Consider the following 132,962-nt stretch of genomic DNA (forward strand, 5'->3'; position numbering starts at 1 on the left):
ACTGAGCTGCCCTGCTGCTCTTCTACTTTCTCCCCATTCATTTGACCTACAGTCTTCGCCAGCTCCTGTTTCCTGTTTTTCTCTCGTCTTTGTTTTCCCTGCCTGTCTTCATTAAACTTGTCAAGTTCCTGCTGCAGCTATGCCAGCCCTGTATTATGCTCCGCTGTTCTCATCATCATGCCCTTCAGCTGCTTGGAAACTGAGTATGACGCAGACATGAGAAGAGGCAGCGAACACCTAAAACTAAGTCAACACCAAAGCCTCTTAATTAAAGTAAATGGAAATTTCTGAATGAAAGTGAGGAGCAATTATAATGAAATACTGCGTAAATCAACATTGATCTCTCATTGGTGTGTGTGTGTGTGTGTGTGTGTGTGTACAGATGCTTGGTCAAGACCATGTTGTGTTACTTAACACATTGTTGGTTATGAAGCCCTTTCTTAACCAGCTGTGAAGACTTAGAAAAATTGTGGTTTTGATTATGGTTCACTGTGACGTAACAACTTTGAACACAGCAGAGAACATTGGAATTCTATCAGACCACCCGGCCCATTAAAATATGAAGAAAGGTCCTGACCAAACCAGTATGTGACGACTTGGCAGTCAAGACTCAAACACACATCATATCTCATTATTGCTTTCGACAAAAATCTACGCGACATAATTTAACAGCAAAATGCATTACCAGATCATATCAGGCATGTTCCAATAATGCCCCAATCGGTAAGATTACATCAAGATGGGCTCTGTAAAATATGTAAAAATGTATAGATTTTATGATCTGAAAATACTACAGTTAAGTTTTGGTTAGATTTAGGCAGAAAACAAACATTGGTAGGTTTAGAGGCGCCATTTTTTTGGTTTAAGGGTAAGGGTTCAGTGAACCTTTGTCATCATGGCTACAATAATAACCGCTTGGGCACTTGCTGAAATTAAACTATTGTTTTTCTTGGGAGGACAGTCTCAACCGGAGGTACAGGAACCTGAGATCTTCACCCTAATGTGACTGCACATATTTTCCATGAGGATATGATGACACAGCAGCCACCCTCAGTTAAGGACCCTAAAAAGGTCAATATAATTCTTGTGGTGCATTTGTGGTTTAAGTGTAAAAACACCTAAGAATAACATTGAATACTGTAGCTTTAAGATTACTCTTGACTTGGACTAAAAGGGCTTAGACTAAACCATGAAAAATTACCCAGACTAAAAATATGCATGTCTGTAGATCTACTTTTAACTGTAGAGTGAATATCCTCATTGACAGGATGACACTAAGCACATCTCATGCTTATTCAAGCCTTATATTCTTGACGAGTTCTCTGCAGACGACCACCAGAGGAGGTGTCGTCAAAACTGAGCTTTCAAATATTGTATTTTTTTGTATTTAAGTTATTTCATGAGCTTGACAAATTTTAAAGTCTCCAAAATGGAAATGTAGGAAGGGAGGAGCCTAAGAATAGTAACGAATAGACAAGACATAGAAACAACATAATAATTATGCAAAATGTACAATGTGGTGTGATTTGTATTATTCTTGTATAAGGTTATGGCGATTTTTATGGTAAGTGAACAAATCGTGAATCGAACAATTCAAAACTGAATCCACACACCAGTGTGCTTCAGTGGACTGAGAAGTGATATGTGTATTTATGCCTCACTTCTGTATAATGAGACATCCATCAGTTTACTCAGATAAACACAACACTGTGCAGCAATGAACAGTCATGAACAGCAACCAGTCAGAATCTGAAATTGTAAAACATTTACAAATATGCCGTCAAAAACAAAGCAGCATTACACTCACAACATTAATACAATTTGTCTTTCAGATAAATGGCCCAACATGAATAAGCACATTCATCCATCCTGTCGGCTGTAAAATATTTGCTCTATTGCTGACAGAACTAAACAGTGGACTGCTGAAGTAGCTGAAATGGCACAAACTGCACTGACTAACTGCTTAATTGGCTTATTATTACCCATCATAAAGCAAGTAGTTTGGGAAACAGTTTGATAAATGTGATGATGATTAATTCATCCATCCCTTTTCTACCACTTATCCAGATTCAGGTTGTGGTGGTAGAAGCTTAAGTCAAGTAATTCAAATCTCCACCAATGCTTTCAAGTTTCTCCGGAGGGACCCTGAAGCCTCCGCAGGCCAGATAAGATAAGTAATCTCTTCAGCATGTTCATCTCCAATGGAATGTGCTCAGGAGACGATCAGCTGATTGAACCACCTCAACTGGCTCTTTTCCATGCAGGGGAGCAACTTGTCTTCTCCCAGCCTCCTCTGGATGTCTGACTTCTCTACCCATCTATCTGAGCCCAGCCACCTTCCTGCTGCTTGTATCAGCTCGCTCATTCTTTCAGTCACTACCCAGAGCTCATGACCGTAAGTCAGGGTTCTAATGCAGATGGTAAATCCAGAGCATTGCTTCTAGCTCAGCAACATTTTCACCACAACCATCTGGTAAAATGCCCACAATACTGCTGCTGTTGCTCCAATCCACCCATCAATCTCCCACTCCACTTAACCTTGACTCCTGAACAAGACACCAAGTTACTTTAACCCCTCCGCTCAAGGCAACACCTCCCTCTCCACCCTCTTCCGCCAGAGAACCAGACCATGGCCTTGAGGTCATCATCTGATTAAGACAACAGAGTCACATCCTGTGCAATAAGCAGTGAGGCGATTCCAAGGTTGCTAAACAGGACACATTCCTCCAACTTCCTTTTTAGATCTTATAAATGAAAATCAGAAACTGGAAATGTGACAGGGAACATCCCTGGCGGAGGCCAACACCAACTGAAAACATGTTTGGCTACATACAGTTAAGACTGTATGGCTTGTTCCTCATACTCCACAGTATATCACCACAAGATTTCCATAGGGACACTGTCATAAGCCTTCTCCACCTTCATAAAGCACATGAGGGAACTCTCACAACCTCTCAAGTCGCCTTAAATTGAATAATAAATGTACTGACCAAAAGTACTTTATCTTGGCCGCTGACGTTGAACAGTTGCATAAAATCAATTTTTAAAAATGAGCTCTCACTCGTCACTGTTTTTGTGCTTCACAAGAAAACAGTCACTTACTTACTGCGTCTGTGTCCAACCCAGTGGAATGTCCAATCGATCCATTTTGACACAACACATCTGCTGGGAGTTAATCCAGCCTCAGTTCAGCTCTCCAGCACAAGCATTTTGGAGGACTCTTTGCATTCCATAATACATGATTTGCATTTATTCTACGAATTAATCATTCTATACTACTTCTCATATGAAGTTCCTTTAAAATCACTTTGTGTCAATAAAACTTTAGACATGGTCACTGTTACCCATTTCAAAAGTGGCTCAAACTCAAATTCTCAGTGCCCTCTTCCCACCTTACTTTTCTCAATTTCCGATTTTAAATAACTACACTGCTGCACTTCACAATGAAAAGCTGCCAAATGTTTTTGTTGTGATTTTACCATCAAGGCAAGGCAATTCTGTTTAAGTATTTTTTTCACAAGGATCATTTACATTATTTAATTATGGCATTTTTGTATTCCATAATCAATGACTGTGTTGCACTTAAAGCTAGGGAACAGTCTACACTTGGGAAATGTGCAACCAATACATTCTGTCCACTCCAATCAGCCCTGTAGTGCTGCTAGAAGCCGAGTTTTGCGTGACTCACTTCAGCAGCATGTCTCTCCAGCTCCTTAGAATGTAAAGACTAAGACTTAAGCTCAGGCAGGGTGTGGGCAGGGAGGCAGGTCAGTAGGTGACAGTCTTTGTTTTGTGCCTTTATTCAGAAACAACTCACTACCTCAACCCTCCCTTTGATAAAAGATGTACAAGTTTAAATGACAATCTCTCCACAAGGTCTGTTGGCACATGTTGTGGAGCTTTTCGTCGCACAATCCTACTCATCAAATGGAGTGTCAGGTGGCATGAATCTGCAATTACATGTAACAACTGTTGGAGAACACGTAGAATCGAAAGCTCCAGCACACATACCAATTAAACTTGTGATGAGATCATCTGATGTTCACAGTTTTAAAAAGTGTCAGATGAGAAGCAGCAGACAGACGGGATTTTCCTCCCTGTGAGTATTCGGACAGCCATCAGTTCACTGTCAGCGACTGCCAGCCGACTATATGTGTTGACTTTTCCAAGAATTGAAGAAGCACGATATAAAATGCCATCAGTCACTGCCCATTGTATCTCATCAATGTGTGACAGACATTACAAAGTGATGCCCTGTCAGTTTTTCTGAAACCAAAACAAATGTGGCCAATACTTGCATTAAAGTCACGCAGCAGCTGACATTAAATCGATACAGAGGCATGTGTTTGTAGGCTGCTCCGTGGCAGCAGAGCTAATGACAAAGCAAGAAAAATTAAGTGTCTGTTGAGGTGTACTTACTTGGCTTGTCAGAATGACGGGGGGCACCGTAATGGGGACAGAAAGGAGACTTGTTGGATATGCTGTGCACAATGCAATGTGACACTGATTACCACCAGCATGTCAAGGCAAGATAACCTCAGCACGTATGTGTCATGCTGGGTGTATGTATGTGTTTGTGTGTGTGGTTTGCCTCAAGGGTCCATTGTGAGGCTGTGAGGGTGGCAGAGTTGGAGAGGCACAGACCAGGACTGATAAAACAGACAGAGGCATATCGCTACATCAGACGCTGGCAGTGAAACAAATGGGGTCGGAGAAGGTCAACAACATCACAATGTCAGTCTCAGCCTGCTGCTGGTATGACTGTTGGTCGAGCACAAACAGGGGAGCTGATAAACCAACATCTGAGCAGACGCACTATTGCAAAACAACCAGAGAATAATAGCTCATAGTCTGGCATCTGATTCATATCAGTGAAGCAGAAAGGGAGGCAGGAGGGAGGGGGGATTTGAGAAATCAACAGAGCCTATAATGATTGTGTCCAATTGCAAATTAAAGTAACAGTTAACAAGGATGCAATGTGTTGGGAACAAGTGTGTTGTGTTGTTTGCGTCGTTACGCTCTCATGCCAAGCCCATTGTATCTAAAACTCTGGCTGAAACCTTGTGGTGATTACACCCAGCCATATGTCAAGTCTGTGAACACTGAGGCTTCGCTGCCACTCTATCTATTGGCCTTTTAAAAGCAGCCACTCTCATCAAACACTTAATAATTAACTGTAAAATATGATGTGGTGAGGCGTCACTTTTTGTCCACTATCCAAATCATCGGTCTTAGTCTATATCGCAAATTAAAGCAGCATGGTGTGGCTGTGTGCAGCATGTTGCTTTGTCTCTATTAATCAGTGTAGACCTGGTATTAAAATGGATGAATGGAATTGCTAGTGTGAATGTACCCAGGGCACATCGAGGACAATTATGATCCAATTGCCCAAACCACCTTCAGAGGTGGTCAGGGACACACTGTGACCACATTGAATATAATTATAAATGTATGTGTTATTGTGTTGTCGGCCCAGCGAAAACTGTGCGGGTGTAAATCGCACTCAGTGGTTCCAAACTAGCGAGGGAGCAGCGGATAGGCAGTTAGCAGTCATTAGCCAGGGAACACCTGTGGATGGAGAGAAGATCTGAAGGAAGCAATCACACTAACGCAGCTTCGTGAATGGCTATCATCTTCTGTTCTTCTTCTTCTGTCATTTTTGTTGTTGTTTGTCTTTTTGGGACCTGTGCAAACGAGAGGAGGATGTGACGTGAGCCGCGACTGGATTCACACAAATAAATATCTGAATTGTACACTCTGGCCTACCACCATACTATAGTACACATGGTCGTATATTGGTGGATTTAACAGCCATCTTACTATCTTGAATATTTGGCAAAAAAAGTGAAAAGACTGGGGAACATGTTGGTTTTCTTTTAGATAACTCTTCTATTTTTAAAACGGCAGTAAATCTCTGAAAGCAGTGGAAGTGGAAGTTTGTATATTCCCAAGTTTCTCACAGACTGTCTGACTCTTTCTATTCTCTCCGTCTCCCTTTCTCTCGCCCTCTTTGTCTCTGTAGTTTATGTATATAAGTCTATATTTATATCGTCTGTTTCTCCGTCAACATCGAATCACATTTCTGTCTTTCCCTGTCAACCTGCATTTCTTTCTCCCTTTTTTTCTCTATGCATTAAATCCACATCTCTCTCCTTCTTTCCCCTCTCCTGATTTTTATATTTCTCTATCTTGATTGTATTTTCTCTCTATATCCAATTCCATTTCTCACCCTACATTTTTCACTGCCACTGTATCCAAATACTTCTATGCCTTCCTCGTTCTCACCTTGCCTCTGTGTATCTGTGCCTGTCTCTTCTTCCTCTCAGTGTCTGTCCTGCCACACCTCTCTTTTTTTCTCACTGTCTTTCTCCATTTGTCTCAGAGGACAGGTCGGTTTCTCTGAGGGCTGCACTCTGACATGGTGAAATGGAGTTAGTTTGTTCCTGCAGTGACGGCGGCACTTGGCAGTCAGGATAACTACTCCAGATATTGACGGAGAGGACTTCAGTGTTCAACGTGAGCTGGCAGAAAAGGGAGAGGTGAAACTTGAATGCACTGCAGACATTAAGTGTTGGTAGAGTTAAAAGAAACCACAGAGCTTTATCACAACTATCTGAGGTTCCTTCAAATAGGTCCTTCCATTTGAGGCCGATCTTGTCTTATCATTTAGTGTTGCTCATCTTTTATATTTGTGAAGATAACATTGTACACATCAGGGTTATTGCTGTGATCTGTGAACATGTTCACAAATCAGTGTGTCAGTCTATTCTACAAATTGTGTTGTGTTTATTTTCCCCTCACAATATGTTTGTGCCTGACTGATTGCTTCCTCTTGCCAGTTGGACTTTGTTTTAGAATGTTGCCATGTCCATAGGACACATCTCTTACATAACATGGTGAGGTGTTAACCCCGCACAACTCCAGCATAGCTCGATATACATTGACAACGTAGGACTGTGATTGGTCAGCTTGTGCTGCCTCAGTTTCAAATCAGTGTAATGGACAATTTTATTGTTGTCATGATACTTTTACAAAGGTTAAGGGCCAGTGTTGGCACAGAGAATCAGACCATTGCACTAAGACTGTCTGTGCATCATTGAACATGAACTCCAGAGAATGTTTGCACAATTGTGTTCTGACTCTCTCTGCTGTTTACCTTTCACATATGAGGAACGCAGCAGGAGATTCTCAGACAAAAAAAGATCTGTGGAGTGTTCAGGCGCACTGGAGGCAGGACATGATGTATAAATGATGCCGTGGTTATCACCAAGGTCTGCCTTCATCACTAAAAGCTCTCGGATTTCGTCTTTCCTCGTTGACATCTTTGTCTATGTCTTCTACATCTATGGCTCCTCTTATTCATCTCAAGATATTTGCTTTCTTTTGGGGGTTTTTCAGTTCACCTGCTGCGTGATAAAAAAGCTCATCAATGCGCCCACTCGCTTGTAGTGAATCCTCCGGATAATCTCCTATGCTGTATTCTCACATTGGCACAGTCGGACTTAGTATGTCTGAAGATTGTCACTCTGACATTTGCATTCTCACATGCAGCACCTCCAAATAATTTAAGATTAACTGGTGCATGTCTGAAATTAGTATTTGTCTATGTCGGGTGCCACAACAGGACATCGTCGTACTTTTAAATGGAAAACTTTGCCCACAGCTCACAACTCTGTAAAAATGTTACTACAAATCTATAAAGAGGAGAGAAGGCTGCCCACACTGTGATATATTCCTCACTGTTGCTACACCTTAAAATCCAGTTTAGCTGTGCTGAGGACTCAGAGGAGTCTATTAGCTTTTTGGGGGAAGCCAGATTTGTTCTGCCCATGAACAGCCTGAGGATGATGATACATCTATGTGATGTGAAAGGTACATCAGTTTGATGCTGGAGAGAATTTCAGACTTATTGACGAGTAAATCCTTTACTGATTTAGTTTTGTTTGCAGTATTTTAATCGTGTATTCACGGGATACAGTCCTGTATGACTTTGATATGACATTTATAGCTGTTCATGTGAACTAACACGGCCTCGCACTTGGATGTGAAAAGGCCCCTCAGAGGTTCTGTTCTCACGGGTAAAAGACTTGATGAAAGATAAGGAAGAGGTTGGGTAATTCTATGCATATCAAACATTTTTCATTGCTTGTGACCATCTTTGGACCTCTGAGGAACATGCAGTCTTGTGATATGCGTGTGTCACTGTGATATCATGGTGACACTGCCACTTCCTGGTGAAGTTAGATCAGAGTCAAACATCAGTTTGTTTTTTGTGTTCTCTGAACCTCTTTAGTCACATCCTGTCACTCTTTGGTAAATAATCCAAGACTAAATCAGGCCTGTCTCATGATACACTGTCTTCTTTTTTGTTGTCAGCTGCAGCAGCTGCATGACAACAGTCAGATCTTGTGCCAAAGACAGAAAACCAACAGGCGTTTAACATAAATATGTAAAAATAGCAACATGAAAAATAGAAAATATCAGCATGACAGCACACACACACACACACACACACACACACACAAAAGCACTGGATGCGTGCTCCATCTTCACTCACACAAGCTCACACAGTGGGACCAATGAGGCACCTCCCACCCCTTCAGCAACACACACACACACTCATTTACAAAGGCCAGCATTTCATCCTCCTCAGTTACCCGTCTCACTCTTTCAGCTAATCTTTACCATCAGAGGCCAGGCCGCCATTGTTGGGATTTCCTCCTCTTAATTACTAGGACACTGGGCTTTGTGCTGACCGTGCTTCTGTTTCAGGCTCAATTTCGAACCCTGTTTTGTGCGTCCTTACCCCCCTTGTAAGGTTGAAGGGCCAGAGGGGCAGCTAGGTTTACCACCTGTTGTGGCAATTACTAACAAACTAACAAAGCATGGAGGGCAGGGAGGAGCTTTATTTCCTTTTTTCATCTTATCAAGGGAAAAGTCTCACTGCCACCTCTACAATGTTATCAGTTCTAACCGAGGCATCAAAGCTGCATTAAAGATCTCCATAAAAACTCACCTGAGAAGCAGAGCCAAGATCTGATATTGCTAGACGAGACAACGTGTCTATCCACAGACGGATCAACACTTTGGAGAGAAATATTAAATACATAAACAACACAGAGAAAGTGCTTTGAAAAGGGGGATTAAATCAATCTGAGAGGTTTGAGATAAAGAATGTGCAGTTTAATGTTGTCATTTTACATGATTTATGAGCAGGAAATATTTGAAAGTCACTGTATGCAGGATCAGAGACATCAATGCAGGATGAAATAAAAATAATGATGATTGATTTTCAATTATATATTTTCTATAATTCTTGGGGAAGTTGGCAAAGAACTTTTTGAATGACAGAATTTTCCACTTTTCAAATGTGTGGTTTCTCTTTTCTTTGAGCCTTGATGAACATAACAAATTATGAAATTGTTATGTCTTCATGTTCCCCTGCAAACAAACTATGCAACTCATCATTGTGAAAATTGCTCAATTATGTGCAAGACCTTTAAGTTTGTTTGTTTTCCATAATTTTAAAGAGGAAAATTGCCTCTTCAAGAGCACCATAGTTTGTTTCATCCTGAAGGGTTTGGATGTCTGTCTTATTATCGTGTATGTGTGACATGCGTTTTTTTTTCCAGGCACGCTTAGTGAAGCTTAATCTTAGACAGCAGTTTAAATCATTCAAATGTGGCTTTGTTTATATGTGGTGAACAGTATCTATACACGTACGTTTGTGTACCATCACGGATGTGTTTTATTTTCATATCTATATATCAACAGTCTTTAGTTCCCTGCTCAGATTGGAGAGAGAATCATTTTAAGACGCTGGCAGTGAAAGTTAAAAACCGTGTCATTGAATGTTCTCTCAGGATTTTGAGAGTCATCCAATGTTCCTGTCTCCCAATAGGTGTGCTTTGATTGGCTATTAAATACACACAAAGAAGGAACCTATGTCATGTGAGCCCTAAATGTCTGGATAAATGGAGAGAGGGGTAATGCTCTACCCACTACAGTTCAGCTTCTATCTAAAGGCTGCACCTGCACAATATAGACACTGTATGATGAAGGTTTCTTTCAAAACCTTGGAAAGACTTTAAATATATAAATATTAGTCAATATTCTGTATAGATCTCTTTTCATAGATTCCCCTGAGAATAGAGGGTTTCCACAGCAGTCACCAAGGTGATTCTAGGGAGGGTAATCTCTCATAATTCAAGTCGGATGGATTCACCAGAAATCAAATCAGCTTCCCAGACTGTGAGCTGAGGAGGCAATATCCCAGTGCAATTCTTCATTGACCTACATAGCATTTCTCCCTGACAGTTCCTTCCCCCTCCGCACACCCCTCCCTCCCTCCCCTGCTTTGCCCTGATCTCTGGAGCTTCTCCTTGTGCATTTGATGATGAGCGGCACAGGATTCATCATCTCAACCTCCAAAGTGGCGCAAAAAAAAAATGGAGAATGGAACATTAACCCCCCTGCAAAAAAATATATATTTAAAAAAAAACATATATCTGCACCCAAATTGGAATATGCGAGGCAGTTTGTGCGGTGGCTTTCCAGAAATGTAATTAAGCATCAAAGACAATCGCAAATCTGTGTGTCTCCGAAAAATGATCGCTTGATTAGGTATCGAAGATTGGGTAATTTACATCAGTGATGATGTGAAATTGGGGTGCTGCGAGAAGTGTGTGGGCAACACACACACACACACACACACAAACACACACCCATCCATTTGCAGCTAAATGCTGTCACATGTGCAGACACTCATACAGACCCACATGCACACCCAGAGACAGACAGTAGGCTCCCTCATCATTAATTCAGGAGCCATCACTCTCACCCTCCTTCTGCCCCTGAGAAACTCTCGATGCTTCCCAGCAACATTATGCATATTTATTCATGCATCTTCCCCGCTTCACTAAATGTCACTGTAAATGTTTTTACGTCTAATGAAGCCATTTCTTTATGTTTTTGTTCTTTCCCATTTACCCCGCCTTCCTCGTCCTCTTCCTCTGTGTTCCCCCCCCCCATGCCTCCGTTTGAATGAGGAATATCCCTGAAAACGGTTCAGGTCGGTTTTTCTTTCTCTATTACCATAATGTCTCGAAACTTCAGAAGCTCTTTATTCAGCCCTCCGCTAATTCCATTCACACTTAGTTTCACCTCGCCCAAACGCCTCAGAGGAGAAACGCTGCCTTTGTAGCAATTACTCCAGACCTTGATCTGACTGAGCCTCCCCTCCTACCACCTCAGCCACCACCCCGCCTTTCAAGAGTCAGCGTTGCGGGGATCGCAGTCTCCTCTGTTTGCCATGTCTTCACCCAGAGCCTCAGAAAGTGACTGTAACGGAGCCAGCTCACTTCATCCCCTGTTTATCTTTTTCCTCTTTGTTTTCTGATCCATTCACCGCTCTCTCTTTCTCTCTCTCTCTTTCCCTGCTTCCCCACCTCCTGTCTCACACAAACACGCACATGTGCATTCCACATTCCTCCGAACAAAAAAGGCCCAGGATTACGACACAACGACAGAGTTTGAAGGAGTGTCCTTTGTGCCAGCAAGAGTTAGTGAAACATTCTGGGGCTAGTAATTATAAACAGCAGCCGAAACTTGTGAAAGAGGTACAGTACGGCAGCTTCTATACTGCGAGAGCTCTAAAGCTCCCATGTGCAGAATAACCTCTGTCCCTGTGGCTCCTTCAGTGTGGTTGTCATGGAGGAGACAGTGGAACATAGCATGATAAGACAGTAACACGGTCTTTTAAAAAGTTCATGGTCTGAACCTCTAATCCACTTTGTAATGCAGTGGAATGGGAGGGTTAGGGTTAAAGTTATTTGCTACCTCACACTGAACTTAAATATCCATAACATGTGCTGCGGTGATGTCCGTGATGCACTCTCTGACAGTCAGAAACTTGCTGTTTTTACCAAAGAATTGCTGCCAAGATGGATTTGGATAGTGCATATCAAAGGTTGGGGTTTTGTAGCGCATAAATCCAAGAGCTTAATGTTCTATGTGACAGCAGCAGGCAAAACCCTCAGTCTGACCGAAATCAGACATATGTTGGTTGATTTGACATCAGGACTGGCATCCTGCACCCCGTCATTTGAGGCAGCGGGCCTGAAAATATCAGGCCTTTGCTTTGCAGCTGCAAAACGGAAATTGGACCAGATCTCTGAATGGGCTTATTCCTCAGAAGTTGGTAGTTGGTTTGATTCTCCACACTAGTGAACTGCTTGGGGTAATGTATTGTTACGTTTCCCTTTTTATAGAAACAATAACGCTGACAACCAACAGAGAAAGAACTCAGAGCGGACATGAGGCAGTCAAAGAAAAAAAAAAGGTTCATTTACAATTAAATGATGATAAACAACAAACGTAGGTTTGAAACATGTGGGGGAAGGAGGAGCTGTGGGGGTTGTGCCAAACAAAATAAACAAAGTACAACAAAATAGGGCCTAGCTCAACTCTATCTGTAAGAAAGAAAAATAAGACAAAAGGCCTGACTATCTTATCTAAAAAAGTGTCTGAAACTAATAAAAGTACATCAGTGGCAACAACCCATAACCTAGAGTAAATAACAATTTCTTCCGACATTTGTGAATGTATAGGGTACCCCAGCCTTATCTCAGTTCAACCTCCCCACCGCAAACCTCTGACAGAAAGCAACAGAGGGAGAACAAAGCAAAAGAGAGGCTTTTAAAATGGTGCCCTCCGTCTCTGATTGGCTACTTGGCTGGAGTGCGAGCCAATCCACAGATCTTCTGAGGCTCACAGGTGGCAGCCAATCTTCCACTTCTCACCTGCAGGACAAAGGAGAGAGCAAGGGAGAGGGAGGGAGAGAGAGAGAGAGAGAGAGAGAGAGAGAGAGAGAGAGAGACACCCGCACACACAACTCAATACACGTAACATGAATGATCTGAAGAGTTTTGATGGCACATGATATAGCTTTGCAGTGTTTTGTTAGCTCTGTTCGAACCCAGAGGAGGGGTTTAGAAACTTGTGTATTCCCTTCTTATTCAGAGCTGAAGTGAGAAAGTTAAGTTCCTGAAGAAGATATCAGCTCAAATAAAAAGACCATACTGTAATTCATTTTAATCCAGATCAAACTTTGATTAAATTTTTCTGTTAGCTGTTAATAACTCTTCTGCTAATTTTTTTGGCATCAGAATTATTTTGTGAATGAGCTGAGACCATGGCTTCCTGTGCACTTGTTTTAGTCCACACCAGAGTATGATGTGCTTACATCTACTCAAACAAATTTCAACAAGAGGAACAAGGATGCAGTCTCCAATTCATCCAAGCTAAACGAGGGATTTTTCTGAAACTTCTAAATGTCAAATCAAATCTTGCTGATAGACCAAAGGGATTTTTAAGGGCAGGCAGCACTTTCATGCCGGAGACCAGAGCTCGCCTTCTGTCATAGACCTGCATTTAACATTTACATTACTATCAACCACTGACACCTTTCTGCCTTAACTGAGAACATTTAGAAACTTGTTGGTTTCTAAGATATCGACACTGGACAAAATAAATCGGTGTAATCAAGAGTCATAAAGAATCACCCAATTTTTGTTGATTGGTTGATTTGGTTTATAAGGTGTTTGGCTATCAAGAGTCTCCAAAACATTTCCAGTGCTTCATCGTTACTGGTGGAGAGTGCTGTCTAACATTTTCTCTCTCCTGTAGACATTCTGCAGGCCATAATGTAAAATTCACTCATGCAAATGTTCAGTGAGGCCTTCATGCTCTGAATGGAAACATCACTAATTCAGGTTTTTTCTTCAATTTGTCACCTGTCAGAACAAGTGTTAATTCATGTCTGAATTCTCGACCGCTAACTCCAGAAACGGACCTTCAAGCTGAGACTCAGTCAGAGTGAGCATTTTACCTAACAGTTTGAACCTGAACATTTCACTCTGACTTCACTCACTTCGGTGAATAAAGGGCAGGCTAATGAAATCAAGTCCTCTGCTCACAGGAGCCATAAAATGTCTGCTTTTGTACCAGAGCTAATTATTCATCAGGGCTTTACTAAAGATTAGTGCGGATAAATATGAAGTAGCAAATCCTTTAAATGGCTCTTTTATTGTTCCCCTACAATCCCCCCCCCTCATTTTAGATATGGCACAGGCAGGCACCCTTGTGAAATGACTCTAAGCCATTGTTCCTGTGTTATCCTGAAGACACGAAAGGCTAGTTAGTGCTGCCTTTGATAGAGATGCCCGCCACCATTTTAACATTTGTGTTATCAGCAAGGCAGAGAATTGTCAGGGCTGGGATGGGAATAAAGCCACTCGATCCTCGGTCTCCCTCTCTCTAGGAATGAAAAATAATAATGTGCTGGGATTGTAGGCTTATCTTGCTCTATTGTACCACAAAAACTTTTCAAAGAGACATCTCAATACATGATGTGCATAAAACATGTCAACCCCCTGAATTGAAGTGCTGCTTGCAAGAGGGCAACACAGTGATTTGCTACGTTTCAGAACAGGGAGATGATAACGTGTAACACACAGTTAGAATTATTATTACATCGAAAAGAAGAAGAGAAGTATTAAGGCTGATGCATGGGAAGACTGAATTATGAATATAGTGATTATATCTACAGAGAGCTTTCATCAGTGCACATGTTTGTAAACCCAGCTGTGGAATCTCAAAGGCAGACTGAGGTGAGCCTGAGGAGAAACGGGTGGTTCTCTCAGTGTTGGGAGAAGTTTGGCTTCAGGGCCAAAACAACAGCGAGAGAAACAACAGCTTTCATGCTTCAGTCTTCAGTTTGGTTTAGTTAAGGCAACAAAACTAACATGTTATGTTTGAGGAAAGTTCATGGTTTGGGGGATTAAATAGACCCTTTCACAACTTTACGCACATGCAAAGTCTTTTTTTCTTGAAGTCTTGAAGGGACGGTCTCCTATGTGCTGCTCTCCAGCTCTGATGCCCCCTACAGGGCAGAAGGCTCATAAGCACAGAGACCTGCAGCTGCAAACCTCCAGTTTATTGCAGTCGAATGTGCTACAGCTGCAGAGAAGTCACGCAGCCTGTGTGCAGGCTGAATCCTCGAGACCCGGTGACAGAGGTTAGAGAAACAGGATTGGGAAACTTTCAGCTAAATGAGGCCGAATCCTGTTTCAGTTCCTTTTACTGAAAAATTGCACAATGGCAAAAAAAAATATGAATGGGTGTGGGTTTAAACTGGAAGTTTTACTGTGAAACTTGGGGAGATTCCTGCACCAACCTTTTATATGCAGTCCATGATGTCACCCCAGTAGTTAATTTGTCCTCTAAAAAGTTTTTATTTGATTCCTATCAGTGATTTTTTAATCACAAATAAAGGGCTTTAAACAGGGACTTTATTTTATTTATTCATGGTTTCCACGGTTTACTTACTTGCTCCAGTCACTGACATTTATAACGTTAATGAATCCCAGATCGTGTACAGAATGACATATGCTGTCATTCATGTGTCTGTGTGTATTTTTGGTGCAGGCTGAGATGGGTGACAGACACATTGCTCATAACACACACACACACACACACACACACACACACACACACACAGAGAGAGAGAGAGAGAGCAGCGTCTTTGTTCATGGAACAGCACTGTGCACTCAGTGATTCCCTTGGGCCCCTACAGGCTCCCAGAATACAGTGCATCAGCCCATATAGGCCCTCTACAGCATCCTTATGATATTGCTTTGACTTGAGGTGATGCTCAGCAGAACTTAATGCACTTTAATTATCCTATAATAGCCACTCCTGTGTGTAGTTACAGGTTTGCTGATTGTTTGTGTTCTATTGGATTCCTATGCTTCCTCATAAGGGCAGATAAGAAAGAGTGTGCGAGTGACTCAGGGTAAAAAGATGGATTCACTCATAGTGCAGATGCAGATACGTCATCGGGTTATAGCATTTCATGTCTGATGTGACTCTCTGACTCGTCCAGCAGACAGTCTGGTGGAGGCAGCTGGGAGAAATCTGCATCTTGATTGCGGAGACACCCCCTCCACTTACCAGCACACACACGCACGCACACAACCACGCGCGCCCTCGTACTCATCCCTCGTAAAGGGGCGTGTGGCGCTGGCAGGGACTCAAACCCTCTGCCTGTGCATCAGCGGAGGAGCCGAGAGCAGTGGCGCACGGAGGCACAGACGCGGGGGGGAAACTTGCAATAGCTCTGAGACGACTTTTTTCGTTTTTATCCAGTATTGTCTCCCTCCCCTTGACATTTTGTGCGGCGCTCAACACTGACCGGAGAGTCACTTATTGTGGCTGCGCTGAACGGGAAGGAGCGAAACAAGGAGAGCCAGAGAGAGATCAGCGGCGAGGAGAGCGGTCTGTACGCGGGGAGGAGAGTGCGAGTCTCCGCGCTGCGGCTGTGCGTCTTTGCGCTGTAAGGACCCGCAGGACCGGGTTGGAACGGTGCGCTGTGGTTGTTCCACGGCTTTTTAAAAAGGGGGGCTGTGAGGAATAACTTGGACTTGGTTTCGAAGGGAAGATTTGTGTGACATTCTTTCTGCAGAACCGGAGGAATCCTATCGGATCGTACACTCTGCTCCACGCATGTTGGAAGTTGAGAGAGCAGGGCTGGATGCCTGCGGGTTTGCGAGTCCTCAAGGCGCAGGTGAATGCAGCTCTTTTTATTTGACTTATGCGTAAGATTTAAAAAAATATATTGCTGCGTTAGACGACACCGCAATTAGAATAAATTTGTTTTCACCATTTTATCATGTAGCTTACATGTTTACACATCTACCTGATATGGCCCCTATTGTTTCAAGCCCCTTGTATTTTAGTTTTAAATGTGAAAATCACAGCATATATATGCTATCAAAAGTAATTTTCTTCCAAACATACCATCATGTACACTGTGTTTGTGCAGCATTGTTACTGTACAGGACTGCTTGTGCTGATGGAGGTTTCTGAACACAAGCCGGCTCCTCTCCGGGTTATTTTCCTTTTAGTGCAGCAGTGACCAGTAAGAGCAGCCTGAAGTAAAAGAGCCGACAATCCTTTAATTTACGCTTTAATTGATTTTCCCTAAATTTCAGAGATGCCACTTTTAATGGTGTCACTGCTGTGGAGCAGGGATTTAACAGTTGGCGCATCTGGGGAAGCTACTGGCTCTTAAAAGGAAATGACCTGGAGAAATAAAGAACTGTTTAAATTATTGTTCTTTTCTATTGTTTAGATGCTGCGTAAAACCAATTGTGCCAAAAAAATTACGCAGTGTATTAGCTCGTGGATATGTTTCTATCTAAACTGGAGAATCATTCGTCTGGGGGACAGATGGATTAGAAGGCGCAGGAACTTCTTTTTATAGGCACTACTTCAGTTTGTCATATATAATGATGAGTCCCAGATAGAAGCGGAGGAGGACATCCACAGGAAATACCCCTACAGTATTAGTCACAATCCACACTTAGAAATCTTAGAATTTAATATGCTTTCTCGCTGCACATTTGATCCAAAACTCACGAAAATCCTCAATATTTTGGGGGAAATATTCCTGGAGGGAGTCACGTTGTGTCACTACATCTGCCATATATGTGTAGCTCCTCTTTGTAAGGGAAGATAGGGGAGGAGGGAGGGAGGGAGGGGAAGAGAGAGAGTGAGTGAGTAAAAGAGAGAGAGAGAGAGAAAGGGAGACAGAGAGTCATGTCACTTAACGGACTGCTGGCGCTCTGTGACTCAGTTGGCTGCTTCGCGTTCATATAAAGACACGCCGCTTCTACCCACTATAGGTTATAGCTATTTGTTATCAAGCCAGTCATACACCTCCTCCTGCCCCACCACTCGGAGCCTATAGAGGTCACAGTTCTGGGGAAGGGGTGTCTCTGCGCTTTTACACTCGTGTTTATATCGGTTAAAACCAGATTCGGGAATGTTCGTTACGCACGGCAGCGGCAAGCATTCCTAACCTGCTCTGCATCTGTTTCCTCCAACTCCGCAGCCAAGGATTACTCCCAGCCCGGCCATCATTTGACGGAGTAAGACCGCTAAACAGGAGCGCTGTCATTTCTCCGTTTCTTCGTGCGCTTTGCGAGTCTTTGGAGAGGATATGGCACGGCCGGCACTGGAGAGAGGAGCGCAGCCGGCACAGGCGAGAGGAAACCGGAGCTGAATGACAGGATGCCAGCGACCTGAGCCCGCACTCAGATCACTCCCGACTGCGCTAAAAGACACACTTTCTGCTTTTTATTGGACAAGTTAAGAGAAGAACAAGAAGAAAACTTACCCAAAAAAAGAAGCTTTTGGAGGAGTTTAATTTTAAAAGTTTTTTTTGTATGCGTAATTTTATTTTTGGGGTGATTAAAAACAAGGATGCATTGTGGATTAGTCTTGATCCTGTTCACGGGAATCCTCTTGGTGGTCAAGGCTTTCAAAAACGGTAAGTGTGACATCTGATATGTATTTAAGTAAATCTTTTATGTACACTGCAAGGCTACTAATCCCAATATTTTTTTAAAAGATAAGCTCGGCCTGATCCTCACTGATCTCCTGGCAAACCCGCAAGTCGCTCACCTGCCCATTCTGCCAACACGGGGGAAACAATCTTAGACTCTGTTATTTCTGTAGACTTCTTGCTCAACGCGTTTTTAGAGATTGCACCGTCTCCCTCTTTTAACAGTGTGTTCTTATATTTTGAATTATTTGACCTTTTATTGAATATTTAAAACATTCCTTTAATTCTGGTGGAGTGGAGGCTTTGTTTATCTCCTGTTATTCCACTTAAATAGCCTCAATCTTAAACGAGTTTGCCTTTATTCACTCAATATTAATTTCTGGTTATTTGTTACCACGCATGAAGTTGTTGTTTGAAAGTTTTCTCAACAATTAAAATCGGTTTTCGTTCAGCAGTAGTGACCAGTTTCCAAACTCTGGTGTTCAGAAAGTCAGGCCAAATCCTGAACTTCCCCAACTTCTTAATTCTCACAGCATCAGTTTCGTTTCAACTTCGCGCTGTCCCTCCTTGTTCCTCGGTTTATTCCGTCAGAGCAGGTCAGGTTAGAGCAGCAGATGCTGGGGACTTTTAGAATGAAATGATGAATAGAAGCGCAAATGAAGATGTATGTGAGCAGCGGCGGCAGCGGGCCTCTGAAAAACAAAGGATTATTCCTCTTGATGATGACACGCACTGTTTAAAGAGATTTAAAGGAATAGCCCGTAGGAGTTTGTGACTTTTGCCTTCAGCTGAACTTAAGTTCCCTTGAAGTTTTTCGTTTCATTTGGATTGTTTGTATTTCACAGCAATTTCCAAAAGAGGATGAAAGCTGCTCCTTTTCTAATTTTACTAAGTGCCTCAATTAAACCAGTGTCTACTTCATGGGCTCAATATTAGGTTCTATTACTAAAATTATGGATGAAGAATTCTAAAATAGATTCTGTAATAATAACAACAATGGAGAATAACAAAGTGAATTTATATTCTGAGACATTCTTAGATTCGGGTGTTTGCGTGTGTTTGCGTGTGTTTGCGTGTGTTTGTGTTTTCAGTTTGTATTGTTGTGGTGAAGTGTTGTTGTTCTTCTCATTCTGTGTTTAAAGAGTTTATTCCCCCCCCCTCCCTTCTGCAGATAAATGTGGAGGCAACATCAGAATCTCAACCGCCAACTACCTCACGTCGCCCGGGTACCCCATGTCTTACACCCCCTCTCAGAGGTGCGTGTGGGTGATATCGGCGCCTGGCCCTCACCAGCGGATCCTCATCAACTTCAATCCGCATTTCGATCTGGAGGACCGGGAGTGCAAGTAAGAGCAGCCCCACTTCTCGAACATGCAAAGCAGATGTGGGTTTTGGCCCCGAAAACTCATCCATTCATTCGATCCCTGGAGCCACAGTCTGATTTTGAAGTTAGCTTTACGAGGGATAGAGTGAAGCCTCTGATAAACAAAGTTAATCTTACTTTATTGTATTCCTAAACAATTGGATTAACGATCTAACAATATTAGCACTTGAAGAACCATCTAAAATCCATTGTTTAAAAGTACAGATGATCGAACTCAAACTTTCTTTTGGGAAAATAACACTAAAATAATCCAAACACACATAAACTAACATTTCTTCATATGTGCTGGTTTGTATACATGTGTGTTTGTCCATGCGCATGTGAGGTTTATTGCATTTTATGTGCGTGTGTGACTCTCGTGCCTCCCTTTCCCACATGCCTATTGCACATGAAACTGCGCCATCTAGTGTTCACAGCCTCTTTGAACGTGTGTTAATGTGATCTGGCTCTGGCACCACTTAGGGCGCCAGGAATGTCTCACCCCTACCATTTGGTTTTGGAATGTCCTCGCTTCTCCTCCTGGTATAGGGTGAAGTCATTGGAGCATAATATTGATTTGAAGTGTGCTTATGCAGAAGGCATCGAGGAGAGAGCGTGTGGCTTAAAAAACCACCAGAGGCCATTAACTGTCGCTATTCTTTATGCTGCACGAAAAAGAATGGCCATCTTAAAAAGGCATTTACTTTCATTTTCCCTCTTAAAACCCCATTATTCTCCAAACAAGTGAGAAATTCCGAGAATCGAATGAGACATTAAAGAACAAATCTCTTTTAATTCAGCACTCATTCTGTTAATGTCAGAGCTGCAAAGAAGGACAATTATCTGCCCTCTCTGGGATTTGTTTTTACATCTATATTAACTCAAACGGAGAACAAATTACCCTTTTAAGTTGGATTTATTAGTTACGACCAATCCGTATTTGACTTGTTGCCACAAACTGTCACCTAGCAAAAGGCTAAGCTTCTAACCTGCTGTCAGATAGATAGTTTAAGCAGATGAAACCGGAGACAGACAGTAATGTGATGAGCCTGTGTCAGTGTGGGTGCCCCGAGGAGAGCCTTGCCTGGGCAGACCGCCTCCCTCTGATTGCCTGTCTGTGTGTCTGTGATTGTGTGTGGTTTTTTTGTGCGTGTGTCGGTGCCTCTGCCCCGCTCTGTCTCAGCTGTTTGTTTACGCTGCAGGGCTCGGGAGAGTACAGGGCTTTGCAGGATCTTGTTACTGTATCCCTGTTCCACCCAAAACCTGGACCTTGCGCTTCCTTTGTGCTCCTTGAATGGCTCCTGCTTTGGTTTGCAGGGTTTGGTTATTTCCCCCTTATAATCCCAGATTTCAACCCCACTTTAACCTTCCTTCACTGCCGTCAGAGATTTATGACAGATTGAATGTTGTGTCTTTTCGGGGCAGGCTGCTCCTTGATGCTTCTTTTGGGTCCGATTTCAGCACCAGAGGGACTGTTAAACTGGCCGAGAGCCTGAGTTAGAAACGGAGAGCGAGGAAGGGACAGGAGGAAGGGGGGGTTGCAGTAACAATGCCTGTGCTAATCAAATTAGTCGGGAATGAATTTCCTGTGTCTAAACACACACAGTAAAAAGAATTTAACCCCGCAGGCTGTAGGAAGGCAGCTTTTTTCCAGGCTGAAAGCAGGGCGGGCTTTGAGTTTAGCGATCCAATGATATATCTTTTACAATTAGCTCCGCTCTTTCATGGAGCAGCCTGGTTGCATATTGCCAGTTCCTAAATGTGTTCGCAAATGAAGTTTGTGTAGTCCATGTGTTTATATCACTCCCTCTCACTCATCCTCTGACTTTTCCATTTGCACATGTCCTATTTGCATATTAATTACATTTGGAGCAGCCTATGTAATAACAATAGTGTGGCCAGAGTTCCTGCCTGCCTGGAGGAGCTAACAAACAGCCCGGGCTGTGAAACTTAAGTAAGTTTCCCATTCATGTGGGTCACTCAAGAGATTGCACCAGAAAACGGGGTCATCCTGACCTGCAGCTTTGTCCTATTTTTAATATGGTGCGCTGTTTCATTTTTAATGTTTTAATAGAGTGGTTTTCAAGGAACTCTAGTCCCACTTCACAAAAAATTCCACCTTGTGTGCCTTCTATATTTTACTTTTTGTTTTGTTTTCCTTCTTAATATCACATGTAACATGAGGGTGTAGGTTACTGTGATAACCGCTGACAAGGCATGTCACTGGTTACTTGATTATAAGCAAGAGAATAGTCACTTATACATCTGCAGACAGTAGGGTATGATTTGTTTTGGACACATCAGACTCCCTGTCGCAGCTCCACTCACCAAATCTGCCCTTACATAATGGAAACTGATGAGAGCCAGAATGGCTTCCTTATCTGATGGACCGGCAGAGTGGGTGGAGGCGCAGGGAGGGTGGGGGTGCGACAATGCATGCTTCAGTGCACTGCCTTGCAATCTAATTAGTGGGCAAATGGAACACACATGCACCACATGTTCTCCAACATGGCTGTTATCAGCAAACCAAACAAGAAGCACTCAAAGTGGTGCTCGTAAAAAGAAAAACAACCTTTGCTGAGTGGAGTCTGGCCGCGGCCGTGTTGTTGCACGTGTGCACGGCCCTGGACAGGTTTGTTTGGGGAAGTGCAGAGGCCTGTATCCTGAGAGCTGGAGGAGGAAAACACTTCATCACAGAGATAAGGACACTAAGTGAGCCCTGTGATTCTGAATGCAGAACGTGTTTACCTTTCACGCACCGCTGTAGACTTCCACAGAGCCGAGCTTCAGGGGCGACCCTCGCCACTTTCTCATAGCCAATGAGATAAAAGCGGAGCCGGCATCAAAGCAAATATTTGGAGTCAATTTGCTCTGAAAATCAGTGGAGTGAGCAAGCTGAGCTGAGGTGAAAAACTCCCTCCCCATGCACCTATTCTCTGTCTCTCCACCATCTGATTAGGTCTGGCTGTGGCAGCTCTTATCAACTAAAGATTTGAGTGTGAACAAGTCACAGATTTCACATGGGGCAGATTGAAGGGCAATTTATTGAACCTCTTCCACATTTTGACACTCTCAGTCTTATTGTTCGCATCCAATTCTTCTTTATAAGTCTGATAAAGTTCAAGCTTCCAGAGTTTTCAACTCACTCAAACCGAGAGAAAGACCTGGAGAGTGTTTCATCCTGAGCTGCGGGCTGTTTTCCCCACCCTCTACTCTCCTGCTGACATGGAGAGGTGAACCTGCTTTCTTTAGATATGATGTACTCCTGACAACACAATGAATCATTGATGGCATCGGATATGCTGACCAGACCGAAAAAACTGTTCCCGCACCTCTCTGGCACGTTGAAGTCTCTTGAAGCCAGCGAGTCAGTCAAGGCTGCATTGTGTTGTTTTGGAGGAGCAGAAGAGAGTGGTTAAAAACACAGTGAGATAGTGTCTCCTGCTTCTCAGCCCTCCTTTACTTCTTTGCTTTTCTCTCTCTGTCTGGATTTTCGGACCGCACAGAAATTCCACTGTGACAGTCCGTGCAGTGGAGGGGGGGTGTGTATGGGATGTATGGCAGGGTGGTACTAAGCAGTGGAGATATTTGAGGAATGTCTTCTCAAACACCCTTTTGTGGGGGAGATTATGCAGAAAGTCAGCAAAAGTCTCCTGCCTGGCCATGCATCAAGAGTCTGCCCCAGCCTGAAAAGCACATTTCTCTCTTTTTTTTAATTGTCTCTTTTCTCTGTCCCTTCCACTCCGCTCTCCTGCTGAGCAGCCCCTGTGGAAGGCAAACATTCTCTGCTGTGTACCCTCTACAATAGACATCCTGCCCGCCCTGGCATTCCTGACAAGGCCTGGACTCCAGAGATGACTAACAGGAGCTTGGGAAGGGGGGGGGAAGAGTAGTAACCCTGTTCTAGATCTATAGTTGGCTCTTTCTTTGTCATGTGGCATCCCACCAACTCCTCTCATATGTTCATAGTGCAGAACAAAGAGGGCCACCTGTTTCTAAGTGAGAGTGGACAGAGGAAGCTTTAGGGAACGGATCCCGTTGGTCACTTTCATTAATTCCCCTGTTTCCCTTTCCACCTGTATAGCAGCAGCACCCAGATAAAGTGCAGTGGAGCTTCATAGGAGCTGTGACTCCTCCCTGCATCTTAAAACAGCGGCTTCTCCCCGCTCACGCTCCTCTGCAAGGCAACCATGGGCAAATAAGGAGAAGTGGGCCGTGTGACCATCTATCAGCCGTTGTCATGGAGGAAAATAAATACGGCAGGAACGCAAGAGGAACCTTTTTTTAACAAGGCTGGAGGCTTTTATAGAGGGGAAGTGCTGTGACCTGCAGGGGCGAGGGGACGGGGCTTAAGAGTGACACGGATTGTTGGAGATACTTATGGTCTGTTAGGGGACATTTATTTCTGTTGTTGATGTGTGCTTCTCTTCAAAGTGCGTGTCAGAGAACATACAAGCTGGGGGAGTTGAAAGCGCCGCCGCAAAATAGGCACGGCAAAATAAAGAGTGCCTACGGCGACACCACTTCTTTTAACTACCAGCTTTGACAAAAGCAGCTGAAATTATGCACCTTGCATTTCCCACAGCAATAGACTCCCACAGCTCACAACAATGGAAATCAAATTACACCTGAAATTACATTGCGCTTGAAAAAAAATTGCTCGTCAAAAGCGTCTCGAAGAGCAACCCACTTTGAATATATCTTGTTTGAACTCCACAGCAATTACTCCAAACCCTTGTTTTGTCAGCACGGTAAAACCTGCAAAATTACATCTGCTCTTAAATTTCTGTTTGCAATATCTTTATTCTGTTTCCTTTCTGCCAACATGTTACACCGTTAATGAAGCAAGCGAGCCATTCAAAGCGAATGAGAGCTGCAGGGCTGATAAATGTAACGTGTTGACCTTGTTAATTAACCAGAGGGCAGAAAAGACAGGGCAGCAGACAGAGATGTTGCATCAGAAAGCCGTTGACCTTCACTGTCATTACTCTCGCTCTTCTCCTTCGTCTCTTTGAAACATAAAGGGTTACTCCCTGGCTAATGAGCAGGATTAAAGTAGGTCTGTTCACATGTGCGCTTGCATGCATGCAGTACGTGTGTATGTGCAAGTGACCGTCAGGTCTGGGGTCTTCTTTTTTTTTTCATTCTTCATCTGCCAGTGAAGTGTTTCACCTTGGCTGTGGCTTGGAAGGGCAGCCTGATTGAAAAGCTTTCTGGCTGTGGCATCTGCCATCCTCCCCACTGCTCTGTCACCACTTTGATTCATGCACAACCTGACCACAACCGGGAGGCGAGCCACTCTACCTCACAGCGGGAGGGAGGTCCACTTCACAGTGGAGGAGTAGGAAAAAAGGAGTGAGCGAGGAAGGGAGGGAGAAAGAGAGACAGAGACAAGACAAGGCCCTTGCTCATAAATAACCTGCTGGATTTCAAGCCTCAGTCACATATCTGAAGCAGCACAAAAGCGTCATACATTCTCACGTGTCAGCCTGTTTTGTTTTTCATCTCGATGTGGGAGAGTTAACAACTTGTGTTTGCCAGGGATTGAGTGTCACTAAGCTGTTTCTGGCACACGGCTGGCGACTTTTTTTTTTTTTCTTCGACAACTTATTTTTCTTTCCAAGCCCAAACCGACACAAGTCTCCCTATATGGAAGTTTCTTGTGGAATGGAGTCGCGGCCCACACATCTTCGAGATGTCAGCCGTATGCTCTTTTACTTTTTTATCCAAAACAGATTGCTAGAAAATAAGCCGTATGGAGAGGCTCGTGATTAGAGGACAACATTTGGTAATCTCAGCTCTCTATCTGGACACGCATTTATTGACTGTAAGAAAATTCATACTTGTTTCCCTTCCTGCTCTGATGAAAAAGCATTAAACACTGAGGCTGCAATTCAATTACGCGTTTCTGTTTCCAAAGGACAGTTGGCAATAAGCACCATCTCCCCCCCCTCTCTGCCTCATATAATATAATTAGCAATAGGTTTTCTTCACTCGCCTTGTTTTTTCCTTTTCATCAATTGCTGATTTCTCAGTTTTTGAGTCTGCATGGGAAAAAACAAGAAGCGAGAGTGAGTTGATTGATAAAAAATTGAGTTCATGATAGGTTACAGAGAATGCATCAGTCATGGATTTCTTTCAAACACTATCTCCCATGTCTCACTTATCCACCCATCCAGAGAAGAAATGAAAGAGGAGACTCCTTGGCTGAGTTGATGAAGGAGTTCTAGATGCTTTTATACATTCTGTCCAGGCTTGTCAGACATGTTTCCTTCAGTGGTCTAACCTTGAATAGGGCTCATGATTTTGATTGATGTGGCTGAACTCCTACGCAGCCTGTTTCCCCCCCTAACGCCCCGGTGCTTACAGATTCACAAGGGGTGGCCGGCAATAGGGGGCCTCAACAACCATAGCGTTCTTAACTCAAACAATCAAGCGAGTCCCTGAAGGGCCTCAGGGTGAAGTAAAGTTTGTTTGCAATGGGTAAGAGGGTATGTAGGTAGGAAGTGAAGCCATGGACTCTCCTGTCTCAGCGCCAGATCCCTGGGGTCATTCTCGGTTACTGTGTTTGCGCTCAGCAGGCTGTCGTGGCCTGCTGGTGTTTCTCCACCACTCAATTCGGCCTGATTCGGTCGGGGTGGCAAGCAGACAGTGATTGATGGGGCGGTACCCCACCGCTCTCTGATTGAGTTAGAGCACTCACAATCCCTCGCTTTGTTTGTCCTTCGCTTGATCTGTCCTCACTAAATTGGCAACACTAGTTGAGGTCTTTCTTTTACACCGCAGCCACCGTTCCTTTTTTTTTCTCACGGCTCTAATTCTTTTGTTCAATGACAGTAATTGTAAAAAGGGAGTGTAAATTTAGCCCCAAGGCAACAGTTTGTGGCATTATCACAGCAGGGTAGTGCTGAAATAGTTATTAGAAGCCTTCGTGTCTGGCTCTGTGCCCGGCCAGCCTTTTCCAGAATGACCCCTGCTTGGAACAAGTGACAAGAAGACTCCCTGCATACTTACACAATCTCACCAGGAAGCAGAGGGAAATGATACTACTAAGACAGACATCCTCCCAAGTCGGCAGGAAACTTTGATTGTGGGGCCTGTAGCTGGAAGAGTCACCTTGCTCTCCATAGGCTGGCCAGGGCTGGCTGGCCATCAACACTTAGATCAGCCCCGTAATGCCAAGCATTCCACCCCTCTGCCCGACACCACAGAGGAGACGCACTGCTTGGCATGTGGCCCTCAGAGCACGGACTGTTTGGCTTTCAAAGTGCTGCATCATTGGAAAATCTGAGGTCTTTGTAAGCAATGAGAACAATGCAGCCATCAGAATGAAATGAAGGATGTGGTTTTAAACGGTATCCAACGGCTGATCCACATTGAGAGGAAATCTGGCAACAAACGATCAACTGTTCTTGTCCATTATAAAAAATTATGTATTTTTATCACCATTCCCTTTCGTCTTCCTGTGAAGAACGAGGAATAGCTTGTCTTGTCTCAAGGTTATTGTGTGGTTTAAGGTCACATGTGTTTGCTGCTGGCTGATTGTGCATGTTGTATCCACAGAGGAGGACAATCCCAGTCATCCACAAAGCTTTTCTCAGGGCCTGCTCTGTCTCTCTGCTCCCAGCCAAGTGGCTGCATGTCCAGCCAGATGACCGGGTCATCGAGCACTCAGCCCAGACTGCTCTCTAACCCCCCAACCCCTGCCGCCTCCACAGGCTGCGGGGATGACAAAGAGAAGAAAGAGGAGAGGACGCCTGGTGGGGCCAGATGGGTTGTTTAATTGAATAATTCCCAGTGCAGTTATTACCACCATCGCCCTCGAGCCTTCTATCCTTTGCGTAGCCATGTAAAAGAATCTTACAGGGAGCATATACATCACACCACTGAACCTTGCAGTGTTGACAAATGTTTGCCAACCACATCTATCAGCTGTTTGCACCATTTCTTTCTTTTGTTTTTATTCATTCGCACCATTTCTTTCTTTTGTTTTTATTCATTCACCGCATCTATCAACTTACATGCCTTCACTCTTTCTTTTTTTTTTTTTATCTCCCTCAGCAGTCAGTCTTACTTACTTCCTGCCCATTGTGGAGAGGAGAGAGAATTTTGAATGGCACCCAAAGCTTTAGCTCCAGCTGACCTCTCGCTCAACTCTGCTCCTCCCTTCCCTTCCACCTCTCCTCTCCTCCTGTGCTCCTCTTGCTCTCTTTGAATGTGCCCTACTCCTCTAGCGCACACACACACACACACACATTTGGCCTGTGTGCATGGTGGGGGGTGCACATTGTCATTGTTTTCTTCTGGTCAGCCCACATTATTTGATGTCATGTAGCATTCAATCTGCTAATCTAAGTCCCATGCCAAGAGTCACTGGGTCACTGCCTCAAGGTTGTTTATGGTCGTTTCCTCTCGTCACATGGTTCCAGCGTACTGAACCTTAATCATGAACATCCTACACATGGAGTCATGAACGGGATATCCTGTGATAACCTGTGCCCTGACAGAACCTTCATTATTATGCTTGACACAAAAAAAATGAGATATTTTTCTTCGACGGTTTTTAACAGCGTCATGATTCAGGTAATGTCAAGAGCTTATACAAAGGTGTATGTGAAAACGCAAATGTTGGAGTCTCCTGCCATGTTGGTCATATTTGAAAGGAAAACTCCGGAGAATTTATGGACACAATTGTGCAGACATTCTAAAAAAAGCTCATGTATGTGATGACTAACAGAGCCTCACACAGGGTTTTATTTGTTTCACCAACTTTCATTTAGTTTGTAATAGGAATGAATGAATGAAGCTGTGTTTGATTTGCTACAGGCAGAAAATACTTTTATGCACAAGGCAACTGATTTGGTTCCAACTGTGTTGCTAATAGCACGTAAATGAAGCATTCTGCATTGTTTTCTCTCGGTAGCATCGGTTGCATCGTGAGGCTTCGTGCTCTCAGATGATATATGTGGACGTTTGTTTCTCAGAGGGGATTCACATGGGAGCTGTGCCAAATAATATCCCATGTCTGCCGCTCCTGGGCAAGGGTGTAATGTTCTGAGATATTCTCCAACTTAAATATTGTGAACGAGGGCTATGGGTCTTTTGAGTCTTTGTTATACAGTCAGTCTGGATGAGGCTGCCTTGTGAAGAGAGCGGGGAGGGGACAGTTTGTTTAAAAGACAGTATACGCATTAGGCCCAATGTGCCACGTTGCCCCCTTTCTCCCAGTGCCCTGTTATTTTTACCCTTGACTTCTGATTGTTGTGACAACGGAGCATCATCTGAGCCGTGCCACAAGACCCCTGTGGAGGAGTCTCTCTTCTCTCACCTCTGCCTGCCCCTCTCTCCTGTGTAATCTAAGATCCTCTCAAATGTCAAGGTGGGACAAATGGGAGCCATTCCCTCCTGTAATGGCCCCAGAAATGGGCTGGAGTGTTTCTCTTTCCCTCCCTCTCTTTGTCTCTTTCCTCTCTCAGAAAACACGCAGGCCTTTTCATCCCTTTCTGTCTTACTGAGTTTCCTTCTTTCTTTGTATTTTTCAGACTCTCATAGCAATTTCCTGCTTTTCTTTTTTGGCCTTTTGTAAATTGAATCACAGAGTTTCTGGCTCTGTTGCTTTAATATGTTAAAGCTTTTTAGAACGGGGTGTAGCGCTGACATATTGTATAACGTCTCTCAGTCAAAATCATATATAATAAGGACATTTCGTCACTGTGGCTTAACTTCTAAGAAGTGTTTCTTAGAAATTTAGCCCAAGGATTTGTGGCTTCATTTGAAAAATCCTACATTCACAGCCTGAATATTCATCTCTGCACACTAAGATAGATACATATGGAGCGCTGCTGTATGCTAAGCAATTTCATTTCTGAAGCTCACATAGCAGAGAAAAAATAATACATGTGTATTTCCATTTTGCCAAAGGCAGTTTTCAAATTAATTGTCCTTATTCTCGCTGTATTCATGATAAGAAGATGTGCGATAGGAGAGGATATTGTGGCTACATGGGATATTCCCAGCCCTGCTTACAATTGTAGCTATTATAAACAGCTTTCATACAGTCTGTTGAACTTTTCACATCAGCAGTGAACTGCAGGGTAAAGTATTTGTTTTACCATATTAAAACAATCCAAAAGAAATAATATAATAATAATAATAATCTAATCAAAATGGCAGCTTGTAATTTTGTTCTGTATTTATAGATGAAGTAATAACACATACAAGTATTTTAGAAAGAAATTAACATTCCATGTTTGGAAAATGTCACTTTCCATATCGCTATTCAAAAATGTTATTTAGAAAAACCTTTTGCAGTTTAACAACCATTTATTATTCTTGTCATCTGAGGGTTAATAAGCAGCTAATTTGATTATCCGCATTCATCTCCTTCCTTTCTGATCAGCAGAAGCTTTTGCTGGCCCCGGCAAAAAGGCCTTTGTGTAAGATGGAGACAAGGTAGTTCTCTGGGAGCAGGAGTCACTCATTTTAGAAACATCACAACAAACAGTTTTTTTTCAAACCATTCACCCACTTAAGAGAAAATACTGAGGCCTTTGATGATCTTCAAGTCAGCTGTTCGGCCGCAGAAGACACATGGCTAAGTAACAGAGAGCAGTTTTATCCCTACTTTTATCTCATATTCTCACTTCTATAATCCCATTATCGTGACCTATTTGTCACGATTTGCAGAAAATCCCCCCTTAGGGTAGAAACCTCCCTCCGTCTATCTGTCCTTATATTTCTGAATAAATGATTATTGTGCATGTTGCAGAGGGAGAGGGATGCAATAATTGAGCCTAAATAGCCAAATTCATTAATTTGATTGTTGGCGACAGCAGACCTCTCGACAGTGTAATTAGGAAAGCTAATGGATGGAGGCATGTTAAATCCATCAATGCTAATGATAATTGCTGTTTGGGAAAGCGACACTGCTTCACAAACGTGTGGCCAAGGCCGCCACAAAATCAGAACCAGCCACTACATCTAAAAATATGACAGATCTGACTCTCGCCATGTGGCGGTGACACCCAAAGAGGTACGTTGGACGGGTGCAGCTGGGCTGTCTGGGCGGGTAATCTACATCTTTTCATCCATCTTTTTTAACTTCAATCCATCCGTGTGGCAGGGAGGCGGTGAGCAAAGCAATCATGTCCCTCCTTCCTCACTGACAAGAACCCACTTCTGAACCCATCAGCTCTGATTGGTCGGTGGTTTATCCCGCTCGTGGGTTGGCACATTCTGTGGCCTTCGTTTTTGCGGATTCAGAAGTAGAGATCAGTGGAGAGATTGATAGCTTATAAAAGCTCCCAATTTTTTCATACCTCATGGTCAGGCTTCTGGATTAATGATGAGGCCTCTCCCTTCAATAAAAATCTTACTAGGGTTACCACTGGGGTTAATGTTTTTAGCTTGGACCTGGTTTACTGCCCCATTTATTCAGCTCTTCCTCGTCTGTCCAGGCAAGCTGACGTTTGGGTCATTACAACTTGACTGGCTCTGAGGAGGAAGAGGGAACTTGTTATTCTAGTTTGGGTTAATGAATGTCACATGCAAGAAGGGGAGGGGGCAGTATGGGAGGGAAAGCGGAGAAAGAGAGACCATTTTATTGCAGTGATATTTCCCCTCCGGGCTTGGAAAAAGTAAGTCGCGGATCAGCTTGTCTCGGGCCCCATTGTACAAACGTTAATGATATTTTCCTTGAGCCCCAATGACAGTTTGTTAGTGGAGACTCATTAAGACCTGAAGTCTCCGGCTGGAGTTTTCTGACAGCTGACAACAAGGTCCTTTTATTCTTCTAAGCCTTCATGGGCCTCCCAGAGCCCTCCCAAGCATGTTGTCCAAGCCTTTCCACCTGGGTTACTTGGAGATGTTTTGACGTGCTGCAGGTGACGTGTTTTCGTGCAACAGCAATATTGTACCGCGGCAGCCACAGAAAAAAGAAATGCCAGAGAAATGCGTCAGGCATTTGTTCTACAAGTACCTCAGCGCTGTAAGAGAGTAATGGCACAAAAAGAACTCTTGTTCTGGGGCTTTCCACAGAATGCTTGAGCTTATAAATGGTCTGATTAAGAAATCTAACCAACTGTTTGAGGCTCATACAGTCTGTCATAGCGTTATTCCATTGCCTCAGATTGTATTTCTTTTTGTAGAACCATATCAAGCAGACATTTATAGAGGGAGGACAGATTATTTCCATGGGAAAGCTTCAGGCAATATAACTGTTATATTGTTAGACCAGTAGTTTGTCGCCTTCTCTTTGGCTTTGCAATGAGGGCTAATGCTCTCGTTTGACACTGGCGGATTGCTTTCTCTCTTTGCCTGAAGAAAGACGGCGAGCTAATACATTTGAATCGGTGAAGCGAAGGTCGTAGAGAATTACATTTGCCGCCCCCTCACAACACCCCCCAACCCCTTTCTCTTTTTTTTTTCCCTCTTAATTTCCCCACTGGATTGGCAAACCGTTTTCACTATTAGCACTGTGTTAGGTAGCTCACTGTATGTGTGTGTAATCATCTGTGCATGTGTGTTGTGGTGTGCTGACAGGCCCACCCACACCCAAAGCAGACTAGACAGATAAATAGGTGCATGGCTTAAATGGATTCTATTGTCATGAGGAATAAGAACAACAACAGCAGCATAAAAAAATCACCACACAGGCCCCTGAGAATCTAAGTTTAACTTGACAGGACAGGAGAACATAGTTAAGAGGCAAAAACCCGAAAATGTGGGACCATGCGGGGCTCACAAGTAGGCCGTGTTCTTGTTCTGCTTTTGGAGATTGTTAACTGTCCTCCATCTTCCCCCAAAGACTCCCAACCCTAGAAGCAAGTCCCCACAGGTGTTTGGAGAAAAGGATTAGAGCTACATTTAACACAACTGGCAACAGGAGAGCCTTTTTATAGGCGTCAAAGTGCCCCGCCAAGCGTTTCCCATAATGTCTTCCAGATGATAAGGGCCTGGATAAAGTGTTCGGACTCACTGGTGCAGAACCACTGGAGTTCTGGCCCACACACCAGTCATTTAGTCACAAATAGAGATGTTTTAGAGTTGTCGTCTTTATTAGAGTCCCCCCACCCCCTCGAGGGCATGTTCCCTTTTCCATCTGCATCCTGCCTCCCACTGCGCCGCCTTTACGAGGGCCATGCGTGTTGATAACGCACCAGGGTGAAAATACAATAAACAGCTTTTCTGGAGGTGCGACGAGGCAACAGTGAGACTGTTTCTCTCGTTTGGATGATGAACAAAGACTGTGAGGAAAGGCTAAATGAAAGCATGAGCTGATTGGCTTCTGTCCACATGCACACACAATATCATGTGCTGTTCACACACTCGATTGCATATATATCATGCATATGTGCTCAGAAACAACAGAATCACACACACAAACACTTGCTCAGCTCCTTCAGCTGTACTGCAGCTTGCTGTTCTCTCCCTCTTCATCTCAGCGATGCATCTTAGCATCAATTTTTTAGGGGTCTGGCAATGTTCAGCTTTTGGCAGTTGCAGGGGAGGAGTCAGATAGCTGCAGAGACAGAGGCTCTGAGGTGAATTATAAGTCTGCTGATAGAGCAGAGCAGACCCGCAGAAAGATTGATGCTCTCTGTTGTGAGCTGTGAACCGAGAGGAGGAGAGGAGAGGAGAGGAGAGGAGAGGAGAGGAATCAGGAGAAAAGAGGGAGAGGAGGAGAGGAGAGGGAGCTGATTTCAACAACAATTTATGGGTGAAATCTTTTTGGAATATTTTTTCAATCTGTTTTGACACATGCTGGCTACTTCAACGCAGACAGAAACATAAGACATTCAAAAATAACTTTAATTCAATTTTGACTGTAAAAACTTAACTGGTGACTTAACTCGACAATGACATCATTACTGCAGAAACACGATCCCTGCTTCGGGGGAGGCCTTTAAATGAAATAATGAGAAACTCCCTGGCCGTTAAGCCGTGAAGCCGTGGAGGAGGATAACATTGTAAACACCATGTGAAACTAGTATATTTTTTACCGAGCTGCAGCTGATAAAGTAGCTGAAACAAAGTGGTACTTGTGAAGGCAGTGCCTCTGAAATCCCAGAAAAGAGCAACGAGGAAAAAGCCAAATAACTCAAGCAGGGGATTTCACAGAGCAAGCAACAGAAATGAGAGGACTGGGCTCCTGAAGGATTTTAAGCAGTTTGAACTGAAGTGGAGGGAGCAATATATTGCCAGTTTTTGATGAAAGTTGTAATGCGGCTTGAATGTCTGTATGAGCGGAGTGGAGCTGGATATATCAGGGCACAGAGGCAGTTGTTGGATTGGATTTACAGACTGCAGCTTTCCTGCCACATACAAATCCAAATCCTTTAACCTGAGGCGCTGAAATTTAAAGAGACAACGAATAAAAGGAGACACCTGTTGCATGTTGACAGCTCCATATCACCTCAGATCACAAGACGAGTGAAGTCATCCATCCCCCAATGCTTCTTTGCAACATTTGTCTCTCATGTCAAACTCCACATTGAGTTACACTCGGCCTTTCCCCTTGGTTTTGCTGACTCCAACCACAGGCGGTTATAATTCCCCACCTCCCCAAATCACCTCTGGCAATTTGATTTCTGTTCACTGAATTTGAGGCAGGTGAAGGAAACCATTTTCATTGGGAAAAAAAGTCGAAAAACAGTGCGTGTGAAGACGTGTCGAGCCCCACCTCAGGGACTTCACCCACCCTGAGCCATCATTCAAAGTGTAAATCGCTGTTTTGTGCAAAATTCTGTGAATTAAGTGAGTTCAGGATCGTTAAGGAGGCGTGATGTTTTGACAGTAATTTAGGAATCAAGTAAAACTGCAAAAATAGGCCCCTTTGCCCAGAGGGCACATATTTTCTGAGGAAACAGAAGGCGCATGTGTGCGACTAAATGTGCCCGCTCACCTGTTACACATTATACTTTACATACATTAAAATAATTAATTTACTTACTATGTGTGGATTGCTTTTTTTTTCTTTAACTGGTTTCTGGTGAAGATGGAGGAGCGCGGCAGCAGGTCATCAGGGTTTGGGCAGGAAAATGTTTGATAAGTGGCCTGCATAGCTGAAAACTTGGCGTGAACAGACGTTATGGGCAATTAGGATCCATGGAAACCTGAACCAGAATCTGCTTTGAGAGGGGCGCTCGCCTCGTCACTCACAGTCAAAACACAGCACGGAAAAGTCATCTAAATCATCGCGCAAACACACACACACACACACACACGTGCAGGCACTGGAGTAGAACCAAGTCTTGCACTTAATGTTCCCTCTTAATAACTGCCTGAAAACATAACCACTGATAACCTCAGGCTGTTTGGACCACCCTCACTCTTGTTTCTCCTCTGCCATCTTGGTTGGCATGCAACATTCTGTGTGTGAGTGTGCGTCAGTTCCCGCTCCCAGTCTCATTTCAGAGCAGTTTTCCTCTTCTGCTCCCAAACTCTGCGACAACTCAGTTAGGCGGCTGCTCCCTTCAATAGCCGTAGGTCTGAAATTCCATTTGAATGTGATGTTTCTGTGTGTGTTTAAATGAGTTTACCACCTGCTCTGTATATTCATCACCCTCCTAAGCCAAAGGCCAAAATATAATCACTCTCGATTCTCATAGTCAAGAACAGTCACACACACAATGTCAGTGTTCTCCTGAGGTTAAATAACACATAGACAACCGTTCAGCTTAAGTTCAGTAGTTAAAGCTGTTACATAAACCTGACCTCAGCACTGCCGGGAGTACAAGACCTGTGTGTGTGTGTGTGTGTGTGTGTCAAGTCGATGTAATGAAATCAAAGCCGCCCACCTGTTCTAACAGTTTTAACCTGAGACCTCATTAGTACACAGTGTTTTATTTCCACTACATTACCTGCACAATATGCTCTGTGTGTGTGTGCTCCTGCAAATATGAATGCATGTGTGTGTATGTGTGTCTCATACTTGCACAGTATAAACAACATACGAGTGACGTTCTAATACCCATCCAATGTAACTAGCACTATGGGACTGACGTTGCCTCTCTTCCTCTTGTTCAGATATGATTACATCGAGGTGCGAGATGGCGTGGACGAGAGCGGGCAGCTGGTGGGAAAGTACTGCGGGAAGATCGCCCCATCTCCAGTCGTCTCATCTGGAAACCAGCTCTTCATCAAGTTTGTGTCGGACTACGAGACCCATGGAGCAGGTTTCTCCATCCGATATGAGATCTTCAAGACAGGTGGGTGGATTAATACAGCTGAAGCTTGACTTAATTCCAGCTTTCTGAAACATAGCAATCCTATGTTAGACAATGCAGAGACCAAAAGAGACCTGTGATGGCCAAAAACAAAATATTATTGATCTGTTGATATCACCCACATCATCTCATATCTCTTATATGTATGATTTGACTTTAATCCATCATGCCAACATAGCAGGCTACAATATGAAGTTCATATAATGTGTTTTTATGGTTTGTCTGTGATTTAGTCAAGGCACCAGAGCATCAAATTATACGCTCGCAATATGGCAGACAATATGTTCTATTCAAAACCAATGAATCATAGTCACATATGTTCCATAATTGTAGCAGTTTGTATTTCATGTGAATTATTGCACAATAAGCAAGGACATAATTCACAGAGCTATGATCCAAGTAATGTTTGGAGTGTTGGTTTATCGTCAGGTGGCAGGTTAGGACTAACAAAGCAAGGACATGAACCTGTCACCATAACTAATGACCAGCTGGTTGTGGGGAAAGTGAGATCAGTTCCACTCAACAATACACTTGTTTTCTGAGTGCTGTTATGGAATTCAGTCACGTTTTCATTTGAAAAGACATGAACGCTGCTACCGATACGTCTGGCACCCAAACTACTCCCAAATGTTTAGTTGCTTATACGGAGAAGGTCCGTTTTGGAAACTCAGATGTTAGGAAACGATGAGCTCTGTCATGATGTAGCCTTCACTGCTTCGGTGGCCTTCTATAACATCCTGCATTTTACAATGATGCAACTAATTACATGAGTAGGAGACAAGCTATTATTCCAGCATTTCCTGTTTACACCCACACACGCTGCAAGTGGTCACGTAATATGCGTTTTTAGGTGTGTTTGTATGGATGAGGATTAAAACTAAGACCCGGCCAAAAGATAGTATTATGGATACAGCCTGAGGTTCCTTCCTTTATGTTAATCCTAAAAATAACTCTCTGGGTAATTCTAGTTGGGAATCGTGTATGATTAAGTGCACATTTCCTCAGGAGAAGTCTATCTTATCAGAACACAGCATAACACGAGGGAGTACCCTGTTGGATAGCTGCCTGCTTTGTTTGGAATAAACGAAGCGGGAGGAGGACAACACATATCTGGAGAGTGACTAGCAGGCAGACAGGTGCCACAGACTCCACTTTCATTAATTAACCTCTGCAGCGCTCTATAAGACGGCCCCCGTGACCTCGGAGACAAGATGAATGGCCCTGCAAGGTCCCTCCTTCCTTTTAATCTGGGCCTGCGTGCGTCTGCCTTGCCGTGTGTTTGTGTGTCTGGGCTCGTGTGTGTCATCATCGCAGCAGGGCAGCTGGTGGAGTGTGGGTCCATTTACGAGATCAAAGCGACGCTCCACCCCTGACATACACAAACTCATCAACGCTGCCTCGTTCCCCTTGATAGTCCGCTTAAATCTACCACATTCTTTTCCCCATTTTTTGCTCGGTATTTCCCTTTCTCATCTGTCAAAGCTGATTATAAATGAGGAATGTAAGGGCCCAGTAGCAATAGGGGGTAAAAACACACTTGCCAGACATGTAGATATGAGGAAATACAGATCTGGATCTGCAGAAAGTCAGAGCTAGAGAGTTGAAGCTATAAGAATCTGCTTTTTTTGCTCACGGAATCCAAAGGGAAATTGGGGCTGAAGGAGATTAAACCCAGGAACAAAGTTTTTTCCCACTTCTTATGCTTCTTTAGTTGATCCAGACATTCATTACGCTTTGAATTCACTCGGTGTCCTAACTGCTGCCAAGAGCTGGTCTTAGAGATGAACTAACAGCTCTGTTTGATAAAGGCAGAGAGAGCGGGTACCAGGCAAAAAGAGAGATACAAAGCCAGTTTATTAGCACAGCTTATCAACAAGCAGGGTATTAGTCTAGAAAACATTGTGTTGGCTAACACATGTAACGTTAATGATGGCACACAGATGGCCTGATAACGGATGGAGGAACGGGAGGTGCACGCTCATGCATTCCAATGAAAGGCAATTCAAAAACACCAACCCGTCAAAAGATGCAGGCTGTTTATCACTGTGATTATAGGCCTGGAGATCGCTGGGAGTCAACCTCAGGGAGTGCTGGTACCTTTCATCCTGGGTTTAACACAAGCAAAGTTCATGCACAAAGCAAACATACAGAAGGGCTCACATCTGGGGTCATATGGCAATGTTTGCAATGTGCAGGTTTACCCCCTTTTAGCTGTTAACTATGTAAATACACTTTCAAACACACATATACTTCAACATGCTGGCATTCGTAGCCCTGGCTTTCATCAGCGGTAGCCTGCGAAGTGTCTAATTGAGAGAGAACAGGTTGTTTTGAGGCTCTCTATGGCCACTTCCACATCAGTCTCTACCCCACTCCACTCCTCAATCCCATCCAACCATCTTAATTAGCATGGGCTATTTATTTTATAGCCTGCAAATTGGCAGCCTCGCTCCACTGGCTGAAGTCTGGCAAGAGACGGGAAGGAGGGAGATCATGGGAGAGGAGGGAGAAAAGGGATGGGTCGGAGAGTGAGGGATATTCGAAGCTGTGTTTGCTTTTGTTTTTGGCATAACGCCGCCAAATATTGATGTTGAATCAAAAAATCGAAACAAATCTTGCTTACAAACAAACCAACCAACCGATGAACAAATGGACATGGGTTGGAAACACTACCTTCTGAATGGTAAAGGTAACAACCAGCATTATGGCTGCTTCAGTTGAGGCAGTCCACCTTCCATCAAAATCCTGGTCATTTTATTTATCGTATCCTCTGACAAGATTTCTCATTAAATGTTTCTGGACACATCCGTCCTCTGCAGTATAATCATGCATACAGAGCACATGTTTTCTTTTACAGCCCTGCAGTGAGCTCAGAGCCACATCAAGGCTGGCTGAGGGCCCATTGAAGTGGGTGACGAGGCAGAGATAGTGCCACTGGTAGCCCCCTCCCTCCCTCCCACCTCCACACACTGAGACTCATCTCTGTCTCCTCACTATTATTCAGCACAATGACTGTTGGTGGCAGAGCTATCGTGTTTCTTCTTTACACTAAAAAACACCATCTTTCAAACAGGGGCGCTGTTTATTATGTCATCATGATGCGGGCACATTTACTCAGAGCACACACCTGTGAAAACACTCTCAACATGCGTGTGTGTGTGTATATTTATGCGTGTGTGTGTTTGATGGGGCCTAATAGAGGGTACATTCTGCTTTCATGGACGGCACGCCCTGATGGCATAGGTCACATCTGGCATGGAGACGTACTGTCATCACACACGCAGCCCTCATGGAAACCCAAGACAACAAATCTCTTTAAGGGGAGCCGGAGGGAGACTGCAGCCCCCTCCACTATCCCTTCCCCTGCCCCAGAATCCCAACAGCACCGTGTCATCCCTCATTGGATGGGGGGGGGGGTGACGTTACCGGCGCAGTCAACGCACTAAGTGCCATGTCAGAAGTGCAGAGCCTCGGGGTGTGTGAGGGGATAAACCTGCCCTCCCATCTGTTTGAATGGCCGACACTCCAAAGGCTTCAGGTTAATGTTTGATTTAGTGTTGAAAGAGTTAATTCTCCACTGACGATTAATCCCCCCCATCAGTGTGGCGAGTACATGGTGTAGGAGAGGTGGTGTGGTAACGGGGGGTGAATGCCAGGGGGCAGAGGGGGTTGAAATGGGCTAATGATCAGCCAGAGAGCAACATGGAACATAAACAGTGGTGATTTACTTAGGAGTCCAAGAACAACACCTTCAGTCCCTATGGCTCCGGCCCCTAATAACCCCCGACTGTGGAGAGAGAGAGGGATGAATAGATGAAAAATAGAGAGACTATGTGGAAAGGCAGAGCAAGAGGGAGAGATTTAAAAGTGAAAATAGCGAGAGGCTGTCACATTTAACGCCTGTTCATGGCGCTGTGTTGTTCTAATGATGAACGCCCAGTCTCTGCTCTCAGCACTTAGAGCAACAGCTTAATAGAGACATAGAGGACAAGTCATCAAGAAGACTAACAGTTGAAAGCGCCGTTTTCCCTTAATGCTGAAACCATATTTATTTAAGATGCATAATAAATCTGTAACACTTGCAAAGACTGAAATCAGATCTCCATTAAATATCATTTCACCGGCTACAATTTGTCCTGTTAAACAAACTCTAATCATTCAGAGAGCGAGAGGGACTGACATTTGTTTATTCTCTCCTCCTGAGGAGAAGGGCTCGACATAAATGAGAGTTAAAAGAATCCATTACGGCCGGCAGTTAACGTTACAGCGCCTACTTGGAGGTTGGCGGTAAATGTTATGCGTTCAAGGTTACTTCTTTTTCTCTCCCCTTACTTCCAGTTGTAAATTCTTCGGTTTGTTTAAAAGCAGTGTATGAACCAGTGGGCACACGCTAGTATTTGTGTAAGTCAAACCCGTCATACTAACAAAACCTTTTTCCATTTTAAAACCTTTCTCACTGTCGAGGTGATGAATCGGCCAGAACAGCGACAGGGAGTGAGGGGCGAGGAGTAGGCATTTGGCTGACAACGGGGATATATTTGTCTCCACAATAATGCAAGCACACAAGACGCTGCCACTGAAAAGCGTGACCACTATCACTGAATGCCTCTCACACAGACATCAACACAAAGCAACCTGGTTGTAGCGAGGGGAGCCGGGGACAGAAGACCTCCCGTGTTGAGACGCTAGATAAAAGAGATCTGTCGGATGATTATCTTGCCGGTGGGAATGACCAGAGCGCTCCGTCTTCTCTTGCCACTCTATTTTGTTGTGATGTCTTCGCTCTGTCCTTTTCTTGAGGTGGTGGTGTAATAATAGAGACACACACAATTTGACAAGAGTCTGTCCTTGGCTCGGCCCTAGTCGTAAGCATTCAGAGGCATAACAGCAATGGCGAGATATGTAAAGTTAACTTGCAAAATTTAAGCTCTATCCTATTTTCCAAGTAAAAAATATTATTATTATTAAATGCTGCAGGTAATGAATATTAGCATTTGTGCCAGTTATGTGCCTGGATTTTCACAGTGGAACAGTTTCTCAAGACCAAATCTGTTCTGGTCAGCTGCTGCGCTGAGATAAGGGTCAAGGTGGGGGCTGATGAAATGGATGGAGAGCGGAGTTGTGAGCCAATAACCACAGGAAATTCAGCTCTCTGAACTAAATTGCACTTTGGATACCGTAGCTGTCTCGAGCACTTAGGAACCATGGGCGCCTTTTTCAAAGAAGTTTCTTGTATCTGTAGTTTTTTTCCCCTCTACAACTGGCTGACATTTCTCCCAAATATGGCGAGGGTGAAGTGCAGAACTGCACCCTCCGTCCACCCGCAAATCCCAGGCAACGCTCTCTCTCTTTCTCCCTCCGAGCTGAGCCTCTTTATTTTCCAGGGGTAAATACGTGGGGAAGCTGCGAAATTAATGGTGCCCACTGTTCTCAAAAGCCACACTTTAGCCGCTGCACTAAATGTCAACTCTCTTTAGAGTCAAAAATGCCGCTTGCTGTGGCTTTCAACTCGGGAAGAAAGAAAATAAAATGGCTCTCGCTCCTTTCACTCACTCCACTGGTGGACAGGCTGAAGTGGGCCTGATGGTCTTGAATTAGGGGCCCAGCGAGATACTTGAATGACAGTGGAAAAAGCAGTTTGCCACATTCATTTAAGAAGCAATGACTGTAGTATAGCGGCTCTATCTAGCGATAACTCCCTGCAATTTTAGTCTTGATGGGCACCATCTGCACCCATAATGCCGGCTGTCAGAATAGCATAAAAATGACATTATGACATTATGCTGAGCACATTTCTGCCACTAATGGCTCCAAATAATTGCCATCCTGTTTTTTTCCTTCTTCCTGTCATTGTATGTATGTGTTTGTGTAAAGCCTGGCTTGCTAACACTCTGGACCAGTGTATAGTGAACACTTCTCATTCCCTGCAGCTGCTACCATCAGTTTTTTGTCCTAATGTGTCACTCATTCCCGAATCATAATCTCACGCTCATGATGCTCTGACAAGTGGCTAACGTGGGAAATGTGTTAATGCTCCTCATCAGCTGAAAGGCAGCTCTTCGGGGAGCTGTGAATAAATATTTTGACTTTCCCTCGTGTGAAATTGTGTGTTAAAGTGAGCACATGTGTGTTGATGTATGCAAAGTCATTGCCCTCGCCTTCCATCACTGACACCATAATTTTGCCTGAGCACCTCTCATATGTTTCAAAGAAGTGTACTCATGAGTGTGTGTGTGTGTGTGTGTGTGTGAGAGAGAGAGAGATACGTTTTCCACCGTAAATCAAACTGCTTACTTATTGTTCCCTGCTCCTGGTGATTGAGGCCTTTCACTAATGTTTACACTCATGTTCCAGATGTTCCAGGAGTTACATATTGAACACACACACACACACAGTGATGAAACAGTGTGATCTTTGTGAAAAGGGAAAGGAAAAATGCTCAAAACCACAGTGAGAGGAGTTGAGACACAGATGTTGACTCTCGTGAATAGATGAAACCATCAAGGTGGTCTTTCATCTGTGGACCATAAATTGTCCTCCACTCAATAGACCAGCTGGGAGACAGCGCTCCTCAATACTCATGACACAAAGTCACCCAAAACAGATCACTTAACCAGCAATCGTACAAAAGAATCATCCTCGGCCCTCTCTCATCTCCTCCCTTCATCTTTGCTGCAGGTCCCGAATGCTCCAGGAACTTCACCTCCAACAGCGGCGTCATAAAATCCCCCGGTTTCCCGGAGAAGTACCCCAACAACCTGGACTGCACTTTCATGATCTTCGCCCCAAAGATGTCCGAGATCATCTTGGAGTTCGAGAGCTTTGAGCTTGAGCCGGACCCAACCCCCCCTACTGGTGTGTTCTGCCGCTATGACAGGCTGGAGATTTGGGACGGCTTCCCTGGAGGTGAGCGAACAGTACCAGTAACAGCTGTGCACATTTTTACTTGTAATTTATACCATGACTGTGTAGTTCTGTGAAGTATCTTTTATCTACTTACTCCAGAAACCCAGTCTTTCTGTATGTGGCTTGCAAATCTCAAGAACCATTCCTATTATCTGCTTCGCACTTGGTGTGTGAATCGTTAAGGGCCCAGGGAAGTGCAGCGTCCAACTTCAATATTTATACATTTGGATTAAGAGGCAACAAGCGCTCTGTAGACATCAACAACATAGTCCCACCAATGGCAAAAACACCTGATTGTCCTGTTCGGGGTTCTGCATACTGAGTCTAGCGTTACTGAGCTTTGAATAAACACATGACTCTTTACTTGCCACGGCTCAATTACCGCAGATCACTGTTTCATTTTCAGAAAGAAAACTGCAACCAGCATTACCACAGACCAAGTAAACAATCCATTCCAAACAGACATGATTAGAACAGGCACTGTTCTAATTTTACTAAAGGAGGAAATGAGATGATTCTCCAACAAATGAAAAAGAAAATGCATCACACACAACAGAACCTATCCCATGTTGATTTAATACACGCTGCCACAACCTCACTTGTTTTGGTATGACTTATTAACAAACTTCACTTCACCAATTTAGACACAGAGGAGTGATTGTTGTGATAGTGGAACAGGAAAGACGTAAAAAGCTGCATTGTCTTCTGTCCTGCACTGGGAAAGACTTCACATCTCCAGAAGGAATGAACAGATTTACACTTTATGATGGCATTATCCGGGCCAGTGGGCTCACTGCCTCCGCCAGACTTGGCAGAGCTCCAAGAGTCTGTCGTCATGAGCGTAATGCTTCGTCATTGCTCAGTGCCAGACACTTCCTGATTACAAGGGCCTCCCGTCCTTCCTTTTCTCTGTCACAGGCTCTATTGTGTGGGAGGATTTGTTAGTGTCAGTGCATTTGGGAATTTGAGGTTTAATGTAAGCTGTGATATTTAAGTTGTTGCCTCTCTGCGTCCTGATTCACAGGCCGATCTTGCGGGAAATGACTCTAAAAGGAATTTCCTTTGGAAACGTCCTTGTGTTTGCCACTATGGAGAGGTGAAAAAAAGTCTAATAGAATTTGGACTGTGCCAGTTTGTTCCTGATAGGAACCAGCATCTCCCGGTCACAGGGCAAAGCAATGATAGATTCAGACACACAATAAAATATAGTATTTCTCAAATCCATCTAAAAATCAGCAGGTGAGAGAGAGAGAGGAGCGGGGGAGCAATGTTCAAAGAAATTCTTCCAGAGACCAAGATGAGGCTTTGAACTGAGCGGCAAAAATCACCTCTTGAAGTTTGCGGTTTTTCTTCTGACTATTCCGATGCTGGGTGCAGACGAGATGAAAGCTTCTCTCACCCGTCTAAAATTGAAAGGATTTTATCGAGTGGCGTTCAATCTGGTGTGTATCAATGCTCCAAGTGATGGGGTTGAAGTGTAATTCTACGGGCCTTTTCAAGCGAGTTTACTCAAAGTTCTGTCTTCTCCGTAGATGTGAACTGTGCAGCACCTGATCCTTTGTTCCGTGACTCATTTGTATGATCTTCCCAGGAGGTGGGACATGTGTAATTTTCAAGATTAGTGTTGATTAACGCTTGTAGAAGAGAGAATATCTCACATTATTATCACCTTTAAATACATATTTTTACAAAAAAAGAGCCTTAGGGGACGTGGAGAGATACATTTCCTGTGCTACTTCGAGGATTTCTACGATTTCTTAGTTGATTCTGGTGAAAGTGCCTCACAAAAGAACCAGAATCTCTTTTACCCAACACTGAGTCTATTCAGGGCAGAACCTTAACCACTGCTTTGGACTGACATGGCATCACACCCTTCAAGTGTTGTGACACATAGCCTTGTGTAAAAATAAGCCACGGGTAGAAAATAGTGTGTTGGCTTTTGCCAGGCGGTTCCTGTGGTGCCTGCTGGATCGATAGTACATTATCACAGAAGGCTGGAGTCATGTTATTTGTCAGGGTGTGCAGAGCCAGGAGATGTCCGGGCAAAGGCAGACCTCTGCAAAGCACCGGGGGGGATTCGCACCTCCCTGTACCACCACCACTCAAAACACACCCTGCTGGTCAGGCTCTGTGGATGACGAACCTCCACTCCCACATGCCCCTTCCCTTAAGACCAAAAAGGCAAGCAAGGTTCTTAAAAATAATATAGTTAAAGTGATTTTTTCTGTTTGGTCCAGTTCTTGGCAGGTTTAAAAAGCACACATTTATTCTAACAAACACCTGGGTTATTAAGATTAATCTGAGCCATCAAGTCTCTGCCCTGAAACTCTCCGAGGCCGTTCCCTGAGGAGCTGGGCTGAAAGAAGCATGTTTTGGATGACAGGAAGCCGCAGGGAGGCAGGACTGTCACTGGCCGCTGATCACAGCATTACTAATCACAGATAAGCTGCAGCTCCCTGCACACCAACAAGGAGCACACGCTAACAAATGTGCACGGATGGCAGCCCACATCAGAGGCATAGCGCAAGGTCATTGTGCTCTCTTTCTCTCCCTTGTTACCACATCACTCTTTCCCGACGCTTCCCCACATCTCTGCCTCCCCTGTCTCTCATACCTTCACCACTTTTTTTCCCCATTCCTCCTGTTTTTCCATTCTCCTCAGTCTGCTCAGTGGGACGTGTCCCTCTCACGCTTTTATTGCTCTTTAAATGTCCCTGTAGTCTATCTGTCCAGCCTTTACGTGTTTTGTCTTCTTCACAAAACTCACTCAGCCATGGCTGTGTCTGCCTCAAGTCTGCACGGAAATGAAAAAAAAAAAAAAAGTTTGGATAGAGGAAAGAAGGGATGTCTGAAGTATTTACAGCCACCAAATAGACAGAGACCGTGACCTGTCCGCACCACAGGTCCCTCTTCCGCTTTTCTCTTTTTGTGTTTGACCAGCAAGCAGCCATGGAATGTTGGGAGTCTTTCTCACACATCGTTATGGGGTCAAGTAAAAAAAATGCAGCCGGTGCCATGCCTCACTGACACACTAGTTTTCACACCTCTACAGGGGGGAGCTGCTAGTAAAAACCCATGTGTGACAAGGCCGTGGCAAACAAACAAATATTAACCTAACTCGAGTCTAACAGAGTAACGACGTTTTTGCTTTCTCTCTTTTCTCCCTCCAGTCGGCCCATACGTCGGGAGGTACTGTGGGCAGAACACTCCTGGCAGGATCATCTCCTACACAGGCATCCTGGCGTTAACAATCAACACTGACAGTGCCATCGCTAAGGAGGGCTTCTCTGCCAACTTCACCGTCATCGAAAGGACCGTTCCAGAGGGTGAGCCGGCATAAAAAACACTAAAAATCAGACTGATGGGATTGTCAGGGAGGCAGAGCGAGCCAGGGAATGCAGACGAAAAAAAAATCTATATAATTGAGGTAGAAATCAGAATTAAATCAGAATCCAGAGAGATCTTTTCAGTGGAAGAAGATTTGGCTTGGGAAGATAGTGAATTGAAGCTCTATTGTTGAATAAGAATTAGGGGGCAATAAAGTAACCACCAGAGGAATATAACTAAAAGTAAGAAGCAGATGTTGCCTGCTACCGAAGCTACTCATGGTTCTATTGTGACAAATTTCCACTGAGTCGTTTAACAAAGCTTAGGAGTTATTCAATAAACACCTTCCTGCTTCATTTGAGAAATGTGTTACATTTGAGAAGACTTGTAAAAAATGCCTCCCGGGGTTTACAAGAAACTACGTTTACACACTTTGCTTTAAAAGGCACCAGAAACCGCTCTGGACACACACTAACACACAACCCCAGGGTTTCTTTTTACATGCAAAGCCATCGTCACCGAGTTTGACCTCCCACCCCATTTTGCACAACGCTCCAACTAAACATTTCATTAAGGGAGACGAGCACTGGTAGGAGTCATAAATCTGTCACACACACAGGGTCAGTCTGTGATAGAGATGGATGACATTCAACAAATCTACTAATCATCATAAAGAGGATTTTGTTTTGCCCAAAGGGAAGATGGGCACAGAGCGCACACACAGACACACACACACACAACCCTGCCTCACACTAATGAGAGCAGCGATGACTGCTGATGTCATTTCTCCTTGTTTCCCCTGAGCCGAGTTGCGTTAATCACACATCAAAAGATCAGATTACGCAAATCAAGTTTTCACATTCAGCATTAGGTGGCATGGTGAAATATCTGACCCATGATCAGTAAATACCTTAATTTGCTTGAGTTGCTCGCTCTTACATCACCAACTGAGAGGTATCCAAGATAAGAAAAAAACCCTCCAAACTTTGGTTTTCCAGACTTGCACCACTTGAATCATTCATAATCCCCTTATGCATAATACACAGTGGATTTTCTCGCTTCTGCATGGCAAGGGGAAGGGTACACTCTGGCTGAAAGCTACTGTTGAGAGATGAGAAGGTGATGAAAGGAAGCCTGGTCGTTTTCTCTTATCCTGCTTCTTTTGCTTTCATTCCCTGCAGTCACCCTCCTCACCCTCACTTTCACCTCATCTTTTCTCCTAACAACCCACTTTGGCCAGAAATCCACATGATCAGATATCGTCCTTTGCGATCAACAAATGCCTCATCTTGTTTTTTATTTTTATTTTAACCCGGTCATCTCGATGAAACGTTAAGAGGAGAGCAGGCAGTCTCCTCAAAGAAAGAGCCGACGACGCAGGAGGAGAGGTGTGAGACAATTTTCTCAGCCTCACACAAAGACTCGTGCATGGGCACATACATATGCAACCGCACGCTGACACTGTGGAGCACAGACACACACACACACTGACCCAGTGACTGAGGTGTGTTTGCAGTGTGGCAGATGGGGAGACCATCTGTGTTAGCTCATAGGCAGCAGCCACATAGCAGTTCCACACTGCACCTCATACTGTGCTTTCTGAGAGTGTGTGTGTGTGTGTGTGTGTGTGTGCATGTGTGTGTCCATATAGACACAAACAGAATTGGATCAGGTTATTCCCCAGAAATAAATCAGTTACTGATTATAAAAAAGTACAAAATATTTTTGAGACTACTTTAAAATCAAACCCTGATGAATATTATTATCTTCTTATAAACAAATGGATGTTGCCACAAATATAATAATATATACGATTGGTTATAAAGGTTATATAAAATGAATAAAATGTTATCCCTAGTATGTATTATTGTATTTTTGGCCAAAGATAAGTTTATGGCTTCTGAGGGTTGATAGCTTAAAACACTGTTGATGTGCTTTATGACCAGCTTCATCACCAGGTGAAAAAGAAGTTTATAGACAAAGGAAGAAGAATTTCACCATGTTGTGTAAATGTGTCACAAACCACTGTGTTGACATTTGACATTTTGCCCAGATCAAAAGGTCATGTCGTTCGTTCTGTCTGTTGCTGCCGCTCCGTCCATGTTGACGTCAGCATATCTGACCTCCAAGGGCTAGAGAGGCTGACCCCAACCTGACCCAGCTCACGCATTAGCCACGGAGCCCGGGATGCCTCAAAATGGCTGTCCCATGTCAACACAAACAAGGGGAGCCACCGCCTACCATGGCTGGTCGGGCCATTGAGTGTGAAATATGGCCCCGAAATACAGATACACCGCTCACCTAAACTCCCCCAAGAGAGCAAGTTGGGGGAAGTCACTATGTGCAAAAAAGATAAATTGCCCACAGGGAGGTGAGGCAAATAGGTCCAGTCAGTGGAAGAAAATAAGCACAGTGAAAGTCACTTTAACGCCTAATACCGGCGTAAACTTAGCCCACACTGAATGTTTTATGAAGACACTTTTACATCTTAATGCAGAACACTTCCATCCTTCTTCCATTAAAAAGCAGAGGGAGAGAAACAGAAAGGATTTACTGAGGCAGCGCTGATACGCTGTTCTTTTCTAGCCAGCAGCGCTGAGTGCCTGTCGTGTGGTGTCATCCTCCCCAGAGACGAGCTCTGAATCAGGAGGACACTGAAAGCACATGCTGGGTACATTCTGGTGCTTTCAGCGCCTTACAACTCGACTAAACATCTTTTGCTCACTCCTTTTTATCCTTTTCTTCCTCCATCTATCTGCCTCCTCCTCTCTCTCACCCTTCAGACTTTGACTGCAGCGACCCTCTGGGAATGGAATCAGGGGAGATAACATCGGACCAAATCATGGCTTCATCCCAGTACAACCCCAGCTGGTCCCCAGAGCGCTCCAGACTCAACTACTATGAAAACGCATGGACTCCGGCTGAAGACTCAAACAAAGAGTGGATACAGGTACAACCTAACTTCACAGGATTGCTTCATTATTGATTTCTTTTAAGGTAAATCACCTACTACTGAGGAAAGGTAGAACATATTTGAACAGTCCACTGTGGCAGCTGCCTGCAGTATGTTTTTTGGAGGTGAGTCACAAACTGAGGGTGTATGCACAGTAGGAGTGTTCATGTTTGTCCTTCAGTCTCCGAAGCTGTTGTATCTCGGCAACGCTTTGACGAGAACCCAACAATTTGGATGATGAATGTCACCCGTCCTGATGGACCTCTGGGTGGTCCACGCCGGTGTCCACTCTCTCTGTCATTGTCTGCCTGTCTATGTGTGTCCGTCCTCTGTCTTCCTGTCATACCTGATAACTTTCCCTTTCCTTGATAACGGAGTCCACCTCCAGGGATGCTGGGATTTAGTCCAGGCGTCCTGCCTCGCCACACACACGCATGCACACACACACACACACACACACACACACATCAGCTGTGTCATATTTTTCTGTCTGTCGGCTTATCTGCACGTAGTGATCATCACCCTCCAGGGAAACTTTGGGAAGATTAAGGATTTAGTTCTTCCTCAGATGGGGATAAGTCACATATTCCGAGTCCACCCACAGCGCAGTACACCCCCAACCCCCACTGCCACTGCCATCTCCAGTGACACAACCACCACAACTCTACACGATGAATTTGTACAATGTTTGATTTATTAGCAGAAAGCCTCCAGGCCTTGTAAATGCCCAGACTGTTTTTCTTTTTCTACTGTTGTTCCACAGTTTTTGCTTCATCGTTGAAAGTTTTGGCCCCGGTATATTCCTCAAGGGATGAATAATAGAGCTGACCCAAAGCCAAATATTTGCTTGGGGAGGGCCATAAGCAAGCTTTTCCTTTTATTATAGCAATGAAAATATTGTCCTGGGGGCCCCCGTTGCTCCTTTGGACTAATTTAATCAGTGTGTGAGTGTGTGTGTGGGTTCACATCCATTCTCCCGTGCTCGTGTGCGTTCTTGACTTTCAGGGTGAGTAGGAAGGTCTGGCAGGGTCCATATTGTCCTGTAGAGGAACCCAGCATGTGTCTGAGTGGCCCAGGATTCATGGCCTCCCTAACCACTTCTCCAGTAGTTGTCCATTACACTTAGATGAAAGCATTTGTCTCTCTAAAAGCAAAGTCCATGTTCATACTTGTCTCCACTCTGCCTTTTGTCAGTGGCAATTACAAGCGATCACAATGATTTGTTGCCACTCAAGACCCTCTCCCTGCTGTAGTATTGATCATATTGAGGATTCGATTTGGTACCGACATTACAATACTAATCAGTTCAAAATACTGAACAGGGCTCTTCTAATTTTTTCATTCAAACACAGCAAAAGAGCGAAGTCTGTGCTCTCCACATAATTTATGTTTTCCGAGGAGTGTGATGCACTTGCGCAGAGCACTCTGAGAAGCCCAATTATCACAAGTGGTATTAACAGAGTCGAATTCTTCATTCCTCTTTCATCATGCCTGTCCATGGTGCAACAAGCTCCGGCCGCCTCACTGCACGTACAAATCATCTCAGTCTGCTATTACATGCATAGTAATCAATTCATTATTTATTTCATTATCACTCCCAGACTGCAGTATGAGGCCAACAGTTTTATTATTCATGACAGGTGGCCTTTTGATTCCTGGGCATTTTTCTTCACTCTGCTTTTTCTTCTTTTTTTGCTGAACACATTCCAGATTTGCCATCCATTTTAATGCTGCCTTATTCTGATGCAGGCAGAGGAGGAGGGCAAGATACTGGAGTGTGTGCACTCTTCTCTGGGTAATTAGATTGGTGTGGTGTGTTTCAGCAATGAGTGCTGGGTTAGCCAGGTCATTAATCGGCCCTTTGGTGAACACTGAGATAGACAGATGTCCTTTGAGGGGGTTGAGCAGGGAGTAATAAAAAGAGGCTGTAATCCCTCAGAACAGGACTTCATTTTTTCACTTGTTCCTTTCAGATCTGCTCATTTTCACTCCTTTTTTCTGCCCTTGTTTTCCTCATTCCTCTTGAAAATTTGTGTCTACAGACCAACATCAAGGCGGAGGGAGATTTGTGCATATTATCTGGCTGCATGAGGCATGGCTTTCTTTGAAGCATAAGAGGATGAACAGTGGGGTCTGTGCAGCAGGTTACAGCAAAAATAAATGAGGATACACCCCCCTCCCAGACTACCCAGTTTATGGACTGATCCTTGCTTTATGAACTCAGGCTGGTTCCACAAAGGATACCTGAGCAACGCATAATATTGCTGAGGAAAAACCTTAATCTGCACAATACATTTGTCTCTAAGAGGAAGGTTTATGATTTCAGACTGGCACGTCACAGCTCGAGAACTTACAGTTCCTCTGGGACCGTGACAGGGAAAATTGCTAAGAAGCTGACACAGTGTGGAACGGCTTTGTCAAATATGTCAGTGGAAGGATCTGATGGCCGCCGTGAGACACCGCAGCACCGATGAAGCAATAAGAGCAAGACTGGATCCCAGTCAGGAAGCTTCCATTGATTGCACATATACCAAACATGAATAATTTACACTGTCTTGGAGAGAACCGGACTGTCGATACCTGAAAGCCTCTGTATTGTTCATCACATCATGGTACAGTTCATACTATCTCATACACCAGGACTTGGTTACAGTTTTTCATACTAATAAGCTTCCGTTCATTTGTGAAATTTTGCAATGGTTCCTGCCATTATCTTCAATGTTCTTGCTGTGATGAATTGCCCCCGACAACTTCATCAGTATTTATCAGTCTCTATAACATAAAGTGTTTAATCATGAGAGGACACAGTGACCTCCTTTACTCTTGCTTTAATCTTGCCTTAGCGGTAAAGGTAAAGTCAACCATTTGCGGAGAAAGTTATAACAAGGAGTTTATAACATTAAGGATGGAGGGTTGGGGTTGGCATGTCCCACTTTAACCATATTTCCTCTGAATCTGTAAGGTAAACAACACTGTGAAACCTGGGCCACTTAGCAAAGATAACAGGTTGACTTCCACCGCCCGACCAACCAAACAACCACTAATTGTACACTTCCTCGACAAAATCACCAGTCTGGCAACTGCAGCGTTTCTCTTTTCTGCAGCCGCAAGTGGAGAGGCGAAGATTGGATTATAAAACGGCACAGGCTTCTATATCCTGTTTTCCCTTCTCATCTAAATGTGTTTTCAATTACCCTAGGTCAAAGAGCTACAGAAATTTCCCCTTTACTGCCATTGTCTCTGTCTTCACTTTCTGTCACAAGTCCAGGGCTTCCCTCTGCGCCGAGTTGATGAGTAATTATAATATGGACCAGTAATTAACAGCAGCTTCTCAGTTGATTAAGTGCAAGAACTGAGAAGCGGAGGCTGGCATGCGGCTGCCGGTGAGATCATCACCGTGCCGCACAAATGGAAACAATGGATGCTGTCTGTGCCTCGCTGCTCCCAGGCCTCGCTCTCAATTGGAAAATCAATGTGAGGATAGAGACCCACAGTTGAGTGGAGTAGCCCAAAAGTGGGACTAGAAATCGAAACATGAGGGATGGCATGATGTAATGAAATGAAACAGTGCTGCATAAGTACCCCTAGACACAACCTCAGCTCAGCCGTAATCAGTGTCATTTTCAGTGTCTGCGCTGGAGACAGGGAAAATGCCTGAAAGCCTCGGAGCCGCTTGTCATCAGTAAATGGAGCTCTTTAGCTGTATATCCAGGGATGGGGTCATCATGCAGCTTCCAGACGTGACATACCTACAGGTCGCCCTCTTTTCCGTGCTGATCCCTGTGTCATGGTTTCATAATCATTACCCAGAGTGTTATGTCATGTGTGTGGGGTAAGGATGGGACTTATCCTGGAGTTAAGAGTCTTTAAGGTGATTCACACTGAAGGAAAACCACTGTTAGGAAACCTTCCTTTAAAAGCTGGGACTTAAGCCATTAATCATGCAACAGTATGTACCAAACCCTGAGCACACTTCACTCTCGACAAACCAGACAACCTTCTCTTTTATTATATCTTTCAACCTAACTATACGTCCCTCTTTGTCAGGAAAAGAGATGATCAGCGTATAGGAAGACATGCATAATTTAATGCCACCAAAGAGGTGTCGAGGGGCTAAAAATAAAGTGTAATTGCGTCAGGTGAGTATTGTGATAAATGGAGGGTCGGAGTGGAGCTCATAGGTCCTGCAGCATCGGAGTAATACAATTTTCATGAAAGGAGAATTAATTATACTCTCAGGTAATGGAGCTCCTAAAACGCTCAAACTACCAACACCGAGGTAGTGGAGTGATTTCTAAATGTTTCTCGAACTGCTTTTATAAAGTAGCTGTGTTTAGAGCTACTAGACTCATACATTCTATATGTGTGTGTGAGAATTAAAATCTCTGAGTGAACCGCTCCAGATTTTCTCTGGCCAGGCCCTTACTAAAAACTCAAGTTATTGCCGAAATGATTTCACTGCCGGAGAAAGTCCGGACCCAATTCCTCCAGAAAAATAGCTTTCCCTTATCACTATACAAAGGACATTTTAATCAGGGTTTTGCATCTATGTGATGGCCCAGGATGATCCCAGCCTGTCAATCTCCCACCAGCTGCTCTTTGACTTTAGAACACAGAAGAATGCTCCCTCCTTTCTGACCCTCAACATTTCTCTCGCTGTTGTTTTTGGTGAGGGAAAACTAATAAATTCATCCTCCAGAGACCTTGGTTATTCACTCAGCTGCCCACACACACACACACACACCCCTCTCTCTCTCTCGTCTCAGTTGGAAGCAGAGAAATGGGCTGAAAAAAAGTATTTGGTAAATTTCTTTCTCTCGGAGAACAATTCGCTGCATACAACTTCTTGACAACTCAATTATAAGGCAATCAAGCAGCAAGAGATAGAGCTCTTGAGCCTTTGCTACCCCCCCCCCCCCCACCCCCTGTATAAGCCTCATGTCTGCTCTCTACACCCACATAACAATGACTACCTCAAATACATATCATGTGGCCTTTGCTGCACAACTGAGTCATACAGCACTGAGACAATACACTGAGCACCAGAGTGACGTCATGATCACTCCCACAAATGCCACTGATGCTGAGGAATAAGCATATTTTTAAATTTGTACAACCACAGGAAAACACAGACTCTTCATAATGTATAACAATTACACACATTAATTGCTCAGTCGAAGTGGATTTCAGTATGTCCATGTAGATCTAATTGTAAACACACCTGATGACAAAAGCCCAAGGTTGACTTTTCAATTCTTTTTCTGCTTTTCTGGTTTCATTAGTCTGTGAAAACGACTGGAGCCATGTACAGTGGCTGTTGTGAGGCAAGAGACTTTGAGTCATCAGTTTGCCTCCCAACAGGAAAGCAGAGAACACCCAAAACACACATGCACACAGTCAAACATATTTTGGACTGAGCTGGAGCAGGAGACAAGAACACGTTGAAGTCGTGCCCACGTATCGGCCTGCCGCTGCTCTGTGGAACGATTCAGTGTCTGGGTGATTTCTTACCCTGTCTGGCATGTTTATGGCTCCAACTCTGTGTTTGTTTGTGTCTCTCCAGATATGAGTTACCATGCACCAGCATGCCCAAAATGTATAATGTCATTTGTCTATAGGTGGGATTGAGTCCAAATGCGCTTGCAGGAGAATAACAATATGGTGAATGTGGAAGAGACTTATGCTTCATTCTGTTGGATCAGCAAAGTTTGGAAATGCAACATGTTCCTGCAGATGCTAGATTAGGAGTCATAAATCCAACCTTTCAGTACAGTGATTACATCACCCATTAAGCATGATTCAGCCTTTCAGGGCTTGATAGTTTATCATCTGAGCGGCATATATTTACCCAAGACCCACTGCACGCTGTGTGCAATTTCTAATTGTTGGTTATTGGTTTATGTATATAGGTCATGTTGTGCTGTTCATGGCTGCAGGATAAAAAGGAGTCCCGCCAATAATCATTATCTGGTCCTGTTTGTTTTCACTGTGGTCTCTGCGGTGTGGGATGGACTGCACTTTACATCCAAGTATCCTGGCAGCACGTCTTCTCTCCCTGACCCGTGTAACCTCAGTCTGTTAGCGCAGCCTCTGCCTCATTCCTCTGCCTCTAACAAGCAGCCATTAATAAATCATGCTTTGCCCGTTACACATGCCTTGTTAGCAGCCCTCGTCTGTGAAATGGATCTTGTCTGTACACTCCTTCACTGGAGACCCCATGGTTCTGTCCATCACATCTTCCAAGGCATCAATGTCAATGGCCAGCTTCTCCTTCCAACCATCTTGTTTTTTCGTCTTTCGTCAAACCTTTGTCCTCAAGTCACAGGTGAATCTGACAGACTGAGACTTTGACTTTTGGATTCAAGCTGCATATGATTTGAACTTTTGTGTAAAAGATTTTCAAAAATTCTAATAATTAAACTTTCCTTCAGCACCTCTTTGGTTTGCAGGACCTTAAAACAACTGACTACAAAGTGACATGTATAAGTATACATCTGAAAAGAAGACCTAAAAAGTTACTACTCTTCAGATGAAATCTTTTTGGCTCAGAATATTGATTAAAGTCTGACATTACTTCAACCCTCATCAAATCAGTCATATTTCAGCACGCTCATGTCCTGAGATTGTTTAGGTTTGAGCACCCATGAGTGTTCCCAATTAGTCCCGCCACTCATTTCATCCCCAGAGGTTCCTCCTCTCCATTATATCTAATAAGATCCTTTCAAAAAAATATCCTAAGGCCAAGTCGTTCTATTAGGTGAGCCTTTTTAGTAAGCATCATCACCGTTAGTGCAGATTGGAAATTAGTAACACTGGCTCTTTGAACACAGATGTTAAAGTCTGCGCTAATATAAGCAAGCAGAGGTCTCACCACCATCCGCTGTGCTTTCCCCTTCCAGTGCTGGCACATACGCTAAAGATATTTACCCAACAGAGAGGAATTCAGCTTGTGTGTTATTAAATGGGAACCATCTGAAGCTGACAGGATTTGATTTTGTCTCTATTTGTGGACCCAAAAGAAATCTGGGACTTACTGTTAAAGCCTATTAAGCCTGTAGTCAGGAACAAAAGTATTCTGTCTTTATATGAGACAGTCTTTGTGAGTCTCCATCCATCCACATCCATCGAGTAGCCAAGAGACAGTGAGAGAAAAGCATGGGGGAACCTCATTTATTGCTCCCATCTGTTTATCTCTTTTTACTTCTGGAACCGAATTTGAGGAGCAGGAATGACCAGCGCTCTGTGGCACGCAGATGTTCCTTCACTGCTCTTTGCTCCGAGTCATTAAATGTGGTAAAGTGCTGTATATAAGGTTGGCAGACAAAGCTATAGCGGCTCTGACTGTATGGTTTTAACATGCCAGGGCTGTATTGGAGGCAGATCAACCTGGCTTTGATTTTCTCAAAATTTGCACACGCTACTTGCTCTGTCTGCTCGCACCCGCATGAAGGATTTCACTGTTGTCGCTGTCATTACACACCCTTGCAGATGCACATACCGATGGTATCCCCCTGAGTCGATTCAGTAATCTACTCAAGACTCTGGTCGCCATCCATCATGGCCTGAGCCCATCTCACGTCAACATCAAAGGCCTTATCTCTCATCATCATCTTGGAAACCTGCTCCACCAACACCCCGGCTTTCGTGTTTTGCCATTTTAGTGGAGCCTGCATGCAACGCCATTACACCTCATTAATGTCAGCTCAGCCTGTCAGAGACAGTGTTAACGCTTGTTGAAATTAAGCACACTGCTTCATACACTGAGGAGCTAGCATTCTTTGACAGGCTTTGAGTTTTACATCACATCCTCTTTTTTTTTGCCTCAGTTATGGATGAAGGGATGGTACGGTGGGGTTAAGTAGCCTCCACAGAGGTCAGGAGGAAGCCCATTTGTTATTGTTGGTGGCTGATGTGTCCCAATCAATAACTGACCGCTTCTCCATGCAACTCCGAGCCAAGTTGCAGTGGGGTCAGACAAGCAGTAGACAGCAAAGAAAAGTGACATGCAGACAGAGTGTGTGTTTGTGTTTTCTTTGGCAGTGATGGACATGAACACACCATGATGGCTGAGAGACACTATGCTGCTCCTACAGGTCTAATGCAAATCAGTACATTTCTCTGCTCAGCATCATCTCTGAATGTTTCACTCAAACACACATTAACATATATAGATGCCACGACAGAACTGACTCTCATTCACGTGAATCTCTGACCCCACCGCCTCCGGCTGCCTCCTTGTGAAAATATAAAAGCCCTCCATTAATGCGCCGCAGTTCATGATTACTTTATAAAGCCCTGCATGTTTAAAAAGCACAATATTTGATATTCAGTGTGTATCTCTCTTTCCTCCTGGCCGATTTTGATAATATGATTGCAGAACTCGTTTTATTCAACATTCACTTTTATCCAATAAACTCTTGTCTCCCATCTCAGGAAATTAGATTGTCATCCTGTGTCTCTTTCATTAATGTGACTATCATTTCATAGCTGTTTATTAAATTCCAGGTAGCAGACTATGGCCAGAGGTGATTCTAATAGGGAGGGGGTTATATTTGTACCTCTCCAGCTTGTCAGTGCATTATTAATACAAACTGCACTGAAAGCCTCTTCTCCAAAAATTATTCATGTATCTGAGCCGGAAAAGAAAAAATTATTTTAGCTGTATATGCTCCAGTGTGTCGTGCTGAAGGGGAATCTTGGCTTCCTTACAGCTGGAATTTTCTCACAATATGCAGAGTCATTTTAGCAGTGTTTGCTCAGCTTATGTGTCTTTTCCTCTGCCCCCCACAGGTGGATCTTGGGTTCCTGCGGTTTGTCTCGGCCATCGGTACCCAGGGGGCCATTTCCCAGGAGACCCGGAGGGTTTACTTTGTCAAGTCATACAAGGTGGACGTCAGTTCTAACGGAGAAGACTGGATCACTTTGAAGGAAGGCTCCAAACAAAAGGTAGGCGGGCCCAGGTTTTCAAGCAGCAAATGTGAAAAAGCTAAATAATTCTGACACATACAGTTGTGTATGGTTTGCAGCCTTTAGCTCTATGTAAGACAATCAGAGAAGCTCAGATGACAAAGGTACTTTATTATTGTTTCTGCCTGACCGGTAACTATGTCTCAAAAACCACCCCTCCACATTTACTGAACTTAGAATATCCCATCCCAATGTAGCAGCCAGCTGAATTGAATTGCGGTCTGCTCCAAGTTGCCTTTGAACATAACAAAAGGGAAAATACTCAGCAATATGTACTTGTCTCTGTCTCCTAACATGCAATTATATGCTTTGCTCGGTATGGTAATATACACACCATCTGTGTAAGTAAATAGTATTTACAGCACAGACTGCGACGCTAACACAGCTCTGCAGTAGGCGCAGGGAGGATTGCGTAAAGAATGTAGCCACCGTTTTATGTCAGGCTCCCGTCAACTTGTAAAGACTCAAGGTTGACAAAAGACTTGACAAACAAGGGTTAAAGGGGAGAGGGGGAGACAGAAACAGGAGAGGCTGTCATGTTTGAGCAGCTGGTAGAGGTGGGTCCAGGAGGGGAAAGAGGAGAAAGTCGGGAGGGATGGCATGCTTAACTGGAGCGTGACAGGCTATAACCATCGATTGCTGATCAGCCTGTCAAACAGACCAGGTTTTGTCCATCTGGAGGTAAACACACCCTCCACTGTGGGTGTCCGCGGGGTCAGGGAGGCAATGTGTGTGTCTGACAGCCTCAGGTTGTGTGACATGTAAATACCACAAGGTGTTTTTTGAGTGCCAGGCTGCACGTGGAACAAAAAAAAAGTTCTCAGAGCTTCCAAACAAGCATGTTTGTGCTGCTGAGTATACACATACCCAAGGCCCGATTCTTTTATGGTGCCTCCAAAGTACACAAGTCGCTTCTGTAAAGTGGTGGCTTAAAGGTGCCAGGGTAAGCCCCGCCAGTGTTTCTGGACTCTAAAGTGCTTTTGTGCGTAGGGGCACCATTTGCTTCATGCTGAGCCTGCAGTTTGGTGTCTTAGTGCAGCTCTGAGAAAAAGCCACTTTACAGTTGGTAAAGTGGAGAAGAGACCTGGCGCTACATGCTATACCAGTATTGCTCAGGGTTACAGAGGGATAAACTAGTTGTAAAGACCAAAGGGTCAGCCCTGTTGGTCTTCATTCATCCTAGATCAGCTAAACTTCTATATTTTTATCTTTCTCTCCATTCTGCGTCTCTCCGCTGGATTACTCTCTAGTCCATAGCTACTCCGTAAGGGAGGTCAGGAGGTCACATGGTCACCGGTGTGATTCAATTACCCAGAATGAACCGTGATGGACTGCGGGGAGTTGCTTAGCTGGGTGGCCGGCCTCTTCATATGGTGCTAGTAAACTGTCAACTGACCCCAGGGGAGAACAGCGGCATCTCTGACCTTTAAACAAGACGCTGCAGTAAAATGTCCGCCAGTTCTGGAACCAAGGGGACACAGAGAGGGCATCTTGAGCCAATCTGGTCTCGTCAATGTTACATTTAACCGCCTCAGGTTTCGCAGTCACACACCGTGGCGTGTTTGTGCTGCTGCATGTGGTGCAAGAGGAAGTGCCGGGAATTTCAGGAGTGACAGGGAAGCTATTTATCAGTCAGTGAAACCAACCTTCAGACGGCTTTATGTGATACTTGTCTCTTATAGAAAGGTTTTTTTTACACAGTGTTGCACCAGCATGGTAACAATTTTTGCTCTTAAAGTATTATTTCGATTTTCACACCTCGTTCCTGTGTCAGTACATCTAAACGAAGATTAAGGCCGATCACTCAGCTCCAGTTGTAAATCTCAATGCTTAAAAATGGATGTGAATCTTCTTTCACTTCTTTATTCGGTGCCAAGGTCTCACACAAATTTCCATCCTGCATCGCAACTCAACATGTTCTGTCAATAACTCTGCCTCTATCATAGGTTTTCCAAGGCAACACCAACCCAACAGACGTTGCCAAGACAATGCTGCCCAAACCCACGCTGACACGCTTCCTTCGGATTCGTCCCGTTACCTGGGAAACAGGCATCGCGCTGCGTTTCGAGGTGTACGGATGTAAGATATCAGGTTGGTGTTGCTGCGATTCCTGCTGCTCCACATGCATGCATACACACACGCACGCACACACAGATCTCAGCCCCATGTTTGCATACAGCAGCCATGGAAAACAAACTCTGATTAGATACAGTACTGTTTCAAATGCAATAGTCAGACGATACCACTGACTCTGTTAATGATACATGCCTGTTCAGCTCTCCTCATGTTGCAGCTTAGTTGGTATGTCCCATCCTACCCCCAGTTGCACAAACACCTCACTTCTTATAGGACGAAGCTCTATTTCTGTGCGAGTCCTCCTCCAAGGCTGAAGCAGGCTGCTGCATAATAGAGCAGTGGCACATGAGGGAGGATTACCTATTTATGCTACCCCATGTTTAGATGTAGCTCATTCAATATAAATGGAGCCAACAGCTGGCAGGCAGGGAGTGCTGGAGCTGGGTGGGCTCTATGTGGTCCATCCCTCCTGCTGATCTGGTCTCAGCCTCATCTTTAGCCACAGTCTGTCTTTTGCTTACAGAGCGTTGATTTTGGCAAAGCTCTTCTCATGGCTTTTTTTTAATTGATCGAGTGTGGTGTGTGTTTGCACATGTAAGTTTGTGGCTCACTTTCATATGGTTTCAGCGCATCTGTCTGCAGCTTTATGGATCCATGAGCATGTGTATTGAATGCTAGTTAGTGCGTGCCTAAATACTTCAGGACGTCAAACAAGGACAGAAAACACAGAAAGTATTCTTTGCAAATGTTGTTAGTTCAGGATGAAGCCTTGGATTAAATTTAGGGTCAGGATTAGACATAGTCAGCCTAATGTCCTCATTCGTCAAGTTTGTTGTGTTATCTGTGTGTGTGGTTGTGGATTGCATACTGTGTGTGTATCTCTCCGGAGCACAGGGCACTGTGGGTACAGCAGGGCTGCAGCTGGGGCGTGTGTTTCAGGCACACGACCAGACCGCTGTGCAGATCATAAACACATCACAGGATCGAAGTCACCACAGGGCCTCCATGCTGACGTCAGCACCCCTGGGTGCTCTGAAGACACTGCCAGCTCCACTGCATGGTAGCAGCACAGTGGGAGGGAGAACAACTGGGAGGCTCTTGAAGGCTGCATGAACTCAGTGACTCAGTCAGTCCTACCTTAGGTTATGAATCTCTAATATCAGAACTTTAATGGAAAACTTTTTCTTGAAATTGCTGCCATAGTAGCAGCCTACACAGTTGCATTATTTTTAGATGTTAAGACCATGATTAAGGCATTAGAGGAGGGGAGGAGTTGAACCCCAGAATGTTGCAAGATGTTTTTCCCTAGATCACCATGGTCCCATGTCCCTGCTGATACAAACAGCCACACATTAATGATAAAGGACCACCGCCCTGTTGTTTGTAAATAAGCCTTGGTGTATAAATATCTGTGATGAACCACTGATGCTCCACCCAAACCCTTAATGCAGCCCACATAGCCATGGATCAACATCCGTGCTGGCAGTCCACAAAAACACACATGTGTTTGTTCCTCTGGGTGTGTCACTACATGCGTGCCATCTCGGAAGCTGCTGTGATCGCAGCTGAAGTCGATTAACAGCCCCATATGATCCAGGGAGTTCACCACAGTGCCTCAACACAGATCAGCTCCTGCACGCACACGCACACACACACACCTTGCTCTCATATATTCCTTGTTCAAAGATGGTCAGTGCCTTAGCTTTACTCTGCCAGAGGCCAGCTCCTGTGATGAATCCCAAACAGATCTTGGCCGAAAACAGAAGAAGAAAAAGAGACCAACCCTTCGACACTGACAGCGTTTGTTCCTCGAGTTCTGATTTTCAAGAATGAAAGTCCAGAGGGTCCCACGGGTCTGCATAGGAGCGGCTTTAGATAACCAACAAGCGAGAAAGACAATACTGAATGAAGCCTTGTTCTCCAAATCTTTTCCCAGATGCAGCAACGAAATTGAGTCCCGTCAGTGCTACAGTGCACACTTTGTCTCATAGAGACACAGAGGATGTAATAATGCCCAGATTTATCCCTCTGTGGGAGCCAGATAGTAAATATGTTATTGCTTACCACAGGTCCCTGACTCACTGTCTTGGGACTGGGATTGAGTGCACGTGAAAAGTTAGGAAAAGAGGGAAGGGGGATGTAGCCCTAATACAAGCTGTCAAGTGTCCGACGCCTGGTCGTAATTACAACATACAAACATTTGCAAACTCCAGTGTTTTCAATTTGGCTTCACAAACTGCAAAAGTGTGCAAAGATTAGCAGAAATTCATAATTCATGAATAATCCAAGTACACAACAGTGAAAGCTATATAAATGAAACCTGTATTATTGTTCCTCCCTATCTTTAAAGTAGTCTGGCAGTCACTGCAATAATACATTCTTGAAAATGTCCAAATTCAATTTAAGTGTAATAAATAATATTTTTAGGACAAAATGCCAAAGAAGGTTGATTAAACAAAAAAATGGTTATGGTGCAAAGAAATTTGAATTGTGTTGTTTGGTTGCTGTTCTGGCTGAAAATTTTCAGTCATAGCACAGGGTATCTCCCCCACCTTCTCTGGGGTGCAAAACAAATCTCATGATTAAGCATGCAAATAGCTACAAGCTGTATCAACAGGTTATTGTTCTGTTTACCGATTTGTATGAAGGAATGTCTATAAACAGTAAAGGGATAGGAAAAAGGAAAAAAGGGCCTTCTCCCTCAGGAAACAAATCAGAGATTGATTTTAAGCCACTAACACCTATAGAGGGTTAGGATCTATAAGATCAGAGACATGGAACAAAAGGAGGAGAAGAAAGTATGAGGACGTGGACAGAAACCAACAAGGTGTTAAAAGGCAGCCGCACAGATGCTGACAGCTGCGGCGTAGAAGGTAGATGACTGCAGCTGCAGATAAAACACAAAGAGAATGTGTTTTTCTACGTGTGAGTATATGTGAGTCCATAGAGGGAGAAGGGGGTGGATGAGGGAGATGAAAAGAAAAGGCGCTCCCAGAATGCAGGAGGTGGAAGCACCAACCGAGAGGAGGGTTTTAATTGGCTGCCTGGAGACAAACGCTTCAGGCGGAGGAATTAGTATGCATGAGATCTGCAGACAGAGGGAGAAAGAGTATGGAGGGAGAGATCACAGTAACATCACAATGAGTTTAGGAAATTGTTCTCCTCACTTTCACTGTCCCACTTGCCCCTACAGAAACCTCAAATTCACCAAACTTGACGTGTAGCTTAGTAATTTATGTTCAACATCAGGCCCTTGGATCTAGATGAAGTCTTTAGTCGCAGCTACCTGTCTTCTCAGTGGGTTTTCATTGGTTTCTATCAAAAAGCTAAGCACCTCTCGCTTTCCCTTTTGTGTTTCAGAGTACCCCTGCTCGGGCATGCTGGGCATGGTGTCAGGCTTGATCACCGACAACCAGATCACAGCGTCCTCCCACACAGACCGGAGCTGGGTACCAGAGAACGCTCGCCTGCTGACGAGCCGGACAGGGTGGACTCTGCTGCCCCAGCCCCAGCCCTTCACTAATGAATGGCTGCAGGTGGATCTCGGCGAGGAGAAGCTCGTGAAGGGGTTTATCATCCAGGGGGGGAAGCACCGTGAGAACAAAGTCTTCATGAAGAAGTTCCGTCTCGGCTACAGCAATAACGGCTCAGAGTGGAGGATGGTGTTGGACACCAACGGGAATAAGCCAAAGGTTAGGGTCTTTTCTTTGCTTGTCGTTTTAACTACAACAAACTTGTAAAATACTGAAGTGTGTCCAAAACAACCCACAAAGAGTTCTTTGTGTGTACGCAGTGGTTCTTTAATGGGAATGGGTTGGGATTGATGGTTTGATAAGATATCGCTTTACCTTCTGGCTGTAGGAAAATGGTTTGAATACATACGTTTAAAACTGGCTCTCGGAAACATCAGAACATCAATTCCGATTTTGATGCATGTAGTCAATTTTCAGTAGAGCGTTGAGCCTGGCAGTTGTGACTCATTCAGCAGTCGTTCTGAGTCAATTTCAGCAGCGCTTTGAATCACATTAGGATAAGCATCTCATGTCTCGCAGAGTCCTTTCCTAGTTCTCTCCTCCTGCTTTGTATTCTGTGCGACTCACACACCGTTCAACCCTTTCAGTGGATAGTGAAACCTCTCCAGGATGGGGGGGGCGGGTGAAGAAAGTGAAGGGAAAAGACGAAAGGAAAGATGAGAGCGAGGAGGGAAAGAGTGTGCAACATGGAGAATTGATCCAAGATTTATCTGCGGGTGACACTGAATGCTCGGAGGACACATGCCAACACTTTGCACACAGAAACTGTATATACGAGCACATATACAGAAGCATGCGCACAACCCCAAGAAGAGCTACAACAGCCTGTCCCCAATTACAAGCGTCCCTGACAGGGCATAAATCTGATCCAGATGGGCTGATTGTTGATTTATGAAGGGAGTCAAGGGGATCCATATCCCCCTGTCCTAGTTAGCTGCCTCTCTCCCCTCGCCTGAGAGGTTCCCAGCATCTGAGGCACACCAGGCCCCTTCACGTGATCACACCCATTAATCCACTTCCATCAATCCTCTAGCTCCTCCTTTGCTTTCTTCTCTCACACCCCACATTCTCCTCTTTTAGACTAATTTATTCCCCCGCTCGCATAGGATCTGAGACAGAGTTGAAGAAACTGAAATTCGCCTTTGACAGAAGTGTGGGCCACGCTGTCTCTGCCAATGGCCCCCTGCGTGAGTCGCCTAAGCTGCGCTTTAGATGTCAGCAAGATGAGAGCTATCTGGTCATCCTCTGTTCTTTCACATATTTCCAACAACAGAGTACATGCCACCCATCCACCCATAGCTTTCAGAAGGCAGGAATAAAGCTGACTCGGGGCACCTGCATTTAGAAAGCTGTATCGATCAAATACCCAGCATTGATGCTATCAAACAAATTACTCTTAATGTCTTTTTTTTGTTTTTCACACTTTCCTCTCTGTCTTTGTCCTTCCACCTCCAGATATTTGAAGGGAATAGTAACTACGACACTCCTGAGCTGAGGACAGTGGAGTCCCTGCTGACGCGTTACATTAGAATATACCCAGAGAGGGCCACTCCTGCTGGCATGGGCTTGCGACTCGAGCTCCTGGGCTGTGAGATTGAAGGTAAGCTGGAACTCCAGTGAGGATATTTTCCTTAATCTGTTGCATTCTGTATTTTCTATGCAAATTAAATGTCGAACTGATTTCTCGTGATGCAGAAATTATGTTTCTACCAATGGTGGCAAAATAAGCATTGATAGTAAAACCTCTTTCCCCCATTCTGCTGAATTTTCCAATCGGTGAAGATGCTTTTAAGAACATCCATCCAACCGTTATCTATAATGCTATCCTTTGAGGGTCGCGGGGGTTCTGGAGCCAATCCCAGCTGACATTGAGCTAGAGGCGGGGTACATTCCGGCGTATCAGAGGAACGACATATAGAGACAAAGAACCATTCACTCTCCCATTAATACCTATAGATAATTTAGAGTCTCCAATCAACCTAATCCCCAATCCGCATGTCTTTTGACTGTGCAAGGAAGCCAGAGAAAACCCTTATAGACAAGGGGACATTATGTAAACCCCAGCTGCACTGGGATTTGAACCAGGATCTGTCTTGTTTGTTAAAAACAAAAATCACATTTTCAGTTTTGGTGTTGACATTACTAGTGTTGGTCATTACGTTTTTACATTTTTGATAATAACTCAGTACATCAATTCACACACAACGTGTATGTTCACATGTCATGACACACATACAGGTGAACCATAAATCATCCTGGTTTAACGACATGGCTGTAAGTCGCCTGCACTTCATGTCTTTGCCACAGTTCAGGTTATTTAAAGATGTGGAGCCCACAGCTGTCCAGCTCCTGCTCTTTATCTTTGCAGGGGACACTTGTCTTGTCTCTCCGTTACATCAAAGCTGCCCATATAGCTCGCCACTTCCAGAGGGGATCAAATGAAAGCCCACCTCACCCAGTAGGATTATTTCAGCCTGGCCCCCATCGCACTCTTCCCAACCCGTACATGTCTTTCTTCTTTCAAAGGGCCGCACACACTTTGCTATCTTTAAAATGACCCCTATTTCCCCCCCCCAACTCTTTATCTGTCTCTCTCAAAGCTGATGTAGCGCACAAACAGCTCAGAGATGCAGAGCGCACTATAGCCCTAAGTGGATTTACATATTGGATTTCAGGGAGGCCCGTTCCGTCGTAAGCCTCATGGACTCCCACAGGGAGCTTTAGTCAGATGATAATGCTTGTTTTCAGTGTTAATACCAAACACACACATACTCACACAGACATATACACAGAGAGCAACCGCAATCACCTTACTCACACAGACATATACACAGAGAGCAACCGCAATCACCTTGCCAAACATGTGGTTACAGGCATGTATACACACACACACAGGTGCTTTCACTAGTGTGTAGAAGTGTGTGTCTGTGTGTGTGTGTGTGTGCAAGAAGTCATAGTAAAAGGGCTAAATCCTCATTTCTGTGAGAGGCTCCCCCGACGCAACGCTGACCCCATCCCTGACCTTCCCCACCCTGACTCTGACAGGGGCTGATCTGCACCATATTTCATCTTGCAAAGGGAGTGAGCATGACTACCCCCTTGCACACATGCACACACACACTCACAATCTCACACACAGAGATACTGTAAAAATACATTTATCTATCTGTGCCTTTCTCTCTATTCCACCTCTTTCCTCCCTCTGCACTGGGGCAGCCCATGTGTTACTCAGTCAGTGTAAACACACACAAATACACGCACACCACAGGACGGCTGTGCGGCAGCGGCGTGTGGCATGCATCTAGGGCCATGGCCACATCCAAGTGTAACATAGCCATAATGATAGGCCACTATGGCAACCAGGGGCCCTGCCTATAGCCAATCATGAGCCTTGTTTCTACATCATTCAGTTCCAGCCGCCCAAGCCTAAAGCACCAAGCCATCTCCTCAGCTCTATTTATACACCAACATCTCCACAACCTGATAAAATGAGGGATGCTAATAGCTTAGGCCTACATTAAAAACAGTGTGTAACTGTGAGCAGAGCCTGCTGAGCCTATTTATACACATTTCTTTTTTTGTATTTTCAACTTGAGTCCAACTCAGCCTTTCAGACTGAATCTTCTCCCCATGCTAACAACAAAAACTCATTGTTTTTGGCATCGATCGCATTTTTAGTGTTTGTTTATTTGTTTATTCACTTAGATTTTCTGATGACGTCCTGTTCATGTACAGATCATGTCTGAATACTTATAAGACTATACATCTGCCAAATCAATGCACTGACAGTGTTTTCCATCTAAATCTCAGTGCGCTACTTATGGTAAGAACATGATCAGACAGTACAAAACAGTAGGTGCTTGTTCAGCTCGTCCCCTCCAGCCTCTTCATTTGTGTGTTTGTGTTTAACTTGAAATCTAATCTACGCTCTCCGCTCTCTCTTCACCCTCACAGCCCCCACGCTGCCGCCGACCACGATCGTCCTGAGCACGACTCCGTCGGACGAGTGCGACGACGACCAGGCGAGCTGCCACAGCGGCACAGGTGATGACTACGACGTGACAGGTGCTAACATCGCCCTCATGAGACTGCAACCACCCCCCCCCCACTCCCAGCTCCTCCTTCTGTTATGGCGCACACTTGATCTGCTTGCTGCGATTAAACACCACCACCACTCCCCCAGCTTCACTGCTCTCTGACACAGATTTGATACTACCACAGCTAAGCTGCCATACTGAGCACATTCACACATGCATGCACGCATGAGCACCTGGGCATGTACTCTGATTAGCTGCACCCCATCCCCTTTAAAGCCATCTCCTGCCCACTGACAGGAGACCATTATCACACTTGCACCTGTCAATCAAATTTTATTAATATAGCCCATATTCACAAATCGCCTCCAAGGGCTTAACAATGTGCGACATCCTCTGTCGACTAGAGTGAGGAATAACTTCCAAAAAAAACTTGTAACTGGGGAGAGAATCACAGAAACCTCAGAGGCACGTAACTGAGGCTTTAATAGATGTTGCATGTAACAGAGAACAGGTGTCTGTTCACACCTGTTTCTAAACCTACCAGCAGCGAGATCTGTGCCGCTCTCTTCTCCTCCTGCACCGTCTTTTCCACTTCCTCCTCGTGGCCTAATTTCCCACTAACCCAGTGACTCTGAGCCTGCACTGCTGCCTGCACTCCCCATTAACCAGCAGTCTCCAGTGATGAGCACGGCACCGTTTCAGTGTATTTCAAAAGTATAAAGACGTATAAAGGGAGGGGTATTAATGAAGAAAAGATGAGGCATGTGTTGATAAGATAAAGTGAATTAGCATGGAATTTAGTGCATGGATGCAGTTAGAGAAAGAGATTTTTTCTGGATGCCAGGCAACGCTAACTATGGTCATTTTTTGTTTCAGGTATTACCACAGTGCCAGAGACCACTACTGCTGAAGTGGATACCATCCCAGGTGAGCAGAACACGTGTTCTATCTTTTCCATATCACACGCCCAGAACTTTGAAATATCCAGTAAATATTGAACTGCTCACGGTTTCTTTGAATTAATTTCCATATATTTATCAAGAAGCACACCTTAGTTAATGGTTGCCAGCTGAAGGCGGCCTCTCTCCTCTGATGTGTGTCTGTTATTAAAGCTGATGATGCGGCCCTGAGAAGCTCCCGCTGACATGGTGAGGGAGGTTGTGTGATGCGGGGCGAGCTGATGATTAGCACTGGTGCTCTGCTGCTGCCTCCTCAGCATAATCACTAATCACTGGGCCGGCACTGACACACACACACACACACACACTACTATACAAAACAGGAAAGCACAATGCAAATGACCACAGGAAATGAAGTGTGCTCTGGGCCCCCATGCATAGACACAAGCACACACACACACATCACTGTGTCTCCTATAGCATGGTGTTGAGGCAGCAGCCAGCTGAGAGGCTGAGCCCCAGTCTGACCTTGGCTAATGGGCCATAGGCTCCACCCAGTCCCCTGTCACTCCATCAGCCTGCTCTGTGGTCTGTCTGCCACTATAATAGATGAGAGCTGAAGTGCAGGTGTGTGTGTGTGTGTGTGTGTGTGTGTTGTATGCATATATTGTGAGTATATGAACATAACGAGGTGTCTGTGGATAAACACTTATCCGTCTGAATTTTTACTTCAAGAGTCTCAAACCATACACGCTAATCAGCCCTGTTCATATGTACGTGTGTGTGTGTTTGTTTGTGTGTTATTGTCTGAGTGACAGTGTGCGTGCCAAGCCCTCTAATCTCAAAGGATGTAGTTACCGTTGGCATTCGGCAAGAAAAAGTCTCTTTTTCTCCTCGTCAGACGTCCACATGAGTCATGTGGCTGCTCATATTATCCAGAGCTGGTTGGTCACCTCAGTCAAAGCCTCCCAAGAATGGAACGAAATGAAAAAAAAAAGGCCATAGCTATTTTAATTGGGACGGGGTTTCTTGATGAAAAAATTGGTTTGGCATCTGAATTACAGCTCCACATGGGAATTCCATCCTTTGTGTTTAATGGATAAATAGAGTCATTGCCTGCAGAAGCTAGTTAAAACAGAGAATTCTGGTTTGTATAGTGTGTCATTGGGAGAGTCAACCCATTTTATCTCTAAAGGCATCTCCTGCTGTAGCTAAAGGCCGTGGCTAACATCCCAAACATCTCCCTCCCTTCTGTTCTTTGGAAGTCTTTCTTTATCCAATTTGAAAAGCACGTAAGCCTGAGCTCCCACACATTTTCTTGCCTCCATGGAGACTTCTTCAGCGCGACGTGTGTCCACAGGCAGTTGCATTGTTGGAATGGGGCCCTGGCACTGTTACCATAGCTGTCTTCAAACCTCAAGTCCCTGCGCTCATTAAAATCCTGAGCTCTCCGCAGGTTGCTACGGGTTTTGCTTTCTCGCCTGGATGCCATGTCCAGACCCCATCTTTGTCTACTGTTCTTAATGTCCCTCCATACCTTTCTTTGCCTGTTACATTCATTAAGGGAGATCATTCACTACAGACGAGGGTTTAATGTCAACATGAGGTCTATGCTGACTGTTCTTTCTCGTGTCATATCATAACTTCTATTCCAGTCCCCTCCTGAGTGACTGTAGTTGTTTTAATGTCCCCCAGCTGTGGAACTCTGAACTCATGTCCCATGGATCTTTGCTGCCCTCTACTGCTTCTACTCAGTCACTGTTAGCCCGAGTGGAACCCACTGTCGAACCATGAAATATTGTCATTTCGAGGATGAAATCTTATCTCCTCTTTCTTTATGTCTTTGCAGCTTTCCTGTGGTTTGCCTGTGACTTCGGTTGGGCCAATGACCCGTCGTTCTGCAGCTGGACATCCGAGGACACCGGCTCCAGGTGGCAGATCCAGTCCAGCGGCACCCCCACCCTGAACACTGGACCCAACATGGATCACACAGGTGAGGGCCCTGCACGTGATTCCTCAACTTTCTCACACAGTTTCTGCTGAAGTCACATTTCCTTGCATTCTCATCGCTTTTTCATATCAGTGACACAAGTTTCTTTTTGTGGATCAGGTGGATCAGGGAACTTCATCTACACGTTGGCGGCGGGTCCTCAGGAGACAGAGGTGGCTCGGCTCGTCAGCCCTGTGGTCAGCTCCCCAGACTCTGACCTCTGCGTGTCCTTTTGGTACCACATGTTTGGGTCGCACATCGGCACACTGCACATCAAACAGCGCAAGCAGATGGTTGAAGGGCCGGCAGACATCCTGCTGTGGACGGTCAGCGGTCACCAGGGCAACCGCTGGAGAGAAGGTCGCGTCTTTGTGCCGCGCAACAACAAACCCTATCAGGTAAATAAAAGTTTTGATGACTTTGGCCTATTCTTCTTTCTGGGACTTTTACCATTATACCTGTGTTGTGGCGTTCAAGAAAAGTCACTCAGAGCTTCTTTTTTTTTAAGGTGGTGATCGAAGGGCTGGTGGAGAGAAAGAGCTGGGGAGACATCGCTGTGGATGACATTAAGGTTCTCAATGGGCTCAGTATGGCAGACTGTAAAGGTGAAGCTTTAATTCTTCATATCCATTCAGTTCATCATAAGAAATAGGACTATACAGTTTAAACTGCAGCTTGTTATCTTCAGGAACAGTAATTATTTATAATTCCTTTTTAAACAGACCCTGACGTACCCACTGAGCCCATGTTACCAGAGGATAAGTTCAATGAAATCCGTAAGTCACTCCACACACAAGATAGATTTTTTCTCATTTTTCAAGAGTTTATGTTCTCACATCTCATTCTCCTCCTCTGCCTTCGTCTCCTCTACAGTGGAAGAGATCACTGAATACCCGGTGTTCGTGGAGACAAACCAGATCAGCGGAGCAGGCAATATGCTAAAGACGCTCGACCCCATCCTCATCACCATCATCGCCATGTCCGCCCTGGGGGTCTTCCTGGGCGCCATTTGCGGCGTGGTCCTGTACTGCGCCTGCTCACACGGGGGCATGTCGGACAGGAACTTATCAGCCCTGGAGAACTATAACTTTGAGCTAGTGGACGGCGTCAAGCTAAAGAAAGACAAACTCAATGTACAGAGCTCATACTCAGAGGCTTGAGATGGGACTGAGCACATCGATGAAACTGTGTGACGTGCACGGCTCGCAGAGCGTGCACTAGACTGGCTGTAGGCATATCCTCTCGTGCATCCGCGAGCTGGTCTGCTCAACGGACTGCCAACGCCCTCACCTCGCTGGATGAGGGACAGGTTCAGGATCCAGTGGGGAGGTTTGGACTGATCCACGCTTTTCTCAGGAGCTGCAGTTAAAAAAAAAAAAAGAACCTACCTGTAGGGGACACTGTGTACAAATAAAATACAGAAAAGAATATGTACAGATGATTTAGATGATATTTTAATTTTCTATTTTGATTTTCATTCATTTTTACAATCGGATGCTGGTGTTGAGACCAATTTATTAATAATGTTTAAAGTATTTATCGTTTTTTGGGAGAGAAAGGTTTGTTTCATCATCAGTTTCATGAAGGCTGTTGTATATTTTCAACTTTTGAAAGAGACGTATCAAAAAACTTAAAATGACCCATATCTGGCGAAGCTGTGGATTTGCCCCATGGTGTGGTAAACAGGGTGAGTCCGTAGGACCCTGAGACGTGTCCTCTTTCCTCTTTGACCCATATCACTTTAAAGTGAGGGTTCCATTCATGGCAATGTATGGTTCTAACAGTGCCTTTAGTACATTTTGGTTGGTCTCCTCTGTTGATTTTTTACTGTATATGGCTTAAGTTAAGATTACAGGAAACAGGGGCACATTATCTTATGAATATCTACAAACCAGGATAACAATCTACCACAGCGCTTTATTTTTATTTTCATTCTTGTTGTTGTTGTCTTTTTCTGTCCAAAAAAACCACACACTGTAAATAAGTTTTAATATATTTTATTGCCCTTTTTAAAGAAAGTAAAAAGGAAAAAAGCTGCAGTATCCCTTTTTTCATGGGTTTGTGTGTGCGTGTGTAAATACAATCCTCTCACTGTTTTGTGGAAGGTGCAGTGTTAGGTTTTTATTTTTTTCCGATTAAGTTGCTCGGACGAGCGAGATTCATGTGACGCTGATGTTGCAGCAGTTTCAATGTGCATTCAAGCATCTGTCATCCAAACCACTGCACAACAAATGAAAACAGAAACACAGGAGAAGGCCACAAAAGAAAAAGCTGACACACTGAGCTCTTGGCACCTTCTCTCTTTAAGATAATCCTTCATTTCTTCATTCGATCGTTGCTCGCTTAAATCTTTGCTTCGACAAGAATCTTTCAGATTAAGCCTCAAACACATTCATGTCAATGGCACAGGAGCTGGTGAATATTCATCTTCCAGCAAACCCAAAAAAAAAAAATCCTCATCCCTTGGTTTCATCTCAGTTCAACACTCATCACTGTGGATTGAGTTCTGTCTGGTCGATGCAGCTTGAATGCACTTTGTTTCTGACCCCCCCGCCCCCCCGTGATAGGAGCCTATCAACCCTGGGGGGTCACTACACTAACTGAAGAATGGTGCTATCATTACTTTAGCCAGACACGTGTGTCTCGTGATTAAACCCCTGTTTGTATCCTTCACATGCTGTTCTGTAGCTTCATGGCCGCAACAAGACTTGTACGTGTGTTCACGTGTAGCAGCCATAACATTGTGATGTCAGAGCTGATGTCACTGGGACGGGTCGCTGGTGCAGTGGAGGGTCGAGTGGCACCACCTGAATCAGGTCACCTGGCCTCCTCCGTCACCTGCCCTCCTCCTCCCTACTCCTCCTCCCTGTGGCTTTACCAAAGGATGGTCGTTCTGTTCGCCCGAGGAGGGGGGGGCGGGTCTCACCAACTCACAACTGCTCAGTTCACCAGTGGGCATCGCTCACAAGAGAACTGATTTGACCCTTCAAAGCCCCTGGAGAGATAATCAACAGGGGGGATGTCGGGAATTGTAGCCAAGAGATATGTTTCTTTTTTTTGTTTTATGTCTTGAAGCTTAAGTGGTGCAGACGTCACCTCAGTGTGGACTTTTTGACCTCTGAGGGGACACACGGGGCAACAGGGACGTGCAAACTCAATCAAACAATCAAGAACTTGACCCTGCGAGCGGTGACGTCTTCTCCATCCTGTGTGCGTTGTACGTGTCGCCGTGGTGAACGCATCCCCAGCTGGTCCCATTTCAGTTTCAGCCTCTCCACCGTCCGTCTGCGCTTTCAGCTCTAGAAGGACTGTAGCCATGTGTGCTAGAGAAAACGGATACTGTAGTGTGGACTCAAAAGAAACGATGTTGCACTGATAAATATATTTAAGAGGTTTATGTGTTTATAGCATTCATTTTCCAGAAAAAAAACAAACAGAAGAAAGTCAAAAAAAACAAAAAATGTGTTCAATTCTTTCATCTTTTTTATATATATATAGTTTCAGATTATGTGATATAATTCTGAAATGTAAAGATATCGAGATGTTTTCATTATTGAAAAAGGCATAATAGATTTTTCCAACAGTAACGTCCCTGACCCTTCATTTACATATTAACGCTTCATTTTGTACTGTCTTTCAAATTTTGTGCGGAACTTCTTTTTTTTTTTTTACCAGAATAAGAAAATAAGACTTTTATTTTCAATACTGCTTCTGTAATTTGCTGTTGTAGGAGAAAAAAATGAATAAAACAGCAAGGCCTTAAAAAGAGAAGAGGATACTTGTTGTGTTAGAATCTGAAGCCTCTTTGTTTCCACGCTGGCGGACGTCACGGTCGTGCTGTAAAGGATCAAACCGGCTGAAGCGAAATCTGTTTTTTTCATCATAGTCGTGTTAAAGCACTTTTGCAGCAGGACAGTGAACATTTTGTTTGCTCTCTGTCTCACGGCCATCGCTCTTCCAAAGATACAAATAAACGGCGTCTTGATGAGAAGGAGGTTTAATGGTTTATTTGATTATTTATCAATTACAGAGAAATAAATTGTTGTTATTTATGCCCACATCTTAAAGCAGATGGTGAAAATAATGGTGGGGAGCGAAGGGGCGGGTGCTGACCACTAATGAGAAGCTGATGGGAGCTTCAACCCGTCACTCAGCTGGTTTTCAGGGCGGCCTATCATTAGCCAGAGCTTCCATTTCATTGATTCTGGTTTTTGTGCTCAAATGAGGCCACATCTAAACCGACAGAACGCCTGAATAACACTCTGAGAAGAAAGATGGTTTTATTTATAGTTTGAAATAATTGCAGCTCAGAATATTAGCAGTTGTTTGTGATGATATTTGTCTTTAATCGTCTGAGATAAATAGCGACAGTGCTTGGTCTCCATTATCATAAACAAGCAAATTAGACCTACCAAGTCATTTGGCTGCGTATCCTTCACAGACAATTAGCCGCTGTAACCCAGCAACCGCCGCTGCATCCTTTTTATCTCACTCAAAACGACTTAAATCAATAATCTCGCTTCAATGAGTTCATCAGTCGAGCAAACAACAGACAAAGCTTCATCAATCATTTCATTGTGGAGCAAAAAACCATCCACAGCCACAAACAATTACAGTCATACATTCAAAGAGGCACCGTTTTAATAACCTGCTCAGTTTATGATACTTGTGTAAATCATTTTTCTTTAGCTCTAACACTTTATAAACTTATAGAGGCTTTTTATGAGAAATTTATTATGGTCTGTTAATGGTTGTACGTTTTCCCCTAATGCAACAGAAGCAACAAGCTTGTGTTGATGCTCGGCTGTGACTGACCACAACCCCTCCCCTCACCTGCTTGATACAAGCCTGAATTTCTTCTCAGTTTGACTCTGCACAAAGAAGAGGTTATGAAAGCAGGAAACACGAGGACCAGTGGAATCAGACTATTAAACACAAGTTGAGGAGAAGTGTTTGTGTGAAATTGGGCACAATAACAACAAAGAACAACTTGTCACTTTCATTTTTGAGAGCTTGTTATGTGTAGTTCCGGGAACTTAACTCAACTCTTTAACTTTACTGACTATTAGTTCAAATAATTCACTGAAGGCAGCAGAGCAACTCACTTCTCCAAGTTGAACTCACCTAAAAGTATTAACAGTACAAATGTCTACATAAGCACCATATCTGCAGTAATAATACATTTTAATAAACAATTAATAAAGGGACATCATCACTTCATAACGTCTTGAACTTGTGATTAATATTCAGTTATTAACAGACTGATTCTGGTCCAGATTGAGTTTGTTTCCTTATTAATGGCTCATATTAACAATGATAATGTCATTATTTCCAACTTAAGCCCAGTTATAGATGTTCAATCGAATTCAACCACTTGCAGCAGATAAAAAGATGTGTGACTCAAACAGCAGCGAATACAGGTGTAAACTGCCACTGTAGTTTTCTACTTTGGCCACCAGGTGTCTCAGTGGAGCAGAACTGCGAAGTAAAACTGTGTCATAGACACGACATGAAATGTTTTTCTTTATCACCTCATGGAGAACATACAGTTCAAGACACGGTGAAGCAGATCAGTGCAGGTGTGGACGAGTCATTTATTTTTCATGCATAATTCTATATAATCCATAGAAATACCACAAATTATAAAAAGTGTAGTTATTCACATAAGTCACTTAATTGTTTTATTTATCATCTGACCTGGAACAACAGGAAACACACTGTTATAAATAATCCTTAATTATGACTGAATGAATCCCATTAGATTTCCATTGTGCTTTTATTGTTCACTGCAACAGCTTCATAAGAAAAAGATATATGTGGTGTTACTTTATTTTATTCCTAGTATAATAAATCTGAATATGTGCTGTGATAAAAGCCCTGTTGTTATTTCACTGCTGTTGTTCTAGCTCGCTGGCATTGATGGTGGAAACTATGAACAGTAATAACAGGAAAGTGTAAATGAAAGGGTGTTTTTAGGCATTTATCCCTGGTTCCATGCAGTGACCAAAACAGGCCACAGGGAGGCTCCAGAACTCAGGAAAGTACTGACAAGTATGTAAGTGTTTTAATACATTACATGAAAATCTCATCACTGAGCTTTAATACTAAAGAATGTTCTACTGTGGATAATCAGGTGTTTTATCATACTTACAGAATTTTGTAGTGAATAACATTTATTTTGTATCCAATATTTTACTTTGTTTGACCTGTGAAGACAGAAATCTAGAACCTGAACCATGTTGTCGTGTTTCTATGCTTGATTTTTGTCCCCATGACATGTTGCTCCTGCTGCAACCCAGAGGCAGAATCGATGAAGGTTGTTTTTTAACTGTAACCAGCCTGAGAATTCTTTGGAGAAGATCTGAGACATTTAACAAGAGGAGGTTTGTTTCTGTGACATCTGCAGCACAGACAGTCGGAGCTCCTCGTCTCTTCTGTCAGTGTTTGTCTGCCTGTTGGACTCTCTGCGCTCCTACTGAACCTCGTCACCTCCACTTCCTGCTTCCAGGCAAAAACTCTCCCTGCCTTTCTTTGGTCATATTCACTCACTCTGATATGATTCATGGATTCGCAGGAACGTCTCCATTCCGTTCATTCTTCAGTATGATTCATAAAATTGCAGCTTGACGTGACTGTGGATTTTTCTGGAATATAATAAGTCCTCAGTGCCAGCATGAGTCCTTTACGAGGCCCTTCATGAGGCTCTCTCGTGGCTCCTGAGAGCCACAACAACACACATTTATAGTTCGCTTTTGGCCATGAGCCTTTATGAATCATAAAAGACCACATACCTTGTTCCAGACACATTAGCTGTATAGAAAATAGAGTGAAATACAAGTTCTGTGTTGTCCGTCCAGAGAACTCAGTTGTGGAGCACAGGATCACAAAGAGACACACCCCTGTAAACACTCTCTGGAGACTAAACAGGATCCAAGGTTCTTCCGGAGCAGATAGTTTGTTTTCTCAAACATTTTTCCACAGTGTCCGCAGAGCTGAGGCAGAAATAACTTTCCACGAAGCTCAAAGCAAATAAATAACTAGCTGGGTTGATTATTTTTATTAAAACTGATCCGGAAAACTTTGTTGTGATTCTTATTCATTTGGCAGCCAAGGAATATGAACAAATATATACAAAATATTCACTTTCCTTCTTACTTTCTTTCTCCTGCTGTTATCCTCAGTAAATGCAACTATCACGAGTTCTCGTGATACTCACAAGTTCTTGAGAGATCTGCAGCAGTGACCAGGAGAAGGATCACAGTGGAAACTTGGTGTAAATGACCCCATTTTGAGTGGAATTTGAATGTCGGGGCTTCCAGACACTTTAATGACCCTACAGGAGCAGTATGGAGGCATGTTGGATGAATCAGTCACTAGTTACTGGATTTGGCTGCAACACTGTTTATCCCTGAAACTCTAAAAGTATTTTGTGGACTCAAACACTTCCCCCTCCATCGGCACAGTGGTCAGCACATAATGAGTGAATTTTCATTTTTGGGTGAACCATCCCTTTAACATAAGTGGATTATATCAAAAACCAAAACTGTTCAATGAACCTCGTTAGGATAAGAAGAAACATTTTGATATTATGATTTTTAAATGAATCATCTTCATCCATGATGAGCAACGTCACTTCATAACTCAGATTGAAGTCTCTACTTCTATGATTAGCAGTGAAAGTGACTGACTTGTTAAATTAATAGAATAAAGTCAGTGTTGGAGGGTTTACACTGACTGTCAGGGTTTTCTGATGTTTTTATTTAATGATGATGATCAATAGGAATAAACAGTCGGACCTTAAATATTTTTCCATTTAACTTGTTTGTTTTAATTGTAAGGTTTACGTCAACAGAAATAGATTTACAAATTCTGTTCCTTGGTTGTGTTTCGATCAAAGTGCTGGACATGATGATGATGATGATGATGATGATGTCACATTGAATGGAGATGCTGTCAGCATGTGGTTCAACAGGCAGTGATGTGATGGGAGTGGGGACGTCTTCCAGCAGTGACGTCAGGAGGAGGGTCACTGAGCTGCAGTAAGTTTGAGATATTAACCCAAAATCAAACAGGAAGACAGAAGCAGCTGCCTTCAAAATAAAAGAAGCTGAACCGTGATAATCACTGCATGTATGAAACAGGCTATTATTTAAGTGGCCTCTTCTATACACTTGTATATAAAGTCTATGCCTCTAAGACCTGAGACAATATCATCATCACCAATTGTACTCAGCTGAAGGGACAACTGAGGGGCTGCTGTCAGGCCAGGGTTGTAAAGTCAGATTGTAGTAAAAACTAGGCTGTAATTGTAACATATTCATTTATATCTATAGTGAAGGTTAAGTATGTATTTCTTAGACGCTTTGGAATCCAATTGGTTTCTACTGAAATAATTATAATCAGGACAAATCAGGACAAATAAGAAAACAGACAGCAGGTGCCTTACTTTTCTTTTTCTTATACTTTTGTGACAGAGATGAATGTTGTTGTCTCTCATGGTTTGTGATTTGACGTTGCACTTTAGGTTCTCCGTAGTATGCACATGTAAAACCAGAATAAAATAATCACATGGCTGAATGAAACCGATTCAAGAGAGATCATTTATTGATTCATTTAGTTATTTATGTATTTAGGTTTTGATGCACCAGACGTGTGCAGGTTTTATTTTGAAAGTGCTCCCCGGACACCCCTGTGTGTCACTCAGGGTGACTTCACACTGTGTGCACGGAGCAGGAGGAGCAGAGGCTCAGTTCCTCTGCAGACTCAGACTGAGCAGCAGGAGCCAGGAGCCTCTCTGCTGCTGGATGTGGTTTCCTCTCGAGCTGGTATCAGATCCAATCTGCAGGACAGAGTGTGTAGTCTCCTGGGTGGAGGAAGGTGGAGGGAATGAGCAGAGGGAGAAATCTACGGTGACTTTTCCCGGAGGAGACAAGTGGCCCCTGTGCCAACAGGGCAGAGAGAGATAGAGAGGAAGAGAGAGAGAGAGGGAGAGAGTCAGTGCTGCTGCTGCTCTATGACACCAGGGATATAACCACACTGACAAGGTAAACATTACACAACTTATCCTCTTTTTATCCATGACAAACTTCCACTATGTTGTTGCTATGGTTACATATACTCCTATGTTTTCATATATATATATTTAAGTCTGCAGTGATGTGTGTGTGATCATGTTTGTCAGGTTATAATTTGAATGTAGAAATGACCAAGCAGTGTTTTTACTGTCAATACACCCTGTCACTATAATGACATGTATCCACAGCTCTGGTGAGAAGACAAAGACAGGCCACTGTGTGTCTGTGTTTACTATTTAAAGAGCGTGTTGACATTTCTCTGCTCCTCTTTCAACTGCTCACAACATGTCTCCCAGATTCACGCTGGGGTGATCTGGATCCACACAGGATGAGATGCAGATTTAACACAGAGTCTGTTCAAATTGTTGGGTGGTTGCAGGGCTGGACCACATCATTTGATATCGATAATTATCATGAGAAAAGTCACGATATTATTTATTTTAACGAGTGAAGGTTCTGGTTTCCTCCCAGCCTGAGAAGCTAGAGGTTTTTCTTAGTTCAAACCTTATTCCCCTTTTTCCCCTATTGCCAGAATCATATAGACCAGGAAATACACACAATTATCCACACACATTACATCTCAACAAAAAAAAGTGCTTGACATTACGTCAAAAGGAAGATATTCTCATAAATCCAAAAAGTATCTGCATCAATGAAAAGGTGAGCCTTCAATTTATTGTACAAACATTTCAACCACATGGACCTAATAAGAGTATTTTCATTCTTTGTGTGTGTTTTCCATCTAAAGAGTATAATTTAAGGAAATAGATTGTAAAAATAAAAGCAAATATCACATGAAATCTTGATAAACATTGTGTATGGACTGTATTATAATGGGATAATTATAGATATAGATCTATCTATATATATTTATATATTTTGTAAGTGGCTTATGACTGTTTTAAAAAAGTTGTGTTAATGAAAATGGTAGGCGTGGTCATAGTGGGGGGATGTTCTTTAGTATCATTATTCAGTTCATCTGCTCCATCATCCATCCATCATGCAACAGGCTGTTGGTGCCGCTCTCATCTTTTCATGTGGATCATCATATGACAAGAGGCCTCAGCAAGTGATCTCACATGATCTATTTAAAAGTGCTCAGTTCACATGAGACGCCGTCGGAGGGAGGGAGAGACGAGAGCTCTGATGTGGTGAGTTAGTGAGGTCCCAGAGAAGGAAGGAGGGAAATGTGAGGCAGCGGAGGGGTGGATAAGATGAGCAGGACGTCAGAGTGAGGATCAGATGTACAACAAAGACATCAGGATACACACAGCAGCTTTTTGTGCTGCTGCAGTGCATGACGGAGAGGATCCACTGATTGGATCAAGCCCCCACCACGTCCCACTTTGTCTGAAGCAGAGCAGGAGGATGACGGCCTAATAAATCCTGATGACGGAGCTGACTCCACACTGTGGCTGCTGCCGCCGCAGAGCCCTGCCATCAGTTTAATCAGGGAGATGGAGGCTGGAGGGGAGGCAAGGACGGAGGGAACGAGGAGATATGGATGTCAGAGGGGGGGTGTGGGAAGGGAAGAAGGGGGAGGAAGGCTAATTGAGGATGAGGGTTAAATGTAGGACATGTGGTGGGAGAGGGGAGGGGGTTTGAAAGACAGTAGCAGAGCCTTTAGCCACCAGCTAAATGGTTGTGACCCCTGGGGGCCCTCCCTCAGGGAACAGCTGCTGCTGCTACCAGGGGGGCGGGCTCCCACCTGATTTACGAGACCACTCACTGCGCACACACACACACACAGGACCACACCCAGGCCTTTCCGCCGGACATGTGACGTTTCTGGTTGTCGTCGTGTGTGTTTCTGTTTCTTTGTCAGTGAGCGACACACACCTTATGCGTGAACGTGTCCCCTGAGGCGGAAATGATGAATGTGCACCGTGTGTCTGTGTGTTGCCGTGGTCCTATGGGAAGGAAGTGATGTATGTGTAGGGTTGCCCTCTGTGACACATGCTTTGTGCCAGAGGAGGGGATCACCGGCTCAGAGGTGTAAAGCAGTACAAATAATCGCCTGTTATAGCTATTTACTCCCACTACACACACACACCCTGCAAAACACACACACACTTTCACTGCAAGTTCGAGCGCAGGTCTACACTGATCCCAGAAGAGCTGTTATGTATGATTTGTTAGGTTGTTAATCAAGCACAAGCCTCAGCATCCGTCCTGTGTTCTGAGGAATTATCAAACCATATGTTGATAAAGAGGTGAGTATGATAGAAGTCGTACACATCATATGATAAAAGCTTTTTTTTTTTTATACACATGCTATGTTTTTGTTTGACCATGGTGTGTGGAAACTAAAACTATCGCTGTCCGCACAAGCGTTCTGGCTCTGTATCAGTTTTAATCTCCATCCAGACTAACACGCTTCAAAATGCATGTCATTCCGCCTCTCTCTGCCCCCTGCTTCCTGTCTCTCTTCAACTGTCCTGTCCATTAAAGGTATAAAAGCCCAAAAATATTCTTAAAAAAAAAAAACAGGAAGCATTTAGTTGGTAGTTGCAGAAAAAGAAAGGGTAATGAGCCACCAGCGTTTCCAAGCTTCTCGATTTTAATAGCTCTAAAAGTCCAGAGTGGTGTGGACGCCAGGGTCAGAGTTGCGTTAATCAAAACATTGTAGACTGTTCTGTGCAACACAACAACTCCCCGTGCTGTTTTTATCCCTCTGAATATCATTTTTGGCACGTTTGTACATTTTTGCAGCTAGATTACGGGATGGGCCACACTCTTGGTTTTGGTTTGTGACCTCTGTTGCTGCTTTTAGCCAAAAACCTTTGCATTTGCTCCTCGCTGTGCCCCACACAGGGTCTCCTCCTGCTTCTAAAAACAGCCTCTAAAACACCAGGGAGGAATGGTGTGGTGGTTTAAAGCTGACCTCGGCTCAGCCAAGGTCTGCTGAGAAAACGGGGCTTGACATGTTGGTGGTAAACAGTAGCAGGCTTTTAGCGGGCTGAGAGTTCTGGCACAGTGTTTTATTATTGTGACAGTGAGAAAATAAAATGTTTATGTGCAATTCATCCACAGCATGACTCCATGGATACGAATAAGTTTGTGTTTAGAAATGTAACTTTATTCACTAACGTGATCACTTTTTTGTGATACTTACAATAACAGAGATGCAACCAAATAAATGCTCTTTACACAATTTGCTGGTATTGAGTATTGACTACTGTTAAGAGCCAGTAGGGAGGTGATGAGGTTGATTCTAATCCTGTATGAAGTAATTCTTTCTTTCAAAATGTAAATTGCAACGATCACTTTCTGTGTGCCTGCTGCCTTCATTTGCCTATACATGCATGAACACATAGATGCAGCACAATGCAAAGACTGTTCTCTGCCTTTGTGAATGTCGTCTGTTCGATGCTGACGTCTCAGGGGTGTTAAGTGAGTCACCAGCAGGCTGCCAGTTCACAGACAGAAACTCCTTGTAGTCCGGTAACTTCATACTCCGAGGGCTTCTTTTAAAGTCAGTCGTCAACGCTGGGAAATTCCTTCTATAAATGTAGGCAATGCAATAACATCCAGAAAAAAATGTTTGACCTTTTTAGATTGTACTTAGAATATAATCTGTAAAGGATAGATATAGACTAGTGGTAAAGCATTCGCATAATGTTTTCTTAGGAAAACATTTTTTATGGATAAGGATAACAGCTGATCTGAACAGATAAAACAAAGTTTGTAGTAATTTCCCTGAAAAGACATTTGAAGGACAAAAGAAGTCATTGTTAACAGTGAAGTAAAATGAAACCAATAAACCATCCCTTTCTGACATGTATGGGAAAAGTGTTAGCCAGTAATCTGATTACTTTTCCTCTTGCCTGTCGAGGAGTTTCTGTCTTGTTTTGTGAGTCATTTTCTACGTCCCGGACGTGTCATCTCTCACCTTCTCCCTGTCTCGCCAGTGTTGCATCTCGTACGATACCAAGAAAATAAATCACTGTTTTTGCGCTGCTCATAATAAACAACAAGAACACAAAGGTTGATGGTTATTTTTACTCCAGTGTCTGGAAATTAAATTTGCCTCATAACGTCACGCATGAAATTGCAGTGTCAGAGTTTAGACTGCCAAAATACAGAAGTGTGCAGACAAAAGCCAGGCGTTGTGGGTGTTGGTGGTTCTTTTGAGCAGTGCAGGGGCTTACATTCAGGAGAGATTCTCTGTTTTAGAAGTGGATGGTGTGTAACAGCACCTCTGAGGTCAGGAGTAGAGAACTGTGTGTGGTCATAGTAAAGAAGTTCACTTCAAGTGTTACCTTAAAGGTCCAGTGTGTAAGATTTAGGTGAAAGGGATTTATTGGCAGAAATTTAATGTAGAATAATCCTCACGATGTTTTCACTGGTTCATTTCATCTAAATTGTATGAATTGTGGTTTTATTTACCCCAGAAAATGTCCTTTATATTCAAATACTTTATGTTTACATTGAGGAGACCCTCTCTACGGAGGCCGCCATGTTTTTTTTACATTAGTCCAGACTGAACAAACTAAACAACTTTTGAGTTTTTATGACAATTAAAGGCTACCACAGTTTCTTTTTCATGTTTGGAAGGAGAGGGTGAGGTGAGGGGTGTTCAGCTGCAACACATTTCAGCACTAGATCACAATATTCTACACACTGTACCTTTAAGTTGGTCAAACTCAAAACTCCTCATATCTGCTCATGTACATGTATTTAAGAGTAAGGGTTCCAGAGTAAAAACTTTTTGACTCAGAGTCTTTCCTTCGGATTTAGCAGAACAGCAGAGTCACTCTCACATAGTCATAGAACACGATATTGAGTCAGGGGCCCCTGAGAAAGTCTTGAGAATTGAACATGACAGATATTCCTCCAGAGCTCCCAGGAGGGAATACATGTAGCCACGCAGCGCTCACCGCTGAGCTCTGCAGAGTTTTCACTCTCCCGTGGTAGCGGAAATGGAGGCCCTCTGGTTCAAGTGTCAAGTCTGGGGGCCTAATGAAAGACATCTGAGTGTCATTAATGTGCCAGTCTCGGGGCATTAGTGCCTTAGCTAAGAGCAGTGCTGTAAAGGTGTCCACAGCCGGCCCACTGCAGAGTGAAAATGCAATTAAAAGACCTGGCTTTGACAAATCTATACAGCGAAAGCAGAACTGTCTCGGATTTAATGTAGTTTCCACGTAGTCTCTGTGACTTTTAGCTTCTGTGGGGAGTTTGCATGTTTGCTGCTGTTCTCATGCACAGTTGTGTAGCTGCTTTGTCCTGACTTCCCCTTAAGAGTTACTGTGAGGTCGACATTTGGAATCCATTCAATGGTTGTTGAAATATCTCGACAACCATTGAATGGTTTGGCATGAAGTTTCAGGCCCGTGCTCACTTCTTTGCCTTGAGTTTTTTTTTTTCATAGTTTCCTCCAGAACGTCTCATCTTCACCAACAGTAAACTTAACCCAAAGTTCTCCTTCTGTGGGCACCATGTTCAAACTGTTGGGAGGTGTGCGACCAGCCGGAATGATGCCTTGCAACAACGCGCGTCAGTGGACATGACATCAGTTGTCCGCACAAGGACGTGATGTGTGTGAATAAACTAGGTTTTAGAGCTGTTTACGTTTGTTTAAACAAACTTTCACTCTGTTTTGCCTGGAGAAATTATTTTAAATTCTCTCTCCATCCTAACACTATTCACTCATCCCTTCACTGCTGTAAATATCTGTGGGAGATTTATTCCATTCGCTGCCTCTGCGACACAGATGCTGCTCTGTAGATTGTCCAAGAGAATTTTTTATCCACGGCAGTTGTTTGTTGATTTCCAGAGAAGTCCTCAGGATGTTGTCTGAATCAGTTTTCCGGCTTGTTTGGTTTTTGACAGAGTTCAGATTACTGGAATGGCCTGGTTTAGGTTTAGAAATCACACACGCACAAAGACAATGTGCTGCTGTTTGGCAGCTAGCAACATTTTCAACTCTAATGAGGCAGCCTGGTCCCCTCTCCCTCTGTCTCTCCCTGCATTTCCTTCCGTACTCGGTTGAGTGCCAACTATGTTATCTGCATGGCTTCAAGAGGGAGATGTGGCTCGTTTCCAGCCGTTGTGATGCAGGCTTCCTGTGCGATCCAGTTGAGCTTCCTGTGTTTCAGCAAAGCAAGGGCCAACTCAGCAAACACAGGGCGTTTGGGTAGGCTTACTGTACAGCAGATCCCAGCTCCACATGGCTGATCCCTGGGCTCACACTGTCACAGCCAGGCAAACCCCACAAGACCCTCAAATGTAGCCTACATGTTCGCCTGGTGGTTGGTGGTGAGAATCAGATACTCCCCTCTCTAGCTCTGCTTTTCGAGGATCACCATAAATGGTAAAACAGATGGCTCCCTAAAAATGTCTGATTTTACAGATGCTTGAGCAAACCATGTTTCTGTCAGGTCGCTGTTTCTTACCTCATAAATACAATTGTATACCAGAACTATTTAAATTCTGAACACAGGAAAATGAATTTATTTATATGATTCACAGTAAGTTGGTTGTATGAGAGGTGAATCCTCTCCAACAAGGTTAGTTGTGTGTCTCTATGGGGTTGATCCACCTTTTGGAGTGATTGCAGAGGCCAGGTGGGGGAAGACAAGTCAGAAATAACTGCACAGCTATTTTCAACATAGAGATGGAGCTGTGAATAAGGACATGGACTTGGCTGTCCCCCAAAGGTTATGGTTTTGCCCTGACTGTTTCCTGTCAAGATGCGATGAGACGTGACCCCTCATTCAGTATGAATGTGTTTTAGTTTACAGAAAACAACCCAGATCTGCTAAAGTGTTATTGATTTGCCGACTGGAAAAGTTGGACAGTCTTTCCAAGCAATATTTCCTTCAGAAGTACGGTATATCTTTAGCCCCTGTCACACAAGGGGAATGTTTGCAGGCTTCGGGCCAACATATGTGGCTGAGTGTTTTGTGTGAATAGCAGAGCACATTTTCAAGACCAGCACCAAAACCTGTGTTGAGTTGTTGCTAAAACTGGATGTTAGGCTGTAGCTACTTACCCCTATTATTCTATTAAACCATTACAGAGTGCAGAAGAGGTTCTCACTTCAGATTTAATCAACCATCTCTGGAACTTCTCTCAAATACCTGATTATCAAAGAGCTGTGACACCTAACATAAGCTGTTTTCAGGCATGACCTCTGAGTGCAGTGTGTGTGCAATATGGTCTAAATCAGATAAAAATCCAGATTTTTTGTATTTAAATCTGGCTCATAAGGCGACTGTTGGTATGTGCTCTGAGTTCCATTCTTGGTCCATAAGCGACTTAGATAAGTAGCTTGCTACCAGACAATTAGTCGACTTCCAATGCGTTCTTAGTGATCAGATCTCAAATGTGTCCTCAAGGCTTGAGTGTCAATCATCACTTTGTCTTTTTGACAAAGGTGGTGGAATCTGCCCATATGCCTTTCTGTATATATTCTTTTAATCTATTTTACTTTTAATATTAAACAAATATTATAAACATGAAGACCATTTGATATTCTGTAATTAAATTGGTATTTATTGACATTTGAATATCACATCTGCCAAGGAGATGTTTTCATTTGGGGTTTGTTCATTTTATTGTTTGCTTGTTTATTCCATGAGATGAAGAAAGAACCAAGTGAATTGAGGAGCGGATCCAGTTACAGATTCCACTTGTGGAAGATGGTGAAAAGAGCGACTACAAACAGTTAAAGCTCACTACCACTCAAATCATCATTTTGCAAGCAAGTGTTCAGCTAGTTGGAAAGCTGCAGTGAGAACAACACTGATAATCATTCAAATCCACTTATTCAATTTATTCAATTGACTTAATGAAACCCACTTTGCTGTTATCCTGTAATTGCCAATGTTGGCAAATGTTTGCAGCAAAGTTGCAGAAAGGGAATGTAACCAGTTACGACTGCCTTGGGAATATTACTTAGGTCCATTGAATGTGCACGAGTATTTTTTAACTTTCTTGTGCCCATTGAACCTCTAATTTTATTTATTTGAGGCTAATAATAAAGAAACCCAGGCTGAATCAGACGTGACAGAAAGTCATTGGCTCTGCTTTTGCTTGCTCACAACGTTCCATACGTTCTCTCAGTGTTCTAACACAGTTACTTCCACTCTTTTTTTTTTTTTCTTTCTATCAGACAAACTATCTTCTATTGGGGATTAGTTTAGTATTGGAATGCTCATGTAATGTGGAAAATGTGATGAAATGTCTCCTCATTTCGAGCTTTCATCCCTGTCATTTAGTTGTAGTTTTATGTTTTTTCCTCTGCATAAAGATCACATTGGAAACCACTTTGGATTCTCTGCCTGTATTGAATGAGATCGCCATGTTTCTCATTAAGATTATTTATCTCTTAGTGGCTCTTTAGGGAAGGAGGGGACAGTGAGTGGGAACACTTTAAAGATCAGACCCTCTGTCATGGTCTCAGAGGGCAGCCTGATTCATTGCTTTTGTCTCTTGTAAGAGGGTCCTCTGGGTGGTGGTGGTGGCGGCGGTGGAACGAGACACAGACGGACACTGTTTGGTATTCTGCTTCTGTTCTGTGGGGCGGCTTGTACGTGCCGGAGCCCAGACATGTTCTCGGCTCTGCGCTGCTTGAAGGGTATGTGAAGTCAAGGGGCCGCTGGTTTAGCTCAGCTCGCGGTGGAGGGAGTGAACTGAGCAATTGTGTGGGTGGTGTGTGTGTGGGGGGGGAGAGAAAGGGAGGATGCCAGAATTATGCCACAGAGAACATTGGAATGACTGAATGCATCTTAGAATTTTTAATGAAATATTTAATGAACTCAAAACCCAGGTTTTTAAAGTCTTAGATACTTTAGCCATACTGATGCTGTTCATTTTCAAAATAAACACGAATATTCTGTTGTAATTAAAAAAGCATCAACAACCACTGTTCAAATGGAGGGGGGAGAGTTAGGACAAAGTAAAAGGGCTAACTCAGCAGAAGCAGGAAAAGTCTGCAAGATCCTTTCCTTTGGACACGAGGCAACTCCTTTCCCTCGGAGTTCTGCACCGCCCTTTCCTGTTTTCCCTTCTTTTCCATTCCTTCCTTTTCGCGGCTGAAGAAAACAGCCATTCTGAGGGTGGGAAGCTCAGGCTTTCTTCCACAAAGAGCACTGTGATTCTGAGGAACCACCGGTTCTCCACTGCAGAGTGTAAGCTCTGCTGTGTTGAGCTGTTTCCCTCACAGCCTTTCTCCTGACTCTGCTGGTCATTATTCATGGCTTTGCTTGGAAGTCAGTTCCTACTTCCAAAGCAAATTCATACACATCTGAATCTTGGCATTTTTGCATTTTGTATTCGATTGACTATGTCTAGTTAAATCTTATTCCAGAAATCTCTCTCTGTCTGTATGTTGAACACATATCTCGTGAACCATGTACCGTTAAGGGCCCAAGGAAGAACAGAGTCAAATTTGGTGCAATTTGACTCTCTCTCTCTCTCTCTCTATATATATATATATATTAAACTTCAAATAGACATGCGACCAGCGCTCTGTAGCAGTTTCAACTGTGATCAACATCAACGAAAGTGATGTTGATCACGGCCACAATGCGTACATGACAATTGCAACAACAACTGATTCTCCACCAAACATTGAACTATCAGGTGAACAGCTCTTTGTGCAGCATCGGGGTTCTGTGGACTGAGTCCAGCAGCAGATCAGCGGTTCAATTTCTGCAGGTCACTTTGTCAGTTTCAGAGAAAAAGCTGCAACCAGCACAAGGACAAACAAATGATTCCAAACAGACATTATACTAGTGCTGACTAAATAGCAACAAGCTGGAGAAAGAAGGATGAGGGAATCAATCGGGGTGTTATAAATACAGCATCCCCGTATCTTGGACGTCATGACTCACATTTCCCCAAAGTGTGCAACAGTGTTGCAGGTTACTATCCTGGTCAGAGAGTATTCAGCCTCTCAGGAATGCCTGAGAAGCTTGGCCCGTTTTAGTCACGCACCGCAGTGTCTGCCCTGCATCGCTTTCTCCTGCCAACTGATAGAGCTTTGGAAAGCCCATAAAACACTGGGCTGCTATCAGTCACATTGAGTGTGTGTGTGTGACAAGTGGACATGCATGCTGGTGTCTGACTGAGAGACATAGAAAGAGCATGGAAGCTGGATAAACTACTTAACTGTAAGAGAACAAGCAGCACAGCTCCGTCCTGCTGTTCACAGCAAACTGCCAGGAATTCATCCTTATCAGAAAGTTGTATATAAAAGTCATAGCTCACAGTTACACAAGATAGAAATCAAACCCACATAGTATTTTGAACAAGCAAGATAAAGCAAAGCAAATACTGAGTTCCTTGGTTTTTAGGCTTTATTATGGGGGAGTGAAGTTTAAAGCGGTGTCAGCGAGTGTTGTATAAGATCTCGTCTTCCCAGCTAAGCACCAGTGGAAAAACTGAAAACATGCTCAATGCCACTGCTCAGTGTATTTAATATAATGTTTTTTTTTGTTTAAAGCCTTTGTGGACTGTTTTATTTCACTTTTTAGCAGTACATTAAACTGTAGTGGATTAAAGCACCATAATTGAAATCTTATGCTGTGGTCATGACGGATACATTTACAGATTTACTGGAGAAAACACAAAAGCCTTTGGAAACCAGGATGAATGGCCTTTTAAGGAGGTAGACAGGATAACCATCCACATCATCATCATACCATAAAAACCCTGTTTCAAACCATGTTTATCTGCCCGGAAGGTTAATAACATACAATGCAAATGAAGACTAAATGCTATTCAGTAACTAAAGAGATTTAATAAATTATGAAAATAATAAAATATGAATAATAGAAAAAATAGAGAATAAATAAAGGAACCATAGCAAATGACACCTATATTATATTACTACCATACCACAGTGTATATGTATGGTATGTAGTGACTCTATAATACACAGTACATCAGTGCAAGTCAGGTGCAGGAGGTCATGGAGGGGCTGCAGCTTGTGCTCCATGATGCTTCCATTTACTTCACTTACAAACAGAATCTCTCATGGTATTAGTAAATCCATGAAGGTGGAAGTGCACGTGGCTGTTGAAGTCAATGTAAGATGTAATTCTTTGCATGTTACTTCCTAAACACACCCATATTAGATTAAGTTTGACAAATTTGAAGAAAGCTCCTGCTGAAGCAACCTTTTTTTTCCCCCACTGTTAAACTAACAAGTAGATTTGGACAAGTTTTACATGCACTCGCTCTTTGTGTTGCAAGATGGATTCCGAGCTATATGTACTACCTCCACCACCTCTCCAAGAATGGTTCTACTGAAGTTCACAAGTATGTCCATGGTTGTGGCCTCATTCAAGCAGATGTTGTTCCCACGCCACATAGCAGAGGTCTCTGCCTCCTGTCCACCGCTGACATATCCCATAACTGCATCCATCTGAAAACATGTGCAGATGACAGGACGCAAAGTTGTACTGCAAGTCAGAGGTAAAGGGAGATATGCATAGTTATATATTTAAGTGACTGATAGTTTTCAATTATTCCATAAATAGAAGATAATCACTAGATTAGTAGATAATGAAAATAGGTTTTTGAACCTGCAGTGTACATCTCTCAGGAAATGAAGCATCTGGTGAGATTGTGTAAACACTAAACACTACTCCTACACATTAGTACGAGATGAGGAGTTTGATTCAACTTACAGCATGTGTTGAAAATAAATAATAGACAAATGGAAGAATAAAATACACAGTAATAGTTTGAGAAAGGAAAGTTAGCCCAAACCTCTAACTTTTTCCACAGGTTGTCCCACATTGCCTTCATCAGCTGTTTTTAATCTTCTGCCTTGTTCTGAAATGCTAAAGAAGAAAAAAATGCATGTGTTATATTGTCCATGTCAACCATTCCATATTGTATTTACGACTTCCCAAGCCTGAGATTTAAAGGTGCTCTTATGGAGGTACTTTAACATCCTGGTCCTGACCTCTCTCAGCCTGCTCTCTACCTTCACCTCCATAATTTACTGTAGTTCTTTTTCTCATTCATTCCTGTTTGCAGCTGCTAAGCTCCACAGTGTAAAGGCAACATGGTTGTTTTTCTAACCCGACACCTCGCTGGACTTTTATAGACGTAGTTTGCATTTGAATGATCCTTTGGAACTGCAAATTGGAGCTGAAGTCGAAACTCCAGCAAGAGAGAAAAGGAAAATATCTCTGTGGTTTTTCTGATAAGAGGAATGTGAACCTGAATTCCTTCACGTCAGGCTCTGTGTTCACTTGAATCTCTTGCATACATCGACTGTACTTTGTCATATTCTCTCACAATATTTACACCTGCTTCACCTGCATCAAACTCAGAATAGCTGTCTTTCATTTTAGGTCATCATATAAACATTTTGTGACAGATTGATTGTTAAAGTCCGCTGGCTTCAGTGAGGCAGCGACGATGTGGCAGATCAAGGTTAGATAAGGTATCCGTCCAACATGAACAAACACACACTGACACACAGCACCCATGTGAAGCAGCAGAGAGTCAAGCCAGCTGATCTAATCTGGGGGGGGGGAGGCTGCAGACAGGCCGTCTACCCCTCTGTGTCTATATAAACAGACACCACCACACATGCACACACACACACTCAGGAATGCCTCACTCAACACCATGCACGCCGAACGTCAGAGCTTCCTTTACCACATGAGGGAACGCAGTCTTTTAACGTGACCTCCATGAGTAGCCACAGCCGCTGGTCTAAAAACGTAAAGAACAGAAAAATAATGTTTTGTGACTTTATCACCGTCTGCTTCTAATTTGAGCCTGAAGCTTTTAGATCCAGTGTTGTAGACGCTGCTACTGTGGAGGTCCAGTGTGTGGCTCATGGTCAGGTGGGTTATTGGCTCTACATTCCACATGATAATTAGATGAGCCCTTGATGGACAGTGCAGCTTTATACTGTACAACATTAGATTATTAACAGATTAACTACTGTGTATAGTAGCCATCTGAGCTGTGACTCATTAGAACTGTCAGTAAGAAGTGGTGAGAATCCCACAAGCACTTCAGTGCTCACTAAATGAAGATAGCAGTGGTAATTTAGACTTGGAGGACATAGTGTAAATATAAACTTAGCTCTTTAGCTATGATTATTTATGTGGATAAAGCTGTAACCTCATCCTCTTCCCAGGCATCGTTTAGCCATGCTAGCAGTGTGCATGGTTGGTCGGCCTTTGGTCAACTGGAACATCTCTGGAACTATTCAATGAAATGAAATAGATTGGAACTTAACCCTCTGCTGGAATTCAGTAACTCCAGATAGCGTACCTGCTTGACTAACATCGCCCCACCATGATGTTGGGGTTGTGGGTTTGATCTGGCAGAACCTGCAGGTTGAAGTTTTTGTTTCTCTTGCAAAATATCTGGAAATCCACTTAATCATTCAGGACATGATTTGGTTCATTCAGGGTTCCCAGAGGTTGATCACCGAACTTGTTCTTTAGATCTCAGTGAAGCACTTGATCAAGATGGGTGGTTGGTCCGCCAGTTTGGTCTAGAATTAAACCATTATACTGCTTTCAGACATGCACTGAACTCCACAGATCCTCTGTATTTTGTCTGGAGGAGGAGACGATGTGTGAACGCAAATGTCAGAGTGAGAGGCTCCGGACTTTCTCATGGCTCCCTATAAAGTCTGCTGCACCCAGCTGCTCCACCGTTTACTGTCCAAAAGGTTTATTTCATCGCACGAGGCAAATGTTTATCTACACGAAACATGGTGATACTTCTTGTAGGTGTTTTAGGTTTTAGATAACATTTCGTCTAATCTCTTTTAACAGTTATTAAACCAAATCTTGTCCCAAGACTACAGATTACACATTCACATACAGAACTTGTTTTAAGAAATGAATTGTTGGATGAATTGTAATACTGCTGTGATTCCCCTGGTTTTTGCTCTGACGCCATTATCAGGCAAAGATGTTATTGTCCTTTTGTTTGGTTTATGATCAAATACATCCAGCTTCAAATTGTATTAGCTGCCATGGCTCTACAGTGTTCTCAATTCAGCTGTACATTTCAGAGTAATGTCCTTCAGTCCCCCTATTAGTAAGTCATGAGCGTTGCATTAGCAGCAGGACAAGATGCATCGATATGTCTGAGCAGAGGGCCTGGGATCAATATACAGGACATAAGAGGGGGTTGGACTCAAGGGAGTCAGTGCTATTTACATTAAATGAGGTTATGGGAAAAAGGAGCCTGCAGCATAAGCTAGGGGCAAGTTGATGTGAGTGTGTGTGTGTGTGTGTGTGTCTGAGCATACATGTTTGTGTGAGAAAGTGGTCTGAATTGAATTAGCCTACCGAGAATAGCCAAGCCCCCGTTGCTGGATTATTTATGACCTCCAATTATAACCAAGCCATTTACAGATACAATCTTTCATCTCTCAGGCTCCTGAGGATGCTGTTGTCCAGGAAATTTTGATTTAAAGTGTTCAGGCCACCGAGCACTCTGCTGAGGGTTATTGTTAGAGACACGGACACAGACAGAAATGGAACATCACTTTTCAAAAACATAGCACGTTAAAATGCTCTTTTCTTTGTGTGTTTTCAGATGGACCTGAAGCTGCTCTTGATATCCACTTTGTTAGGAGTCATTTGTTACAGTAATGCTCAGAAAGGTAAGATTCCTCTGTCAGATCTCATTTTGTGGAACAATATTACCCTGCGTATTGCAGTTACATCATTATTCTTTCAAATGATGTATTTTTGGATATTATTCATAATGACATCTCCGTCCCTGGAGAGTGAGGGCAGCTACTTTAGCTTAATGATGTCCCTGAGCGGTGGAGCTGCACCCCAGCATCACGGAGCATAGAGGATAATGGAAAAGACTGAATATTCTGTCTCTGTGTGGCTCAAATGTAATAGGAGACAGTGTTCCACATGATCTGACGTGTAAACACTACAGGGTTTAACAGGCTGCTTACTTTGCAGGGACTGTGATGTACGACTGCTCGCTCTGACTCTGCCTCCTCTCCCTTTGTTTTCCATCCAGAGGGGAACGAGTGCATCAATGCCAATGCCAAATACTGCGGGGAGTGCATCCAGGCCGGAGCCAAATGTGGCTGGTGTAAAGACCCAGTACGTGAATCAGAGCTGTCAGCTGTATTCGCTACAGTTTGCTGACGCCATTTCGATTATAGCCATCGACAGCATGTAGTGTGGAATCGTGCTTTATGTAGCTTTTATAATTATTGATTGATCTTTTTTTTGGAATAAGCTATTCAGATCTGAGAAAAGAAGAATCATTACATTACACATTACATGGGATGGAGCCGCAGTATCGAGGTGTTAAATTAAATTACTGTAATTAAAACCAAAACTCTTCAAGAAATGTACATTTTACTCCTTTAGTTTAGTCCTTGTCCCATAGATTAACATGGAGGAGGTGGAGTTTATGACTTATACTGCAGCCAACCACCAGGGGAGGATGGAGACACTTTGGCTTCACTTTTTGGGAGCCGTCATGTCGTCCATTTTATTAACATGTCTATGTGTTGTGCCACCAGTTTGTAAGTGTAACTTTATACATTTGAAACTTGTACTTTTGTTCCAAGCGTAAATCTAGACCACAGATTTAAAAAGGCTTCTGTAGAGCCATAAAAGATATGATTACAGCTTTCACAGACACATTATCCTCTTGATAAACTGATATTCTCTTAAAAACTGACGGATTTCCCCTTTGATTCTCCTTGTGCTGCCGCTCGCAGACCTTCCTGAAACAGGGTGAAACTGTGTCGACCCGCTGTGACGAGCTGCAGTCTCTGTTGAAAAGGGGCTGTAATGAGACAATGATTGAGAACCCGCACGGCATGCAGACGATCCTGAAGAACAAAGCGGTGACACATCGCAAAAAGGGAGCAGAGAATCTGAAGCCGGAGGAGATCACTCAGATTCAGCCCCAGAAGCTCAGCCTCACCCTCCGATCCGGTGAGGAAACAGTTTCCATTAGCCGCTCTTACCCTCATTTGGTTTTTATTACATACATACCACAAAGACACTCCAGAGGTTTTTAATCATGGTAACTTCCTGTAGGTGAGCCCCAGTCGTTTGACTTGAAGTTCAAACGAGCAGAGGATTATCCCATCGATCTGTACTATTTGATGGACCTGTCCTACTCAATGAAGGACGATCTGGAGAACGTCAAGAACCTGGGAACCAGTCTGATGCTGGAGATGTCAAAGATCACCTCTGACTTCCAGATAGGTGAGGATCCATAGGGGAAGATATTTCTGAGTGACTGCAATTTAGTGCTGCTTGATTGAATATAGGGGACTGAATGCACTTTACCAAGAGACATTTTAGTTTTATAATTCAATTTCTCAGTCTCAGTATGTCCCATCAATATGTTTCTTCTGTAGATGTGTGTGTGTTGAAACCAGACAGACAAAAATCACACCAGGGGAGGTGATGAGTGGTGGGTGTGGTGTCAGGATGCAGCCTGGATTCAGTTGTGACACTATTGTCCGAGGGGATGTCATGTCAGGCTTGTATTTTCAGGTGTCCCGTTTAGATATTTAGTACCACCCAGGTTTGAATGACCTCTGTGTGACCTGCACATACAAAACAAAGTAAACGAGAGTTCGTTGACCTGCTATGAATTCATCCAGTGTCAGATTACACTGGAGCTCCCAAAACAAGCATCTTGTTAAAGCTTGGGTGGTAATCCTGGAAAAGGTAAAAGCAAGAGAAGGCTACACTTTGAAAAATACAGCTGATACATCCCACCCCCTCCTATCGCCCTCTAATTAGAGCAACGGCCCCAGTACATGAGCACTGACTGCAACTGCTGTGACTCCCTCTCCAACTTCTGATAATCTGACTGCTTCAGCGCTGTATGTTTCTCTGCTGATGATTCAAATCATGGGAACATCAGGCAGGTAGCTCGGGTAGTGACAGATGTGTCTGGACAAATTTAATGATTGGACGTGTTTATTACAGTTCTGCCACTGCCACAGACATCGTTCTTCGTTTCCCCCCTGTTCCCTATTTGTTAGTTATCGAGACATGAAGACAATTTCAACAAATAAGCTAAAAAATGTTACATAAACATACTAGCGTTACTTTCCAGCCTTTCACACAGTGCTTGACTTTTGCTCAGGTAGTTTTAAAATAAAATCCTGTTTCCATCTTGTCCTTCGAAAGGTTTTGGTTCCTTCGTGGAGAAAACAGTCATGCCGTACATCAGCACCACCCCGGCCAAGCTGCTGAACCCATGCACGGGCGATCAGAACTGCACCAGCCCCTTCAGCTACAAGAACGTCCTGAAGCTGACCAACGACGGCAAGAAGTTCAACAACCTGGTGGGCAAGCAGCACATCTCTGGAAACCTGGACTCACCTGAGGGGGGCTTCGATGCAATCATGCAAGTGGCTGTGTGTGGGGTAAGCAATAACAACCAAACAACGCTGTTGCCATTCAGTGATCCTGTGGAAATAATTACGCTCAGGTTCACTATTCGAGGCAATTTTCCCACAATTATGGCACTTGCTCGGAGGCACACTGCACCAATAAATGTGTTTATGTGACGATGAGTGAAAGGAGAAGTATTTTATGGCTCCTCTGTGTTAACAAGGGGGATTTTTTGATGCAGCGATAATTAAAAGTTCATGTGACACATTCACATACTTGCTAAGTTATTAGAGAGGTGATGCACACTTTTACTAATAATGTACTTCTTCCTGGTTGATTAGGAGCTGATCGGCTGGAGGAACGTGACTCGTCTACTGGTCTTCTCCACTGACGCTGGCTTCCACTTTGCTGGAGATGGTAAACTGGGCGGCATCGTGCTGCCAAATGACGGAAAATGTCACTTGGAGAACGGCATTTACACAATGAGCCACTATTATGTGAGTTGATCATTTTGTTGCGACTGATTTTTTAAAGATCTCTGAATCTGCGTAGTATCGTAAAATGTGACTTTTCTCCTCCATCTTTTTTTGAAGGACTATCCCTCCATTGCTCACCTGGTGCAGAAGCTGAGCGACAACAACATTCAGACTATCTTTGCAGTCACAGAGGAGTTCCAGCCCGTTTACCAAGTTAGTCCCTATTTTGAGTCTCATTCTGATAATGTATTCGTTATCCAAAACCCCAAAGCTATCCCATTCTTTTCGAGTTGTTTTTGGAAGATGCCCAGTGCATATAAATATCCACCTGGGCTGATGCACTACATCTGCTGTGAGTTAAACCTCACAACTCATTCAATCTCTGATTATTTCCTTGTGCCTCAGTGTTGTTTTTCAGGCCAGTTCAACCCAGTTCCATCTGAGTCTGATCAAAGCTCTTTTATTATGTGTGCACACAGTAGCTTCAATATGCTCGAGAGCTACTGTATAACACTCATGTAGGCAGATTCGATTAGTTTGATTTCATCCAAATCTGGAATGAAATGGTTAGTAAAGGTAAATTGTTCAATTCCATGATGCATTTGTGTTTTACATCAAAAAGTGAACAGAATAGTGTTCTTGATCTTTTGTTGTTGCAAATAGAGATTTAAAAAAAGATTAACAAGATTAACAGCTTTACTCTAAACTTCCCTTCTCTCCTCAGGAACTGAAAAATCTGATACCAAAGTCTGCAGTGGGCACTCTGTCTGCCAACTCCAGCAATGTTATCAACCTTATTATAAACGCTTACGATGTAAGTATACTGACATTGATGACTTGGGGAAATTCTTTTTTTTCCCAAGCTAAGCCGTTTAAGGCTCGGTGTCAAAACAAAGCTACCTAGGAAAAAATAACGTTCATGTTATGTTTTGCTTTTGGCAGTCTCTCTCGTCAGAGGTTATTTTGGAGAACAGCAAACTTCCAGAGGGAGTGACCATAGCCTACACGTCCCACTGTAAGAACGGCGTGGTCAGTGAGGGCGAAAGTGGACGCAAGTGCTCGAATATCTCTATCGGAGATGAGGTGAGTATTACAAATGATTAGCCTGTCAGTAGTCTATACTGCAATAAAACAAACTCTTTCAACATTCAATATGCTCAAAGTCTTTGCTGCTACAGTCTTTCTAAGTCTGCTATAACAGGAAAGTTATGTAAGCTACTGTTAAATATTGACAACCTTTGGATAGTTAAGCACAGAGTGTACGTACTTAACTGTAATAGTTATATTTGTTCTTTGACCACTATTCAGTAAAAGTTAAGCAACCTTGCATATCAAGGTATTGCACTGAAATTATTTCTCAGTATTACACAACGTAACTAACATGAAGTTGATAAAATAAGAGACTCAAGTCCAATTTATTAGAGATTAACTTTTTTACTGACCTTTAATATTTCTAAACTTAAGTTCTTTTGATGCTTAATGTCATCATTTTGGTTTTTACATTTGTCATTGTATTTGTTAATTGCCCACTTTAAAGTAGGTGATCAGTGGGGACTTTTCTTTTTTCATTGTCATGCAATTTCAAACAATGAAAGACACATGTACTTGTGGGTAAACCAATCTGTAAATAACAAATAAATTTAGTGAAATTATTCATTTCTAACCTCTATCAAGCCGGGACCAGCAGCTGTTCTCATGTAGCACTTTGAAATTCTGCTTGAAGTTGTCCAAAAAGGCTACTTACATTTCGAATTCAACAGCTTCCTATATTGGAGAGTAAGAGTTCACTCATTTAAGTTCATCTAATCTGGGTCTGCACACACATCTCACAATGACATGATGTAAAACCTGACAACTGATCTGAAGTCTTGAAATTGACCCTCACTTTTTTGATCTTTGGGTCAATTTTTCTCCCTTCACTGCTGCGTTGACAGGTCATGTTCAGCATTAGTGTGACTTCAAAGGGCTGTCCGAAAAAAGGCAAGGCTGAGACCATTAAGATAAAGCCCCTGGGCTTCACAGAGGAAGTGGAGATTACCCTGCACTTTATCTGTGAATGTGAATGCCACAAGGAGGCCATTAACAACAGTGAACTCTGCCATTTTGGGAACGGGACCTACGAGTGTGGAGCCTGCAAGTAAGTCTGTCAACTTGCACTTAAAAGGTTCAGTGTGTAAGATTTAGTTGAAACGTCAGCTATAAAATAATCCTTGTAACTAGCCTCATATTCGGTCTTTACATTTCTATTTTAGTGTAAAAAAAATAACACTTCAGAAACCGACCTGTCCCTGTCTTAGGTGTTATCACGGGCGAGTGGGCAGACAGTGTGAATGCAGCAGTAACGACGTGGCCACGGAGGACATGGACCGGACCTGCCGCAAAGACAACGGCACCGACATCTGCAGCAACAACGGAGACTGCGTGTGCGGCACATGCGAGTGCAAGAAGAGAGACAACCCTGAGGAGAGGTACAGCGGCCAGTACTGCGAGTGCGACAACTTCAACTGTGACCGCTCTGGAAACAAACTGTGTGGAGGTGAGTGTGCCAGTACTACAGAGAAGGCTTTACATAGAGCAGTATATATTGTGTTTCATTATATATTTAAGTTATTTCAAGCTTTCATGATCATTTTTCTTAGGGCATGGTCGCTGTGAGTGCAGAAAGTGTGTCTGTGACCCCATGTGGACCGGCAGCGCCTGTGACTGCTCTCTGGACAACAGCACATGCATGGCCAGCAACAAGCAGATCTGTAACGGCAGGGGAACGTGTGAATGTGGCACCTGTAAGTGCACTGACCCCAAATTCCAGGGTCCCACTTGTGAAACCTGCCCGACCTGTCCAGGAGTGTGTACTGAACACAAGTAAGTCTGGAAGGATGATGTGTCAATGTGCATATGTGATGGGGGAAGTTATGGCTCCTCTCCTTGAGCAGCTAAAATGGAGGATAGAAGATTAAATAATCTGAGGTTTCAAAATTCTGAATTTACCCAATTGGTTAAATAAATTCTTTCATTTAAAAAAAATGTTTCCCTGGACAGTGATTCCTCTGTCCTGGCACCGAGGGATATTTTCCTGCAGTCATATGTACAGTCGGTTTTTTGCCAGGACACAATACCAGTAATAAAATCTACACATGACTGCCAGGTTTGGCTAATTTTGGACAGCTGGAGCCTCATATTAGCTTTGACTGAACTTTAGAATATATTTTTACAGAGCTAGGACTGTGGAGTATGTCCCCTCATCTCTTATAGTGTGATTATCCTATGATGGTATCACTTGTAGGTCATTATGGAGACTGTAATGCTTTTAGCAAACATGACATTTTACAGTTGTTCTATTATGATACACTCTATTGCATTTAGTACATGGTATAAATCATATACACTATATTATTATTGGACCCTGTATTTTTTTATTTGTTTGATTATGATAATTTGATGTATGGCTTGATAAAAACAAAGCGTCTTTACTATTAGCAATTAGTATATGACATGTCAGAGCATTAATACAATGTTCAGAATGACATTTAATTAATAAATGAATTTCTTAGAAAGAATGAAAGAAACGAGAGGGGGTGTATTAATACATTTAAATGTCTGAAATACTTGATCGAGAACTGGCTGCCAAAAAGTGTAATCCATACGTTAAAGTTCATTTTAGCAGCACAGTGTCCTAGCGAGGAGATTAGCAAAGACTTTCATGCTTTTGTTTCACTTGTTGAGACAGAGATCCTGCTGTACTCTCAACCATGCTGTTAAGGCATATGGGGGTTTATGGATATTTCGAGCAGAATATGCCAAAAATGTATTAATTTTGGGCAAAGTCAAGACATAAGTGACACGACGGCTAATGTCTTTCCAGAGCAGCAATGCAGTATATGTATAATATTAAATTGGATCTTAATGTTTTAAACCAATTTAAGAGGAGTGCATCTTATCCAATGTAGAATTTGCCATATACTGTATTCTCAGAAACACTCGTTCTTCCCATCTGTCAGGGGTTCTAAATTGTGAGAGTAGAGTAAAGTATATTTTTACCGTCTTTAGGACACAGTTACAGGATACTACACTTTTAATTTACATTGCTGTGAGGAAGTATACATTTTAAATATATAAATATACACATATATATATATATATGTGTGTATATACAATTTCTGAATAAAGACCATATCCTAATGATTACACACAAGTGAGACAGCAGATTAAATCAATCAGTGTCCATAATGACAAATAACTCTGTTCCCTCCAGAGAGTGTGTCCAGTGCCGGGCGTTCGGCACAGGTGAGAAGAAGGAAACATGTGAGCGAGACTGCAGCTACTTCAACATGATTAAAGTGAGGGACAGAGACAAGCTGCCCCAGCCCAACGACGCCTCCTACCCCGTGATGCACTGCAAGGAGAGGGACGCCAACGACTGCTGGTTCTACTACACCTACGCTGTCAACAACAACACAGACAAGGAGGTCCATGTGGTCGACTCGCTGGGTAAGCAGAGAGCCGCGCTGAACCAGGGTGTGGAGGGTTTCTGTTACAGAGGAAGCTAATTACAGGGGTGGCGGTTGCTTGGGTTGTAAAAATAGATCATTTGTTTATTCGCGTACAGCTGTGAGATGATGCGATTTCGCCGTGGTATTGTTATTTTTGCACTGTTGATTTAAAATGCCTTAAACCCTCTGCTATGTTTTCCAGACTGCCCCGCCGGTCCTGACATCATCCCAATTGTGGCGGGTGTGGTCGCCGGCATCGTCCTGATTGGCTTAGCCCTGCTGCTCATCTGGAAGCTGCTGATGATCATTCACGATAGGAGAGAGTTCGCCAAGTTTGAGAAGGAGAAGATGAACGCCAAATGGGATACGGTGAGTGTCTGGAACCATAACCAGCTCGGTGAAAGACGAGCCCGATAAATATTTTTGAGTTTTGGCCGAGGTTTTGGTTTGAATCATTTAAAGTCGGAAAGCAGGTGTTGTTTGGCCGAACCTGCAAAGCCAGTCAGAGTCAGGGAATTAACTTGTGAGGATCAGATGTTGTTCCTAGCAGCATATGAGATTCACAGACTTGTTGATATGATTACGAAGTGTCTCACTGGCATTCTGTGCCGTCTCTCTGCAGCGGAAACAGAATGAATTTGTTGCTTTTGAATGACGCTCAAAATAAAAGGGGAAAATGTCTGAAACCCTCTGGACTTTTTTGGGAATGTTATGCAGAGCTGGATTTTTTCTGAGGAGTGGCCACAGCTCCTCCCCTCCATACTTCCTCCCCTCCGTAGCATCACCAGCCAACATCAATATGACGGAAAGCATTGTGTCAGCAGAACCCAATGTGCAGTAGTGTGACTCCACCTAGTGGTAGAACTGTGTCATATCCACAGTGAACGGTGGGCACGGTGATGCAGATGTTTCTGATCACTGCTCGTGTTGGATTCTTTCTCATTACCATGGGCTTGGCAGTCTGTGGCTCCTGTTCACTTTAATTTTGAAAATGAATAGCTGTTTTTAAAAATCAGACCGACCATGGTTTGTTGACAAGATAACAGAGCGAAGCAACCATAAGGGATTTCACCCTCCACCCTCCATAGACGCTCCTCTCTATCCTCACTCTTTGCTGCAACCATCTCTTCTTCATCTAGCCTGTATGGAGAACTGGTTAGTGAATTTCAATAAATATAGATTTAATTAGGGACACTTGGGGCGAGTGGGACCTTGTTTAATTAAGTGCAGCAATTGTTCTTTATCTCTTATAAGAGTTGAGTATTTCTATGTCCACAGTTCTTCGCAGAGATTATATAACAAGTTATACCCCATGAATGGATTAAAAAGCTGGAACAGACCCAAACATTCATGGGATCCTTTTACTACTGCCTAACAAAATATCATATAATCTGCATATATATTTTAGTTTTACTATATTGATATTTTTTATATTTATAACATTATATTTTATCTGTGTAAATCCTTTCAGCAGAACTGGAGATTTCAGGTTGATCAGCAAAATAATAAAGGACATTAGAACATGTGGGGTGGGCCTGAACGTGAGCTCTATTGTCATGTAATCTGTCCATGAGCTCCCAATTTGAAAAGATAATAATTAGAAAAGGGCAGAAAAGGGCTTAAAGATCCACATTTCAATAACTTGATCCTGGATAAATATCTTTCTGAACAAAGCCAAACAAAGAATTTCTCCTTTTCAAGATTGAAAAAACATTAAAGCAAATAAGTAGTCAAATTCATACCATCTGTGGAAGGTGGATCATACCAGAAATGATGAAACTAATGAGGATAATTGGTTCAACTCACTATTCCGTGGATCATGCTATATTCTATTTCTTTTATCCTTGCCTCTTTTCCACTGTTACTCACATCGTCTTGCCTCCACCATTCCCACTTTATTTTTTCTTTTATTCTTTGTATCTGTGCTGTTGTACCTTTTCCCCGCTGAACTCTATATTCTGTCCTCATCCTCTGCCTGTAGCAAGAAAACCCCATTTACAAGAGTCCTATCAATCAGTTCCAGAACCCGAGCTATGGACGTAAAGCTGCTGCCCTTTGAGTTTGTATTTCTTTTCCTTTCCACCTGATTTTCCTGCATGGACTGTTTCTGACTGCACTTCCTTGCTTTCACAAAGTCTCAGGTTGTGTTTTTTTTGTGTCTTTGGTCAAAAAGAAGAACAGTAAAATTGCCTTCATAGTTTGAAAAAACTGCATGGGTGTGCACAAGACATGTTCAATGCTTGAAGATATAAAACTTCCTCATTCTACAATTACAAAAACCCCTTTCTGATAAGTGATATATTTTTGTACAGGTGAGTATTTCATGTATGTTTTATCACAAAGGCATGACTGTGTGCTGAGTGTGATCTAAATGAATGATGGCAAATTATTAGAAAACATAAAATGTTCTGTGTGTTTAATGATAACCCTGTGTGGTTTGGTGAGTTGTACAAAAATGTGCCATGAACTAATAAAGCGGTTATATACTGAATAATAATTTGAGTACATTGATGTAACCGATTCTTTTCATGTTTGTTTTTTCCAGGGTGAAAATCCCATCTACAAAAGTGCTGTCACGACTGTGGTCAACCCCAAATATGAAGGAAAATGAAAAAGGCGTCATAGTTTTCTATGAACTCTTTTATTGAGTATTATAAATATGCAGTATTCAGTTTGTTTGGGTTCTGAGCAGAACTTATGTCACTTCTTCATGTCACTTCTTCTTGTCACCTTATCATTTATAATGTACCATTCAGCCACTGCATCTGTATTTTTACTAACACTTGATTGACATGCATTGGTTTGTATTTTAGGTGGTCAGTATACAATGTGTATATACTTTTAAGCTGCAGAGGTGGATGAAATGATGGTTGTGTGTTTTTCCTGCCACAGGACTGATATGGGCAGATGATTTAGCTTTTTTTTTTTTCTAACAATACAACACAGTATATGTACAAGAATCTGACAGCTCCTGTCAGTTAATGTCTGTCTCGTCTTTCTCTGTGCACTGACGTCCTGTGTGTTTTTGTGTGTTCAAGACAAGACCTTGGTTTCATATGTAAGTTTTTCAGCCATATAGCAGCACATTATGTCAATGTGTGTGTGTGTATATATATATATAGAGAGAGACAGAGAAAACAGCTACAACAGGCAATATTCATATATATACACATGTATACAGATCAGAAATTTGCATTGAATCATAATAAAGTCTGCAGTGGTGTAAATGTAGTTTTAAACTGCAGATGAGAAACATCCAATGTTTAAAGGTTTGTTGCACTCTTAACGAGTTCTGTTGTCTGTCTTGAAGTACTTAATACACAAGATGAATATCAATATCAACTATTGTTATTTGTATTGTTGATAAACTATCACAAAGGGATGTTATACCACTTGGTGAAGTTATGAAAGTGTGGCGACGTTGAACAATCAAAGGTTTTTGTAAAAGTTTCATTTAACGAACGCATTTTATTTGCTAACTGCAGTAATTAGCCACTCTCAGGTCCCCTCCTGTGTTCTTGTCTGATACGCCAAAAATCTGTGTTCTGTCCGCTCGTCCAGTGAACTGGTGAAGTCATTTGTGTTGGTCAGTTTTATTAGTTGTTTTTTTTTGTTTTTTTTTTATCTGTAAGCATTAATCTTGAGTATTTGTTCAGATGTCACATGAATCACCTCTGAAATGCTTTTACACCCAAATGCCTCTGAAGTACAGCCCACAGGCCTTTACAGTATTGTTTTCAAAGTGCCTTTTATTTCCATACCACGTTCTCTCTCTGTGCTGTTAATGAGTTATTTATTAAAATAAAGTACAAAAGCTGTGTGTCTTTTTCTCAATAGCTAAAATATAACTATTCTTAAAATGTACAGGAATATTTATTTTTTTGCCTTTTTTCCAGGTGTGGATCTAATTTTTCAACCAAATACCAGAAAAGTGATTTATAACATGTAGCAGCTGAAGAGAAGATAACTTTGCCTGAACCTTGGGAGCAGTTGGATAAAACTTCAATGAGTATAAATACAAATCAGGTATAAATAGCTACAGTTCTTTATACAGTGTTTATTTTTACTTGAAACGTGGAGCATGATTTATACATGAGATATAACATTATGGTTTGGCACATGGATGGTCTTTCTTTCCCCATCTCAAAAGTCAATTGATATGACTCATTCATTCAGAGGCTGCAGTGTGAGCAGTGCTGACCACATCCTGTTCAAAAACATTTTAAGTCAACACAGTAAGAAAGATGCCTGGTGGTACTTTGGACGGACAGCCATTTTATACTTGAGTCTGTCACAAAATACATAGAATATATTTGTGTATTAGAAAACCTGGGTGTCAAGCACTTGCCCTTTTAAGTAAATATTCAATATTTGTTTTCAGGGTGTCAAGCACTTGCCCTTTTAAGTACATATTTAATATTTGTTTTCAAATATGATTTCAAATATGATCTTAACAAGACACGAGTTATAATAGCCAAACAAATCCGTATTCGCTGTCATTATGTTAACAGTAATAACTTAAATCTGCTTGAATAAATAAAATGCATTTTAACAGTACTTATAATTGTTTGACATACACAATAAATGAAAACAGTTCAAATTAGGTTTGCAATTAAAGCCCCTAAATGAAAAGGGGCAGTCCTCTCAGTGAATGACTTTAAATGGAGCAATGACAGTCAATGTCATGCTGCACAGATATTATGTAACAATGGTCAAAACACACATTTGACTTAAAGCATCATTATCATCATGTGTGATATTAAACCTAAATACTTTCTACATAGTGTCATTTTATTATGTTCTTATTGTGTAATCATTATCATGTAATAATGAACTCATCGGTCTAAAATCCACCGGAAGTTCCAGTGTGTCAAAGCGGAAATGGTTAGGAGTGAGGCGTCTGCAAGAAGAGAAACTATCTCTGCTGTGAAGCTGTAAACAAGACACACACAGACACGGCGTTTAAAAGCGGCTCGTAGCCGATCGTCGAGGGTGACACGACTCAGCGTGAACACACGATGGAAGAAGACATAGTGACGACGCTGAAGATACTGATCATAGGAGAGAGTGGCGTGGGGAAGTCCAGGTAACACCAAGTTATCTCCTGAGGGGGAAAATGATGGCGTGGCTCTGTGGCAACGTCAGCTAGCTGCCGGAGTTAGCTTAGCAGCTCGATGACAACAATGCGATGATCGGGGATAAGGCAGCGTTTGAAAACTATCCAGGACACTGAGCTGCGATTGTCCTCTTCGTTTCAATAGATAACAGGTCGCAGTGTTTGGTTGTGTTAAGCTTACACGAGGCTAACAGTGTGTTAGCTTTCAAGCTAACCTCAGGTCCTATATGTGACATCATCTTCGCTAACATATGACAGTTGATGACAGTTTACTCAGCCAACACACATCAAACATAGTAAGAGTCATTGTTTTGTTATAGATCATGTACTGGCTGAATTTAATCTTACTGTATTTGTAGCATTAGCATCTTCAAGATTTAAATGCCTCACATCGTTATGAGCAGCAGATCTATACAGGGGTTTGCTCATTTCTAAAGCTTGCCCTCTGTTGGAGTTTTTCTTTTTAAACCACAGTTGATTCAGCCATTAAATTCTAATCTCAGGTCCTCGTTAGCAGCCACAAATCAGCTTATTATTCAAAGCAGACTACACATTAGTCTGGCAGTTTATTCAGCGCAGTGTGCCAACAGGGAGCTCGGTCAGGTCTTCTGGTCTCCATGACTGTGGTCCAGACTGCATGAAAGAATCCTGATAGCCGGCCCGAGCCATCAACCATCACATTGCAAAACTATGGTACTGAGTGCACACAGCATGCCTTCCAGAGCCATAGCATGCTACATAGATAATGAGCTGCTCCGGGCGGATGTAAGCCTTCTGATAAGTGAGATTAAAAGTTTAAAAAAAACATCTGTCAGTGCAGACTCAACGTAACAAGCTGTTATCAACAGATCTCCAGGACTGAGAACTGTGGCACGATCAGCAAGGGGTTGACTATAAAAAGGGAAACAGGAACATCTTTCTTCTTGGATGAGTCAAGCATTAGCCCAGGAGGTTGTAAATAATCTCAAGTGTTTGTACTAAATCAAGCTGTTTATATCACAGACTGTCAGCTCTAATGTTTCCACAGTGGTGGCAACAATCATAACACAGACAGTTCATTCTTCCTTTATTTACCCACTTGGCTTTATCCTTTTTTGTGAATTTCTTTTTCTCACATTTTATCCACTTGTGTTTTCTTACTGTGGTGGGCGATGACCCCACTGGAGTGAAGGGACCAAGTTTATATCAGCACTATAACATAGACCTGTCCAGCTGTACTGTACGCTTCCCTGCTTGCGCAACATTCAGGCCAAGGGCGGCGGTTCCAGAGAGCAATTTTGTATTATTAAATAGGATTTTACTCAATATGATAAACTAAATCAAGCTATGATTAGTTTCAAATCATTGCTTGAATCCCTCTGAGCCAGTGACGCTATTGTCAAAAAGGCAGAGCCGGACCTCCCTGTACGTCCATTATGCATGTGGCTAAGGGTCCCACAAGTTAAGCAAAGCCCTTAGGGCTAGGGCTGGGTCTGTAAAAAGGAACTGACTTTTGAACAGCATACCGATATTTAATTTGTTTCTCTGCAATCTATAGAGATCTTTTAATCAACAAAGAGATGTCTGCCTGGCAGAGAACACAAGCAGGTTTCATTTGACCTGAACAAATGACTTCTACGGAATATATTTACATCTTCCCTGTCTGCAAGCACAGCTCATTGGATGTATGGAACTTAAATATTAAACACTCCTTGCATCCTTCCTGTTGACCCGTTAAGAAAATTATGTTTGGGGGTCAAAGGAAAAGAGTGAGCTTATCCCCATCATCAGCACTGTGATTAAGGCATTTGCACTTGATTAGTCATAGTTGAGAAATGAACCCTGTCCTGCTGACTACAATCTAGCGGTGATGTCATCCAAACCTTGTGTGTGTAATGCCAGTGATGGACAAAGTGATCAATAGAAAGAGATACACAATTAGATAAGTCTGGAGCCGCAGGACATGTTGGGTGAGCCAGGCAAATGGAAACATGATCCCAGCCCAAAAGATTTCCTCACCCTCTGTTTGATAGAATTACTGAAAAAAGCGATCCAGCTGTTGTATTTGTTGATTAATAATGAGTCTTAATGCTCTTATTTCCTTCTTCCTGTCAACAGTCTGCTCTTAAGATTCACAGATGACACGTTTGACCCAGAACAGGCAGCCACAATAGGTGAGTAACACCAGAGAAAAATGAAAATAATATTTCATGGTGGCAACTGCACAACAATCAGCCACAATCTTCAACTGCAATAAACACACAGCCATGGTTGAGGTTGTATTTTGCACTGGTGTAGAGTTGGTTTGAAGAGTTATTTCTAATATTTCTATTTGAGCTGCTTGCAGAGCAGCTCGTGGCATGCTGAAAATAAATCTCACCATAGCAGTACCACATAATTAATGTATTTTAAATGTAATGAGTAGTGTGAAACAATGAATCTTATCTGGAGAAATGGGGAACAAAATGTTTTTTCAAGTACATTTTAAATTCTGGTGGATCTGCAAAGGATGCTTGTTTAATGGTATGAATCACTCAATGTGTTCAAGAGATGCCTGCTATATTTTAAAGCGGTTTTAGGGCTGGAACAACTTTAATGGGTTTATTGTCACGAAAGAATTCAACAACTCAAGGTTCGGATATTTACGTTTTTTTTCTTCCTTAATGAATGTAATTTTATTTTTTAGGGTAAAGGTAATTGCTCACAGCACTGTCTTTGTTAAAACAATTGTTTGAAACTGTAAAAACACATTTTCTTCAAGGTCACAGCATGAACGGCTTCTGTGTTACTTTGCCAGCTGTGACTCTTTCCAAACAGATGTCTTCATTGGACATAAACTTTCCCTCACTGACTAGAATCTCCTCAGATCCAGACAAAAAAAAAAAAGCACTTTTAATCCAGTGTCAGTCCATCTCAATTCAAGTGTTTTCATCGTCATCACACAGAGCAGTTTATATGAGGTTGCTTTTCTCCCTGCGGGTAGACTTGTCTCAGTGCATCAGCACATTTAATATTGGATTGAGATTCTACTTAGTCAGAATGTAATCACTGCAACACCCAGTCATCATCATTAGGTGTTAATTTGACTTAAGATGATCAGCAGACAGATGAGAAGCTGTCATGGCGCTTGGAATATAATCGAGTGACTTCTGGATACAATTGCAGGTGAAGTCATCTGCTGACATCAGTACTAAATGTTTTCAATATAACAGGCTGTGTTGTGATGTTGTCGCTGTATTTACAAGATACGACAAAGGGCTTTTCTGAGGTCCACTGTGAACTACTTGGCCTGCAGGGATCAGCCCGGCCTTGACTTGTAGTGGTAGTGGCATCTTGTTGTATTGAGATATTACAAACAGATGCTTTAGTGTATGCTCTCTCTCTCAGGGAACGGCCTGTCTGAATTTGTAGTAAATTAGCATAAGCAGGAGATCTACTTGTCCAGGTTCAGGGAAATGTTCAGTGTAAACTCCTCTCCACATGCATCTGGCAACAGTATCTGAGCAACCCTGCAGGACCTGAGGGGGGGGGGGGGGGGGGGGGGCAAGTTGTTGTGATTGACTGTGTGAACAGACGTGTGTGTGGTACACACACCGTGTGTCATATATCCTCGCCTTGTCTCTGTGTCCCTTCTGTGGCTGTGGGCTGAACTCCTCTCCCCAGTCCCAGATGTAAAAACAAGCCCATCACAAGTTTACATTTCCCTGGTAAATCTGTCACTGGATGCTAAAAGTCTGGCCAATTTGTCATCCAGACACTGCACGCTCTGCACACTCAGACACTGCACAAAGGCAATCGAGGAGATTTACTTGTTGAGGGGAAAGGGGGCAACATTGTTATTTTCATGTAAATGTGTGTTCCTCTGGGACCTGGCAGGGATTTTGGGGTTGAATCATTGCTGTCTGAGCCATTTCACAGGTGGTGGATTTTTTTTTTTCTTCATTTTTTTCCATTCAGACCTGTATTGATTTCGTTCTAGGACATTAAACCACACCATCCGCTCATGGTTTATATGAATACAAAGTCACGCCATAATTTAAATAGAGAACATAGGATGGGCATAATGCCAGTCTGAAAAGACGGGGTTAACAGAAGTTCAGCGAGTGTGGTGCGTGTGTTTTGACAATTCATCATTGATAATAACAGTCTGTCGCCATTGTAATATTCTTGGCAGTAATTTGCTGAACCTGTAAGAGTCATCATATTGGTAGTGAGGCAGGATGAGGTAATCATGAAGGTATGAGTGATCCACTATCCTCTCGTTGTCTAGGTGTTGACTTTAAAGTGAAGACCATTTCTGTGGACGGTAACAGGGCAAAGTTGGCCATATGGGTAAGTGAAAGACGTACTTCAATAACAGCAAACATGTGGCATTTGTCCGTCAAAGAGCAGAGATTCATTTTTAAAGCGCCTCCATGGCGGCAGTCAGGCTATTCTCTCACTTCCCCAGTAGATGGCGGTTTTGTAACACCATTTCTGCCTCCGCGCTCCGTGAAGCTCTCGGAGTCAGAGTCAGACTTGTTTGTGTCCGTCTGCCCTGGTTTTCCTTCTGTTTGAGCCACAAGTTATTTTTCTGGTGACTGTGTCCAGTTGGGCTGACCTGCTCGTGTTTCGCAGGACACTGCAGGACAGGAGCGCTTCCGCACCCTGACGCCCAGTTACTACCGTGGTGCCCAGGGAGTCATCTTGGGTAAGCTTAGCGTGTGTATGTGTGCGCAGAGGGGGATTGTCGCCCTCTTCACTTCAGAGTTGGGCTGCTGGTTGTAAAAAGAGTGATGTCTTTCCATCCTGTGACCCACACACACACCCTCCTGCCTGTCTGTCTCTCTGGAAGTTAGTTTATACCCTCCTCATATGGACATGCATGTACAGCATGAATACTCACACACAGGAACTTCAGTTCAACCTCTTAAACAGACTTCCTCCACAACCTGCGGTTTCTGACCAGTCTAATGACATACATAGAAACAGAAGGTGCCTTGCTATAGAGCTGGGATTGTGAGAGCTCCCCATGTGATGCTGTGTGAAAACTTCCATCCCTTTGGTTTTATTAACCATGTGTTTTTAGTTAACACTGTATTATTGTAGTTTTGCTTATTTTTGAAAAATTGAAATAACTTGAGTTAAACTTAACGAAGTCTCTGCCTTTCAGTTAAAATAACAGGAAAACATAATTTGAAATTCAAGGTCTGTTAGATTTAATAACTCATGAAGAAAATGTTTGAAATGTGATACACACTCCCTTTTACCACCTACATATTTCCATTATTAACAATAATGCTCACATTATTCCCAATCTTGTTCTGTTGCTCTATCAAGTAGTCATAGATTAAAAGGAGTCTTTCCCTATGACCTACAGCGTGTCAACTTGTCAAGTAAATGTACAACGTGTATATATAGATGACGTCACTCCGAGCATGTCTCCTTCACAGTGTACGATGTCACACGACGAGAAACCTTTACCAAGCTCGATAACTGGCTCAACGAACTGGAGACGTACTGTACGAGGAACGACCTCGTGAAAATGCTTGTCGGAAACAAAATTGATAAGGTGAGTGGGTTTGTGAATGGATCAAGTGTCAGAGTTCCTGCTCTGTCTCACAAGGTTGTATGATTAGATATCAGCAGCTCATAAAGACTTTTGATTTCATCTTCTGTACTTTTTGTGTCATGAGATGTAAAAACAATGGAGATACTGTATTCACTGACTTTGTACAAACATAGACAGGTGACAGATTTAAGAAAAACATTCTCAAGTGTTTTGTATGGTCTGAAGTCAGCAGGCCATCAGAACAGCTTCATTAGCGTCACTGGCATTGATTCTACAATCTTTAATTATCACAAAAAATGTCAGATTCATGAGTTCAAGACTGATTTTGGCTGCTTAGTAACGGTTCTCGCTTTAAATTCTTTATGGGCAGAAATCAACATTATACAAATCTATGTAGAGAAATGATGTGTAATGCGTCCTCGCTGAGCTTACACCTTGCATAAGCATTACATCGATATATATTAGACCTTTGTTATGTTGCTATTGTGTTATTGCCCAGCCCCTCTATAGACTTGACTGGAACAAAGACCAGAGATATTCCAAAATTAGTTTTTGTGACGATGGTGGAGAGCAGTCAGTCCAAACTCTCCCACAGCTGTTGATTGGGTTGAAATCTGGTGACTGCAGAGGCCATATCATATGAGTGACCTCGTTTTTATTTTCATCAAACCATGCTGCAACACTTTCTGCTCTGTAGACGGATGTATTTTCATCCTGTTTCTCCTCATTTGTCAGATTTTTCCTTTTTAAATTTGTCACCAGTCTACAGAAATAAGAATCTTTAAAAAACATACGCTTACACCCATTTGACAAATGACAGAACTAAATGACCATGGCTGATATTTCTGGCAGCTGGTGCTTTACCAGGACACCAGAACCAGTCAGAGGGGATAAAAATGCCCACTAAGTAGAGCATTATGAATTTATTGTGTCCTGTTCTTTGTCTGTGAAAATCACTTTTCCTCTCTGCCCTGCGAAGACCACAGTAGCTGTCAGCTTCGCCCGGCAGACCTCAAATAAGCCATTACCTCTCTTTTGTTTTAGGAAAACCATGAGCTAGACCGAGCCGAGGGGCTGAAGTTTGCGAGAAAACATTCCATGCTTTTTATAGGTAAGTCAGGAGGATTCCCTGCTCTGCAGAGACCTGCTGGGCATAAGTTACAGCAGACCGTTACACAGGGGAAGCAGCTTTAGAAATAACTCCCATACTTGCTGAGGAATGCTTGCATCGTTCTATTTATAAAACAGGATTCATATATCATCTTCCATGTGTTCTTGTTTTTTCCCCTGTGCATTTACTTTTCACATTTGTCAGAAAAGGACTATGTAGAAGAGTGGAAATGACACTTTTATCTCCAGTAACTGAAGAATGTCGTTTTAAAATCGTGTGTTGAAATGGAAAGATTTCAATCGTCTCTGTCAAAGGCATTTCTTTATATATTGTGGCTTTCTAAATACAATTTATGTCCTTATTCTCTGGTTGTAACTATTATGTGTCTGGATATAATCATACTGTGGAGCAGGGGTGTTGACTAAATCCCCTAAATTAGTGTCTGGAGGTGACAGTTATTGTTGAGACATTTTCCTTCCACCACTAGATGATGACATCAAGATGCAGACATTAATAGTTGTTGTATCTGTATTTCATCTTCTCTTCTCCACACGCCCATTTCTCATCTTTCCCGCCCTGGTTATTTCTTTTTCTTGCCTCACCACTTTTTCTGTCTGCTCCTGCCCCTCCTCCTTCTACTCTGTGCTCCCAGAGGCAAGTGCTAAGACCAGGGACGGCGTTCAGTGTGCGTTTGAAGAGCTAGTGGAGAAGATCATCCAGACTCCCGGCCTATGGCAGAGCGAGATCCACGGCCGAGGAGTGCAGCTCACAGACGAGGACGCAGGAGGTGGATCCTGCGGCGGCTACTGCTCCTTGGTCTAGACAGCACATACATAAAGTACACAAACACATTCTCTCTCTCTCACACACACACACAAACACACGCACGTCCAGACATACACGTGTGAATACAACACTCTGAACAAAAACATAAACACACTTGAAAGAACTCTTCTTCCCACTGTGTGCTGCCCTGAGTTGAGCTCCCTGCTCTGACATGAAGGCAGTGGACGTCTGACTGTCTCTGCTCCGCTGAGCTGTCAGGCTCGCCCGTCCACACACTCTACCTGTGTCCACACAGACACTACTTTTTGCACACTTTCTAATAACAATGCTGCGCTAAAATGCAATATGCAGCTCAGCCTTCCTCTCAACGGAATTGAATGAGTTGACCCTCTGGTTTTTTTTTTTTTTTTGTGTTTCAATTTTGTGCAGTTTAAGGACCTTGGTCAAAATAACAAATATTTTTCAGTTTGTCATTATGCTTTGGGGTTAAATTTAAAAGGACACTTGGCTCCAAACGTGTAAACCAAAGTTTGTTAGACAAGTGATTAAATGTCATAATAGAAAAAAATAAATACATTTTGACCAAGGTTCTTGTCTTCAGCATGCTTTCTGTTCTCAGAGCATCTTGCCTTAGCAAGCACATCTGTATAAGTGCAGGACTGACCTGACTTTTCTCCAGTGTTTGTCTTTCCTCTGCTCTGTCCCGTGCTTGATCCCAACCCCCTCCCAGCACAGACTCAGAACTAAATGCTTCGTATAGTGAAACTTATCAAGCCAACCTATCTTGTAATCCATCTCACCACTCTCAGTCGAAGGCTTGGATCAGCTGTCTGTTGTCTACACAACTGCCTCATTTCGTCAGAACATAATAGAGTTACCAAGTGTTGGGAATGACGTTTTACTGCTTTTATTGACTTGCACTTCAAAACCATCGGTCTGTTTTGAAGAGTGCGTAAATCAAATAGATTGGCACCAGCGAGCTTTCCACTGGGTGCAGAAGACGAGGGAACCACTTAAAATTGCACAGCTTTTTTGTAATGAGTTGCTTTAATGGAGTGTGACCGACTGGCACCCCCTCACTCAGACAGATAATATCAGCAATATCACTGGCATTGCAGCAGTCTTTGATATGGATTCTTTTGACTGTATAGAGACAAAGGAAAAGTGTTCAATATTAAACAGGGCAGTGAGTCATGAGGGTGTTTCCACAGAAGTTGGAAAATCAAAGAAAGAGCCATGCACTCCACACTGCTAATGGATTTCCCAGCACTCCTATCTCTGTGTTTGTATCTGAGCAGCAGTAATAAATATACTGTACCCATGACCTCTGATTATGTTGTATTCGAGTGCTGGTATACAGGCTGGGAAATGTAGTGCAGAGACTTTGATGGTGTGACAGGGATAGTGAAAAAGACATGGAGAGTATGTCTTATCACACATTGGAACCGTTTTTTTTTTTTAAATCTTTTTAATTGCATGGAAAATTCTGTGTGCCATTCTTTTGCGTTTGTTTGTCCTGTGAATGACCTTCAAATGCTGTTTGCTACAAATACCTTAACTTATATTTAGCTGAAAATAAACTTTGCATACAGGTTTACCATTTAGATTTAATGGTACAATATGAGGACAAAAACTGAAGTAGGCTTTTACTTATTAAACTGGTATAGCTGTCTTTTTTGTGTTCGGAATCTTGTTTAAATATGTAAAGTTACAAAAAGTGTGTATTTTAGGAATTTGGTGGGATAATTCCTGTATGAATTGTAAAGCTGAATGTATGCATATTTTACTTCAAACCACCCTGTGTATTAAACAAAATAAAATTCTTTTTTAATTCAACACGTAGCTGTTATTGCAGACTATGTTTTGCCTTGAAGCCAGAGACGTCTACGACTTGAGTGCTTTCTTTGACTAACAATGAAGAATTGCTTTTTTTCCTAGTAATTGCTTTAATGTCCCAGTTTTCATAACAGAATAAGCAATAACGTCGTTGCCATGTTGGAAATGTCACTGTTAGGTGATGGGTTTTTCACACCCTCATCCATTCACATTCCTCTGCCCTCAGAATAAAGACTTGTGTTTAAACAGTGTCCGAGGAACCACCAGACCCCAGACGTGTGATCTATCTAAATCATCTTTTTGGCAGAGTTCTCAGGAAGCACCACCACAGCCATAACTCACATTACCAGTGCTTTAACTGAGATGTGCATAATTCCTGGGCGATTATGAAAGGGTAGGGCCTGGCAGTCGGAGCGAGGACTCTCCCCTTGTAGCATATCCCTCATCTGTTGCCACAGTCCAGGCAGCCGTCTGGAAATATGTCTCAGTCAAACAACATTGGAGGCATTCAGCATAATAATGCCTTCATGTGGTCCAACCATGTGCTGAGCTGTAGCGCTGCTGTTTCCTCGTGCCTACGCTGGAAAAACATCAGATATTCAAGAGGCTGAGCTGACAGTTTTGATATTTTTTGCGAATAGCTTAGAGTTGGTTGCTCCACATTCCTTTTATTGTCACATCAGTGGCAGTGTGTAGAAGACTTCCTCTTATCCCTGTCTAGTAATACCTCACTACTGAAAACTCAGAGCTTATTTTCCACAAATGTAACATTGGAAATGTCATTTAAAGCAGCACTGACTTTAAATTGGGGCCGCAACTGCACATCTTCATCATCTGTCAGTCTGTAAAATGTCCAATCATAGTCTCAAATCCAAAGACATTTAATTTTCATAGAAAACACTGAAAAGAAGGAACCTACACATGCTTGACATTTTAGATTCATAATCAAGTTAGATGATTAATTAGAGAAAATTGTTTCAGATTCATTTTGCACATCAATTTTTTCAACTCTGGAATAAATAATCAAAAGTTCTTCACACACATGATGTGTCGCCATTGTTGTAGCGCTTATCGAGAGAAATTACAGAACACAAGTGCAGTTAGACAATGGTTCAGATAAATAACAAAGACAGGTTATTGTCAACCAGGGTGTATAAATCTGTGGGGTTCGGAGACAATTGCCAGGATAAAAACATTTAAAGATCATGTAACCATCACAAGATGTAATTTATTTTTTGAGGCATCAATGTAATAGTTTTATTTTTGAAGCTTAAAGCGCAAATGTACTAATATCTGGATGTTATCATGCAATTCTGGGGAGATTATAAACTTCACCAGATGCAATGACAATCAGTTCGATAACTGATGCAATGAAACCCTCACGGTGAAAGTCAGAGATCGCCAACTCGGCGTGCTTCACTGACCCGTGCTTTCTGGGCCATAGGCTTTGCACAGAAACTCGAAAGACTTCGCCGTTGTGGAGGTGGAGGGCTTTACTTTTTTTGGCACATCCAGACTCAGTAACATGCCAAACTCCCAGAACCATCTTGTCCAGCTCCACCTTGTTGCCCCAGAAGTCTGAGAGCAGCTCTGCAGGGAAGGTTTGATGGACTGCTTTCTGTCCTGCTGTCTGTTCCGAGCATGCAGCCAGGCACTAAGCTAACAGAGCAGATCTGGCTCTCGTTAACACAGTCTTGTCTCTCTGCTCTTCCTCCGCCTGCCGTGGCGGCGGGCTGTATGGATTAGCGCTCAGATGAGCCTCTCCTGAGAGCAGTCATGCTGTCATGTGTAAAAATGTTACGAGACGTCGGGCATCGTTTCATAAGGTGTTGGGTTCCCAGACGTCACTCACTTTGTCAGGCCCATTCCCGGTTTGCTATCCGGTAATTGTTTTGCCATAGAGACTTTTAAGAGTAAAAAAGAGTGAGAGGATGATTGGAAAGATTATCCTTTGCCACAACCACCTGCATTCTGTATTGTTGTGAGGAACTAATATGTTAGCCATAAGGTCGGCTTTGTTGTAGGGCTGCCAGGTGCAGGAGGCTTTCCTGAAGTTCCCTTTAACAGAATTCTTGAACAAGAGCTCAGGGCCCTAAGTTTTTGGGGTTAAATCATTTTATAAACAAGAACAGTCCATTTGTTTTCTTCAGACAACTTTCCTTGTTCTGGACAAAAATACTAAAGGCACCTGTAGGTCTGCAGACTGTTGGACTGTTTACGTTCAGAGTTGAGGTAGAGGAAAATACCCCTTTGCTCCTGCAGTTTCCTTTCTTGAATCAGCCAACGTTGAGCTCTGGCCTCTCTTAGGTTACCCTCAGAGCACCAGAGGGCCGTGAGGTAATGACCGGCATGCCCAGAACTGATGGCTCTGTCACTGCAGGTGGAAACACTTTGATTATGTGAGACCTTGTGTTTACATTGTTGCACCCGTTTACATTTAGACCCTTTGACATTTCATCAAGCAATGGGAGCGTCCCGTTTCAGCGCTCTGATCTGTTTTGAGCTTTGTGACCTGCTGTAGGCCCCAGTGTCCTCTGGGATAAAAGCCAGTCGACCTCCTTTCTCACTGGTGAAGGGACTGCATTCATGTAGCCCACTTCTTATTGACCACCCAAAGCACTTCCAACTACAGATCTCATATGTACAGCACCTGTGGCCTGCACACAGCTCTTCATTAACACATGGAAACCAATGGTACACCTGGGTCAATTTGTAGTTCAGTATCTTGACATGAGGTGTAATTCTCCGATGGATGACTCAGTCTACTTCATGAGATACAGCCCCCAATATCAATTCCCAAGTCTTGTGTGGCCTTAAACCAAAGACCTTTATGAAATTGAAATAATATATTTAATATTTCAGCTGACGTGACTACATGAATGGTCGTAGTAAAAACATTTTTAGGAAGAAGTCCTATCAGGAAATGCTACGGGTTCTGTCAACACAGAGGCTTACCCACATCCTCAGAAGCAGCACGCCTGTATGTGTACCCATCAATCACACTGGGCCTCCCATAACTTAATAAGAACAGACAGGAAAACCTCTGCACTTGTTTGGTGTGAACCTCTGGCATTGGATCCATGTAAGTCAATTCAGCTATAACAGGGCTGTAATTGAGTTTCATCATATTTGATACTCTGTCAATCTAATTTAAACCTAAATGATTGTCTTGTAACCCACACTTGTTATTTTCAAAAACACAGCACCCTGTGCACAGGCCCTAAAGAAAGCAGGAGAAGGGGACGCCTCACCCTTGAAGAGAAAACTCCTCTCGCCGTGGGGGTTGCTTTCATCCCAGCCTCAGGTTACTGTGGCAATAAGCAAACAGGCTCAGGACAGACAGGCAGCAGGGGCACAGCTGCCTTGTAGAAACAAAATAGAAGGATGAGTAATTTCATTCATCATTCCACAACCCATAATTCCCCTTGTCTATGGTGCGCCTGTCCCGTGTGGCACACCCCTGGCCACACACCGTCTCTGCATTTCAGAGTCAGTGACCGTGTCGTCTTTCGGTGTATCAGGACACCAGTCCGGATCTTACTCATGCTACCGCTACAACATGGAAGCAAATACGCATGTACTCAGGCCATCAGCTTCTATAATAAACTAATCACTTTGTATCAACAAGGGTCGGGTGTAAGCTTTCCACATGCGTCAAACATTTTCATGGACTAGACACATGTTTCTACTGCAGAGCTTTGCTCCTTGTGAAAAAAAAAAAATCCACATTAATAAACTCCCTTTTGGTGAGATGATTGGCATGTATAGAAACAAATTCATTATTTTGTATAAATAATCTGGCCCCTGTGTTGTAATTGCACTGCTTATTTTTCTTTGCCAAGCTGATCTCGATTTTAGGGTCGGACCAGAGAATTTGTTGTAAACCACCAAGACTAAAAGACTCCCGATCTCCCCGTCTTTGAAGAGACAGGAGGTCTGCAAGGCCATGGAAGCTGTTTTTCTTCCACCAGGTCAGACCTGAGCCGTGCAGAGTTTAGGGATGGGGTTCACGGGTTGAACTTCTTTGGCATTTTCCTCAGGTCTTGTTGCTTGAGGCGTCAACCATGTTACAGCTCCCCATCACTGTTTTCTTTCCTGACCATTTTCAGTCCTCTGTGCCTTGGATGTAACCTAAGTTAAGGTTTATTACTGCAAACCACAGGAAACTTAGTCTCCCTGATTGTATAGTGGACAATTGAATTTGAAAACACAGCCAACCTCTACCTCTCCCACCCTCCCACGAGCAAGCAAAAGTCAAATAAAGCACTCTCCAAGGAAATCGTACCCAGGTCACACAAACACAAGACACTTCACATGTCCATTGGCTTCTTTTAATTCAGCCTGTGTATCCTCGATCCACTTTGTCGCAGGATTACCTTTCAATCAGATTATGAGGAATAACAGAGGCGTGACAAGTGTTTTGTAACCACATAGCTAGCAAGAGTCAGTTAGTGGGGTTCAACCACAGGTGCTTCTGTCTAATGACATGGGAGAAGACAGTGTTTGATCTCGTGTTACTCAAGCTACTGGCAGATCAAGAAATGAGGAAGTAGGTGATTTGTCAGGGAAGGCCTTCAGAGCAAATCCAAATGGTTCAGTCATAAATAAATTACAAATATGACCTAATAGATGAAGAGAAAATACCCAACTTAATCAGAATCAGATTTATTGGCCACGTATGCGTACACATACAAGGAACTTGACTCCGGTTTTTCCGTTGCTCTCAACGTACAGAAATAGACAAAGAATAAAACAAGGACAAAAAAAGCAGAAAAAGGTTAAGTTAAAATTGAAATACTATGTTCAAAGTATGAATATAGTATGAATATATATATATATAAATTATGGCAGAGTGAAGTTAAAAAGTCATTGCACCCTTTACTTCAATTGTATTAGGCTGCAACACTGTTTACCCCTGAAACTCCAAAAGTGTTTCCTGGACACAAACACTTGACCCACCCCTCCATCGACATAGTGGTGAGTAGATAGTGAATTTTCATTTTTGGGTGAACTATCCCTTTAACCTACTACAGTTGTTTTCTTATCGCGTGTCTGTTGAGAACTCAGTGTGGCAAGTGTTAAATTGACACGCCAGATGGTTTAGTACACAGAAACGTCAGGGGAGACGTCATTGGAAACTGTTTGGTAAAGTGCCTTTCAATCAAATACCAATATTTGGCAGGTGATCACATGAACTCTGAGTATCAACATCTACTACGGTTGGCGATGCCAGTGAAGAAGAGTGAAAACATGTTTTCCAACGAGAAAAACCTCCATTCTTTGCTTTTCTTTAAATGGATTAATACTCTCCAGTTCTGATATAACTGATGCTATCTGATAACCCTCTTTAGGAGACGTCATTGTTGTTGGCAAACATTCGCTTCTTGTCACACCTAAGATATGTCTGTAGCTGCCAGGACGCTGATTGATTTAAAGCACGGTTGTTCAGCCATGAGCAAATAACTTTTGGGTTTGGAAAAATGGATTCTCGCTTGAGAGCAACCAGCTGCCTCTCAAGGTAAAGTGTGGTTTAAATAATCTATCAGTCTTTGTTTGTTAGTGAATATTGATTTTTCATTTGGTAGAAAAAAGAAAAGGCTCAACTCACCTTACCACTAAATCTGTTTCTACATTTTGGTTTAGTAGGGCAGGGCTGTACTTGGAATTCAGAATTTTTTTTATTATTTGTCTCAGAATGAGGAAACTGATACCTTCAGATGCCATAAACTTTCTAACCAGGTTAGCATGCAAGTGGGTGTTCTTTCATGTTGTCCTGCATGCATTGATTCTGACTGTGTGTGTAAGGGTAGTGGGGTGTAATGGTATAGCTACAGTACTGAGGGAGGCTATTTTGTCTACACCTCACCACCTCCAGTTGCAATATGGCTCACATTATTACCCTGCTGAGCTCCAGCTTGTCTAAACGCTGAGCTCTCTTCTCCCTTTTCTCTCTTTATGCTAGTTTTCACAAACATTGTGCCCAGAGCAGGTTTGTAATAAAAGACCAACTCCCCCTACCTCCACCGTGCTGTTGCCTTGTGCCCTCCTGGGGCTGTGAACAGATAGTGTAACAACAGTGTGTGTGCGTGTAGCATGGTTCTGCTTCCCCACAGTTCCAGCCCTTGGCTTTATGTTCGCGGGGCCCGGAGTGGCTCCCAAATTCACTTAAAGTGCTGGATGCCTGGGCTCGACTTCCCAGCAGGCAGCGGTGCCACGCTCAAATATTTACATTCATCCCATCAAGCAGCAGACAGTAGCACATATATATATTGCAGTCAGGTCATGTGCTGCCATCCATTACCACAGTGAAGATTGAGGACTAAGATGGATGGATGTTTCTCAGTTATCTGTGTCTTCTCCCCATGTTCTACACTAACATTGCTTGTTTTTTTTCTGTGCAATGAAATACAATTGAAGACAGTTACGTTTCCCCTACAAAAATAATCTGATACACACGAGCCACTATTGGGGAAACTAACAAAACATGTCCTTGGGTTCTGAAAGGTAACAGTGGGTGTGCAGTCCCCAACCATCCCCCACTGAATGTCTCAAACAGGTAGAATAACAGAAAAAAATGGACCTAAACCAAAAGATAGAGAGACACAGAGGAAAGAGGTCTAAATAAAAACAAGCACATAACAAATTCTCAGGATAAGCAATACCAACAACAACACAAAACCAATCACACAAACTCAGAGGACCAACTGAAGGTGTTGACCCTCTGACAGCAAACAACCATCTGAACCAGGAAGCCAAACCTCCTTATGAACCCTCCCAGCCTCAGCCAATTGCCACCAGGAGAAGGAGGTCCCAGGTGCATCCCATTGCTGCTGATGAACTGGAGAACCTGTGAGCTGAGTTGAGCCTGACAATGACAATAATCTCTTTCTCATCAAACACTCATCAAACGTTAAATTCTGTCTTCAACCCTTTTTGTTCTTGTAGGGAAACATAAAAACTATGGGCTTGTCTGTGATGTGAATGAAATAAACCTGTATTTGCTGTATTTTTTGGTCACTCTTGAATTAAAATAGTTTCATCGCTGGACAAAACATGAAGTTTAGGAAAACATGCAATAAAACAGGCTGTAGTCAGTGGGTTGTTGGAAAAACAGATCCTCATTGATGATTCTGAGGCTAAATCAGAAAATGTGGATGAAGAGAGTGAAACTGAAGAGGTGAAAACAACTAGATATGAAGCTCAATAGAGCAAATTGACTTTGAGCAAATAAGAATGCAGTTGGCATTCCAGGAAAGGCAAAATTAAAAAAGGAGCAGGCCATTCGTTTGAAAGAGCAGGAACTTGAAGATCTCTGTAAATCAAATCAAAAGACTTCAATCTAGTTCAGAACAGCAGACTTGTGACACCATTTTTTTTAAATTTGCCTTTAGAATTTATTTTTCTATTTAATTTTTGTTTCCTCTTTTTTTATATTTTCTACATTTATAATTGCACAAACACACCTCAGCAAATTATATGTATGTGTAAACCGACTTGGCAATAAACCTGATTCCGAATTATTTAATGAAAAAGGTGGATGAGTATTTCACACTCTTTGAGCAAGTGTCTGACATGCTGTCTATCGTGACTGGTCATAAGTTATCACCAATTAAAATGTTATGTCTCGTGCAGTTCACTCTAAACTGCTACTGTTCACAGAATAGAATTGATGTGTCCGCTTTAGTCAGTGCAGGCATCCATTTATGAGCATCATCTAGGTCGCGCATGTGGCAGGAACTTATTGTTTTGATTCAATTTCCCCACAAAATATATAAAATAAAAAACTTAAGTCCAGATATATCAACAGACCTGTAGTGACAGTGTCTATAATTCCTAGTCTGGTTTTCCTTCCAGTGTATACCTAGGATTTGTGCACTCTGACTCAATTTATGATAATAAAAACATTAAAGTATTAAAAATCTAGTTATTGCAGGTCTCACTTTTCACTTTCCTCATTTTCCAGCCCCCCTTTAGTGTAATTTTATGCACCGTTAACTTTCTGTGTTTTGGATTTCAGCTCTCAAATTTAATTCCAGTTACATTAAAGGAGACATATTATGCCTTTTCAGTTTTTTTTTCCTCTGGTCTGTTAGGTGCTTTTTTTTTTTGGTGTACGCAAAAACTCTACGCAGTTAAAAAGCTCAAAGAGCCCCTCTCCTCAACAGAAAACGTTGTCCGACACCATTGTGATCATATGACATTTGTGTAATACACAACTAGCACTTATTCTGGCATGCCCCCTAATGGAGCCAGTTGACGTGAAAGCATATAGGCCGACAGAATAGCTTTATGAGGGAAGGGGGTGGCTTTAAGAGACAGTAGCTAAAACCAAGCATTTTAGACAGAGGCTGAAAAGAGGAGCTGCGGTAATGGACAGTACAGAGAGCTGTGTTTTTTGTTCATTAGAGTGTAAACCCTCATGTAATAAAACGCATTAAAGTTATGAATCTGAATATGTCTCATTTCAAGACTGGGTATTATGAAGAATTTTCAAAAAGAATAAACTTGCATAAATGATAAAAGTGTTCGATTTAAAGAAGATTGCAAACTTCTCATTGGCACAATTACTTTCAGTTTTTTTGCCTCAAAATCAAACCTTATTAAAGTCAGACTTCAGATCAGGATATTGTGTGATACAGTGTTCAAGTGCCCAAATCTGATCTGGGAACAGGAGAGTGGACAGCATGAACATCCGCAGCAGCAAAGAGTACAGTAGGACGTCTCTACTCTGTAAATATTATGCACATAACTTGCTTTTTGAGTCAGCGGTTTGGTGTAGATGATAACACATAAGTCTTTCACTTTTTCCCATACTTTCCATTACTTGTCTTATGACGCCAAACCAGAAATATCACTACAATGGGTCAAAAAAGGACAGAAAACACACCCTCAGTATTAAGCGTTTGCTAAAAGCAGTTGCTTTCCATAATGTTTTCTATGTGCCATTAAAACACAGACCTACTCTTGCTCCAGACAGCTTAACTAATTTAATTAAAAGTGAAGTGTAAAAAATGAAGTACCAACTCACTGAATAACACTTTTTGAAATGATAGGCAAAGAATAATGACAAATAGTTTGTATGACGGCACCATAAATATACAATGAAACAAACGGATCATATTTTTAAATGTTGAATTCCAGAAGAAGCATAACTTGAGACAAACAATCCCTCCTGACATTATTGGGCTAAATGTGTTGAAAGATTAATGAGTGTTTGATGCAGAAGGTTGTCAAACCGACCACACACGTACCCACACTCCCTGGACAGGATTAGATGTAGATTTTAGTTTTGGCCCACTAAAGCAAAAAATGGTTGTGGTGACTGAAGTCGTAATCGGGCTTCATCAAACTGCGAATCACCCGTGACGAGATCGTGAATCCAGACAGGTCTGCAGTTTTACACCAAACATGTGTATATATTTATCTGACAGGGGGGGGGGGGAGGAGGGTGAAAAATAAAAAGAGTTCCATAAGTAACATCTGGAGTAGTGGGCTCCTGCATTGGCAGAGTGCACCCATTCGATTCCAGATTTATGGTAACATTACAGTTTTGGCTCCGGCTATGCAAGAGCAACGCGAGGCCTATTTATTTGCTCGCCTTCAAAACTGGCTGCCACACTTATGCCATGCTGCCTGCCAGGTCCAGTCTCTCACTCTGGGTCTCTCTGCCTCCACCTCCTTGTATGTTTAAATATCACAATATGCTCTTATGAAATGGTCGTGTGTGTGTGTGTGTACATCTGTGTTTGATACCTTATTTATTTATTTATTTTTAAACCATTCAGACTGTTCTGTAATACCATTCTTGTAAAAATGTCCTGGGCGTTTCACTGGACACATGGAGGCCTGCTTAGTGAGGGATTTACCCATGTGACAATCAAGAAGATTCGACCCACAAACCTGTTCCTTTTTACATATATTGACTCAAACACACGTCACTAGGCAGATGTGTTTGAATCCCGCTGCAGTCCATCAACAATGTATCTTTTTGCTCCCAAACACAAAGTGTTAACGTGAGAGGACCTTTCAGTCTCTCTCCAGGCCTCGCTCGCTGCCAAACCGCATTCCACCGTCAGCTGCCATTTCTTACATCTGCTGCATTGACGTGGTTTCACTTGACTGTAGTGAGGAATTTATTTAGCTTTTCTGTGATGAAATATTACACAGACACCAGGCCCTGCTCTCCACTATGTCTTATTTGTGATCCCCCGGCTGTCGTTATGTTGTGAGTGGTTGCGGCTTCTGTTTTACTCTGCATTTGCCCGGCGCTGCTGCTGCTAAAACTCACAGCGTGTGGTGGAAACACACTCTGCCCTCACAGGACTCAAACATAGTAATGTGGATGTCAGGTCCTTAATATTGAAAGTTGATAAATCAGGGAGGCCCCAGAAAAATGAAACTGCACACTTTAACCTCTACCCTGGGCATTTACAGGTGGATAAACAGAATTTGAAAGCAGTCAGTCAGTAAGAAGAAAAATACTAATAAAATATTTTGTCAAAGAGGTGCGGGTGTGAGGGTGATAACAGAAACAGAAACTCAAAAGGCAAAAAAGAAAACAAAGTTAAAGCTGCACGAAGAGCATATACCTCAGCTGAAGCCAACAGTCCCTGTATGATATCACATTTAAGATTTTTGACTGGAGATCAAATTGTGCACTCTCATTAATATCAGTTCCCTTTGTGTGTGTTTGTGTGTGTGTGTGTATGTGTGTGTGTGTGTGTGTGTATATATATATATATAAGTCTCTGGGAAATATTTCACAATGTTAAAGAAAGTGACAAAAACTCCTAGATCCCGTCCCCAGATCCAGAGCCACACCAAAATGTAATGGGTACTTTCTTGGGTCATACTCCACCCCTCCACAAAATTTTATGGAAATGAGTTTAGTTTTTGCGTAATCCTGCTAACTAACAAAAGAGCACAGAGGAAAACATACCCTCCTTGGCAGAGCTAATAACAATGGAAAGAAATGATGATGTGGGTCGTTCCATACAATGATCCTACAGAGGCTGATTGCTCAACTCTTTACTTCCCCTGAGCTGTTCAGCCAAAAAGCTCCAATAAAACAGCTGCACTGAAGCTATACAGTGAACAAACAGTAGTGTAGGATGTGGAAGCTAAAAAACAGATTTACAGGAGTTGTATTATATTTAACCCACATTGGTTGAAGGCAAGAAACACAACTCCAAATGAAGTTGCTCTGTGGCTGCTGGATGTATAAATGGTTGTATTTGTAAATGGTTGTATTTATATAACATTTTTATAACACCCATTCATACAGTGTATCTATTAACAGCACTTTTTTTGTTCTATGGGGCAATTCAGGGTTCACCATCTTTCCCAAGGACACTTTGGCATGCAGATGGGAAGACTAGGGATCCAACTCTGGTCACAGCCACCCCATAAATAAAGTATAAATGTTTGCATTTGCCATTATAGTAGATATGGTGATAAACTGTCAGTTGTGTTAACAGCCCGCTCCCAAGTGACCAAAATAATCAATGTATTTTTAAGAAAAACGAGAAAAAAATGCTTCTCATGGGGATGTTAAAGAAACTGGGCCTTCTACATGGAAGGATGATGCACCCAGCTCTATGAGGCACTGTCTGTGCAAATTGCAAACCTCGCAAAGATACCACTTTTCTTAAACGGGGCCAATCCATCAGGCTAAAACCAACATTTCAGTGCCTTGCTGAGGGCAAAACCCCACAGAGACCCAGGCAGTCCTATCTGCTTTCGAGGATGAACACTGAGGAGTAAAGTGGCCCTGCTGGTGACACCACAGAATGCGAAAATAGCAATCATGCAATCATGGCATATGGTGCTGCCATGACAGTTATTTCTGAGTTTTGCTGCCTGAGCAACAAACAGCACCCATAGTGTTCACAGGAGCTGAAATTAGACTGCAATGAGAGGTTTCTTCTAACGCAAAATAATGCCTGAAATATTTGAAACATTACTGTGACCTTTGACTATACACCAAACCCTCTACTAGAGAAGATCATGACTTGAGCGATGCTAACGCCCAGACCAGTGGCTCCCAAGCTTTTTTGCTTGTTGCACCTTAAAACTAAGCCATGTCTATTTTACTATAAGTGGGGAAATTTAGTATTTTTGAAGTCCATCAACTGTAAGAGTTTGTAGATCCGTTATCACACAATTTAGTCTGGGGAAAAAAAGTGAGACAAATGCGGGCAACTCTTTTTGGCTTCAGAAGAAGCAAAAAGGTGGACCGTGAGATTATTATTTTGTTGTAGTTTTTGCTAAGAAATGATACTTTGCTGGGGCTGCTACTCTGCCTAGCTTTAGCTTTGGACTCCTGTGATGTCAGACTCACAATGGACAAACTTTTAAAAGCGATAAATGTCTGTGCTGCAAAACATTCAAACATTCTTGGCTACTACATTGAATCAAACCTGTAGCATTGCATTTTTTTATACATTTTCTCACATATTAAGTTGAACTTCCCCAACACCTTTAAACAAACTTTGAAGTATAACGTCAGTGGAATTCTTTTTAAGTGTCAGCATGTGCTTTGTAAGATCCAAACAGCAGTGAAATCATGTAACTGAGATGCTATCACTGGGGGATCTCATGTTTATGAAATTAGATGCATCATCTTAACGTCAGTTCCCCCCCCCCAGCTTGTATGTCATTCTGCTCTCCACAGGTTGCTCTGCTTCTCCTTGATCCCAAGTTGGCAGATGTGTGCTAGCTCGGGCCCACAGCACCCGTGAATTGGGTCTCATTGTTTGTAGCAGCTGTTTAGTCGGCCTCTCTCAGGAGCTCAGACGACGGCCAATTACCAGGATTTAGGCTGTTAGGAAACAGCTGAGGTGCAGGCAGCTAAACCGCCAGCTTGTCTAGCCCTGTTACTGTTATCGTGTGAGCGCAAGTGACTCTTGGATGGACTGAGATGTGGGATCCTGGGAGGAAATTCACAGGCATTATCCTCCAATAAACAAAGGAAGAACAACTGCATGTGGCTGTGCATGGTGGGCCTGTTTGAAAGCAGGAGGAAAATGGAAATGGGTCAGACGAACCTTTGAACACCAGCTCTGAACATGAGACCAGGGCTTTGCGGTGAGACTATAACTGGGATTATGTGAGTTTACAGCAAAGAGGAAGAAATGCTTTGCGTGGTTGGAGTTGGTGTAAGCGTTGTTTCACCAACAACATAGCACGGTGCATGTACAAGAAACTGCGGTCGACGAAATTGTGTGAATGAAAAGTCGACATCAGGTATCAAAGCCGAGATTTCCTGCATTCCCTCGCCCCCCCAAAGACCCATTCCTGTTCTATTTCATGAAAAGTGTCTCCCTTTCTGAGAGCAGTTTACTCTGGCATCTCAACCACCTACATTTATTCATTTCCTAGTATACTCAGGTCAGAACAATGTGCATGCCTCCACAGTCTGTTCTTACAAACGCAATTGACCCTTTTTGTTTGAAACTGGCAGTGTCACTTTCCCCCCCCCCCATTTCAAACCCTCGCACAAAACAAAAGTAGATGATGTCCACCTGGAATAACACATGTCCTCAATTGGCCAAAACACAGCGTTGGCTTGCGGTTCCATGTAAGCACAGCCCTCTCCCTTGTTTCTGGTGGTTTTAGAAGAAGTTTATTATGAGAAATGAAGACAGGAAATATTTTTCAACTGCCTTAGGTTAGCTGAAAAAGGAGGAGACTCAGAAACCGCCTTGAAAAGCGGAATCTAGTGGAGAACCTGGAAAAATATGGCTTTGATACAGTGATGAAGGAGACAAACACACGAAACATCAATTAATTGGACATTAATGAAAACATGCCTGGTCGTAAAGTAAAAAAGGATAATCCAGGAAAAAGGAATAGGTATCCACTTGGGTGTGAACAGCTTGGAACAAAAAGGTTTTCTTCATTCTGAACACATGCATGAGCGAGTAATTAAAAAGGGTTTTGCAGGACATCCAAAAATCAGAATTCATGCGGGGAAAAAACACACTGATCGAGTGCATACGGCCTATACTGAAGTAATTTAGTTAGTCAGTAATCTTCGTAAGCACTGCGCAGTCTAACTCCTAATGTTTCCTTGTATCATGCAAGCTCAGACTGCACTCATTTACAGACGTGCCCTTTGGGAAAATATGCTAATTTGTGAGGGTGTAATTTGTAAAGTACTTATGCATCTCTGACCCTTTTGTCTCCTCTGTGATTATGTCTGGTTCAAACAGTGTGCAGGATCTGAGCAGTGGCCTGCGTGCATCACCTCCTCAAACACCCATGAAGTTTGAGCTGATCCAAAACAGCCCCGGTCCTGAAGTGATTGCGAGGCTGGAACAAGTTTTTAATCAGTCAATTCTTTCAGGAATCTGACAATTAGGCAGCAATTTCTTTCATATTTGCGTCCAAGGTCCAGGAGCAAGTAAAAGACAAAGTCCTGGCTCTAATGAACAGGGGCTCCTTGGAGCATCCTTCACAGCAAGGTAACTAATTATTTCAGCATGCCACAGGAGTCATATTTCCTCATCAAATGGGAAATGATTTTCAGAACGTCTGTGTTCTTGGATTTCATTTCGTGTGGTTTCGCCCGCTGCCGGTGAAGTTGAGTCTCTGGCGGACTAAATGGCCAAGGTGAAGTCTGGAGTCTGTCAAGTCACGGGGAGAGCCAAGCGAGAATCTCCACTTGTCGATCTTGTGTGCCGAGATAGCCATGCAGTTCCACGACTCCTTTCAAATCTTTCAGCAGCAGAGAGGAGGCACGGATGAAAAAAGAAACTAAGGGAGAAGCTATAGGCAGCATGGAATATCACTTAGTTTTTCAATGGAAAATGTGGCTCAGGGGAGGCGGAGTTTGGCCGGCTCACTGCAGTGAGAGATGAGAGGTCAGAAAACTTGATAGGATTATATGAGGAAGTTTCGGGGTGAGCCATCTCACAGGGCCACGCTGAGGTCCAGAGGCAGCTGATCCACAGGAAAACAAATGGGACAACTTGTTGGGTGTTTTGGCCACTTTATGGGCTGTGCCCTGATTGTTTCTGACTGACAATGGAACCACAGGATACACTACTGTCCAAAACTGGGCAGCATTCACAGATTGTGGCATTTGCCGAGTCTGGCTTGGGAGCAGCTGCTGTCAACATCTTTATTCCAGTCTCTAAAATTGCTTCTTGCAATTTTTATTTTCTTCAGTATCTCTCTCATTCTGTCTTCCGTGACGTGAGTCGTATTGGCCAGAGCTCCATGGCACTGCACAGGTTCAGGCGGTGGCATGGTAGAGCCATTAATATACAGGAAAGACATGTGAGACTGAGCCCTGAGGAAAAGGACACACCTAGGAAGTGCATACATAAATTCAGTCTTCCCCTGGCTTCCCCGAGATGCCAGACACTGCACAAAGGCTCAGTTGTCTATTGACACTATCGTACAGGATGCACGATACCACAAGCGTTCAAATTATAGGTACAGACTTCCTTAGGTATCCACATCACGATGCACGAAAACCCCAACTTCATAAAATCTTTATTTAAAGACATTTATCTCTTTCTCCTGCTGCCCTCTGGAACTCCTGAGAGACAGATTTTGATCTGATCCCAGGTCAGGCAAATAAAGTGAAATGCCCAACATCCTTCTAAAGGTAGCAAAAATACACAGACAGCAAACGATGGGGCCCGAACCGCTAATGTGTGGTATGTGGTTGACGCAGCTCACTGCTGTGTACATTCAGCTCTTCCAATGGTTTGTCATGATTAGTTTGTTTAGCTCTTAAAAACCACGCAGACTTGTGTGTCATAAACAAACATCTCCTACATTGCATTCAGTGTCGAGCTGTGGCCCATGGTTAGAATTAAGACTTTTGCCTGGTGACATCAACAAAGGAAATCTTAAAATTGCCTAAAGTGGCAGTTTACAGGCTACAATTTGTTCTTTCCTCAGAAAAAAAACAGGGCTTTCAAATGATAAACACACAAAAAACACACAGACAAACATGTAATCTGTGGCTATTTAGAGAAGATTAATTATCTACAGGCAACTTTAAAGCTATAAAGTTAAAGGCAACTATATTGACAATCTAACCAATAACTAGTGTTAATTGGAAGGGAATAATTCAAAGTGATTAAAGAGATTTATTGCCAAAGTGCGAGGTTTCCTTAGTCAATGTTGTGTATTCTATAGAACTGTTTTGATGAAGTCTTGAAATGTATTGTTTTTAAACTTGTAAGCATGTAGCATCCATCACTGTATTTGCTACACAAGACGTTGTCGTACACTACAGCGATGTACGATGAGCCGGCTAGCAGTTAGCATGCAAATTTCGGTAGAAGAAAAGTAGTGGCAGAAATAAAAGCAAAGATTCCCACTGTTGAAGACAGCTCTTGGCGAGTAATTGAATGAAGTTGGATGCAGAACTCACAACATTTCTGCAAGATCAGTAACAGCTGGTAATGCTAATGCTATGTAGCAATAGCAAAAGAACCAGACACTGAGACAAAAACATACCTAAAAATAAAATGGCACGCAGTAGAGCACATACTTACGCCATGG

The 132,962-nt window shown here is 43.0% G+C and overlaps 3 protein-coding genes across 7 annotated transcripts; all 3 read left to right on the top strand.

Annotated features, from left to right (window-relative positions):
- Positions 1-15,686: 15,686 nt before the first annotated feature.
- nrp1a (neuropilin 1a) lies at positions 15,687-74,270 on the top strand. Of its 4 annotated transcripts, none has more exons than XM_069512541.1 (18): positions 15,687-16,624; positions 17,954-18,391; positions 19,578-19,752; positions 35,796-35,977; positions 42,674-42,901; positions 46,072-46,227; positions 49,012-49,178; positions 57,972-58,127; positions 60,095-60,239; positions 63,585-63,916; positions 65,213-65,357; positions 67,712-67,822; positions 68,671-68,721; positions 70,543-70,686; positions 70,804-71,081; positions 71,192-71,288; positions 71,406-71,459; positions 71,557-74,270. In XM_069512541.1, the coding sequence occupies exons 2-18, from the start codon at positions 18,325-18,327 to the stop codon at positions 71,841-71,843; spliced, it is 2,775 nt and encodes a 924-aa protein (XP_069368642.1). In that variant the 5' UTR covers positions 15,687-16,624; positions 17,954-18,324; the 3' UTR covers positions 71,844-74,270. The 4 variants fall into 4 exon arrangements, with proteins under 4 accessions (XP_069368642.1, XP_069368644.1, XP_069368643.1 ...); XM_069512543.1 differs by having other exon boundaries at positions 67,712-67,801; XM_069512542.1 differs by lacking the exon at positions 15,687-16,624 and having other exon boundaries at positions 17,644-18,391.
- Positions 74,271-79,395: 5,125 nt separating this feature from the next.
- On the top strand, positions 79,396-105,879 carry itgb1a (integrin, beta 1a). 2 transcript variants are annotated; one of them, XM_020087716.2, is made up of 17 exons: positions 79,419-79,727; positions 94,293-94,359; positions 94,737-94,822; positions 95,452-95,671; positions 95,777-95,947; positions 96,887-97,125; positions 97,435-97,590; positions 97,687-97,782; positions 98,294-98,383; positions 98,512-98,652; positions 99,504-99,706; positions 99,867-100,105; positions 100,209-100,431; positions 101,822-102,057; positions 102,262-102,428; positions 104,041-104,118; positions 104,605-104,820. In XM_020087716.2, exons 2-16 carry the CDS (start codon positions 94,293-94,295, stop codon positions 104,116-104,118), a joined length of 2,412 nt encoding a protein of 803 aa, XP_019943275.1. In that variant the 5' UTR covers positions 79,419-79,727; the 3' UTR covers positions 104,605-104,820. The 2 variants fall into 2 exon arrangements, with proteins under 2 accessions (XP_019943276.1, XP_019943275.1); XM_020087717.2 differs by lacking the exon at positions 104,041-104,118 and having other exon boundaries at positions 79,396-79,727; positions 104,605-105,879.
- A 1,052-nt stretch (positions 105,880-106,931) lies between these two features.
- Positions 106,932-116,438, top strand: rab18a (RAB18A, member RAS oncogene family). Its single transcript, XM_020087562.2, has 7 exons — positions 106,932-107,145; positions 109,273-109,328; positions 111,425-111,486; positions 111,772-111,844; positions 112,587-112,705; positions 113,750-113,816; positions 114,469-116,438. The coding sequence occupies exons 1-7, from the start codon at positions 107,078-107,080 to the stop codon at positions 114,636-114,638; spliced, it is 615 nt and encodes a 204-aa protein (XP_019943121.1). The 5' UTR covers positions 106,932-107,077; the 3' UTR covers positions 114,639-116,438.
- The last annotated feature ends 16,524 nt before the right edge of the window (positions 116,439-132,962 follow it).

This window comes from Paralichthys olivaceus, chromosome 17 (genome assembly GCF_024713975.1).
Source record: "Paralichthys olivaceus isolate ysfri-2021 chromosome 17, ASM2471397v2, whole genome shotgun sequence".
Taxonomy (NCBI): Eukaryota; Metazoa; Chordata; class Actinopteri; order Pleuronectiformes; family Paralichthyidae; genus Paralichthys; species Paralichthys olivaceus.

What these genes read in the sequence shown, in the direction of transcription:
- rab18a (XM_020087562.2), top strand. Translation starts at nt 107,078, where the DNA reads ATGGAAGAAGACATAGTGACGACGCTGAAGATACTGATCATAGGAGAG. An exon ending in AGAACAGGCAGCCACAATAG is followed by an intron (nt 109,329 to 111,424) that starts GTGAGTAACACC and finishes CTCGTTGTCTAG; the next exon opens with GTGTTGACTTTAAAGTGAAG. An exon ending in TGCCCAGGGAGTCATCTTGG is followed by an intron (nt 111,845 to 112,586) that starts GTAAGCTTAGCG and finishes TCTCCTTCACAG; the next exon opens with TGTACGATGTCACACGACGA.
- nrp1a (XM_069512541.1), top strand. Translation starts at nt 18,325, where the DNA reads ATGCATTGTGGATTAGTCTTGATCCTGTTCACGGGAATCCTCTTGGTG. An exon ending in CCAACGGGAATAAGCCAAAG is followed by an intron (nt 63,917 to 65,212) that starts GTTAGGGTCTTT and finishes TTCCACCTCCAG; the next exon opens with ATATTTGAAGGGAATAGTAA. An exon ending in CAGTATGGCAGACTGTAAAG is followed by an intron (nt 71,289 to 71,405) that starts GTGAAGCTTTAA and finishes CTTTTTAAACAG; the next exon opens with ACCCTGACGTACCCACTGAG.
- itgb1a (XM_020087716.2), top strand. Translation starts at nt 94,293, where the DNA reads ATGGACCTGAAGCTGCTCTTGATATCCACTTTGTTAGGAGTCATTTGT. An exon ending in ACACAATGAGCCACTATTAT is followed by an intron (nt 97,591 to 97,686) that starts GTGAGTTGATCA and finishes CTTTTTTTGAAG; the next exon opens with GACTATCCCTCCATTGCTCA. An exon ending in ATATCTCTATCGGAGATGAG is followed by an intron (nt 98,653 to 99,503) that starts GTGAGTATTACA and finishes CTGCGTTGACAG; the next exon opens with GTCATGTTCAGCATTAGTGT.